Source organism: Musa acuminata, chromosome BXJ1-1, assembly GCF_036884655.1.
Source record: "Musa acuminata AAA Group cultivar baxijiao chromosome BXJ1-1, Cavendish_Baxijiao_AAA, whole genome shotgun sequence".
In the NCBI taxonomy this organism is placed as follows: Eukaryota; Viridiplantae; Streptophyta; class Magnoliopsida; order Zingiberales; family Musaceae; genus Musa; species Musa acuminata.
The window spans coordinates 16,083,605-16,205,576 of NC_088327.1; the positions used below are offsets into that span (position 1 = coordinate 16,083,605).

The 121,972-nt window shown below is 39.7% G+C and overlaps 8 protein-coding genes, 1 long non-coding RNA gene and 1 other non-coding gene across 19 annotated transcripts in view; 7 read left to right on the plus strand and 3 right to left on the minus strand.

The window, feature by feature from the left end:
• LOC103998936 (GATA transcription factor 16) overlaps positions 1-77 on the plus strand; it is a 1,175-nt gene extending 1,098 nt beyond the window's left edge. Inside the window, exon 3 of the mRNA XM_009420576.3 lies at positions 1-77. This exon is cut by the window's left edge and continues 318 nt beyond it. The gene's annotated coding sequence lies outside the window, so the exon portion shown is untranslated.
• Positions 78-16,616: 16,539 nt separating this feature from the next.
• LOC135676306 (uncharacterized) lies at positions 16,617-28,311 on the plus strand. The gene is made up of 3 exons (XR_010514230.1): positions 16,617-17,053; positions 27,271-27,342; positions 27,436-28,311. It is a non-coding gene; the product is annotated as an uncharacterized LOC135676306 (long non-coding RNA).
• A 42-nt stretch (positions 28,312-28,353) lies between these two features.
• Positions 28,354-28,425, minus strand: TRNAP-CGG (transfer RNA proline (anticodon CGG)). The gene has a single exon. It is a non-coding gene; the product is annotated as a tRNA-Pro (tRNA).
• Positions 28,426-31,557: 3,132 nt separating this feature from the next.
• Positions 31,558-33,548, minus strand: LOC135586362 (myb-related protein 308-like). The gene is made up of 3 exons (XM_065187338.1): positions 33,009-33,548; positions 32,266-32,868; positions 31,558-32,196 (listed from the first exon to the last, which is right to left on the minus strand). The coding sequence occupies exons 2-3, from the start codon at positions 32,526-32,528 to the stop codon at positions 31,734-31,736; spliced, it is 726 nt and encodes a 241-aa protein (XP_065043410.1). The 5' UTR covers positions 32,529-32,868; positions 33,009-33,548; the 3' UTR covers positions 31,558-31,733.
• Positions 33,549-35,126: 1,578 nt separating this feature from the next.
• Positions 35,127-37,177, plus strand: LOC135676314 (protein POLLENLESS 3-LIKE 2-like). Its single transcript, XM_065187350.1, has 4 exons — positions 35,127-35,509; positions 35,592-35,804; positions 35,895-36,050; positions 36,127-37,177. The coding sequence occupies exons 1-4, from the start codon at positions 35,339-35,341 to the stop codon at positions 36,961-36,963; spliced, it is 1,377 nt and encodes a 458-aa protein (XP_065043422.1). The 5' UTR covers positions 35,127-35,338; the 3' UTR covers positions 36,964-37,177.
• A 7,385-nt stretch (positions 37,178-44,562) lies between these two features.
• On the plus strand, positions 44,563-49,611 carry LOC135676324 (protein ALTERED PHOSPHATE STARVATION RESPONSE 1-like). The gene is made up of 4 exons (XM_065187374.1): positions 44,563-45,700; positions 45,810-46,030; positions 46,420-46,643; positions 48,754-49,611. The coding sequence occupies exons 1-4, from the start codon at positions 45,004-45,006 to the stop codon at positions 49,481-49,483; spliced, it is 1,872 nt and encodes a 623-aa protein (XP_065043446.1). The 5' UTR covers positions 44,563-45,003; the 3' UTR covers positions 49,484-49,611.
• Positions 49,568-63,087, minus strand: LOC135676327 (synaptotagmin-2-like). 3 transcript variants are annotated; one of them, XR_010514237.1, is made up of 13 exons: positions 62,746-63,077; positions 54,110-54,208; positions 53,914-53,964; positions 53,693-53,816; positions 53,122-53,240; positions 52,887-52,988; positions 52,708-52,782; positions 51,838-51,914; positions 51,483-51,729; positions 51,013-51,366; positions 50,788-50,916; positions 49,922-50,115; positions 49,568-49,706 (listed from the first exon to the last, which is right to left on the minus strand). XR_010514237.1 is itself a non-coding variant. In XM_065187380.1 (12 exons), the coding sequence occupies exons 1-12, from the start codon at positions 62,917-62,919 to the stop codon at positions 49,987-49,989; spliced, it is 1,680 nt and encodes a 559-aa protein (XP_065043452.1). In that variant the 5' UTR covers positions 62,920-63,087; the 3' UTR covers positions 49,796-49,986. The 3 variants fall into 3 exon arrangements, 1 of the variants encoding a protein (XP_065043452.1); XR_010514236.1 differs by lacking the exon at positions 49,568-49,706 and adding an exon at positions 49,796-49,845; XM_065187380.1 differs by lacking the exon at positions 49,568-49,706 and having other exon boundaries at positions 49,796-50,115; positions 62,746-63,087.
• Positions 63,088-64,577: 1,490 nt separating this feature from the next.
• On the plus strand, positions 64,578-68,595 carry LOC135676317 (beta-galactosidase 11-like). Of its 2 annotated transcripts, XM_065187368.1 has the most exons (18): positions 64,580-64,893; positions 64,974-65,069; positions 65,164-65,276; positions 65,367-65,433; positions 65,495-65,587; positions 65,675-65,815; positions 65,891-65,985; positions 66,078-66,183; positions 66,257-66,341; positions 66,408-66,526; positions 66,603-66,770; positions 66,859-67,040; positions 67,120-67,339; positions 67,421-67,528; positions 67,613-67,714; positions 67,782-67,927; positions 68,003-68,348; positions 68,435-68,595. In XM_065187368.1, the coding sequence occupies exons 1-18, from the start codon at positions 64,699-64,701 to the stop codon at positions 68,564-68,566; spliced, it is 2,514 nt and encodes an 837-aa protein (XP_065043440.1). In that variant the 5' UTR covers positions 64,580-64,698; the 3' UTR covers positions 68,567-68,595. The 2 variants fall into 2 exon arrangements, with proteins under 2 accessions (XP_065043433.1, XP_065043440.1); XM_065187361.1 differs by having other exon boundaries at positions 64,578-64,893; positions 66,257-66,526.
• Positions 68,596-83,315: 14,720 nt separating this feature from the next.
• Positions 83,316-93,452, plus strand: LOC135676341 (rac-like GTP-binding protein 5). 5 transcript variants are annotated; one of them, XR_010514252.1, is made up of 9 exons: positions 83,325-83,561; positions 83,651-83,858; positions 84,325-84,412; positions 84,527-84,636; positions 84,752-84,815; positions 87,704-87,768; positions 87,881-87,946; positions 88,034-88,218; positions 93,197-93,452. XR_010514252.1 is itself a non-coding variant. In XM_065187433.1 (8 exons), exons 2-8 carry the CDS (start codon positions 83,760-83,762, stop codon positions 88,133-88,135), a joined length of 594 nt encoding a protein of 197 aa, XP_065043505.1. In that variant the 5' UTR covers positions 83,316-83,416; positions 83,651-83,759; the 3' UTR covers positions 88,136-88,396. The 5 variants fall into 5 exon arrangements, 2 of the variants coding, with proteins under 2 accessions (XP_065043505.1, XP_065043484.1); XR_010514250.1 differs by lacking the exon at positions 93,197-93,452 and adding an exon at positions 88,699-88,836; XR_010514251.1 differs by lacking the exon at positions 93,197-93,452 and adding an exon at positions 88,696-88,834.
• Positions 89,245-93,452, plus strand: LOC135676332 (basic leucine zipper 23-like). Of its 3 annotated transcripts, XR_010514248.1 has the most exons (3): positions 89,245-90,039; positions 92,450-92,553; positions 93,197-93,452. XR_010514248.1 is itself a non-coding variant. In XM_065187389.1 (2 exons), the coding sequence occupies exons 1-2, from the start codon at positions 89,250-89,252 to the stop codon at positions 93,223-93,225; spliced, it is 819 nt and encodes a 272-aa protein (XP_065043461.1). In that variant the 5' UTR covers positions 89,245-89,249; the 3' UTR covers positions 93,226-93,452. The 3 variants fall into 3 exon arrangements, 2 of the variants coding, with proteins under 2 accessions (XP_065043461.1, XP_065043470.1); XM_065187389.1 differs by lacking the exon at positions 92,450-92,553; XM_065187398.1 differs by lacking the exon at positions 93,197-93,452 and having other exon boundaries at positions 92,376-92,486.
• Positions 93,453-121,972: the final 28,520 nt, after the last annotated feature.

A 121,972-nucleotide genomic window follows, 5' to 3' on the forward strand; every position in this document is an offset into this window, starting at 1 on the left:
CTACTGACATATTGTTCTGCTAACAAACTGTGTGTATCTCTTGTGCTAAATATGTTAATGTAGCTCTTGTTTCGGATCGTCTTCGATGTGATCTCTACAATATGTGAAGATGCATTATCAAGTGGGTTGATGAGGTTGCTGCAATTATTGTACTACCTTAATGTGTGCAATTCAAGCCTTATCATCACCTGTTTGCTGTAATGTTAACCGACTAAGCTCTTGGTGATTCGCTGCCGTTGGTACTGCCATATGCATAAAACAAAAGATTGAATCCCGCCAGTGGAGATCAATCCCCCGACCGTTGATCACTCGTTGAATCAAAGCGCGAATCATAAAACTCTGTGATCACAATAAGCGAAACCGTCGGCACTTGCCGATACCCCGACCCAAACCCTTTTGTGCGGCCTCGCCGCTCGCCGTCTCCTGTTGTGTCCAGAAGCCAATCCCGCTGCCCGGCTCCGCCTCTCCACCTCTTCCTCTGATCAAGGTGAGATTAGCCGTCGGTTTTTGATCGAGCGATTGGTCGCTTCTTTCGTATCCTTCTCTCTGGATGATGTTGCGCCACATGATTCGTTGAATGTGAGTGAGAAATCAAGCATCTGTATGTACTATTTCTGATCATGTTGTTTGAAATTAAAAGCAGATTAATGACTTGTTTATCACAATCTTATGATCGTGAAAAGATTTATTTTGGTTCCTAGATGAGTCATCATCGACATCACATGTCATGTTCTAACCAATGTCAGAATCCGACACCGCACGCCATCAGAATCCCGTGACACACTGTCACGAACGGTCGTCGCGCACCCGCAACAACTCCGTTCAACGAACCGTTCGTCGCTCACACCCGCATGTACAGCTGCTTGACAGCATGTTTTCTTATGGTTTTGGGTCATTTTGCTTGTAAATATGTAAGTTCGAACAAGCTGCAGCGTTGCAAAGCGACCGTTCACCGAACCGAGCAAAACAGCCCCAAAACAGCCCAAAACGGCTCCGTTTTCGCGTGCCGCGGGAGGTGAGCGGAGTGCTGCCTCCGCTCACCAAAATGTCAGCCAGCTCAGACCCCAGGAACCCCCCGGGTGGCACATGGCTGGATGGGGCTTCGGTTATATACCGGGCGTAGACACTCTTTCGCAAGTTCGCACGTGACCTTTACGGGAACTTGGTGTTGCGTCCGGGACCAGGTGAGCGGCTGTTTGTGGGCTTGCAGCTGTTCGTTCATCCTTGAAAGCCTTGTTTTTCCCCCTCTCCCTCTTTTCTCTTGTGCACACAAGGTGTTCGACGAATTGCTTGTAAAGCTTTCCTTTTCGCGAGACTTCGGGACTTGTCCGTTGCTCGTTCTTTCGATCTAACTCTCTTTCTCTTTTACAGGTCCTTCGGGACCTGCGAGAGGTTACAAAGTGGGCTGATCCTTGCGGAGCAAGATCGCAAGGGCGAAGCGCGACTTAGGCAACGCAAGCTAAGTTCGCGTCTTTGCCGCAAGAGTGACTCGCGACTTAGGCAACGCAAGCTAAGTTCGCGTCTTTGGCCGCAAGGGTGCCGCACGCCTTAGGCAATTCCAACTAAGGTCGTGACATTGTGGTATCAGAGCGGGCAAGCTCTTCGATCGAACAGCGAACGAACTTCGCAACTTCGCCATGGCAAAGCATCGTGGCGAATCAAGCAAGACGGGGCAAGCCGGACCCTTGCCCCAAGCAGCCGCAGGTGGGCTGCATGTGCACACTCGCTCTCATGCTGTTGGAGCCGCTCACGAGGATCGCGGCAGCGAACAGGATGAGCGAGAAGTTGGCAACTCTCCGCGAGCGGAGGAAGCGCAATCTGGTGCGCTAACTGGGAGAAAGAGTCATAAGGAGAGACTCACGACGGCGGAAACCCGCCTGGATGTTCTGGAAGCGAGCATGGAGGAACTCTACCATGGCCAACAAAGACTTGTTGGGGTAGAGAGCTCGCAAGAGGAAGCGGAGTCCAGGATCGACAAGGTCGAGGCCCTAGTCGACCGACTGTCCGATGACACCAAGGACTCCGTGCAACACTTACAGGACGTTGTGGCGGAACTCACGGCAAAGGTGGCTATGCTCACAAGAACGCTAAATGCGGGAGGAGGCAACACTCGCGTTGCGCCGCCACAAAATTTGAGGGCACCTGAGCCCCATGGATACGGAGGGGCCAGAGATGCCAAGGAGCTCGAGAACTTTCTGTTTGACATGGAGCAATACTTCCGAGCTACGAGGCCCGATTCTGAAGATACCAAAGTTTCCATAGCAACAATGTATCTGAATGGAGATGCAAAACTTTGGTGGCGAACTCGTTGGGAGGAGATCCAACAAGGTCGGTGTCGAGTCGACACATGGGAAGACTTGAAGCGGGAGTTGAGAACTCAGTTCCTACCGGAGAACACAGAGTTCGTCGCAAGAAGGAAGTTGAGACAACTCCGCCAAAGTACCACCATCCGAGACTATGTAAAGCAGTTTTCTGCACTGATGCTGGACATACAGGACATGTCCGAGAAGGACAAGTTGTTCAGCTTCCTTGATGGTTTGAAACCATGGGCTCAGCAGGAGCTGAATCGAAGGAATGTTACCGACGTGGTCGGGGCAATTGCAGCTGCAGAAAGGCTCACCGACTTCGTTTCCTCTGAAGACCCAGCGAGAAGGAAACAATCTTCAAGCAATCGCCCTCCAAAACATTCTCGAGGGAAGGAGCTCGGGGGCGAACAGAAGAAGAAGAGCTCCCACAAAGGGCCGAACCCAAAAGGCAAGGCCTAAAAACCTGGAGGATGCTTCTTGTGCGGAGGACCGCACATGGTAAGGGAGTGCCCACAGAAGCAGGCACTCAACGCTTTGACAGCTTCCATCCACCCTCCCCGATCGGACAAGGGCAAAGCTGTTGCTCTTAGTTCGAGCAGTTCAGAATCCAGCAGCGACGATGAGGAGTCGCAAGGACCCCGAATGGGAGCAATGCGTCTGTTGAACGCTATGCGGGGTCAAGTGGGGGAGAACATAAAGACGAAGGCACAAAAAGCAGGAAGCAGTGATCTGATGTATGTGGACATCAAGCTGAATGGCCAAACGACCCGTGCCATGGTGGACACGGGCGCTACCCACAACTTCATAGCCGATCGTGAAGCACAACGACTTGGGTTGACATTGGAGAAAAGCCCAAGCCGAATGAAGGCGGTGAACTCGGAGGCCAGGCGAATCTCCGGGTTGGCGAAGGGAGTTCCCATCAAAATCGGGACTTGGAGCGGGAACACCAACATGATGGCCGTGCCATTAGACGACTTCCAAGTGATTCTTGGAATGGAGTTTATGCACGCGGCGAAGTTGGTGCCGATGCCGTTCTTGAATTCCCTATGTATGATGGGAGGCGATGACCCCTGCGTGGTTCCCGTCTCTCGGAGAGGAACCAAGGAGCCCCAACACATTTCGGCCTTACAATTGAAGAAAGGGGTGCGAAAGGGCGAACTGACATTCGTGGCTGCTATGAAGCTAGAGCCACTCAATGAAGAGGCCATTCAAGAACCTGCTATGGTGGCGAACGTCCTAAAAGAGTTCAAAGACGTTATGCCACCCGAGTTGCCGAAGACTCTCCCTCCACGCAGAGGCGTGGATCACAGTATCGAGCTGGAGCCAGGAGTGAAGCCTCCAGCAAGACCACCCTACCGCATGCCTCCACCAGAGTTGGCCGAACTCAGGAAGCAGTTAGGTGAACTGCTAAGCGGTGGTCTCATCCGCAGCTCAAAAGCACCTTTCGGAGCTCCAGTTCTCTTTCAGAAGAAACAAGATGGGAGCCTCCGATTATGCGTCGACTACCGAGCCCTCAACAAAGTAACAGTGAAGAACAAGTATCCCATCCCGCTCATTGCGGACTTGTTCGATCAATTGGGCAAGGCGAAGTATTTCTCAAAACTCGACCTCCGGTCGGGGTATTGGCAGGTGCGCATTGCTGAAGGCGACGAAGCAAAGACTACTTGTGTGACCAGATATGGAGCGTTTGAGTTCTTGGTGATGCCTTTCGGCTTAACCAACGCTCCGGCCACATTCTGTACTCTCATGAACCAGCTATTCAAGGAGTATTTGGATAAGTTCGTGGTCGTCTACTTGGACGATATCGTCGTCTACAGCCAAACGCTCGAGGAGCACGTTAAGCACCTTCGGACGATTTTCAAGGTTCTTAGGGAGAACACGTTGTTCGTAAAAAGGGAGAAATGCTACTTTGCTCAGACTGAGATCCTATTCTTGGGGCATCGAATCGGTGATGGCTCCATTCGGATGGATAAGTCGAAGGTGCAAGCAGTTGCGGAATGGCGAACTCCAAAGAAGGTGCCAGAGTTGAGATCCTTCCTTGGTTTCGTCAACTACTATCGACGCTTCATCGTGGGATATTCGAAGCGGGCAACCCCACTGACGGAGTTGCTAAAGAAGGAGCAGCCTTGGAAGTGGTCGGACAGATGCGAGATAGCATTCCAAGATCTGAAGGCTGCTGTTCTGGAAGAACCAGTGCTCAAATTGCCAAACTATGGAGAGCCCTTTGAAGTCCATACAGATGCTTCGGACTTTGCTATTGGTGGAGTACTCATGCAAGAAGGTCATCCGGTGGCCTACGAGAGCCGCAAACTTAACGAGACCGAGAGGCGGTATCCAGTGCATGAGAAGGAGATGACAGCGGTGATCCACTGCCTACGAGTTTGGCGACACTACCTCCTCGGGTCGCGATTTGTGCTGAGGACAGACAACATCGCCCTGAGTTATTTCCAAACTCAGAAGAAGCTCTCCCCAAAGCAAGCACGGTGGCAGGACTTCCTGGCTGAATTTGATATGGTAATGGAATACAAGCCCGGGAAGGCGAATGTCGTGGCCGATGCGCTGAGTCGGAAGGTGGAGTGCGTGAATGCTGCACAACTGGAGGGCAGAGGCCAAACAAGTCAGTTACACTCCAACTTCCTTTCTCGAATCAGAGATGGACTGTATAGTGATCCCCAGGCAGTTATCCTGATGCAGCTCATCAAAGAAGGCAAGGCACGACGATTTTGGGTCCAGGAGGGACTTGTTTACACAAAAGGAAATAGAGTTTATGTTCCCCGAGTGGACAATTTAAGGCGTGAACTCTTAAAAGAGTGTCACGATTCCCTTTGGGCTGGACATCCCGGCATTCACAGAACATTGGCTCTCGTGGAGAGGGCCTTCTACTGGCCAAAGATGGGGATTGATGTGGAGGAGTATGTTCGAACATGCCTTACTTGCCAACAAGACAAGGTGGAGCAACGGAAGCCGGTGGGACTTTTGGAGCCGTTGCCTGTACCAGAGAGGCCATGGGAGAGCATTTCCTTAGACTTCATATCGAGCTTGCCGCCTATAGGGGGACTTGGATCGATACTTGTGGTGGTCGATCGGTTTTCAAAGTATGCAACTTTCATTGCTGCTCCCCTACACTGTTCAGCTGAAGAGGCGGCCAGACTGATGATGAAGGGTGTAGTGAAGTATTGGGGAGTCCCACACAATATTGTTAGTGATCGAGACGCTCGGTTCCTGGGACGATTCTGGACCGAGCTATTCAAATTGTTGGGGTCAAAGTTATACTTCTCTACAAGCCTCCACCCCCAGACGGATGGTCAGACTGAAAGAATAAATTCGCTCTTAGAGCAGTATCTCCGGCACTACGTGAGTGCCAATCAACGAGATTGGGTGAAGCTGTTGGACATCGCCCAATTCTCCTACAACTTGCAGCGGAGCTCTGCATCCAACAAGAGCCCCTTCGAAATTATCACAGGACAACAACCGTCGACTCCGCACACTATGGCAATTGGTTATACTGGGAGTAGTCCATCAGCCTACCATTTCGCAAAGGAATGGCATCGAAATGCCGATATTGCGCGGGCTTACTTGGAGAAGGCGGCAAAACGAATGAAGAAGTGGGCAGACTTGGGAAGGCGACCACAAGAGTTCAAAGTTGGCGATTTGGTGTTGGTAAAGCTCCATCCAGCATCACTCCAATTCTTCAGGAAAAGAGTCCACAAAGGATTGGTGCGTAAGTATGAAGGGCCCTTCCCAATTATCAGCAGAGTAGGCAATGTTTCTTACAAGTTGCAGCTGCCGGCGTGGTTCAAAATTCACAACGTTCTTCACGCCAGCAACCTGAAGGCCTACCATTCGGATCCGCAAGATGCTTCTCGAAGTATTCCAACTCGGCTACCTCCCATCACAGCCTCCTACGAGAAGCGAGTGGAAACCATTCTAGCGGATCGCAAGCTAAAGCTACCCAACGGAGCGGAGCAGACAGAGTACTTGGTGAAGTGGCGAAAGCTTCCCCGAACTGAAGCCAGTTGGGAGCCTGAAGACGCCCTGCGACATGAAGAAGAAGTCATCAACAACTACCAACAAGCGTCGACGAGGGCGTCGACAGTTTAAGTGGGGGAGAATGTCACGAACGGTCGTCGCGCACCCGCAACAACTCCGTTCAACGAACCGTTCGTCGCTCACACCCGCATGTACAGCTGCTTGACAGCATGTTTTCTTATGGTTTTGGGTCATTTTGCTTGTAAATATGTAAGTTCGAACAAGCTGCAGCGTTGCAAAGCGACCGTTCACCGAACCGAGCAAAACAGCCCCAAAACAGCCCAAAACGGCTCCGTTTTCGCGTGCCGCGGGAGGTGAGCGGAGTGCTGCCTCCGCTCACCAAAATGTCAGCCAGCTCAGACCCCAGGAACCCCCCGGGTGGCACATGGCTGGATGGGGCTTCGGTTATATACCGGGCGTAGACACTCTTTCGCAAGTTCGCACGTGACCTTTACGGGAACTTGGTGTTGCGTCCGGGACCAGGTGAGCGGCTGTTTGTGGGCTTGCAGCTGTTCGTTCATCCTTGAAAGCCTTGTTTTTCCCCCTCTCCCTCTTTTCTCTTGTGCACACAAGGTGTTCGACGAATTGCTTGTAAAGCTTTCCTTTTCGCGAGACTTCGGGACTTGTCCGTTGCTCGTTCTTTCGATCTAACTCTCTTTCTCTTTTACAGGTCCTTCGGGACCTGCGAGAGGTTACAAAGTGGGCTGATCCTTGCGGAGCAAGATCGCAAGGGCGAAGCGCGACTTAGGCAACGCAAGCTAAGTTCGCGTCTTTGCCGCAAGAGTGACTCGCGACTTAGGCAACGCAAGCTAAGTTCGCGTCTTTGGCCGCAAGGGTGCCGCACGCCTTAGGCAATTCCAGCTAAGGTCGTGACAACACGTCAAGCCAGGTTTCGTACCGAGACACTATGCGATACTACTATCCCGAGGGCTTGGGGCAGTATCGTCTGACGCCGCTCAGGCATCCCCCAAGATGCTAGCTTGTCAGAAAAGCCATCCTATCCCACAAAGGTCAGCGGTCACACCGAACCGAGGCACAACCAATCCTCGCACAATAGTATATAAACCCCTGGTCAACGCCCGACCAGAAGGGAGGAAAAAACTCGATATAAAAATACTCCACTGACTTGCTTGTTGGAGGGGCCAAAGTCGGGAAACACCTGACGAAGGCCATTTTGCAAGAGGGCGGACACCCCTGAACGACGAGCGCCTCAACTCGGGAATTGCCATCTAGTACATGAGAACGTGCTGCCATTCATCCCGGAGTCGGAGAGAAACTGATCGCTAGAAGGAGGGCCCATGTTGTAGGAGCAACTGATAGGAGTTATCCCCGGGAGAGAACCACCGACCGACCTCCCTTCCGTCGAGCCAGAAAGTCAGGCCTTCCCCGCCCTCGGAGACGAGGGGATACCGGCTTCAACGCCAGATCGCTACTGGCGTCTGTTCAACGACCCGGGATTGTCACCCCTAGGGCTCACCACAAGGCCCTCAACCGTGACACCTAAGGCGCTCCTTAGCCTGACCAAGCAAGTGCATGCCATGGCGGGCATGATGTAGACGCTCGCTCCAGTCATTCCCCAGATCGTGTGACTAGCGGCGCTCCTAACCGACCCGACCCGGCAGCCCCCGAGCGGGGAGCAGGTCGAGATCGGAGAAGCCCGAGAGCAAGCAACAGACCCGAGAGGTCCTCCCGGGTAGAACATACCCACGCCCTGTTGAGCCACGCTACCTCATCTCGAGCATGACACCATATCGTCCGACTCGACGGACGACTCACTTAGGGCCTAGCTATCCCGTGTCAACCAACGCCTGGACGTGTTCCAGCGCGAGTTTCAAAAATCGCGGAGCTAGTCCAGCGAAGGTGGCTCGGGCATGTCCCCTTTCACTTAGGAAGTACAGGACAAGCTAGTACCCCTCAACTTCAGGCTGTCGACATTGGAGACATACGACGGCGGCTCCGATCCCATGGAGCACGTCTCCGCATTCCGGGCCCAGATGGCCCTCTACGACACCTTTGATGCATTGATGTGCTAGGCATTTCCAACCACTCTGAGGGGGCCAGCACATCATGGTTCAGCCGGCTATGCCAATCCTCAGTCTCATCCTTCGACCAACTTGCCGGGGAGTTCAAGCAAAACTTCCTCGCCAGCGCACGACCTAGGCCTTCCATGATCACCTTGCTTGCGCTATCCCAACGTGAAGATGAGTCACTCTCTCAGTTCATGGCACGTTTTGCCACCGAGATCCAGGGGTTTCCGGGCGCTCGCCCCTCTATAATCTTGCAAGCCTTTCTGATGGGTTTGAAGCATTCGAGGTTCTTCTGGTCGTTGATCGAGAAGCCGCAAACGACCATCTCCGAAATGCTCCAACATGCCAACTAGTACGTCGTTGCCGAGACGTTGGTGGCGACGAGGCGCATGGAAGGCAAGAGGTCAAGGGCGGAACTGTCCCAGGGAACGACCTCAGCAGCCCCGGTGACACCCCGCCGCGGGCTCGGTCGACAAGAGCTACTGCTCCCGAGCCCCCCGCCTCTCCCCCTAAATACATCTCGCACTGAGATCTTTCTCCAAATCAAGGAGATGGGTCTCTTGCAACAACCTCGTCCTACGAAGGTCACTTACAAAGATCGATCTAAATATTGCAGGTTTCATCAGGATTACGGTCATGACACGGAGGACTGCCATGACCTCCAGAATCAAATAGAGGCGTTGATCCGGAGAGGTCACCTCGGACGCTACCTCAAATCTCCGGAGGCTACTCCACACCCCAGGGGACCCATTGAGAGATAAATCGATGTCATCTCCGGGGGACTAGCGGCCGGTGGCAACAGCTCTACAGCGAGAAAGGCCTACGCCCGCAACACGATCGAGAAACGTCCCCGGCCCAAGCTTGAGCCTGAAATCTCCTTTGGGGCTGGGGAGGCCGAGCGCTCCCACCATGACGATGCTCTGGTGATCTCCATCCAAATCGCCAACGCCCGAGTTAAGAGGGTGATGGTTGACACCGGGAGCTCCGTTGACGTTCTTTACTTCAACGCCTTCAAGAAGCTTAGCTTGACCGAGGGAGACCTTACCCCTATGACATCAGCCCTCATAGGATTCACAGGGGATTCCATCTCCCCGCTCGAGACCACGATCCTCCCCATCACTATTAGGGAGGAGCCGAGGGCTATGGCGATAATGACCACCTTCATGGTAGTCGATCTGCCCTCGGCCTACAACGTCATCCTCGGTCGCCCAACACTCAAAAAGATAAAGGCGGTGGTTTCCACCTACCATAAGACCATCAAGTTTTTGACCTCAATAGGGATTGGGGAGGCCCGAAGTGACCTCGGGGAGTCAAGGCGATGCTACCTTGCCGCGGTTACTCTCCCAAGAAAGCTGCGCCCAACTCTGATTCTCGATCCCCATGAAGAACCTGTACCGCAAGTGCCGCTGGAGCTTCTCGAGCCACTCATCGAGGTACCCCTGAAGAGGAGTCGACCCGACCGGACCGTCAAGGTCGGAGCCACTCTCCCCAAAGTGGACCAGCTCCACCTCATCGATTTCCTGAGGAAGAATGCTGACATGTTCGCATGGTCCCCCGAGGAGATGCCCGGGATCGACCTAGAAGTGGCCCGACACCGGCTCAACATCGACCCCGAGGCACGGCCGGTGAGACAAAGACCAAGGAGGTTCACCCCCAATCGACAGAAGGTGATCGGGGACGAGGTTGATCACCTTATAAAGGCCGAATTCATTACTGAGGTTAAATATCCCTGGTGGCTATCAAATGTAGTCCTCGTTAAAAAACCTAATGGAAGCCGGAGGATGTGTATTGATTACACCGATATCAACCGGGCATGCCCCAAGGACTGCTATTTGCTCCCCAAGATAGACCAGTTAGTCGATGCCATTGTGGGCCATGAACTCCTTACGTTCATGGATGCATTCTCGGGCTACAACCAAATCCGGATGGCAACCCAAGACCAAGAAGACACTACCTTCGTCACCAATTGAGGGGCGTATTGTTACAAGGTGATGCCCTTCGGCCTAAAGAACGCTGGGGCGATTTACCAAAGGATGGTCGATAAACTTTTCAAGCACCAGCTCGGGAGGAATATGGAGGTGTATGTGGACGATATGATTATAAAGAGCAAGGTCACAAGAACATACCTAGCCGACCTGGCGGAAACATTCCAAACGCTCAGGCGGTTCAACATGTGTCTGAACCCTGCGAAGTGCGTCTTCGGAGTCAACTCGGAGAGGTTCCTCGGCTTTGTCATTCACCAGCGAGGGATAGGTGTCAACCCAGAAAAGGTACGAGTTGTTATCGAGATGCGTTCCCCCTACTCGGTCAAAGAGGTGCAGCGACTTGCCGGGAGGTTGGCAGCGCTCAGCAGGTTCGTGTCACGTTCATGCGACAAGTGCCTCCCCTTCTTCCGGGATCTACGACGGGCCGACAACTTTACATGGACCTCAGAGTGCGAGGAAGCCTTTGAAAAGTTGAAGTCATGCCTCGCCCGCTTGCCCCGACTCGCCTCGCCCGAGCCGGGCGAAACCCTCAATCTCTACTTGGCGGCCTCGGTACAAGCCATCAGCTCGGTGTTAGTTTGGGAGATACCACCAACGCAGCTACCCATATATTATGTCAGCCATATCCTCGAGGGGGCCGAGGTGCGGTACTCCCCGATCGAGAAGCTAGCTCTCGCTCTTATCAAGACAACCCGAAAGTTGTGACCCTACTTCCAAGCCCATACAATCAAAGTAATCACCGACCAACCACTACGATAGATCCTCTCCAACTTTGACGCATCGGGTCGTATGCTGCGATGGTCGATCGAGCTCAGCGAATTTGACATTCAATACTCCCCGAGGACTACCATCAAAGCTCAAGCACTGGCTGATTTCATTTTCGAGCTAACCCCTGAGGACCATGATGTGGGGTGGGAGAACAATCAGAACACGTGAACCCTGCATGTAGATGGCTCGTCCACTTCCGGAGCGACTGGGGTCGGGCTTATCCTCAAAGGCCCATCGGGAGAAACCTATGAGAGGTCACTCCAATTGCAATTCTAAGCCACTAACAACGAGGCCGAGTACGAGGCGCTGCTCCACGGCCTACGCCTCGCTCTAGAGATTCATGTAGACGACCTTGAAGTCTTCAACGACTCCCAACTAGTGATAGGACATGTCAATGGGAGCTACGAAGCCCGGGACCCGACGATGGTGGCATACCTGATGGAGGCAAAGCGACTCGCCCACCGTTTCAACCGCCTTTCAATCGCCAAAATACCTCGGGCGCAAAACGTGTGGGCAAATGCGCTGGCCAGATCAGCCTCCACCCGCAGCCCGGGGTTGGCCCCAACGACTGAGTTCGTAGCAACACCGACGGTGATGACTCATGAGGTCGCCGAAACAAATTCAGCACTGAGCTGGATGGAGGAGATCCTCTGATACAAAGCGGGTGGAGGGGAGCCTAACGACCTAGTGGCTGTGAGACGGTTAAGGCGGACTCAAGCCTGGTACTGCATCATCGGCGGAAAGTTATATCGAAGGGCCTTCTTGTTGGGAAATCTTGGGACGACATCACATGCGCAGCAGAAGAACAAGAAAACAAAATCCCTAATTTCCCAATAAGATATTCGTTGTCGTGCAAAGATTGGTGCACAAAAATATGCAAAACAAATTGCGTAAAGAATATATCGTGTTACCTAGGGAGATCGTATATCCATGTTTCCTTGCAGATCTCTAGGAGAGGGTGAAGGAGGTCAAGCGTCCTCCTCTCTAGAGGTGATCTACACAGTAGGGCTGCAACGACGCTCCTCAAAACTCTTGGTCTGTTCTGAGGTGGAGAGGGGGAGGAGAATAGGAGAGGCAAGCAAAGGCTCTAGCCTATGAACCACTGAATCCCTCCTATTTATAGAGGTCCCCTGTCGAACCCTAATGGATCCTCCCCTAGTGGGTATTGGATCTGCATCCAATTACTCAAGTCTTTTAGATTAGTGGATCTCTATCCAATAATCTCTCATGGGCTATTATTGGATCTTATCCATGGGATCCAATAATTCAAGGGCTTATTGGATATATAATAAGATAGGAGCTCCGACAGATATCTAATATTCGAACCTCTACTCATTGCAATGCATACCATATGTGTGTGACCCTTTAGGCCCAATATCGAGCTGACCATGCGTTATACCTGTCAGAACTCCTTCTAACTTAGTGAATTATTATCTTTATAATAATTCACTCGACTCATCGACTACGGACGTACTAGGCCACTACGCCGTAGTCTCTAGATGATACAGAGGAATCTAATCCATTGGACCAGTCTATCCTCAGTTATCGTATATCTATAGTCCCTCATCTATCTAATATCCCAGAGACCGTATATCAGGAATGGTGTTGTCAGACCCATATGGTTTCTACTCGAGTCTCGCTCTAATCGGATTCTCCTAGAGAACTCTTTCTCTCTCAATCCAAATGACCCTGACTAGGGATTTGTCTGAGCAAAAACACATGGGATATTCGTCTCATGATGTCGAGAGTGGATGATCCTCTATCGACACTCAATAGCCCTCGTAAGGTCGATTGCCACTCCCAATGACCAACTGTACTAGATCTGGGATATCCAAACCTATAAGTCTGGTATCAAAGAGTGGAGTACTTATACAGGACATCCTTGATGTCTCAAGTCTAAGGACCAGATATACCACTAGGACTACGAAATTGTTGTCTGACAATAAGGCATCATCAACCATCCAGCATTCCGTAAGCGGATCAATCAGTGAACTCATTCTCCAATGAGCATCTGTACTGTATCCACAGTGTCCCCACATAAGCAGCTATGAGACCAGCTGCATCCATCATATGGACGGGTATACAGTACACTAGTCTGTCCGGTTATCACGATGTCCCTCTCGAGCAACCTATGACCGGGATTATTTAGGATCTGTGTTTAAAGGTGAATTGATCTCATTATCGTGATCTCATCACAATCCGATTCCTATTGCACAAATCCAAGGACATAACAATATATACATGCATATATGCAATAGTTAATATAAAGTGATAAATGTCAAAATATAATAAGAAAAAGATTCAGTGTCAAGTCACACGTGCCATCACTCACGCGATTGGCTTGTTGGGCACCTAAGACTAGCAATTCTCTCAACCCCTCCTACGTTGCCTAGCGCCATCAGAAGCTGAGGTGGTCCTCACTGAGCTTCATGAGTGGATTTGTGGGGAGCACATCGGGGGACGAACCTTAGCTTTCAAAACCCTCCGACAAGGGTACTATTGGCCAACCATGCGTTAGGATGCTATGTCATACGTGTAGCAGTGCCCACAATGCCAGCGGCACACCCGACTGCTGCACTAGCTAGCCATTTCCCCTTACTCCGATAGACGTGGCCTGGCCCTTTGCCCAATGGGAGCTCGACCTCCTTGGACCCTTCCCTCCAGCATCGGGTTAGCGACGCTTTCTCATAGTCAAGGTCAACTACTTCACGTGGGTGGAAGCCAAACCCTTGGCCTCCATTACCGAGAAGCAAGTCCAGAGCTTCACATGGAAGAATATCATCACCAGGTTCGGGATCCCGAAGGCTATCATCGCTGACAACAAAACTTAATTCAACAATACTAAGTTCAAAGTCTATTGCCAGTCGTACGGGATCAGATTGAAGTTTAGTTTGGTTGCGCACCCCCAAACTAATAGCCAAACCGAGGTGATGAACCGGGAGATTTTGGAAGGCCTCAAGAGGAGAATCTCAGGCGCACATGGCGCCTAGCTGGATGAGCTTCCCAGCGTCCTATGGGCAATGCGAACGACTCCCAAAATCGTTTTGGGGGAGTCTCCGTTCAGCCTAGCATTCGGGATCGAGGCAGTCCTGCCGCCCGAAATGTTATTCCCGACCCTGCGCACCTCCAATTACGAGCAAGGAGACTCCGAGGAGGGGGCTCCGAGCAAACCTGGATCTCCTTGAGGAAAGGAGAGCCAAGGCACATCTGCGTATCTTGGCATATAAGAAGGCGCCAACTTGGATTTACAACCGAAGGGTCCATCCACGCCTAATCAAGGTCAGGGACCTTGTCCTCCGAAGAGCAGAAGTGAGCGACCCGACCCGAGCAAGGGGAAAGCTCACACCCAACTGGGAAGGTCCCTATCGAGTCTATGACACGGTCCGAGAGGGGACCTATCGACTCGAGACTATGGAGGGAAGTCCCTTGCCGAGAATGTGGAATGTGGTAAACCTGAAGAAATTCTACCCATAAAGGAGGCTGGTCAGGGTGCAGAAAAGATATGTGGGGCCCGCGCACCCACGGTTCGGGAAAATAGCAAGTCAGAATTTCAAAATAAAAGTGCTTCTTAATGATAAAGGAGATACACATGGCGGTCGGGCGGCACGACCCCAAGCCTGATCGGAGCAAAAGACAAAAGGAGAGGGGGCGTAGCCCCTAGCTCGAGGGAGGAGTCGCGGGCCCATCGTCGAAGAGGGCGTTCGCTGGCATGTTGACGTCCTGATCCACCGGGTTGTCGACAATCGGGTCCGACCCCAGCTCCAGGTCCCGGTACTTCACCCGGAAGTGAGCGTAGGCCACTTGGTACCCGTACTCGTACGTGACCCGGCCCGACCTTACCAAGTCACGCTCCAACTCGACGGACGCTTTATACCCAGTGATCGCCTCCTCGACCCTTTTGGGCAACCCCAGCCGCTCCTCCTTCAGGGCCTCCTCGGCGGCCCAACTTGTCGCCTTGGCGGTCTCAACGTCCTGGGAGAGGGTCAGCATCTCGTCATCCGGCGAACGGATGTGTGACTGGCTTTCTTCCAGCCCGATCTTCAAACGAGCCACCTCCTCACCGAGTGTCATTGCGTGCTCTTCGGTCATGGCAACGACCTCTAGACCCCCCTTGGCTCGTAGCTCCAGGTTCTTCAATCGGAGGGCGACGTCAATTTCCGAATGGCGCCCGATCACCCGCCCAGCACCGGGGACTCGGTCAATCAACGCCATACCGTAGTGTTGTCTCTGCACAAGGATCGGTGTCAGCACCCAAGTAAGATGGGATCGGGTAGGGAAAGGAAGCCACTACTTACCCAGACGAGCGACTTGGCCACCCGCTCTACCAGCACTTCGAAGGTGGAGCTGTAGAGGTCCTTGGCCAGGGTTGGGTGCAGAGCCCCTCGGACGAACTCCTGGGCGGTTAGCCCATCGCCCTAGAGACGGCTGTCGGCCTTGAGGGTCGGCCACCGAGCGACGTAGGGGGCCCTCGGCTCTCCGGCCGAAAGATCGACCATATTCTGGGCTTGGTACTGCCCACCATCGGCCCAGGAATAGATGCAACATAGTTCTCGTACCGGCAATGGGCGCGTCGGTGCCCTCTTGGAAGGGTCACTACCGGAGAGAGAGAAGTGGTAAGGTGTATTTTGGTCCCCGGATCAGTCACCACCGACGTCACACGCCACGTTCCAACCAATGTCAGAATCCGACGCCGCACGCCATCAGAACCCCGTGACACACGTCAAGCCAGGTTCCATACCGAGACACTATGCGACACTACTATCCCGAGGGCTCGCAGTGGCGCCGTCTGACGCCGCTCAGGCATCCCCCAAGACGCTAACTCGTTAGAAAAGTCGTCTCATCCCACAAAGGTCAGCGGCCATACCGAACCGAGGCACAACCAATCCTCGCACAATAGTATATAAACCCCTGGCCGACACCCGGCCAAAAGGGAGGAAAAAACTCGATATAAAAATGCTCCACTAACTTGCTCGTCAGAGGGACCAAAGTTGGGAAACACCCGACGAAGGGCATTTTGCAGGAAGGCAGACACCCCCAAACGACGAGCGCCTCAACCCGGAAATTACCATCTAGTACACGAGGGCGCGTTGTCATTCATCCCGGAGTTGGAGAGACGTGTCCCACCACAAATGGCGCTCGGGTCGGCAAATCGAGAAACGCTGATCAACATCCTCTCACGAGGGCCCAGTCGACTCTGCCAGCCCGACCCTTGCCCGAGTCGCTCCGAAATGGCCACTCTCGAGCGACGAGCATCTCGACCCAAGAGATACCTTCTATCACATAAGGTAGAGCAGTGAGCCGGCCCGGATCCTGGACCAACACCGACCAACATTCCTTCCCAAGGGTGCGGCCACCTCATCATCCTACTTACTCCGCAAGAAGCTTCCAACATCGACCCGTGGACCTAATTATGCTAACTCATCAATCATGATACTTTTGTTCACCGACAATCGGCAAACATGTTACTTTATTTATGGTATAGGAACTGAGCGGATCAAAGATCAGAAGTCTTAAGTACGTTTCGATCGGCGATCGATTTAGGAAACCGAGGCAAATAGGGAAAAAAAAAGCAAAAACACGACGACTGCTAGTGGATTTAGCCATTGAGAGAGATGGCAGCCGACCTTCGAGGGCGAAGGCGTCGAGGAGAGAGCTGGTGTTTGGCGCTCGAAAGAAACGGGAGTCGGAGGGTATGTTGTTGTTGTTAGGGTTCTTCCCTCCGTTGCTTCCTCTGACGTGGCTCCGCCGCTTTTGTTAGAACACCCAGCCTCCATCCTCCCATTGCTCCACTCTCGACGGTCAACGCACTCCCATTTCTCACTAATCTCTTCAAATAGTTTCTATTAGAAGCCATGCCGAGAGAGACAGCGAGGGAGACCTGCGGCCCTGTCACCCTTCTTCGAACCTTACCGGAATGTAGCTGTTTAACATCTTCTATGTACTATTATTTGTTTCTTATGACTATTTCATCATTATAACAAATATTTTCATTATGTGTGTTTTGTAGCGCTTTGCTTGTATCCTATTTTAATCGCCACATATTTGCAGATTAGACCACTTGATGTATTTTCTTTTGTTTCCATATGTTTCATTTGGTAAATTTTAGTGGCTGTTTCTCTGGATATGTTTGCGCTGGAGGTTTTTTTATTTGTTCTCCAGTTCACCATGACACAATCTAAATTATTTGCACACATTTTAGGAGTTGCTATTTTGCGAGCATGGTGAACCTAAAATTGATGGAGAAGCTTGGAGTTCTCAAGTTTTTGTTTTTTGTTTTACTTTTTTCTGAAGTATTAGATTGATTTATTTAAATAACTTTTCACTAAAGGTAGAATTGCATTGAGAAGTTCAGAATTTGAACATTACCACATCAATGCTTCAGAAGAGAGGGCAATGACTTGCATATGAATGTGACTCTCTCTCTGGTACTATTTTCTATTTTAGTCTCTCTGAATGTCCCCTTCTAAGCTGTGTTACTGATTCTATACAACATATCTTCTGGCCTGCCCTTTTCTAATGTTCTGTTTGGAGCTGTGGCTGCTCTTACTTAATCTGCGAATGTAGTTCGATACATGTACGCAAGAGGGTCAAAATGTTAGAATTTTAAAGAGTCACACATGTATAATTAAATGTGTTAAGCCATTATTTTGATTAGCCAAAATTAAAATGATCTAATTAAAATAAAGTTATTTGGCTAAAGGACATAATTGTTATGAAAATTAATTGTGTGGATACCATCATGTTTCTAACTTAATGACGAGATAAGTTAGGAATATGAAACTCTTGAGGCATAATTGCAGATTCATCAATTATGAATACAATCATAATTGTGGATTCATCAGTTATGACTATAAATAAGGTTATGGTCCCCGGTTGCAGTATCAAAAAAATGAAGTTTCTCTTCACCCGTCAAGGAGAAATCTAAAGTTCAAAAGGTACTCTGCAATTGGAAGACCAAATCACCAATCAATTCAGAAAATACTCTAATGGATTCATCAGGTACGCTTCCGTATTAATCTGTTTATCAATTGTTGTAGGATTTCATGCATATTATAATGGATTTGATAAGTTTTATGGAAACATTCTTAATCCCTTATTTTGGATCTATTCGGTTTTGATTTTATAAAACAATTATTTGATCCATATTTGATATGTTAAAAAGAACCCCAACAAGTGGTATCAGAGCCATCCTACAATGATTGATGAACATTTAAGCTTTTTTCTCATTAATTTTAATGATGTTTTCATCAATATTTTAAAGTAATTTGGTTCTATCATCGTTGGGAAAGATGATAGTTTTATGTAATCATGCTATTTTGAAGTGATTCGGTTCTATTATCGTTGGAAAAGATTATGGTTTTATGTAATCATACTACAGCATACTTCACATTCAATTTAGTGCCTTTTGCTGATGTGATATCAGTTTAATTTTGGATTATCTTTTCCACTTAGTGTCTTTTCCTATTCATCAATATGCAAAATTCATTTTTGCACTACAAGGCATAAATTTCCCAAATTATTTTTGGATTTTATCTAATTAATATGAATTTAATTAATTAGATATTGTTGTAATATTATGTTGGTTTAATAATATTGTTGCAATATTATGTTGGATTAAACATAATATTGGTTCTATAAAGTTGTTTGTTGACATAAATTGAATGATTTACATGCTTTAAATATTTTAGTCAACAAATTAAGATCAAGCCAATTTGACTAATATGGTCTAAATTCAATTAGTGATTGTTTAATATTAGATTGAGTAATTTAATATATGAAGTCGCCAAAGTGACCTCTCATATATAACATTTCTCATGAAAATATTAAATGTAGTGTGTATTTACATCCATGCGGTAATTATCCGGCCCAAAGGAAGGTTAATGACTGGCAGGATTTTATACATACTTGTAATGGTAAATACGTGATAATTATAAAGTTATACATGTAAATGATAAATCAATCCAAAGATGGGTTTTTCATTTGACATGCCTTATTATCAGTATTTGATCATTACAACAAGACTACCACTAGCAATTAATATTGAAGTCCAAAGACAAGATATTAATGTTGCACTTGGAATCTTGAGATGGGTTAAATCATTATTTGAATTTACTTAAGTTTATGGTAATAAATATGAGCATAATTTCTAGTTATCTATTGTTCTCTTATTTAGGTTCTCTTATAAAAATATCTGCTAACCTCAATTCAGTACTGGTTTTAAACGAAACCAACTTTAAGGGCAAGAAAAGAAAATACAAATATGGAAAGAATGAGGCTGATAAGGACCCAGTACAGAAGAAACAAAATAAGGATGATACTTGTTTCTTCTACAAGAAATCTGGGCATTTAAAGAAGGACTGTGCTAAATATCATGCTTGGCATGCTAAAAAGGGAACATTCCTTACTTTGGTTTGTTCAGAAATCAATTTAAATTCAGTACCTAGAAACACTTGGTGGTTAGACTCCGGTGCAACAACTAACATCAGTGTATCAATGCAAGGTTGCCTAAGCTACCGAAGGCCTAATAATGCTGAGAGAAGCATTTATGTGGGAGACGGAAAATCAGTAGATGTGAAAGCTATAGGCATATTTAGATTTTTATTGTGTACCGGATATTATTTGGATTTAAAAGACACTTTTATTGTACCGTCATTTAGACGGAACTTAATTTCTGTTTCTTATTTGGACAAATCTGGTTATTCTTGTTCATTTGGAAACAATCAGTTTACTTTGTCTTTAAATTCAAATATGATTGGAACTGGTTCACTTATGACTTATGACAATCTATATTTACTTGATACTATAGCATCCTATCATGAAACCTTGAATGCGGAATTGCGAGGTACTAAATGTAAAATTGAAAATTCTGGTATATTATGGCATAAACGTTTGGGTCATATCTCTAGAAATAGAGTTGAAAGACTTGTGTCAGATGAGATTCTTGATCCCATTGACTTATCAGGTCTAGATGTTTGTGTTGAATGCATTAAAGGTAAATAAACCAAACCTAGGAGATCAGGTGCATATAGAGCTACAGATGTCTTAGAATTGATACATATAGATATTTGTGGACTATTTCCTACACCTTCATGGAATGGTCAACAATACTTCATATCATTCATAGACGATTACTCTAGATATGGATATATGTATCTAATACACGAAAAATCTCAATCAGTGTCCTAAAAGAAATTTGGAAACTTAAGAAATGCATAAGATTCCCTATGCATCAACTGTAGGAAGTCTAATATATGCACAGATTTGTACTCATCCGGATATAGCGTACATTGTTGGAGTGTTAGGCAGATACTTAAGTAATCCTAGAATGGATCATTGGAAGGCAGCTAAAAGAGTCATGAGATATTTAAAGAGGATAAAAGATCATATGCTCACATATAGGAGATCAGACCATTTGGAGATCATTGGGTATTCTGACTCCGATTTTGTTGGATGCCAAGACAGTAGGAAATCCACTTCGGGCTACATTTATATGTTGGCTGGTGGGGCGATTTCTTGGCATAGTGCCAAGCAATCTCTTATTGCTCCTTCCGCTATGGCAGCGGAATTTGTAGCATGTTTTGAGGCATCCAATCATGGAATTTGGCTGAGAAATTTTGTCACAGAGCTGCAAATAGTATAAGGGATTGAAAGACCACTAAAGATATACTGTGACAATAAATCAGCTGTTTTATACTCTAATAACAATAGGAGCTCGACTAAGTCAAAGCACATTGACATCAAGTTCCTAGTTGTGAAAGAAAAGGTACAAAGTAAATAAATTTCTATAGAACACTTAGGAACAAACTTTATGCTGGCAGATCCTCTCACAAAAGATGTACCACTCAAGGTTTTTCATGAGCATACTGCTCATATGGGTATATCAGAATTTGAGGAAACTTCAGTTTAGTGGGAGCCTATCATATGTTTGTTGTATGTTCTATGCCAGATTCTGTATTTGTACAGACATTTTCTGATCAGAAATAAAGCTTCAGTTTATTATACTTTGTACATTATGGCTATAAAAGTTATTAATAATCTCATAAAGATAAAGTTGGACCAGTTGAAAATTGACATGTACAGATCACATTCATGTAATTTTCATGCTACACATTTCATAATTGATCTATGTCATTTAATTATATTAATATTAGTGATCATTGATGGGTTTAGCTATGATTGATATAGCGAAGACCGCTTTGGTCCTATATTAATATAGTCAATGGACGAGATTGTTTTGTATGTCCTATTTAATAATGGCAATAGTTTTGAGCTCATAAAGAATATCACATTTATAAGGATACATATGTGACTCAGTGGGAGATTGTTAGAATTTTAAAGAGTCACACATGTATAATTAAATGTGTTAAGCCATTATTTTGATTAGCCAAAATTAAAGTGATCTAATTAAAATAAAGTTATTTGGCTAAAGGACATAATTGTTATGAAAATTAATTGTGTGGATACCATCATGTTCCTAACTTAATGACGAGATAAGTTAAGAATATGAAACTCTTGAGACATAATTGCAGATTCATCAATTATGAATACAATCATAATTGTGGATTCATCAGTTATGACTATAAATAAGGTTATGGTCCCCGGTTGCAGTATCAAAAAAATGAAGTTTCTCTTCACCCGTCAAGGAGAAATCTAAAGTTCAAAAGGTACTCTGCAATTGGAAGACCAAATCACCAATCAATTCAGAAAATACTCTAATGGATTCATCAGGTACGCTTCCGTATTAATCTGTTTATCAATTGTTGTAGGATTTCATGCATATTATAATGGATTTGATAAGTTTTATGGAAACATTCTTAATCCCTTATTTTGGATCTATTCGGTTTTGATTTTATAAAACAATTATTTGATCCATATTTGATATGTTAAAAAGAACCCCAACAAGTGGTATCAGAGCCATCCTACAATGATTGATGAACATTTAAGCTTTTTTCTCATGAATTTTAATGATGTTTTCATCAATATTTTAAAGTAATTTGGTTCTATCATCGTTGGGAAAGATGATAGTTTTATGTAATCATGCTATTTTGAAGTGATTCGGTTCTATTATCGTTGGAAAAGATTATGGTTTTATGTAATCATACTACAGCATACTTCACATTCAATTTAGTGCCTTTTGCTGATGCGATATCAGTTTAATTTTGGATTATCTTTTCCACTTAGTGTCTTTTCCTATTCATCAATATGCAAAATTCATTTTTGCACTACAAGGCATAAATTTCCCAAATTCTTTTTGGATTTTATCTAATTAATATGAATTTAATTAATTAGATATTATTGTAATATTATGTTGGTTTAATAATATTGTTGCAATATTATGTTGGATTAAACATAATATTGGTTCTATAAAGTTGTTTGTTGACATAAATTGAATGATTTACATGCTTTAAATATTTTAGTCAACAAATTAAGATCAAGCCAATTTGACTAATATGGTCTAAATTCAATTAGTGATTGTTTAATATTAGATTGAGTAATTTAATATATGAAGTCGCCAAAGTGACCTCTCATATATAACATTTCTCATGAAAATATTAAATGTAGTGTGTATTTACATCCATGCGGTAATTATCCGGCCCAAAGGAAGGTTAATGACTGGCAGGATTTTATACATACTTGTAATGGTAAATACGTGATAATTATAAAGTTATACATGTAAATGATAAATCAATCGAAAGATGGGTTTTTCATTTGACATGCCTTATTATCAGTATTTGATCATTACAACAAGACTACCACTAGCAATTAATATTGAAGTCCAAAGACAAGATATTAATGTTGCACTTGGTATCTTGAGATGGGTTAAATCATTATTTGAATTTACTTAAGTTTATGGTAATAAATATGAGCATAATTTCTGGTTATCTATTGTTCTCTTATTTAGGTTCTCTTATAAAAATATCTGCTAACCTCAATTCAGTACTGGTTTTAAACGAAACCAACTTTAAGGGCAAGAAAAGAAAATACAAATATGGAAAGAATGAGGTTGATAAGGACCCAGTACAGAAGAAACAAAATAAGGATGATACTTGTTTCTTCTACAAGAAATCTGGGCATTTAAAGAAGGACTGTGCTAAATATCATGCTTGGCATGCTAAAAAGGGAACATTCCTTACTTTGGTTTGTTCAGAAATCAATTTAACTTCAGTACCTAGAAACACTTGGTGGTTAGACTCCGGTGCAACAACTAACATCAGTGTATCAATGCAAGGTTGCCTAAGCTACCGAAGGCCTAATAATGCTGAGAGAAGCATTTATGTGGGGGACGGAAAATCAGTAGATGTGAAAGCTATAGGCATATTTAGATTGTTATTGTGTACCGGATATTATTTGGATTTAAAAGACACTTTTATTGTACCGTCATTTAGACGGAACTTAATTTCTGTTTCTTATTTGGACAAATCTGGTTATTCTTGTTCATTTGGGAACAATCAGTTTACTTTGTCTTTAAATTCAAATATGATTGGAACTGGTTCACTTATGACTTATGACAATCTATATTTACTTGATACTATAGCATCCTATCATGAAACCTTGAATGCGGAATTGCGAGGTACTAAATGTAAAATTGAAAATTCTGGTATATTATGGCATAAACGTTTGGGTCATATCTCTAGAAATAGAGTTGAAAGACTTGTGTCAGATGGGATTCTTGATCCCATTGACTTATCAGGTCTAGATGTTTGTGTTGAATGCATTAAAGGTAAATAAACCAAACCTAGGAGATCAGGTGTATATAGAGCTACAGATGTCTTAGAATTGATACATATAGATATTTGTGGACCATTTCCTACACCTTCATGGAATGGTCAACAATACTTCATATCATTCATATACGATTACTCTAGATATGGATACATGTATCTAATACATGAAAAATCTCAATCAGTGTCCTAAAAGAAATTTGGAAACTTAAAATTTGCATAAGATTCCCTATGCATCAACTGTAGGAAGTCTAATATATGCACAGATTTGTACGCATCCGGATATAGCGTACATTGTTGGAGTGTTAGGCAGATACTTAAGCAATCCTAGAATGGATCATTGGAAGGCAGCTAAAAGAGTCATGAGATATTTAAAGAGGATAAAAGATCATATGCTCACATATAGGAGATCAGACCATTTGGGGATCATTGGGTATTCTGACTCCGATTTTGTTGGATGCCAAGACAGTAGGAAATCCACTTCGGGCTACATTTATATGTTGGCTGGTGGGGCGATTTCTTGGCATAGTGCCAAGCAATCTCTTATTGCTCCTTCCACTATGGCAGCGGAATTTGTAGAATGTTTTGAGGCATCCAATCATGGAATTTGGCTGGGAAATTTTGTCACAGAGCTGCAAATAGTATAAGGGATTGAAAGACCACTAAAGATATACTGTGACAATAAATCAGCTGTTTTATACTCTAATAACAATAGGAGCTCGACTAAGTCAAAGCACATTGACATCAAGTTCCTAGTTGTGAAAGAAAAGGTACAAAGTAAATAAATTTCTATAGAACACTTGGGAACAAACTTTATGTTGGCAGATCCTCTCACAAAAGATGTACCACTCAAGGTTTTTCATGAGCATACTGCTCATATGGGTATATCAGAGTTTGAGGAAACTTCAGTTTAGTGGGAGCCTGTCATATGTTTGTTGTATGTTCTATGCCAGATTCTGTATTTGTACAGACATTTTCTGATCAGAAATAAAGCTTCAGTTTATTATACTTTGTACATTATGACTATTAAAGTTATTAATGATCTCATAAAGATAAAGTTGGACCAGTTGAAAATTGACATGTACAGATCACATTCATGTAATTTTCATGCTACACATTTCATAATTGATCTATGTCATTTGATTATATTAAAATTAGTGATCATTGATGTGTTTAGCTATGATTGATATAGCGAAGACCGCTTTGGTCCTATATTAATATAGTCAATGGACGAGATTGTTTTGTATGTCTTATTTAATAATGGCAATAGTTTTGAGCTCATAAAGAATATCACATTTATAAGGATACATATGTGACTCAGTGGGAGATTGTTAGAATTTTAAAAAGTCACACATGTATAATTAAATGTGTTAAGCCATTATTTTGATTAGCCAAAATTAAAGTGATCTAATTAAAATAAAGTTATTTGGCTAAAGGACATAATTGTTATGAAAATTAATTGTGTGGATACCATCATGTTCCTAACTTAATGACGAGATAAGTTAAGAATATGAAACTCTTGAGGCATAATTGCAGATTCATCAATTATGAATACAATCATAATTGTGGATTCATCAGTTATGACTATAAATAAGGTTATGGTCCCCGGTTGCAGTATCAAAAAAATGAAGTTTCTCTTCACCCGTCAAGGAGAAATCTAAAGTTCAAAAGGTACTCTGCAATTGGAAGACTAAATCACCAATCAATTCAGAAAATACTCTAATGGATTCATCAGGTACGCTTCCGTATTAATCTGTTTTTCAATTGTTGTAGGATTTCATGCATATTATAATGGATTTGATAAGTTTTATGGAAACATTGTTAATCCCTTATTTTGGATCTATTCGGTTTTGATTTTATAAAACAATTATTTGATCTATATTTGATATATTAAAAAGAACCCCAACACAAAATAGTTGTTTTAAGTCGTTATAAGCAGTAGCAACTTATAAAAATTGCATGTTAATGACCAATATCTAAATGGATTTTATGGTGTTACCTTTTTTGCTCTGGATATTTATTATTTCCTTGTATATTTTCTGTGCAGTTTTAGTAATTGCTCTTGGTATCAGGACATGACAATATTGGTCTAGAATCCTCATAATAATTGTATCTTTCCTGTAATGAATGGTACTGTTGTGATAGATCAATCAATAATATCAGTTTATCACACTACAGATTTATGTCTTTTCTTTCTCTTCATGTAAATTTGAGAAACAATGATTATCTACTCTAAAATGACGCACCCAGTGGATTAGACTTCAGTCAAAACGAGATTTAGGGAGGATCAATGTATGCTGCCTTTTCTCTATATGTAGAGATGCTATTTTCAGGACTCGAATCCTGATTGCAAGGAGCATGCTTACCATAGTACTAAGGCCCATCCTCCTGGATGCTGAATATCTACTTTATGAAGCAAAATGTTGATGTACTGATTTTTGTTGATACTAAAGCTTGCTTAAAACCTTCCTATTTATGGGGCTAAAGCTACTCACATTGGTTTTCCTGAGATTTTGCATTGGTGAGAGGCTTGTCAATTAGATTGCCTTTTTAGCGAGTAAGTGTTGGTGTCACAATAAGGAATGAACTTGGTGATGTAGCAGTTATCTAGAAAGAGTATTAAAAGTTGTTCATTTCTTCTTCGTCAACTAATTATGCTTCACCTAATTCATCTCAAAGGAACAAGTATACTATAAAATGTGGTCACGAGAAGCAAGCTGTCTAGAGGATGCAGTATGTAAATAGACAACATGCGTGGAACATCTATTTGGACTCTGAGTTTATCTGTAGTGTTGTCCTCCTTGATTTTCATATGTTGAATTTGTGATCTTGAGATTTTTCACTTTCTAGTAACAAAATTAGAGTTAATCATCCTTAGAATCTGGACCTTGACATTAAGTGCTTGTCTTTGATGATATTCCCAATGGAAGAAAGGACTACTGAGAGTATCAACTGCCAAAGGCTTCACGATACGACTTTTTCTTTCTGAATGAAGAATGTAGATGGAATTTTAAACATGGAGAGCGGAAGGAATGGTGCAAGGAGGCAGGTCAAATGGTCAGGCCATTACTGGTGGAAGGAGCCTCACCTGTGAGTTAGGGAATTGTTGTGGGCTATTTGTTCCGTCCGTGTGAGAATGAGAAGCCTTTTAATGGAGGAGACTTTGATGTCTTAAGAGATCAAGTTCAGATGGGCTTTAGCGGTGGTGACTTCGGCTTAAACACACACCTAGTGAAAGCCCTGTTGCTATCATGAAGTGATTGCTTCGTAGTGAATTAATATTTACTAGTCAGAATCCATTCTGCTTCTTTTAAAGTTTGCATGGTCTTATGGTGTTTAATCTGTTTTTTTTGTTTTGTTTTTTGCTTTTCTTTCTTAGTTATACGTCTGCAACTTTGTTGAGTTATGACTGATACTCTGTGATTTCTTTCAGCTTCAAGCTTCGGTAGGTTTTGAGAAAACCATCCAACATCCAGCTGAACATTCGGTGGAAAATGGCACCAAGGTCAGTAAGCAAGCAGTCAGTCAATCTTGTTTTCTACTAATTTCCCAATTTTCTTGTTTTAGTTTCCTGATTAAAATTAAGGAAATTCTCCAGGGAATCACTAAACATAAAGAGATCAGGAAGTTTCATTTCCCAAGTAGCGACAGGTGATCAGTAAGACAAAGATCAAGACAATGCTTTCTTAGAATAAGCATCTCTTTTCTTTTTGAACTCATACATCATTGTTCCATGATCCAAAAAGGCCCTTCTGAGGTGAAAAGCCACTGGTGACATTCTCAAATGGCTCCTACTGAATATGTTTTTTATCTTTGTATTTTTTGTTTTTGTTACATTCCTTGCTTTCCACAGAGTGTGTGTACCTCATGATTTTTGTAGTACAGTAATTGAAACAGGAAATAGTTTTCTCTTCACAGTTGTAGAATGAAAAATGTTTTTTGTCTCTTCAGTGAGACAGGCTTAAGAAGTATGCTGATCGAATGCATTTGAGCCACATGGTAATTGGATGATTTTGTTTTATGGACTTTTTTTAATTCTATGGAGTGCCATGCAATTTTTTGTTGCAAAATTATTGACCAAAGATGCAATTCCTTATCAACAATTATGATGGCAACGTTAACAACTCGTCGAGCCAAATTAATAATAAGAAAACAAATCCGTCTTCAACACTGAAGCACAAAAAAAAAAAAAAAAAAAAATTTCATAAGAAAACTTATGAAAGCGATTCCGAGTATTCGTTAACAATTCGTCTAGAAATCGCAGTGTTAACAAAAAACAAAAAAGAAAACTTATGAAAGCGTTACCAATTCATCTTCATCGCTGTGGCTCAAAAAAACAAAAAAAAAAACATTTCCTACAACTTGCAGTGTTAACTAAACCAAAAAAGAAAACTTATGAAAGCAATTGCGAGATTTGTTACATTTCGTCTTCCTTCATCACTGAGGCTCAAACAGATTAAAAAAAAAAAAAAACATTTCCTAGAACTTGCACTGTTAAAAAAAACAAAAGTACAAGGGGGTGTTGCGAGAATCGAACTCGCGACCTCTCGCACCCGAAGCGAGAATCATACCACTAGACCAAACACCCGCTTGCATTTCTTGTGTTCTAAATCTCCTAAATAATTTTTATTTAATAAATAATGACAAAAAAATTTGAAATATCCGTAAAATCTTGTTGGATTTTCTTGAAATATACATATCCAACCGAGAATTATAGGCATCACAATCAAATATAAGATATGTACTGAATGAATTATGCGTTTGATATGCTGATGCTTTTCTTAGGCTGGAAAATAAGTTATGAGTTAAATTTGTGAATGTCCGTCCTATTTGGGTCTAACAAAATTCCATTTCGATTGAGTTTGAAATGAGTTATGATGATTAGATAATTCGACATTTTGCATGTGTTGTTAATTTCGCTTTGAATTCTAAAAAATAAAGAAAAATAAATCTTCCTATAGAGTTATTCAAGTGCAGTCTCAAAATTGAGATTTGTTCTCACTACCAATCAGGATGTGTGATCAACACAACCGGTGATGATAAAGAAAAAAAAATCAATTACTAATTGCTGGAAGTCAGTCACCAAAATATTAGGACAAGAAAGAAAAATCTCATCGCATTCATTTAGCTCCCACCCATCATATAGTACGATAATTGTTGTCATTTGTGAATGCACTTGTATTTCTTGTCCTCACAACACAATCATTCATCATTAATGAAATGGAGTGGTGATGAAGATTTTGCCACACCAATCATACTGGACGGAGATAATACAATACTAAATATAAGAGCAATGATAATTTTCTTTGCTCTATTATCCACACATTATATTCACTATTTTAAATCTCATCTGATATATTTCTAATATAGTATTCCAAGTTCATCAAAGATTAAAAATTTATAATTTTATCTGACATGTTTTAAGAGTACTAACTTACTTAGTCTATAAAGATTTTGTTGCATCACTCCGATACTCACTCAATCGAATTTTTAAAAAATATCTTTACTTTTCAAAATTTTTCATATAGAACCTTTATTTTGATTTTTTAAATTATATATATATATATATATATATATATATATATATATATATATATATATATATATATTGAAATGATCATTCTGCCCCTCCATTCATCATCCCCTCCACCCTGCCTCCATATATCCTATTTCTTAGCTATTGTCTTATTCGTCGCATTTATCAGAATTCAATAGCTTATAGCAATGACGATCACATGGAGTCGATGGAGGGTGACTAATCCTCACATGAGGACTACAATGGAATGAGACAATTAACTCTTAGGCAAGACCGTTGACGAAGAGGGTAACCCCGCGCACAACACAACAGAGAGAGATAGCCAACCCTCATGTAAGGGGGTTGCAAGCGGAGGTGACTTAGTGCACTGTACACTAAAGAGGGGCTATGAGCGATGATGAGCCCTTCAGCACGATTGGACGATAGAGATGATGATAAGTCCAATCAAAACGATATTTTTACATGATAATGACATTGTTTCAAAAGTAGGATGCTCCTTGAAAATTTTTGAAAAAGTAAAATTTCTTTCTAAAAATTCATCTAAAAAAGGTTGTGTGTCTAATGTAAAACAATCCTAACAAATTTAACTGGGTTTATAGATAAGCTATAGCTCTACCTACTTCACCTCATCTTCATCGAGAGAGTTTCTCTTATTGGCTTTGACCTCGGTTGGTCGAAAGGCTAGTAGGTATATGTACACATTTGGCACTATCTTGACACCGCTAGCGTCACTGCATTCAAATATGGTCCACTTTATGAGAATGGATGTTGGAACCAAACATTGATCATTACATTCTACCAAATCAATTTGCTCAACTCTATCACTTATGATTTCTCAGTGCCTTGTTATTTAATTTTCCTTTTCCTTTTCTTTCTTTTGTTAGTGAAGTGAGAGAAGCACAAAAGATGCCACAGCAACACAATAACATCACAGTGGCCTCATAAGCATTAAGTTGTCTAAGATAAGCAAATGCATGCCCTCTCCTATTGCTATACATTTGTTGAGAATTCAAGGAATTCAAGTCTGAATGATGCTAGATTAGGGTTATCAAGAATGAATAGTTGGACACCAACACAATGAAAAATCCCAAGTCCAAAATATATTGTGAGTCAATTTATTTTATATATCTCTCAACATTATGAGATCTTTTTGTCGGCTAGCCTTCACATATCAAATTATTCATAATAATATTTTCGAACAAAAAAATATTTATTTCGAGTATGGTGGTTTATTTTATAATCATCATAAAAATTTGAGTTTCGATCTCGGATCAGCTCATCATTCTTGTTATTTTTCTTTTCTGAGTTAAAACTCAAAATTTACTTATTTAGATCGATACGAATTAAAGAATTAAAAGGTTATCTTGCATGATCGTCGGATACTTCAATTTTAATTTTAATTTTCTCTTACTAACGTTGAATTGTTCTTTACCTCATCTTAAAATTGATTCTAACAATATTTGGCAAAATGGCTCCTATACTTGTGAAATATGCAAGAAAAATCTTCATTAATGATATCATTCGAGACAGACCAACGTCGCTTCCTTTAAGCATACCTAACATACCGAAAAGCATGAGTGATGGAAAAGGACTCTCATCTTTTATTCTACCTCAAAAGCAAAGCCTCCGTAAGTTGGCATCTCATTATTGCATCGAGGGAGAAGGGCTGTCTCGATATGAACATCCCACTGGGAATTCCTAGTCGTCTTCTTCAACAAGAAGAAAGAGAGAGAATTCGATGACTCATTGGTCTGGTAATATTGCAATGCCAACCCCCCCCCCCCCCCCCCCCCACCCCACATGTTCATAACTCAGATAAGAACTTGTTGACCCGATGGAACAACCAAATGACAGGAGCTCCTCATCACCAACCTCTCTCATTCATGGTGCCATCCTCTCCAGGCCCATCATGACCCCAGGCATCAAGGAGGAAGACAGAGACAGCACATGTTGCCTGGTGAATCCATCACAGATTAATGGCTTAACAGGTTAAATATCTATCTCACATGGATTCTTAGATTGATTGGTTCCAATTATGAGATGGGTTAATAGTACACAGCACTTTACAGAAAGCCTCACCCCACTGCAGACCAAATCTATTATCAGATCCTACTTTATACGCTTGTTGATCTCATATCTCAAGAAACGAAAGGTAGGATCTTTGGAAAGAGCCTAAAACAAGAGTTGAGATGCCAATATTTAATAGCTTCATTCATCGACAAAGAGATGACAGGCATCCACGACAATGCCACCATGGTAGAAACCTGCCTAGTATACCTGTAGATATACATGCGCGCACGCAGACACACACACACCAAGAAATGGAGGATTCTTCGAGTACATTCTCTTCTCTGGGAGTTCTACGGGTTTCTGTAGTCCAGCATTCCAGTGCTGAGGCCAATGAGGTCTCTGCACTTGCACTCCTTGTGGCGCTTCTGCGACCCCACGGCAGCGCCGCAGCTAAAGCACAGGCTTTGCGGTTGCTCTCCCCCTCCATCAACGGGCTCTATAGGTTGTTGCTGTTGGGAAGGAGGGCTTATACATAGCTCCAGATTGAGGTCCGGCCACTTGGGCTGCCGCTGCTGCCACGCCGACGACTCCTCGCTGCTACTGATCTTGTCCGACTCCTGGTCTGGTCCGAAGCCAATCGCAGCAGCCTTCCTCTCGAAATGGGTGGCTGTATCGGAACCATGGCCGTTGATCGGGCGGTGAGTGACGGGATCCACTCCCCTGCTCAGCAGCTTCCTCCTGATGTGGGTGTTCCAGTAGTTCTTGATCTCGTTGTCCGTCCTCCCGGGAAGCCGCGCAGCGATCAGTGACCACCTGCAGTCGACACGAGGAAGGCGTTCAGGTGGTATTCTCGCGTGGTGGACGTGGCAGGAGGAGGCTTACTTGTTGCCGAGGAGGCTGTGGAGCTTGATGATGAGCTCGTCCTCCTCCTCCGTGAAGTTGCCGCGCTTGAGGTCGGGCCGGAGGTAGTTGATCCAGCGGAGTCGGCAGCTCTTGCCGCAGCGGAGGAGGCCGGCGGCCTTGGGCAGCGAGCGCCAGCACCCCTCCCCGTGAGCTCGGATGTAGGCGATGAGCCGGTCGTCCTCCTCCTTGGTCCACGCCCCCTTGTTGGTGTGCGCTTTCTCGCAGCACGGGGACCTCCCCATCAATGGCTATCTCACTAAGCTCCGCCTTTGCCGTAAATCTCTCTATCCATTTACATATCTTATCCTCTCGGAGAAGAAGGATATGGAGATTTATAAGCATTTGACTGCCGTGGACGGTCTTCTAGAGGCAAAGTTGGTGAGGAAAAGGTTGGATGATTGGTAAAGAAGCGGGGGAGAGGAATTGGACGGCATGGTAGGCCTCCTCCTCACGAGCCATGATGACATCACTCCCGTGCAGTTACCAGCTTCAAAAGGCACCCACCCCATCATTGCTTGCTGCCCGTGGCCGCCCCCAAAAGGTCGGTAGGTGTAAAGGCCGCAGAAGCCCACAGTGGATGTCCTGTGCGTGAGAGAGAGAGAGAGAGAGTCACCCTTTGCTTCAAGAATCTACAGCCGCAACAACTCAGCTCAGTAGCAATGATGTACAGTGGATGATGAGACTATTAGGGGGGAGGGAGGGACGGTGTGAGGGCCACCCACCAGATTCCATGTGCAACATATGGCTCGCATCACAGCAATTTGGCTTGGTTGGTCGCCCAATAGTGGCAGCAGTATTATGTTGAGACGAACTGAGTGTGAGCTATGCGTTTCTTTCTAACCTGATTAGATGTCAGTGGAGTTGAGTCGCAGGAAGAAGGAGACATGATGCAGGTAATGGCACACATCAGACAGACTGGGGATGGCTAACTTTAGGGGGGATATTTTGGTGTGTGTCCTTGGCATTAGGTAGAAGCTTGTCTTGGAATTCTCTCTTCCTCCTTTCCCCCCACAGGGACTGTTGCCTGCCTACTGTTGGCCACCATCTCTTTCTTCATCACGGGGGAGGGAGAGAAAGAAGGGGAGGTGTGGCGGTGGTGGAGGTGGAGGTGGAGGTGGTGGGTAAAGAGAGCTTAGAATGATTTGGTTCACCATTCACTTTCCCTGCCCCCATGGCCTCGTGGTGCAAGTCTTGGTTGCAAGCAAGTGGGAGTGGAGTTAGGAAGGGCGTGAGGGTGTGGGTGGATTTGCCCTTCCCCTCTCTCTCTCTCTCTCTCTCTCTCTCTCTCTCTTTCTTTCTCTCTCTCATCGTTATCTGGAGTGTCTCAGGAGAGGTTTCCCCACCACACATGGGCTCGTAGTTATCCACCACATCGCCTTCCAGCCTCCATGATCGCCTGCAGATAGCTCCAACTCCGAGCTTACGGATAAGGATGGCAATGGACGTGCCAAGAAAGACAAAATGTCCATGACCCGAGGTGGCATCAACGTCCCCGTGAAGCCCTTCCATTGCATTCTTCGGTGCAAGCTGAAAAGTTCTTTTTCGTGTTGACAATATGCAGATTTTAAGTAAATACTGGTGATTACGTAGTATATTAACAGAGAAACTGATGCTGATACGTTGGAGTAGGTTTGGTTCGATCTCAATTTAAATTCAACATAGATTTAATTGGTTTTGTTTAAATCGATACTCTTAAGTGTTGTTCAAAAAGGATTAAGTTTTTTACGACCTCAAATAATCTCTTAAGAATTTACGAGCGAAAAGATAAACTACGTTTAACTCAGAATCCCACAAATAAATATCTTAGCAAACATATGATAGTTAATATAATATAGACTTTGTAAGTTTTGAATAATCATACAATAAAATATTTAAGATGATTTGTCAAGATAAAAAATCATCATAAATACTCGCACGCTCATATAATACTACTATGAAATAAGACAACAAACTAACTTTAAATAATATTTAAAAAACTTATCTGTCACCTCGAGAGTATCATACTGATTGACACTTTGTATCACTTTATAGAGTTAAAAAATTTTCAAAATGATTGCTTAGATATTTTATTTTTGGATAATTTTATCTTTACGTGATGACTGCACATAACATACGTTTATAAGACTAAGATGATCATAAAAATCAATTAAAATGAGGTTGCATCAAACATCTTATTTATAGATTTGTTTGTGATAGTATGATTTTAGTTTCGATTTAGTTTGAAAATGTTAAATTATTAATCAAGTTCGATTTAGATTTAGATTTAGATTGAACCATGCTCATATCTATGTAGGAGGAGATTGCATAGATATCAAAACACCTGCTCCTCAAAACTATTATCATAAAGTCTCAACTATTTAGAAGTATTTATATGAATCTTCTTTTATATAATGTACAAAATCCAAGAAGAACAAAAAACAAAAGAAAAAGCAGTACATCGTGTGGCATAAAAAATTATTTTGTTGTGGATGTGAAACCATCCTAGATTTAACTAATATATGTTTTAAAATAAAGATGAACACCTAATAAATCACCATAATTATCATTTACCTAATAATTGTTTTCCAAATAAAGATGAATGCCCAATATTTAGCTGGAATATCTAATAAATCATCATAGATTTACCTAATATTTTTTCCACACCAATAACCCAATTCGATATATTTTGCTTTATCCTACTTCATTATTAACCCAACCCTTGCAATCCTTAACGATCTCTTCGTGTTTCTCAGCAATGGAGGGCTGTCGCGATCGTGTCCGCGTGTCGGGTGATTCGGTCACATCAGCCCTGATGGCTTTCGAGGGTGATTCGGCCATAATAACAACCGGCGACCATTAATTAATTCTCGTTTCCAACCCAGTGTTTACCCTCCAACGGCTATATTTCAAACGGCTATCTCGAGCAACGGTCGACTAAGCGCCCCAAATAACACCACACTTCCTCTTCGTCTCCAACGCCAAACTCTCTCCCCTTAACCCACCGATCGAAGCAAGCACGCTTCTTCTTCCTCTGATCCTCATCGACATTGTTGTGGTCAAGAAGAAGAGGAAGATGATGCACGAGGCATGGAATGCTAATGCGGCTCTCACCTGCATCACGCAATCCAAGTCAGCCCCTTGCTCGCCCATCAAACCCATCATGAGTAGTCGGTCCGATCCCTTCCATGTCGCCCACAAGGTCCCCGTCGGCGACACCCCTTACGTCAGAGCCAAGCGGGTTCAGGTGAGTTCGCCTTTCGTAGAGATCGATCGGTCTCTTCTCCCCCTGTTAGTTCCCTGCTCATCTCTTGCGATGGATCCGTCAGCTGGTCGATAAGGACCCCGAGAAGGCGATCGCGCTGTTCTGGGCGGCCATCAACGCCGGCGACCGCGTCGACAGCGCCCTCAAGGACATGGCCATCGTCATGAAGCAGCAGAACCGGGCGGAGGAGGCGATCGAGGCGATCAGGTCGCTGCGGAGCAGGTGCTCGGACCAGGCTCAGGAGTCCCTCGATAACATCCTGTTGGACTTGTACAAGGTCACACCTCGGACTCCTCTTGAATTCCCATTTCCTTGTCTGGGATCGAATGAGCAGACTAAATTGGGTTGTCGATGACGCTTTCGGCAGAGGTGTGGGAGACTGGACGATCAAATTTCTCTCTTGAGGCGAAAGTTGCAGCTCATCCAACAGGGGCTCGCCTTCAATGGGAAGCGCACTAAGACTGCCCGATCGCAGGGGAGGAAGTTCCAAGTCACGGTGGAGCAAGAAGCGACGAGGCTTCTGGTGAGCACTCGTCTCTTTCGTCCATGGAGAAGACGAGAGGCACATACTGACGCAGTGCGATGTGTGGTGGCTGCAGGGGAACTTGGGCTGGGCTCTGATGCAGAAGGACAACTTCGTGGAAGCCGAGGCTGCCTACCGGAGAGCGCTCGTCATCGGCCCCGACAACAACAAGATGTGCAACCTCGGCATCTGCTTGATGAAGCAAGGGCGCATCGCGGAGGCCAAAGAGACGCTGAAGCGGGTGAGACCCGCGGTGGTCGACAGCGTACGGGGAGCGGACTCGCACCTCAAGGCCTTCGAAAGAGCGCAGGAGATGCTCCGTGACCTCGAAGCCAAACTCTCGGGCTACAGCGGCCACGGCCGATTCGATCAGAATTGGCTCTTCGAGGCCTTCACGGGTTCCGCTTCCATATGGCAGCCGCAGCCGTGCGTCGATTACCTGATGCTACCGCCGCCGCCTCGAGACCAATTTTCCGACGAGAACGTCGACAGCCTGAACAGGACGAGCAGCAACATAAAACCGGAGCTCACGTCGGGCAATGCACTCAACATCGACGCGCCGCCATTTTTTTCTTCGAAGCTGATGAAAGACCATGATCCTCTGGGAAATCTGAAGAGGACAAGGTCAGGGCAGGCGCCGGAGAAGGCTTCACAGGCCAAGGTCGCCGCAGAGGGAGAAATGAGTGGTAGAAGCTGTACCTCGGTGGAGGAGACGGTGGATAAGTGGCCGGAGTTGCCGGACAACAACGCATTCGACGAGGCGATCGTGGCTGCAGTTTTGGCTCCTGTTCTTGCAGATGAGAAAGCAGATGCTAACAACAGCAAGAGTAGTCCAGCTTTGTGTGAGGGGAAGATGGGGAAGAGGCTTAAGATCTTTCAGGACATAACTCAGGCGATGAACTCACCCAAGTAACAACAGATATCATCATTCATAAGCATTCGAGCTTTGTTGGTATCAGTAGGGAATGGGAAGGAGATGAGCTTGTTCTCCTTGGCTTCCAGAGGTACGTCTTGCTTGCTTTTGCAGTAGCAGTAGATCTCATTCTAATCTAACAGTGTTGTAATCTGATGATGGTTCCGAAGTTGGCATGGCAACTAATAACAATTCTTTATTTGTCATTCATCGATGTCTTCTTCTTCTTAACTTTAAAAGTCTCGAGATTTCTCATGTGTTTTCTTCTCATGTCTTGTTGTGCATCATCTGATCTGATGGCAAAAGTCAAAAAGCACAACAGCTAAAAAAGGCTTTCTTTTTCTTGTTTCCAAAAGAGAAAGTAATATCTATATATGTGATTAAAATCCATCAACCTGTGAACGAGGAGGAATATGACACCAAACCAAAACTAGCATCACATGAGCAAATCATACGGACTAAGTAGCTGATGTTATACGTAGTAGACACGGTTTCTTGTCAGTAAGTAACAGATGAAGAAGAATGAAGAGATTATTAGGTGCTGTTCTCTGCAGCTGTAGCAGTGTTTTCCCAACTCTAAAATAGCATCATAATGCTTGCTTATGTAAATAAAAAAGTGACGGGGCATATTCTAATACTGCCCATGTGACAACAGTTAACAGTCACCCCATAGTTGATGTGACACCTCGAAACTGATATAGTATCCGTACATCACCGGAACCTAATATGGTGGTACGGTACCACACATGCGGAATCGTGCAAGTCGACTCGCATAGCATCGAGCGTACAAGTCAATCGCTTGCGACGTCAATAGCTTACGACATCGATGGCCATTAACGAATCATGTATGATCAACCCTCAACTATAGATATAAAAACTAACTTCCTAGCCAGCGCTCCCTGGCCAGCGCCAAGGGATCGAACCTCAAACACTCACAATATCCTCAACTCCTCATATTGACATAAGCTTCGGAGGGATTGAGTCGAGAATCCCCATTTTAATTTTGGCCTGTGTGCAGAAGTTCGACACGGAAGAGCCCAACATAGAAGAGCCGACCCTTTGCTCTACCTCGAGTTGACCCAATTTATGGTGCTCCGACCCAACTTGGCACCGACCCCCTCCTCTCAAGAAACCACGTGGACGATATTATATTCTTAGAATCGAACCAAGCCACGCTGACTCCACGACATAAAGTTATACGATAAAAAATATTTGAATTTTCTTTGCACCTTGTATTCTTGGGATCAAATCGAGTCATGCTGACTTCACCATGTAAAGTTACACAATAAAAAACATTTGAATTTTCTTTGCCTTGTACCAGTAAAAATAGCACAATGATTTCCGTATTCTGCTGTGCCATTTCTTTGAGAAACCAAATGGAAAAAAGAAAAAAAGATAAGGATTGATGGTATTAATGTTTATTTGGTCTCACATCTGATGTGAGAGAAAAAAAACAGGTTTCTGAACCCCTAAAGTGTTCTTCACTTCAGTTGTCACGAAAAGTCCCAGCCATCCTGCGTGTCTTATGTTTTGCTTTGTAGGAAACTCATACTGCATAAATTATCCACCACAGATCACTTGTTTTTTGAGTGCTCCTTCAGTTCTGTAGTCTGATCACCTATTAGATATCTGTACGCTGAACATTCACTTTTAACACATGGATTCACTCACTAGCTCAAGGAAGGAAGTGATCTCAACAAGCAAAGCATGATGCCGTGACCCTGAGAGTCTTGATTGTATATATAACTTCGATTATATTCCTTCTTTCATATCTAAGGGGGGTAATAGAATAGTCTCCTCCGTTACAAGCTTAACACATATGGATGGCTCTTTTCATAAACCATCACAAGTGGGTGGTGGGTTGAGATTTCTGTTTCGTGATTCTAATAACATGTATCAAATTTAATCATCAAAATATATTCTATACATCTAAAATATTGGTTTCATGATAATGTCTCAGACCCACCTAGCAAAAAGTCGAGGATTCAAAAATTCTTTTAATAATTTTTATATTTAAACATTTATATGATGATAATAATGATGTACCAAACTCACTTACCAAAGAATCAAATATTGAATGATCGAAATATTAAATATTAAATATTATATATATATATATATATATATTAAATATTAATTAATTTAATTAATAAAAAATTTATCTGAATGCATAATTTCAAATTAAACCAAGTTGACAGCATGTAGAAAAATGCAAGACATGTAGATTTTAGGTATTCATATCGTTTTAAGTAAAATGATGGAATTTATGCAACAAGCAACAATAGATGCATTATTGGAATTTCAAAAAAAAAAACTTTTTTTAAAAAAATCCTGTCTTAATGCTCATATAAAAAAATGTAATATAATTTATCCAAAAAAAAAAACAATCAACTAGTTGGTTTTTATGTGTCTCTCTATTGAATGAATAAATATGTCATCCAACTCGATTAAATTGATTCCTTATACTCAAAGAAAGAAGAGGAGGAGATGGAGGAAAAAAAAAAATTTAAATTAAAAAAAATAATTAAAACAGGAGGATAAAGTTAAGATTCACAATGAAGAATTTAATACAAGTGCACCTTCAGATAATGAGTGGAGATTCTTCTAAGTAAATTACCTAAATTTATATATATAATACATGTCATCGTATCATCCAACCCATATATTTCTTTGAGTAGTATTTCCTATTTTGCAAATATTAATTTATTGGTTTATTATAATATTTTTTCCAAAATTACTTCATGCTCAAAAAAGGCCATGTCCCAAGCTAAATGTTGAATTACCAATATTGCACCTCCACAGCTGCCGAGAATAACGAAACGCCCAGCTCTTCTTCTTCTTCAGCACACAAACATTGGACGAATCAAATGACACGACTACCCCTACGATTCACCCCTTTCTCCCGTGTCGATCGGCCAAAAAGAAACCCTTTTATCGTTTTGATACGGACTTAGCTGGTTTTGCCTAAGTCGTGCGGCACCCTCGCGCGTCCGTCCGCAAAGGTCAGCCTCCCCGAAGCCCCCCATTGTCCCTTAGGACCAATCAAAGAGAGAACGGGTTAAAAAGAACGCCTCAATCGGGATCCACAAGCAGACATGTCCGAAAAACACTTCATAGACAATGCAAATTACAAACAGACTTTACAAGCTCTGAACAGTGGCACAACAAAGGGTAAAATGGTCCATTACAGATCGAAAAGCTCTCGAACGTGTCCACGTGACACAACCTTTATTTACAAGCCTAAAGAGGCCACCAACCCAACTAACATGGGACTATTAAGCCTTCGGCCGCCCCTCTACCTGCTGTACAAGGCATGAACATGCCAAACGACACGGACATACATAAGCATTATATCAAACACCCTGTTTCGAAGTTTGTCCGTGACATTCTCCCCCACTTATCCCTTCGACGTCCTCGTCGAAGCCTTTGTGAACACTGCAACTCTTCGCCTTTGCTGAGTCTTCAATCTTCTGCTCCAGCTGCAATGCGCCTCTTGGCTCCCAGCTACTCTCCGCTGCTGTTTTTAAGTAGTCGAACCTTTGATCCGCCATGCTGCTTCAACTCGCCAATGACTCTGACTCTGGTGTGGGGTTGGCTGAGTTGTGTTGATCCTCGTTGATTCCTGCGGATCCACCAAATGAAGGACAAGACCATTCTTACTGCGCCAGTTTCTCAAAATTTCCACATGCTGCTTGAACTGGGTGGATGCTTGTTGGAGCTTTAACGAGCATCGCCTCGCAAACTTCTGAAGTTTTGGGTCCTTCCTCCACAAAATCTGCTCATTGACTCTTCTTTCAGTTAGTTGTCACTTCCAAGTAGGTTCGCATCACTTCCGCTTTCGATTGGCATTTCGTTGGGAAATGAAGTGGACAATCTACTCTCAGTAGCACTGATCACCGTTGGTGAGGATTTGACAACTATTATCTTCCATTATCTTCGAAGGGTCTTTGAACTTGTGCAGAGCTCCTCTGCTGGATAGATAAGAGAACTGGGGTACTCGGTTTCGCCCATTCTCTTAAGAGTTGAGAAGGCAAAGGTTACTTGACTTCGCCCGCCTCCTCGAGGTTGTACTTCATGCATCGAGCTGGTTACTGGCCTTCGCCTGCTCTTTGCTCACACTTCTGAAGCACTTGAAGTGTTTGCACTCCTTGCGTTGAGTTAGCTACTGTGATTCACCTTCTCAATGCCATTGAACTTCTGGAATGCAGGAAGTTTTCACCCCAACTTGGAGTAATTCTCTGATAGATAAGGTCGCCTCTGGGATTATACCGTCTTCTCCATCAACCCTGCCGCCTACTCCACTGAGTAGCAAAGGTACAGCACCGCGTACTGCTTGCTTCGTTCCTTGGTTGTGCACTCTTGCATGACCCGAAGTCCTTCACTTACGACTATCTTGATGAGAAACTTGTTGACACCGGTCTTACGAAGTTTCTTGGCCTCTGCCCTTTAGCCTTGTCTCGGTACTTGGAGATTGCCTCTGCATACTCCACCTCCTCGGCCCCTTTCACGACCAAGCGCTCTCCCTCCATGAGAGCAAGGGATCAATGACTTTCACGGAAGTCCCGCCTCTGCGGTACCATGGCGCTGCCATGCCCATGGTCCTACTATCCGTCTCCTCGCATCTGTATCCCTTTTCTTCACGATCAGTAGATATGTCTCCGTGGCACTCCTCTGAGTCCACCTCCATTCTGACTGATGCTTGATTTTGGGTAGTTAAGTCCCTCTGGACTCGTCGTCGCTTCCTCGCCCCTTTCGACCCCCTGCTTCAACACCTCTGTGTTCTCTAAGCAGTCTGTTTGGTCGATGGAAAGACAGACTGCAACTCCCATGCATGGCCTCTGTCATCACGTTGTAGGGTTTGCATCGATTCTGTTCTCCTTAGCTTCCTTGGTAGCAACGTTCGCTTACTCGGCCTTGTCCTCTGACTTGCCGGGCTCCCTTAAGCGAATATAAGCTCTGGAGCAGTCCAACTCTCCAGCTGCTTCGATCATACCTCTGCATGATCAAGTCCCTCCCATGGGACTCACTGGTACTTGCATTCGAACTTTTCCCTTGGTGGAACCCAACCCCCATATGCTGATGACCAAGGTTTTCATCCGATGCAAAATTTGGTGCACGCCCGGAAGACCCGCCTCTGCGGTACCATGGCCTTCACTCCTTGAATCCATAGCCCTTCTTGCCGTCGTGTTGTTCACCAAAGCGGAGCTCCCAGTAGCTCCCGATCATACCTCCATATGATCTCATCCCTCACGGGACGCTGTTGTGTGTATCGCATTTCCACGAACTGTTCCACCACGATCCGCTGCACCATGTCGCCTCCTGGTGACATCTCCATTGCATTCTGATCCTTGTGGAATAAACTCGAATTGTAAACCCTCCATGTGTGGCCTCTGCCAACACATCGCAGGGTCTCCTCCACCTTCGATTTTGTTCGCTCCTTTGGCAATCGACCTTCATCCACCCACTCTTGGGTCACACCTAGATGAAGCACCGCTCTAGGACAGTCCGTCGCCTAGTAGCTCCCGAAGTCCACCGACTTCGCTGTAATTTGTGCACCATTGCCTAGATCCTGGGCCTCTACCCCTACCAGCACAATCTCCGCTGCGCACTGCTTCCTTCATGGCAACTTGAATGGCAACACTGTGGCATATTCTTCAAGAGTACCCGCCTCTGCGTCCTCTTGCCCCGTGCTAAGGCCTTCTGAACCCAACTTCGCCTCCACAAATTGAGTCGCCTTAGTTCCTCCATCAAATGCTTCTCCGAGATAAGGTGCATGTGCCCCGAAGCTCCCTTCGTCTTTGGCACCATACAAGATGAGTCCGCTCCGTCAGAATGAAGGACCCATGGAACAACATGATCCTACTATTGCCTCTGCAAGAGTTCATGTCCTTGACCTCTGTCTAAGGAAAGCCCTGTGCCTCTGCTCCACGTTCCAACTTCTATGCTGGCTCCCTTCATGCGGCTTGGGTACTTCGCCAAGTTACGCCCAAGTTGCTCCGCTCCTCGTTTTTGCATTGAGTCGATGGCGGCCCTCGTGCCCACCATTCCACGGGTCAGCCCTCCCTTGAGTCCGATCTCCACATCGACTCCAAGTGTGCCTTCATTTAAGTTGCTTTGGGTCGCTCCCCCACTTGATCTCGCAATGCATCCACCAATGCATTCTCTCAAGCGAGATCATACGACAACTCCTCGCTGCTTGCTCGGTCCATTGAGCTTCGTGGAGTTGTTGTTTGTGAGGTACTTCCTCCTCAACATGTGAAGTCCGTCTCACATGATTCTCCCTCTGGAGAGCCGAAACTTATCCCTCCTGGATAACTGTCCCGTTGGAGAAACATCTCTCTTCGTTTCGGAGACCACCATCCCCTTGGACTACTCCGATCTGCTGAACAAACTGTGCATTGTTCTGCCTCTTGCAAACGCACTTGCTAGATTGCGCCTCCACGTCAATACAGCCACCGCTACACCCCTCAAGGACTAGCAACATGCTGAACTCGTTGCACACTTCAGCCTCCTCCGGACGTATCCTTCGCATGCCGAAGAGAAAGTTTCAATGCTCCATGGCGCCGAGTCTCGGTCGCCTTGGGATGGCCACGAACATTCTGTCGTCCGCATACAAGCCCATGCATGAGTACCAAATTCTTCGAGTTAGCAATTCCCCTCACCTCTGTGAGCTTTGCATAACTTTTTTGGTCGTTGAGCAACTCATTCCACCTTGCATGGTCTCATTCTTGCCAAGCGCCTCGCTTGCCTAGAGCACCATCAAGTATAGTTGTCAACGTTGAGCCGTAGCTCAAACTCAGCCATCCCAACCTTTGTGCGCTCCAAATTCTTCCAAGCTTGCCTGTTCTCGTGGTGCCTCTTGCGCGAAGGGTTGGCCATTCCTCTGAATGCCAATCTCAGATGCCCGCTCCTCTGAGCGACTCTTTTCCTTACATCTCCATGCCCGTTTTCCCTCAAACGGTCGCGCGTGTGCTGACTGCCCTCAACGCAGCCCCGCTAGGTCCCCCACGTTTGCATGTCAAGTGTTTCTATGAGTGCTTGTCCTGCTCTGATACTATATGACACGGACTTAGCTGGTTTTGCCTAAGTCGTGCGGCACCCTCGCGCGTCCGTCCGCAAAGGTCAGCCTCCCCGAAGCCCCCCATTGTCCCTTAGGACCAATCAAAGAGAGAACGGGTTAAAAAGAACGCCTCAATCGGGATCCACAAGCAGACATGTCCGAAAAACACTTCATAGACAATGCAAATTACAAACAGACTTTACAAGCTCTGAACAGTGGCACAACAAAGGGTAAAATGGTCCATTACAGACCGAAAAGCTCTCGAACGTGTCCACATGACACAACCTTTATTTACAAGCCTAAAGAGGCCACCAACCCAACTAACATGGGACTATTAAGCCTTCGGCCGCCCCTCTACCTGCTGTACAAGGTATGAACATGCCAAACGACACGGACATACATAAGCATTATATCAAACACCCTGTTTCGAAGTTTGTCCGTGACAGTTTGGCAGTCATTTAACGGTCCCAGAAATAGAAAGCGCATGACGCAGGGGCAGTGTGGTAAAATGGACTTCATGCACACTGCCCAAGACTCCAATGTCCCTCTCATCTCCCGACGACTGCTCTGTTTCCTCCGTGCCTCCATTTCTCTCAAGCGGAAGAGAGAGACGAAAAGAACCTGATGAGGCTTGGAGTGTTGCTCACAGTTCTTCTTCTATCAAGGCAAGCGACGGAGCTCTGCGCGCCTTCTTCCTGCTGCAATAACGCTGTACAAAATCTAGACTTAAGGCTTTTGCATTGATACGCTTCGGTCGCCATGAACAGTTCCTTCAGGGAGTGGATATTGGCTTGAGAAGAGCAAGGATGGAAGCAAGTGGAAGAAGAAAGCGGTAGATTTTCTCACAGAGGGGGAAAAAAGGAGCCGCCTTTGTGCTCCAATGGCCGGAAAAGAGATTTAGGGTAGGTCGAAGAAGAAGCACAAGGGGGGGGGAAAAGGAGGCGTCTTTCCTCTTGGAACAGCCTTACACGAAGGAGAAGATGGGTTGTTGGCATTCCAGGGTCGAGAGGCAGGAGGCGGTGTCGCGGTGCAAAGCCCGGCGGCGATACATGAAGCAACTCGTGCGGGGGCGGCGAGCCTTCGCCGCCGCCCATTCCCTTTACCTTCGCTCTCTTCGCGCCACCGGCGCCGCTCTCCTCCAGTTCGCCAACGCCGAGACCCACCTCCACCACCAGCTCCCTCCCATCCCGTCCACTTCCTCCTCACTGCCACCCCCACCCTCCCCTCCTCCTCCTCCTCCTCCGCAGCCGCCGCCTTCGACTTCATCGCATCCTCCGGTGAGCCCGAGTTCCGACAACTGGACCTCCTCGGTCACCGCCTCTCCGATCCTCCCCCCACCACCGCCTCCACCACCCTCAAGCTGGGATTTTTGGGACCCCTTTGTCCCGTCCTCTTCCCGGTCGGCCACCGAGGAGGAGTGGGAAGAGGTTACCACCACCGTTTCGGAAGTCACCACGGCGCCCGCAGTGGGGCCGCCACCGTCGGTGGTCAGCGGCTACTCCAAGGATTCAACCAGTGAGCTAGCCATGGTGGTTGTCCCGAGAGGCAAAAAGGATCTCTCCGAGATAGTCAAGGAGCTCGACGACTACTTCCTCAAGGCGGCTGAGGCAGGAAGCCGGGTTTCATTCATCTTAGAAGCTCCACTCTGTGACCTATCTTCCAACCAAGACCTTGCAGGTAATCTCCATGAGTTCTTTCTACACCTAGTTCTCACAGATCGGTCAATTGTTCTGCAAATTTTGTTGTCCGTAATCGACTGGATTTTGGTGCTCCGCCTACGATGTAGGTAAAATGCACGCTTATGGCAAGAATTTGAGACACTTGCATTGGTCATGGAGATCCAACTCGAAGGCTACTGGTGGTTTCACTAGGTTTGGGAGGTGCAGGGAGGAGATGGGGAGGGGAAATGGAAGTGGAGATGGAGGAGTTGGAAGTGGTCACATGAGTCATACCTCCACCATGGAGAAGCTCTATGCTTGGGAGAAGAAGCTCTATCTTGAGGTTAAGGTACAGTGGCCATCTGAAAGTTGTTGTTTTACTCAAACATTTCCTTTGCTCTCTCACAGGACATTCTCTTCTTCACTTCTTGTCCTTAATTCTGTCAGTGCTGCAGCCTGTGATTCCCAGACAAAGAAAAAAACATATGTTAGTTCGAATCTTAGACACAATAATATGCTTATTACATTACAACACATACCATTTGTATAGTTTTGATGATTAATTAGCTTATTTTATTGTTGGCAAATACATTGGTAGCTCCAAAAAGAACAGAACTAGACAGAAAAAGACCACATGGAATGTTTGCCATGTTGTTTATGGTGAAAGCTTCTGCTTAAAAGGTCATGCTCTGTTTGCATAAATCATGTGCCTGTTTGGTGTTTGTTATTCTATCACAGAATGCTGAGATGATCAGAGAGGAGCATGAGAAGAGGATGAGCCTACTGAGGAAGCAAGAGGCCAAAGGCATGGACTATGTGAAGGTGGTGAAGAACAAGATGGAGATTGAGAGACTGGAATCCAAGATGATGGTAGCCACTCAGGCCATAGAGACCACTACCTCTGCAATCATTAAGCTGAGGGAGTCTGAGCTCTCCCCTCAGCTTCTTGAACTGGTTACTGGGTTAGTCTCTCTCTCTCTCTCTATCTATCTATCTATCTGGCACTAAGACAGGAAAAAGGTTGAAGGGGTCACATGTTTGCCATTTCTACTCAAAAGCCATCATGCATTTGCTTGGTTGTGTGGTCCTGCTGATACAGTGAGTTCTGTCAGATATTCCAAACAAGGCTAAACTAAGGGTAGTACATTTCACCCTTCCTTGACACTGCCCCGCCTTCTTAACCTTTGAAAGTTTTTTACAAGACTCATCCGGTCCCGCAACTTCAAGAGTAAATAAGAAATTAGTAGGGTGGAAATATGAATTCCTAGAGAGAAGATTTTCCTACCAGCACCAGCATGCTCTGATTGATCTGCAACTCCTACTACTACTACTACTACTACTACTACTACTTTACATGAAGAGGACTCTTCTCTAACTCCGACATCGATATCATTTGCACATACACACCAAAGTAGTCCAACTTGTGATGGTCTTGCAGACTTAGATGCCAAGTATCAGTTCAAGCTTTGCACGATCAGAATGTTGTCCTATAGGTTTCTGCAATTTGCAATACTCGAGTAGGTGATCATTTGTTAGTTCATTGTCAATATATGATTCTGATAACTAACAACATTGTATGTAAACTAACTTGAATTGATCTTAATAGTTAGTGTCATTTAGAAAGCACTAGCAACATAGAAATACTGAAATGAGTCTGCAGTGTACAACACTTTCTTCTTCACTAGGGAAAATTGAGTGTGTTTTGGTGCCATACCTGTGATTGTACTGAGCTCTGTAAGTTCTGCCATAATCATCCATGATACTGCTATCTAAATCCAACTGTTGATTCAAGTAAGAAGAGGAACATCAAATTTTTGAGACATCCCATACCCCCGTCTCCTATTATTTAGTTGTCCCTCACCATGTATGAAAGAATATTTGGGTACAAGAAAAAAAAGATTGGCACTAGGAAATCTGTGTTGATGCATTCTCATTTTCAGGATGTGGGCTCTGAGATAAACATTTTAGAACAGGAGGATTTTATGAATTACCTCGGGACAAAAATATTTTATTACTCATCAACATTAAATTAAACATATGCTGGTAATCATAGTGGCAACATAAAACCACACCAGTTCGATGGAATCAATGTTATAGAAATATAGTTGTGATGCTGGTTTTAGTTTATTCAGTATTCAACCTTGCAGTCATTTTAGCAGAACAGAAAAAATAAAAAGAAAATTAAACTTTTCTAATCCTGCTTTGAGCTCATGAAGTGGTGATCATGTACGTATGTGCATTAGGTAGTTATCAGCACATTAAACTATTCTACCAGAAAGGCATCTGACTTCTGCAAGAACTTCTTATCATGTTTCAAAAATTCAAATCTTGATAGTTGCATCTCTGTTTCATCTTTCTTAAATGCACTGAACTGGTGACAATGATATGGTGTTTTATGGTAGAAAAGAGTCTTTTAGATTACAAAAATGTTGGGACCTTAAGGTTCTCTATTGTTTGTTTTGTATTTCTATTCTGATGGTGGAAATGATGGCATTGTCCTTCCCTATAAACTCGATTTCAAAAGCTTAGGACCAATCAACATTTCTACATGAATAAAATATCTATAAACCTAGCAGGTAAATGCTAAAATTGGCTTTGGGACATCAACTCTCTACTAAATGATGCAGATTATATATATATATATATATATATATATATATATATATATAATCAATAATTCAGAACAGTGACCTACATAGTTTTTTTTTTTAATAACATTGCAACGAGGTTGTGTTAGCTATTTATTAATGTACATGGAAGATCTAGGCATGTTTGGAAGTCTAAAAATGTCTTGGTACTCTTTACCTCTTTTGGCTTGAGATGTCTCATTGTAATCCCAGTATTTCGTTCTAGCCGCATTTCCTTCAGCAAGTAAAGCATCCATTAGTATCCAATGATACATAAATATTTGAATTGGCTTAACCGTGAATATGAATCTATAGATAAACAACATGATAGGATTATGAAATTGGTAATGCTCTTACCATCAGAATGAAGTATTCTACCATGAGGGTCACTCTGCTGCATTCTCTATCTTGTCACTGTCCAACAATGTTGTCTTGTGAGATGCAGATTGATGGGCATGTGGAGGAGCATGTATGAGTGCCATCAGGTCCAGACGCACATCGTTCAGCAACTGGAGTACCTCAACTGCGCACTGAGCACTCGTCCCACGAGCGACATGCACCGGCAGGCGGCGCTCCAGCTCGAGTCGGAGGTGGAGAATTGGCATGTCGCCTTCTGCCGCCTTGTCGACTCCCATAGAGTCTACGTCCATGCTCTCACCGGCTGGCTCCGCCTCTCCCTCTTCTACCACCACCACCACCACCACGGTCGCACCACCCCGGACATCCACCCTCTGTGCGAGGAGTGGCAGCTCGCCCTGGATCGAGTTCCTGACAGAGTAGCCTCGGAGGGGATCAAAAGCTTCCTGACCGTGGTCCGCGCCGTAGTCGTTCAGCAGACCGAGGAGCAGAAGCAGAAGAAGAGGTCGGAAGCGGCGTTCAAGGAGCTGGAGAAGAGGGTGGAACAGCTCAGTTCACTGGAGCGCAAGCGCGGCTCCTTGGAGGCGGAGAAGCGCGCGGAGGTGGAGGCTCTGAAGGCGAAGGCGGAGGAAGAGAGGAGCAAGTACGAGAAGAGCGCCGGGGTGACGAGGGCGATGACGCTGAACAATCTGCAGACGGGGCTTCCCCATGTGTTCCAAGCAATGACGGGTTTCTCGGGTGTGTGCATGCAGGCCTTCGAGTCGGTGTATCGCGTGCTCGATCCCAAGAGGCTGCTGCTGCTGCCTTTGGGAAGATGAGGATGCGCCGAACTCGTCTCGTGCAAATCGTACACCGTTGGCGGTGTTGTTGTCGTCTCAAGGCTTTGCTGGGATTACTTGTCTAGCTGTCCTTTCCGAGTCAATAGACCACTTTACCGTTTCACTGACATGGTGTTTGTGTTGGCTGCTTGTCTTGTTGTTTGATCATCCCACCAACAGTTTCAAATGTAGACACGAGGAATCATACTTGCTTGTTAGTGTCCTGTACCCACAACATAGAACGGCTTCAGATATGGAAGGGAAACTGGAATGATTCAAATTGAAATAATCCCAGATTTATTTACCCAATAAGAGACCCATACACTCACGAAGACTGGATTATTTTGTCATCAAATTTACATCTGTACTACGATAACACAAACATCATATATCAAGAATGCAAACAAAAAAAGTGATTCTTGAGCCAAATATCTTTACCATGAAACTTCTTCCCTCATGTTTCAAATACTAAGCCGGTGCTGGGATTAGTTCGTTTGAAAGCTCTAAGAAGTCTTCCACTGCATCTCTATTTGAATTTGGCCATTGTTGGAGTCGATGAGATGATATGTATTATTGGTTCTCTTGCTGTTCACAACATCTGCGAGGCTAATGGTGACATATCCCAAAATTTCCTGAAACAAAATGGCATGATTTAGATTAGTATTAAGACTAGGAAATTACAAGAATCAAAAGAAACATTGCTGCTATAACCATCAAATCAAAAATCAGTAATAACAAATCAACATTGTGATAATAACTATGGAAAACATAATTTGGACTACAAATTAGTCATTCAAATATCCTTTCCTTCATTATAAAGTTCATAATGTTTATACATTCCCATCTTTCCTATTTATCTTTGTCCGTTATAATTCTTACAAAATGAACATATCTTGGATTTTTACAGAGTAAATAAAAAAAAGAAGACATTTCTGGGATCTCAATTTCTTTTACAACTTAAATGAAAGACAAATTGTGGATGATATTTCTTTGCTTACTACTGTTGTCTTCTATTTTTCCTTTATGGTGAATAATATGGGATCATGGAGATGGACATTACACAGTTCTAGTTATTTATCTTGCAAATTGTTTCACTATTATCTTGCTAGTATTCAGAACACATTATCCTGGAGAATCACCAGGTACCTCAATCATCAGAAATGATATAATTCTATAGGTGCAGTTGACATCCAAGCAACACTTGAATTATGCACAATCTAATAATGAGTTAATCAACAAACATTATGTATTTATCCTATTTACATACTAACAGATTTCTTGCAGAAATGACATGTCAAATATACCTTAGAGTATATGCCAATAATTGGTGCTTTACTGAGTACCTCCACTTGCATTTTATCATTAACTGGGGGTTCCTCGCACACAAATTGAAACTCCTCCTCCCATCTTGGATCTCTGTTACTCTTTATGTGCTGCATCCATAAATTGATAATCATCTCATTAATCAATTATAAATTGCAGAAACATTACACAAAGAACTGGTAATCAGCAACCAATTCACAAGATACCTTTGTTTTTCTCTTTTCTCCTCTAAAGAGGATCCTTGCATATGGGTTTGTGTGGTGTTTGCCCTCAAGATCGTGAGCTTCATGAACAATGATAACAAGCAAACCACCACCTGATGGACCATAATCAGGAGAGTCTTCTACGGCATCTGCGTTCTCACTAATATCTTTTGATAGATCTTCTTCCTTAAAGGGCTTGTATGTCACTTCCACAACAATTTGTCCATGCGATTCGTCACTCTGAACATCTCTACTTTCGAGATTCTTAAGCAAATTGAGTGTCAGAGTTTTTGGCCCATCAGGGGTAAGCTCATTCAACTGAATAACATTCATGCCCATTCTTTCATGTTTACCCACCTAAAATCATATGCATAAACATAATAACAGACATCCAATGAGGTAATAAATAAGTATACAGACAAAACCCTATGGAAAATATGATAGGAAACAAATGTATCGTGAAAATTGCATGCCTTCTCCCAGTCATAGACATTAAGCTCCACAACTTGATTTTCTGGATCTTTGATAACAAACTTGAATTCCTCATTCCATTCAGGGTCAAGATTGCTATGCTTCACAGATGTCTTTTTTGATGGAAGCTTCTCATCAGAAAGCTTAAGTTTCACATATGGGTCTGATTTTCCAAAAAAATCCAACTTTCTTAATTTGTATGCTCTGATGATCTTCACATGGAGAATGCCAACAGGCTTCTTTGAGGCTCTGAAAAATCACGTAGGATTTAATTTAAATAATAAAGTCAATATCTCTTTTTTCTGAATAACAACTTAATGATTCTCAAACTACATAATCATATTAGCATCAGATTACCTTGAGACATCCAGAACTGGCACTTCCAGGATTCTAGGCCACAGGAACATATTTGCAACTTGGTTTTTAATAGTCTCCTGCATATGGTCCAACATCATCGTCAGAGAAAAGAATTAAGCATTGGAACAATAAAAATACAGGTAAGGTAATTTGCTGCATATTTAATAAAAATATCAAGTGCGAATCAATAATTTTAAATCCTAATTAGAAGAATTTTAATGAATTCAAAATCAACTAAAAAATGATAAACCTTTAAGATATTTCTAGATGCTCTGACATATCATGAAAATAGCAATAGTCTAATACAATTAACAATTTTCAAAGAAAAGGCATCAAGCCTTTTTTGTAAACTCCATTGCAACTCTGTTTCTGAAGTCCCAAAAAAAAGGTTCTCAAATACATATGTGAAAGCATGTCCTCTTAGGCCTCTTTTACTGTACATATAATTGACCGTGAATTCCAGATCTTCAACGGCATGTTGTATACAAATGAAGGTTGAATAGTAAGTGTATTTACCTAATATTATGAGTTGTTCTGTCATTAGGCTAAAATAGATGATACAAAAACTTGAGCAGTTAAATGAATAAACACATGTAAGAAAACCAAGAAACGATTACGTACAGAAAAAATGCCAAAAAAATCAACAAAATAAACTCTTTGGGTACAGGATGTAAATAATAAGGATTCTAAGAGCAATTATAATTTGATTGAATATAATATTTACTAAATTCCATTTGAACTAGTATTAACAGGTTCATTTAAAAGCTTATTTAAACATCTCTAGAACTAAATGGGCATTTTAACAATTTTAGAGAGACAAAAGTTTAGAAATATTATGATGGCACAAGAAAAATATAAACTGTAAACAACCTGAACAAATCTGTAAAGACCAGGAATTGCCATAAGATCAGCCCCAAGAAGTTTGAGACCAAAATCAACATGTGGCTGTAAAAGAGGGAATAACAATTTTTTTTTAATGGCTGCACATCTTATGCATAACAAGGAACAATAATATCAAGTGAGGAGTTCGTTTTCATTTTGTTACACACCTTTTCTGTGAGAGACATACAGATTTTTGCAAAACAAGGAAAACTGGGAACCAATGGCTTTAAAGTAATGCGTGGAGCAGCAAAGATTTGCAAATCTACCATCTGAAAATATAAAACTGCCAAAAGGTTAACAAACATTTCTGACTTCAAAGTCACCCTCTGCTGTCAGATACAACTGAACCAGCACACAGGCAACAAAGCCAGATGTATCAAGAATAAGGCATATGTTACTGACCTGTATGGTCAATCTTAATCCATAGGCTTTAATAACAGTAATGACATTGGGATTCCCAGCCCATTTTAGTGATGGTTCCAGAGTAAGCTCGTTCTCTTCTGTAATGTAAACTTTCATTCCTGACAAAAGATCATACTTGGATGGAGCTCATCAGAAAATACAACTGAAAATGAGGAGTCAGGAATGGAGTTGGAATCATACAGTAGTCAAAATTACAGGAGAGAACATTAATGAGAAATATAATAGATTCCTGGAACAAATAATCTATTGTCCGTAGAATTGCCATTAAATTATTAAGGCTAACCTAGGATACTCTAATAGATGACAATATAAACTAATTTCTTCCTTTTAACAAATATAGGTAGTCTGGGGATTTTGTGTTGTCTTACTAAAAAGGGTTTAAAATGTCAAAGTACTTCCAAGACCTATCTCTTTTGACAACACTTCTTGAACTGAAAATGAAATGAAAAGAGAATGTCTTTTCCTGAATTTCTCAGAAAAGAAAGTTGCTTCAAGAAAAACATAAGACATCCACACAAAAAAAAAACCCACGAATTACACAAATACTAACCATGAAATGCTGGAGGTAGTGAACCAAGAGTTAGCGTTTCAAATTGAACTGAATTTATTTTATACTTCAGAGCATTTTCTGCAATTACTGGCTCTGCAACTTGTTTTGCAGTTCTGCAGATAGCCTTGTACAAATATAAGACCATTAATATGGAAGTAAAAAGAGACACTTCTATGTACTTGCATGATAAGATATCTACAAGGTTTAGAATCAAAGCATACCTTATCGAGATAAGGCCACATCAATTCCACTATTTTATTTAACCAATCAATCTTCAAATGAAAAAAAAAAGGTATTAACTAAGAGAAAAAAAGAAAGACATTAACTATGCGATAGAAAAGTAAGGCTACAGTTTGTGATATTCAACCAACACCATCCATGAACTCCAGTTCAAAAAAATAAAATTGGCATACATACTCGGTCATAGTCTGAATACTTCACCCACAGGGGGATTTCAGGAAGCATGCGTTCCAATGATTGGGTATCATCTTCAAGAAGTGGACGAATTTTAGGATCCTGACATGAGAAATGGGTAAGCATAAGTCACTTTCTTGTCGACTTCCATATTGGATTTGACACTAATGAAGCAACATAAAAGCACCAAAGCAAAGTACAAAACTTCATATTTTCAATAACCAAGAAAACATACAACTATTGTTTTTAACATCAGCTGCCTAGGATAATTAGACAGCTGTCATACACAGGATGGCTCCCATCTTCAGCTTGAATAATTAGGGGAATGCCCAGGCAGCTGGACAGCACCTAAGCAATCTGTCTATTCTAACTGTCAAATAAACTGGGAAGCAGGTACTCGAATAATCAGTTGCCTCAACCGCTATATACGAGAGATTCACACTAGCTTCTTACCTTTAAGGTGGCCAAACCATTAAGTACCTCTTTCAAATTTCAATTAAGTGAAAAAAATAGAACAAAAAAAGGAAGACTAACATTGCGAAAGTAGGGGTTGATTGCTGATGGAACTGGTATTGCTAGTATTACCACATGACAAAGAGATTGATTTTAATAGTTAGTATTGGGTCAATCACTAAAGCTCCCTATAGCATTGCACCAATGAAATTGGAAGAGTTGGAACAACTATAAGAAATGCTTGACAAGGGATTCATTAGACCTAGCACCTCTCCTTGGGATGCTCCTACTTTATTTGTGAAGAAGGATGAAAGTTTGAGACTTTGTATTGATTACTGGAATCCAATAGCAACATTATGCAATACACATCCCATACCAGGAACTAATGATTTGTTTAATCAACTGCAGGGTGCACATGTATTCTCAAAAATTGATTACGGTGTGACCACCACCAACTCAAAAGTAAGAAGCAAATGGTGTACCTAAATAAGCTTTTTAGACCAGATATGGGCAAGTGTTATCATTTGAATTTTCTTGACTTTGGATTTGACTTTGATAATAATGTTATTTGGATTTCAATATTTTAAATCCTTAAGGATGCAATATAATTGACTGAGCCTGTTATGAATAACTTTTATTTATTTAATTATGATTCCAAGTGTATAAATATGTTTCTAAATTATTTATACATGTCTACGCCTTGCATTCTCATATGATAAATCATGGGAGATTGTGATGCTGTACCACTCTCAGCTCTCTGTTGGGTTGGGCCATTAGAGCAGCACCAGCATTCTAAACTGGCTAATATCGCCTAGTAATTCATCCGAACATATCAAACCCACAAAGACATTTTCTGTCATATTGTACTCATTAGGAACTATACCTAGTTGAGCACAAACGACAACATTTCTGCATAACTTCTCTAATAATCTCTGATATCTTTGGAAGAATAGTAGATGAAAAATCCGTTTAATACCAATTTGGCCTACTCAAACATTTTGCTATTCTTTCTCCTTAACAATTTTTAACATGGACCACTGCTTCTATTTCACCTTGTATTTGTAAACTTGACACGTTAATATTTGTTCTCATGAACAGTACTTTATTTCATATTGTCAGACATCTTTCCATCATAATTACAAAGTTCTCTAAAGTTGTTCATAGGATGATACCAAAGACCACATGTTCCTCAGCTAAGTGATCTTGAAAGGCAGTTCTGACAACACGACTGTTAGCTTAGCATGTGAAAGAAACTGACTAAACCTTGTACGCTATTGTCACGGACTTAGCTGGTTTTGCCTAAGTCGTGTGGCACCCTTGCGTGTCCGTCCGCAAAGGTCAGCCTCTTTGAAACCTCTTATGGTCCCTTAGGACCTATAAAAGAGAAAACGGGTTAGAGAAAGTGTCTCACTCGGGATCCACAAGCAATCATCTCAGTAAACACTTCATAGCCAATGCAAATTACAAACAGACTTCACAAGCTCTGAACGGTTGCACAACAAAGGATCCAAAATGATCTACTACAGACCGAAATCCCCACAAGTGCCCACATGACACAACCTTTGTTTGCAAGCCTAGGACGACCACCAAAACCAAAGAAAATAGGGCTGCTAAGCCTACTGCTAACCCCTTATATGTTATGCAAAGCATAAACAAAACCGAAAGACACGGATATGCATAAGCATTATATCAAACACCCCGTTTACAATTTTGTCCGTGACACTATTGTCACGAACGGTCGTCGCGCACCCGCAACAACTCCGTTCAACGAACCGTTCGTCGCTCTAATCTACATGTATAGTTGCTTGGCAGCATGTTTTGGCTTGGTTTTAAGTCCTTTTGCTTGTAAAAATGTAAGTTCGAACAAGTTGCAGCGCTACAGTGCGACCACTCACCGAACCGAGCAAAATAGCCCCAAAATAGCCAAAAACAGCTCCGTTTTCGTGTGCCACGGGCTGTTTTTTGCAGTCCACTGCTGCATGCGAAACGTCAGCCATCTCAGCACCTTGGAACCACCCAAGTGGCACCATGGGGGATGGGTCTTCAGTATAGTGTCGAGCGTTGAACAATCTTTCGCAAGTTCGCACGTTACCTTTACGGGAACTTGTTGTCGTGCCCGGCACCCGGTGAGCAGCTGTTTGTGGACTTGTAGCTGTTCGTTCAACCTTATAAAGTCATTGTTTTCCTCCTCTCCCTCTTTTCTCTTGTGCATGCAAGGTGCTCGCTGAATTGATTGTAAAGTTTCCCCTTTTCGCGAGACGTTGGGACTTGTTCGTCGCTCGTTCTTCGAACTAATCAACTTTCTCTTTTACAGGTCCTTCGGGACCTGTGAGAGGTTGCAAGTGGGCTGACCTTTGAGGAAGCATTTCACAAGGGTGAAGCGCGACTTAGGCAACGCAAGCTAAGTTCGCGTCTTTGCCGCAAGGGTGCCTCGCGACTTAGGCAATTCCAGCTAAGTCCGTGACATTGTGGTATCAGAGCGGGCAAGCACTTCGAGCGAGCAGCAAAGGAACTTCGCAACTTCGCCATGGCAAAGCATCGTGGCGAATCAAGCAAGATGGGGCAAGCCGGACCCTTGCCCCAAGCAGCCACAGGTGGGCTGCAAGTGTACACTCGCTCTCATGCTATTGGAGCCGCTCAGGAGGAGCGCAGTAGCGAACATGATGACCCGAGAAAAAGGAAACAATCTTCAAGCAATTGCCCTCTGAAATATTCTCGAGGGAAGGAGCTCAGGGGTGAACAGAGGAAGAAAAGTTCCCACAAAGGGCCAAGCCCGAAAGGCAAGACCCCGAAGCCTGGCAGATGCTTCTTGTGTGGAGGGCCACACATGGTGAGGGAGTGCCCACAAAAATAGGCACTCAATGCTTTAACAGCTTCCATCCACCCCCCCCCCCCCCGATCGAACAAGGGCAAGGCTGTCACTCTTAGTTCGAGTAGTTCTGAATCCAGCAGCGGCGATGAGGAGTCACAAGGACCCCGGATGGGAGCATTGCGTTTGTTAAACGCCATGCAAGGTCAAGTGGGGTAAAACACGAAGACAAGGCTACAAAAAGCAGGAAGTGGCGATTTGATGTACGTAGACATTAAGCTCAATGGCCAAACAACTTGTGCAATGGTGGACACGGACGCTATCCACAATTTTATTGCCGATTGAGAAGCAAAACGACTTGGGTTGATCTTGGAGAAGAGCCCAAGTCGAATGAAGGCAGTGAACTCGGAGGCCAGGCGAATCTCCGGGTTGGCAAAGGGAGTTCCCATCAAGATCGGAACATGGAGCGGGAGCACAAACATGATGGTGGTGCCATTGGATGACTTCCAAGTGATTCTTGGAATGGACTTTATGCACACGGCGAAGTTGGTGCCAATGCCGTTCCTTAACTCCCTATATATGATGGGAGGTGATGACCCCTGTGTGGTTCCCGTCTCTCGGAGAGGAACCAGGGAACCCCAATATATATTGGCATTACAACTGAAGAAAGGGGTACGAAAAGGCGAACTAACATTCGTGGCTGCTATAAAGCTAGAGCCACTCGACGAGAAGGCCATTTATGGACCTGCTTTGGTGGCGAATGTCTTGAAGGAGTTCACGGATGTTATGCCACCCGAGTTGCCGAAGACTCTGTCGCCATGCAGAGGCGTGGATCATCTCATCGAGTTGGAGCCATGAGTGAAGCCTCCAGCGAGACCACCCTACCGCATGCCCTCGCTAGAGTTGGCAGAACTCAGAAAGCAGTTAGGTGAACTACTAAGCGGTGGTCTCATCCGTAGCTTTAAAGCACCATTCGGAGCTCCCGTTCTCTTCCAGAAGAAACAAGATAGGAGTCTCCGACTATGCGTCGATTACCGAGCTCTCAACAAAGTGACGGTGAAGAACAAGTATCCCATCCCCCTCATCGCGGACTTGTTCGACCAGTTGGGCAAAGCCAAGTATTTCTCAAACCTCGACATTCGGTCGGGGTATTGGCAAGTGCGCATTGCTGAAAGCGACGAAGCGAAGACTACTTGTGTGACCAGGTATGGAGCGTTTGAATTCTTGGTGATGCCTTTCGGCTTAACCAACGCTCCGGCCACGTTCTGCACCCTCATGAACCAACTATTCAAGGAGTATTTGGATAAGTTCGTGGTCGTCTACTTGGACAATATCATCGTCTACAGTCAAACGCTCGAGGAGCATATCAAGCACCTTCGGACAATTTTCAAGGTTCTCAGGAAGAACACTTTGTTCGTGAAAAGGGAGAAATGTTACTTTGCCCAAACGGAGATCTTATTCTTAGGGCATCGAATCGGTGATGGCTCCATTCGGATGGACAAATCGAAGGTGCAAGCGGTTGCAGAATGACGAACTCCAAAGAAGGTGCCAGAGTTGAGATCCTTCCTTGGCTTCGTCAACTACTATCGACGCTTCATAGCGGGTTCGAAGCGTGCAACTCCATTGACGGAGTTACTGAAGAAGGAGCAACCGTGGAGGTGGTCTGATAAATGTGAGATTGCATTCCAAGATCTAAAGGCTGCTGTATTGGAAGAACCGATGCTTAAATTGCCAGACTATGGGGAGCCCTTCGAAGTCCATACAGATGTTTCAGACTTCGCTATTGGGGGAGTACTCATGCAGGAGGGTCATCCGGTGGCCTACGAGAGCCGCAAACTCAACGAGATCGAGCGGCGGTATCCGGTGCACGAGGAGATAACAACGGTGATCCACTGTCTATGAGTTTAGCGACACTACCTTCTTGGATCGCGATTTGTATTAAAGACAGACAACATCGCTTTAAGCTATTTCCAAACTCAAAAGAAACTCTCCCCAAAGCAAGCACGATGGCAGGACTTCCTGACTGAGTTTGATATGACAATCGAGTACAAGCTCGGAAAGGTGAATGTCGTGGACGATGCATTGAGTCGGAAAGTGGAGCGTGTGAATGCCGTACAATTGGAGGGTAGAGGCCAAGCAAGTCAGTTGCACTCCAACTTCCTTTCCAAGATCAGGGATGGACTGTACAGTGATCCCCAGGCAGAAGCCCTGATACAGCTCATTAAAGAAGGCAAGGCACGACGGATTTGGGTCTAGGAGGGACTCGTTTACACCAAAGGGAATAAGGTTTATGTTCCTAAATTGGACAATCTGAGACGTGAACTCTTAAGAGAGTGTCACGATTCCCTTTGGGTTGGACACACCGGCATTCATAGAACCTTAGCTCTCGTGGAGAGGGCCTTCTATTGGTCGAAGATGGGGACTGATGCGGAGGAATATGTTCGAACGTGCCTCATTTACCAGCAAGACAAGGTAGAGCAACGGAAGCCGGTAGGACTTTTGGAGCCGTTGCCCGTACCAGAAAGGCCGTGCGAGAGCATTTCCTTGGACTTCATATCAAGCTTGCCCGCAGTAGGGAGACTCGGATCGATACTCATGGTGGTCGATCGATTTTCAAAGTATGCAACTTTCATTGCTGCTCCCCTACACTGTTCAGCAGAGGAGGCGGCCAAGTTGATGTTGAAGGAAGTGGTGAAGTATTGGGGAGTCCCGCACAATATCATCAATGATCGAGACGCTTGGTTCCTAGGACGATTCTGGACCGAGCTATTCAAATTGTTGGGGTCTCCACAAGCCTCCACCCCTAGAGGGATGGCCAAACCGAAAGGATAAACTCGCTCCTAGAGCAACATCTTTGGCACTACGTGAGTGCCAACCAACGAGATTGGGTGAAGTTGTTGGACATTGCCCAATTCTCCTACAACTTACAGCGGAGCTCTGCGTCCAACAAGAGCCCCTTCGAGATCATTACAGGACAACAACCGTCAACTCCTCACACCATGGCAATCGAGTATACTAGGAGTAGTCTGTCAGCCTACCACTTCGCAAAGGAGTGGCACCGAAATGTAGATATTGCGCGGGCTTACTTGGAGAAGGCGACGAAAAGGATGAAGAAGTGGCAGACTTGGGAAGGCGGCCGCAAGAGTTCAAGGTTGGCGATTTGGTGCTGGTAAAGCTCCAACCAGCATCACTCCAATTTTTTAGAACAAAGTACACAAAGATTGGTGCGCAAGTATGAAGGACCCTTCCCAATTATCAGCAGGGTGGGCAACGTCTCCTACAAGTTGCAGCTGCCGGCGTGGTTCAAAATTCACAATGTTATTCACGCCAGCAACCTAAAAGCCTACCACTCAAATCCGTAAGATGCTTCCCAAAGTGTTCCAACTCGGCTACCTCCCACCAGAGTCTCCTACGAGAAGCGAGTTGAAACTATTTTAGCGGATCGCAAGATAAAGCCACCCAATGGAGTTGAGCAGACCGAGTACTTGGTGAAGTGGCGAAAGCTTCCCCGAACTGAAGCCAGTTGGGAGTCCGAAGATGCCCTGCGACATGAAGAAACAATTATCAACAACTACCAACAAGCGTCGACGAGGGCGTCGACAGTTTGAATGGGGGAGAATGTCACGAACGGTCGTCGCGCACCTGCAACAACTCCGTTCAACGAACCATTCGTCGCTCTAATCTACGTGTACAACTGCTTGGCAGCATGTTTTAGCTTGGTTTTAAGTCCTTTTGCTTGTAAAAATATAAGTTCGAACAAGTTGCAGCGCTACAGTATGACCGCTCACCGAACCGAGCAAAACAGCCCCAAAACAGCCCAAAACAATTCCGTTTTCGTATGCCACGGGCTGTTTTCTGCAGCCTGCTACTGCAAGCGAAACGTCAGCCATCTTAGCACCCTAGAACCACTTGGGTGGCACCATGGGGGATGGGGCTTCGGTATAGTGTCGGACGTTGAACAATCTTTCACAAGTTCGCACGTTACCTTGACAGGAACTTGTTGTCGCGCTCGGCACCTGGTGAGTAGCTGTTTGTGGACTTGCAGTTGTTCGTACAACCTTCTAAAGTCGTTATTTTCCTCCTCTCCCTCTTTTCTCTTGTGCACGCAAGGTGCTCGCTGAATTACTTGTAAAGCTTCCCCTTTTCGCGAGACGTCGGGACTTGTCCGTCGCTCGTTTTTTGAACTAATCAACTTTCTCTTTTACAGGTCCTTCGGGACCTGCAAGAGGTTGCAAGTGGGCTGATCTTTGCGAACGCATTTCGCAAGGGTGAAGCGCGACTTAGGCAACGCAAGCAAAGTTCGCGTCTTTGCCGCAAGGGTGACTCGCGACTTAGGGAATTCCAACTAAGTCCGTGATACTATGGCCCACTTCAGGACCAAATATTTCTCAAGTAAACTCAGCATTTGAAACACCTTCTAGAAATGCACTCTCCTTTTTTTTTTGTCTAGATATGTACTAGCAGCTTCCAGAATCCAGACTGTATGCGCCACTCAAGTATGGGAAATGACATCCCAAAGAAATGGAACCAACCTTCTACAAAACGCGAAGAAAAAGAAAAAAGAATGCAGACACACATGTAAAGAAAATGATGAAAAATTAAAAAGATATGAGAAAGAGAGAGCAAGCAACACAAATAATTCATGGCATAACTGGTTGGACCTATGTTAATTGTGAAAGCAAGGAACTCTATAAACAACACACAGTAAACCACTACAACTATGTTGTCATGGAATTTCAACCAAAAATTATGAAAACAAGCACAAATAATACAGGAGATGAACAAATATCTAAGTTTCTGGACATAAACTTGTTGCCAATGTTTCAATGTTGATTTATCGAATTGCAATTTCTAGTTGCTGATCTAGATGTGTAATTATTTATGCAAAATCTAACTCACACGAGATTCTAAGAGATATTAAATCATATAAAGCTTGAAAGTAGAACACATATAGCTTGGTCCACAAACTAATAGGGTTACCAAATTGATCTGCATTTTACAAAAGACCCTAAACCAGATCATCATCCTGAAGTTCATATGTCAAGCTCCACATCGGAAAAGCCCTAACTTGTATACTTTGTAAAGGTGATTATCCTCCAAAAGCAGTGAACAACAAGAACTTGCGATAATCAATTGAGGCACACGAAAATTCAGATAGAACATCACATTTCAACACCATGGAATCCCACTTAGAGCACTACGGTTTTCAATTTCCACCAAAACAAAATAGAAATTATCATTCAAGGAATTGCAGCTCGGTCATCGGATCAAGAAGCTCAATTACCTGTTCGATTCCTCCCATGCCAAGTCAAAAGTAACGCGAAACTCATATCAAACAAACCATCACCGAATACAAAATCAACCCGGCGGCGCGTACCTTGACATCGGAAGGCTGGAAGTGAATGAAGATGTAGTACCCGACGACGACGCCCGCCGTCAGCCCCGCCCCGAACCCAAAGAACCCCAATGCCGTGCTCACCAACCCCACCTTCAACCCCTCCCAGTTCGGCTCCAAACCCCTCCATCCCCTTGACATGAAGAAGAAACACATGAACCAAGAACAAGAACACCAGGACCGCTACGAGCACCCCGCTTCTTCACCCCTTCTTCTGTTAATATCGAGCGCAGAGAGAGAGAGAAAGATAGCGACACGAAGGCCCACCTTGCACGTCATCACATCTGCGGCCCAACCAAGAAGATGAATGAACATTGTCGGCAATGGCAACATCGAGACCCGACGTCGCCGTCTTCCAATTTGTGCCACTTAGGGCCGTAGTAATGAATCATGAATCCTAGAGGACCACGTGGACGCGCGGCGACGTTCGAGTGAGGCCCAAACTTACACTCACGCAGCTGAAACACACGCGCACCTTCTCAGTGCCACGTGGATCGCGATGCGCTGTTGGCTGAGGTGGCCAGCGAGTGTCCCGAGTTTACGTCGACCTTAAAGAATTTGCTTTCCGCAAGCAATACTTTATCAACCATTGTGAGTTACCCTACCTGCCATACCATGTGCAGGTCGCGTTGTTCTACTCCTATTACGAGGCGGGTACGGAGACGGGTAGGAACAGTGTATTAGCAAGAAATAACTATTTTTTTGTTTTTTTGGGGAAATTATTGCTTTGGTGACAAAACATATAATTTTATGGTCAATTTATTTTTTTGGAAAAATCCTCATGTTTTGAATTAGTTTTACGGATGTCAACCTATTTCAAAAAAGGCTATGGGGAACCCAACACTTCAAAATCATAAAAACATACTAAATCAGTTACAATATTTTTAAATAGAGTCACAATGTTTTTATATTATTGAAGAAAACATATTGTGGTTCTGTTTTAAAAAAATAATATAACATAGCTTTAATTAGTTCAAATTTTCATCATCTTTAATTATTTCATATAATAATTTATTTGAGGATTTGAGTTCTTTTAGAAGGAAATTAAAAACTATATATATATATATATATATATATATCAAAACAAAGGATGATAAATCCCTTTTTTTCACATTTAACCTTAATTTTAGATTTATATTTTTTAAATAACCTTTATAATGTACGTATTTACTTATCATGAAAGAATAAAAATGACACCAAAAGATGATGAGACGTTACTTGGTTACAATGAACCAAAATATCGTAATCAAGTTTCAATTAATTCAAATCCTCACTAATCATAATTATCAATTTTATTATAGTTTTTAAAGTATTATAAAATATTTTTGTATGAGAAGTTGAATGGTTTCAAATAAAAAAATAAAGGTTTTGACATATTTTAAAATAAATGATAATTTTTTTATTTTTTCACACTTAATATTAAATTTAGTTCCTTATATTTTGAAAATCTTTAGGATATGACAATAAAAAAGAATAAGATATTACTTATATATAGTACACTATAATCTCATTATTAGGTATGTTGGCTTCATGCTTCCGCGGAATAGATGTGGGAATGTGACCTGGTCAACCACAAAATCTTGAGAGGCTTATCGCTGGTTGTCGTTGAGTAGTCAAAAAGCGAGGACCTCGGCCGCATACTGCTCCTCCTCCATGCAACGGCGAATGGCTGCTATTATCAGCATCGCCTTCTTTCCCGGAGCTTTTCATGGCCTCACGAGGACCGAGCCTTCCTCGCCTCCCCCTCCCTCCCTTTAAGTGCCTCCCCCCTCCTCCTTCCTCCGAGTGGGTACTGGGCCTCCGCCTCCTGCTCTCGTTCCTCGTTCATGCAGAGGACGAGCGCGGCCCCCCCTCCCTTCCATCGGTCTGTTATCTACCTTTAGAGTGTCAGGAAGACATCCTATTCCACTCCTGGAGCAAAAGAACTGAGAAGCCATGGCAGTGTCTTCGGAGACCACAGCGCGGTCTTTCATCGTTGTCTTCCTCCTCGCCGTCCTGGCCGCCACCTGTGAGGCTCGCCAGGCCAACAGCGGTGGAGGGGTGACCTACGATGGCCGCTCTCTGATCATAAATGGGAAGCGAGAGTTGCTCTTCTCGGGATCCGTCCATTATCCTCGAAGCACACCTGAGGTAGCAAATCCTCTTAGCTTTCTTTCAGCAGCATGGTGCACGACCTTTGATGTGTTATATGATTTGCTTCTGGTGATTAGATGTGGCCAGATATCATCAAGAAGTCCAAGGAAGGAGGGCTGAATGTGATCCAAACTTACGTCTTCTGGAACGGTCACGAGCCTCAATATGGAAAGGTAAAGCTGGCTCTAAATGATGCAACCGGATGAACGTACGATTCTCCAATCTATATGAAATGATTTGGCCGAGCCATGTGATTGCCTGCAACAGTTCAACTATGAAGGGAGATACGACTTGGTCAAGTTCATCAAGCTGGTGCAGAAGCAAGGGATGTACGTGACCCTTCGGCTCGGTCCCTTCATTCAAGCGGAATGGAACCATGGGTGTGCATCAATGACCTTTCTTTCCTTGTCTCTACAACTCCTAACGGCTCAGATCCTATCGGTCTCATGATCTTCTCTGATCTGTCGCAGAGGGTTGCCGTATTGGCTCAGGGAGGTCGCCAACATCACCTTCCGGACGGACAATAAACCCTTCAAGGTAATTTGCGGTACACTCCACATGTCGCTGTGTTTCTCTAAGACTTTGCTGGTGGATGCAGGACCATATGAAAAGGTTCGCGACGATGATCGTGAAGAAGATGAAGGATGAGAAACTGTTCGCCTCTCAAGGAGGTCCCATCATTCTAGCACAGGTTCAGCTTCTGCATCTCCTTCGGTTTCTCTCGTATTCTCTTCTCTTGTTGCTTCTCACTGCTCGACCATGCTTATTCATCGACCAGATCGAGAACGAGTACAACAACGTGGCACGAGCGTTCGAGGGCGGCGCAAGATACATCAAGTGGGCAGGCAACATGGCTGTCGGCCTCGACACCGGAGTGCCGTGGGTGATGTGCAAACAGAATGATCCTCCTGGTGAAGTGGTATGTTCAGGTTTGCAGATTGATGGTGATGCTGTAGGTATGTCTAATCTAATTACCACTGTGTCATGCGTGTAGATCAACGCATGCAATGGAAGGAACTGTGGAGATACATTTCAAGGCCCAGACGATCGGACGAAGCCTTCCCTTTGGACCGAGAACTGGACAGCTCAGTAAGTCCAAGTTTCCATGAAGAAGACAGCCTTCTCTTCAGTGTATCTTTGCAGGAATGAATCTAAGCAACCTCGATGCTTGCTTATTTCAGGTACAGGGTATTCGGAGATCCACCATCTCAAAGATCAGCAGAGGACATCGCGTACTCTGTGGCACGCTTCTTCTCAAAGAACGGAACACTGGTGAACTACTACATGGTATGGATTCCTTCTCCGAGAACTCGTCAGATATCAAGAAGATTAGAGAATCTATGACATTATGCGCTTGCAGTACCACGGAGGAACCAATTTTGGGAGGACAGGAGCTGCTTTCGTGATGACGAGATACTACGATGAAGCCCCTCTGGATGAATACGGTATGACGCCGGGAGCTTTCGCCATAGTCTCTTCTATCTTCATCTTAACTCATGAAGTTGATTCAGGTTTGCCGAAGGAGCCCAAATGGGGTCATCTCAGGGACTTGCACTATGCATTGAAGTTGTGCAGCAAGGCTCTTCTTAAGGGATCTCCTTCCGTCCAAAGCTTCGGCTCGGGTTTTGAGGTAAGATGAGCTCGATCACCATTTTATTGAAAGCAGAGAGGAACTGATACAATGAGATGGTTTATTGGGCTTGCAGGCTAGACTGTATGAGATACCCGAAGACAACGTGTGCGTGGCTTTCCTAACCAACACCAACGCACGAAGAGATGGGACCGTAAAGTTCAGAGGTACGGAGTACTTCCTCCCTCGCCGCTCCATCAGCATCCTCCCTGACTGCAAGACTGTGGTGTACAACAATCAGATGGTGAGTAGGCCGTGAAACCTGTCATCCTTCTTAGGCTGGAGAACAGAGGGTGTTGCAGAGTAGTGTAACTCTTGCTGCACCTCCACAGGTTAACTCTCAGCACAATGCGAGAACATTCAATCCAGCAAAGGACGACAGCAAGAACAACAAGTGGCAGATGTACGTGGAGCAGCCACCAAGCGTACGGGACACCTCCATTAAAGCCAAAGGGCCTCAGGAACTAGTCAACATGACCAAAGATACTACGGATTACCTTTGGTACGCGACGAGGTATGTTAACAGTCTTCCTCTTTACAGAAGATTCTCATCTAGGAAGATGGATTGATGATTACAAGTTGATATTCGGCAGCTTCAACTTGGAGAAAGACGATCTATCGATGCGACATGACATCCGGCCTGTGCTCCAAGTCTCGCACCTTGGCCATGCAATGCATGCCTTTGTGAACGGCAAATACATAGGATCTGGACATGGAACCAAAATCGAGAAAAGTTTTGTCTTCCAGAAGCCGATGGATCTGCAGGCAGGAACCAATGACGTAGCTATCTTGGGGATGACAGTGGGATTGCCGGTAAAACCTGTGCAAGCTAAGTTGCTCTGCAAACCAACAGCAGTGCAATGAGGTGACTCTTTCGATGCTTCATCCATGCAGGATAGTGGAGCGTACTTGGAACACAGACTCTCCGGGGTTCATACCGTCGTCGTCCAAGGTCTCAACGCAGGGTCGTTAGATTTGTCGCAGAACGTGTGGGGGCACAAGGTACTTCACCTTCTCCTCCTTGGTCCCTATTCTACTTAAGGAAATGCAAGCAAACTCACTGGCGTTGGATTCCCCGTCGCCAAGGTTGCAATGGAAGGAGAGAGGAAGGCTATCTACGACGAGAAGAAAGTGGATTCCTTTAAGTGGGAGGACGCGAAGAGTGACTCTCCGATCACATGGTACAAGGTAAAGCACGGCATTGTCTTTTGTCTCAACACAGTCGCATCGAGTTTCTGAGCCTTGTTCTTCCCAGAGATACTTTGATGCTCCGAACGGAAAGGACCCTGTTGCTGTGGACTTGAAGTCCATGGGGAAAGGACAGGTGTGGGTCAATGGCGAAAGCATCGGTCGCTACTGGGTCTCCTACCTTAGCCCTCTCGGGAAGCCTTCTCAATCGATGTAAGTAATCAGCCAATGCCATTATGCCGATGGAAGGAACGCACGGTTACTGAGATGGTGTACCCCATGCTGCAGCTATCACGTGCCGCGATCCTTCTTGAAGTCAAAGGACAATCTCATGGTCGTCTTCGAGGAGCGCGGAGGGAAGCCGGAGGACATACTGATCATGACGGTGAAGAGGGACAACATCTGCAGCTTCGTCTCGGAGTCCAACCCTCCGCAAGTCAGGTCATGGGCCATCAAGAACAGCCAGATCCAGAGCGTCGTCAACGACGCGAAGCCAGACGCCACCTTGACGTGCACGGGGGATAAGGTGATCCGCTCCATCGTCTTCGCAAGCTTCGGCAACCCCAGCGGGATCTGCGGCAACTTCACCGTAGGGAGTTGCCATGCGCGACAGGCCAAGAGTGTGGTGGAGCAGGTAACCTTTCAAACATCCGACTTATCATAACGTATACGTACGTGAAGCAACTCAACTGATGCATGCATGTTGTGCTGCCATGGCAGGCCTGCTTGGGGAAGGCCAGCTGCGTGTTGCCGGTGTCGGCGGCGACCTACGGCGCGGACGCGGGATGTGAGGGGACGACAGCCACTCTCGCAGTCCAAGCCAAGTGTGCCCGGGCGAGCCAAAAGGATTGAGCTGATGCCGTTTCTTGCACTACTATTGTTCGGCAACTACGCGACCGGCTTTAATTATCGAGGAAGGGATCGAATACGATCTCGTCTTGAGCACTCTGTCACAATAATAGATAATGGATCTGATGATTACTCTTCACTCCATCATTTTCTTGAGATGAATCCTTCCTTCATTGATCTCAATAAAACCCTTCCTGCTTAGCCAAATTGCGGATGCGTCCCATCCTCTGCATGCACCAAAATGTGTATATTCGAGCAGTTAATTCCACATCAAATTAATGAAATAAAGATCATAAGCATAAACCAACTGCTTCAGATGAACCAAATCTCTTATACAGCATAACCAACGTACTGATCACTTAATCTTAAGCTATTTGTCGACTGTAATCCTTAGATAATAAAATAATAACAATACAATCACAATATACTGATTTGTTGGTATATCTCATCATATTATATCTCGGTACATTGATATTATTCAATACATATTATATCAATGATAGTATATTTGATATGGATCCATAAGATTAATCTTAATCTTTGCAACAAGCATGGTTGGATTTTATAGCTCTGTAAAATTAAATTTGAATATATTAGAAGAAAAGAGAAATAGTCTATCCTTTCTCTCTCTGAATGACCAAAGCATATTTTACCCTCAATACCGACTCAATTAGATCTAAACTAACTCGATCTAGACACAGATTACAAAGCAAATCTTATATTGTTCGACATGTCATTAGTTCATCTGACTCCCTCAAATATGATACTTATGAGATCGATGAGATTGATATTCAAATATTTCTTCCTAGAACGTATTGATTTGACCCCACAAGCGACCAATAGCATGTTGCCACCAAAAGCAAAACCCCGTATTTCTTCCAGAGAATCTCCTAATTGTTTCAGAACAACTAGAAAGAGATTCTTTAACCAGAAAGAATTCAGTTCAGATGTAGGATACCCATCCAAAAGTTTTCGCAACTCGGCTCAATGTATTAGGTCATATTTTCATCAATTGATTTTATCATCAAAATCCAAGATTCATCAATTGATAACCTTCTAATTCACGTTGAAATGATTTTAATCATGAATAACATCATCATATACTATTTGCATTGTTACACATGCATAATTCCAAACTATTACAAATCATTATGGTATCAAAATATCAAAGTACATTACATAATATCATGAGTATTTCGTGCATAATTTCATATTATCATCATAATTTCTCCCCCTTTATCATAAAAAAAAGAAAAAAAGTGCAACTAGCAAATTTTTGAAAAAGAATGCAAGCTAGTAAATTAGCAAGTTTTACATCATTTTAGAATATATAAGTTAGTAAATTTTTTAAGATGTGCAAGTTAGTAAAATTTTTGCTTCTCTTGAGATGTGTAAGATAGGACTTCTTGCTTCTCATTTGATGTACAAGCAAACAAGTTTTTCTCTTTTTGAAATATATAAGCTAACAATTTTTGCTTCTCTTTTTGAGATGAGTAAGCTAGGTTTTATCTCTCTTTATGATGTGCAAGTTTGTAATTTTTGCTTCTATTTAGATGTGCAAGTTAGGAATTTTTGCAAGTTAACAAGTTTTTTGCTTCTTTTTAAATTGTGTAAGCAAATCTTTCTCCCCATTTGTAATTGTCAAAAAGAAGAGAAGAATACAATATTATAATTCTTTTCTTTTTAAATTAATTTTTAAATCATGATAAAGATAAATAAATCATAAATACAAGGTAATTATACATAATGAAAATAATATCAAGAAAGATATAATATCAAAGATCATGTGAATAATAAAAGACATGATTCATTTTGATCTCCTTAAAAAAAAATGAAAAGAAATCTTAGGAGACCGAATAATAAGGGAAATCTTAAGTCATGAATTTCAAAAAAAGATAATATTTTTAGTAAATAGTAAAAAGGACCATAGGAGAATAAAAGATCTTGATTCATTTATTAGAAATCTCAAGTTGTCAAAGATCATGATTCATATATTAAAAAAATTCAAGTTATAATTTCTAGAATTTACAAGAAAAATCATGATTCATAAAAAAAATCTCCTCTTAAATAATAAGAATGAATGATACAATAACACATAATAAGAGATCTTGATTCATAAAAGATTTCAAGTTATAATTTTGAAGAATCAAAAGAAAAATAATGATTCATTTAGATAATTCTCCTTTTGTAAATAGTGAAAAAGAAATATAAGAGATAAAAGATCTTGATTCATTTAGAATAAATCTCAAGTATCATGTGAAAGATTTGGATAAAAGTTATTCAAATTTAAATCATCAAAATCACTTTCATAATTCAAGTGATTCATAAAAGAACATAAATTCATCAATCATTTATTGAAAAACTCGATTGAGAAATTTTTAAGAAAAATATTTTCCTCTTTTTAGTTGTTTCAATTCATATGATTAAATTCATACAAGCATTCCCAAGTTTTTTTTTATTATGTCAAATTAATGCATCATGTTTAAAACTGGAAAACAAGATTTATCATAAAAATCATCAAGATCAAAAGTATAACACATAATTCCAAAACATAAGATTTTAAATCATCGTTACTTTAAATCCTTATGCATAATATAAAATCATCAAGTATGATTTCATTGAACATAAAACATCTTAAATTAAGATTATTTTATTTCGGCTAGTGAGCTTTGTAAAGTGTATTGGATCTCCGGTCATAAGCCTTGAGTATCCACTATCAAAAAATTATTTTTACTCCTAGCTTTCGATTATAGAGATATCTACAAGAAAGGTGGGTTTCCTTTAAGTACCCATTTGACTTTGGGTCCCTCATGGTTGAATCTACTTATCTTAATTTTTGGTATTAAGTCATTCATAGTTTCTTTAGGAACCCAAATTAATTTGTGCAAGTTATATCTTTTAAATAAATATTTATATATAAAATGACCATGTCTACTATAAAAAATTATATTTATTTTCAAAGAAAATATGTAACGTGAATCATTTAACAAAAGTAGTTAGCTTTTGTTGAGTGTTACTCATAAAGCCAATTCCTTTCTTACTACGAACATAACTTTTATTGACAAGAATCATATTTAAAGATTTGCTATCAATTTTAAATTTTTCTAAAGTTTATTATAATATCAAAAATTTCTTTTTGTATGAATCTAACTCTTCACATTTAGTGCAAAAGCTTAACATGCAATTATCATGCTCATTTTTAAATTTTTTAAATTCATTAAAAAGAGAAGCATGATTCTTTTTTAGCAATTTAAAATTTTTACTAACTAATTTAAATTTATCATACAAATTATTAAATGTATCAAATAATTCATTATAAGGTAAAGAAATTTCGGTTGATTCATTTACCTCGTCGTTGAGAGCCATTAAAGCGAAGTTCACCACTTCATCTTCATCGGTTTGCTCCTCGTCTTCGGATGTACTCGATTCATCCCAAGTTACCTTGAATGCTTTCTTTTTCTTTGATAGCTTCTTCTTTTTTTAAGTTCGTTTTTGTTCTTAGATTCATGTTTTGTGAATTTTTTGAATTTTCTTGTAGGGAGTTCAAGGTCATCATCACTTGAGCTTTCACTCGAGTAGTCTTCTTTTGTTCTAAGTGTCAAATCCTTCATGTTCTTTGGAAGGTTATTCTCATGTTCGTCATATGTCATACATATCATTTCATAGGTCATTAAAGACCTGATAAGTTCTTCAAGTAGAAAATTGTTCAAGTCTTTTGCAAGAGCTTTCACACTATTGACAACATCTATAAGGGTATACATATCAATAATAGTTTCGCTTGGCTTTATTCAAAACAATTCAAAACTATGCATCAAGAGATTACTTTTAGATAACTCTACTTGTGCCATCATGTGTGATTTCGAGTATGTATTAAATATCATGTGCAGTTTTACATATAGAAACACGATTAAATTTATTTTTGTCCAAAGCATAAAAGAAAGCATTCATCGTTTTAGCATTCAAAGAAAAAATCTTCTTCTTCAAATCATTCTAATCGTTCATTAGTTTAGAAGACTTTTGAAAATTATTTTCAATAATATTCTATAAATTAAAATCCATAGAAAGTAAAAAAAACCATCATAAATATTTTTTAATATGTGTCGATCGTCTTATTAAACATAAGAGGATGAATGATAGAGTGACCATCTAGATTACCGGTAAAAGTCATTCTCTTGAGTGTTAAACCAATCGAGAAAAACTTGGTTTTGATACCAACTATTAAGATTGAAATCGACACTAAGAGGGGGCGGGGGGGAATTAGTGCTTTCGTAAAATCGCATAGATTTGAAAACTTTATTCGATGAAATCATATCGAATAAATATTTAACTTAAAAACATACAAAAGCATAGTGAGATTAAGAAATCAGTTTGCAAAATAAATGAAAAGTATAAAGTATTTACAAACCAGATTTATAATGGTTCTTTCACTACCAAGCTTCTTTCAACGAACGAAGATCAACTACCCTTATAAAATTTTCTCCTTTTCATAGGCAGGAGAGAACCTTTACACCTCTCTCTTTTACACTTAGACCTTATTTCTCCCTTTAGAAGAACTTCTAAATGCTAGGAAGAGATGACTCTATACTTTAAGAGAGATTGCACACTTTTTTTTTAAGCATACTTTCCCTTTTCCCCTCTAATTCTTGCTTGTTCAAACAAGAATAGCTAGGGTGTTTATAGACTCCAAATGACTTCAAAAATAGAGCCAAAAAGTATCTTTGTTGAATCTCGAATTTTGATGATGAAACCAATTGAGAGTGTTTATGATTTAATGTTCGTTTAAGTTACGCAAGGCTAACATTGATCAGAAAAGATAAATTGATTAAAGTAGGAGGAATCAGACGTTAGACCGGAGCAAACATGTCAGAAGATTAGACGTCAGGCAGGAGGATCGATCGACGTAGAAGGCTTTAGGCCATGAATTCGATCATCGGGCCAAGAAGATTGGATGTTGCGAGAAGACAACATGCCAATTGGACAATACATCGAAGGAGAGGACGAAGCACCGAAGGATCGGATGAAGCGCTGGAAGAACTATTGACATGTTGGACAACATAGGATTCGCTTTTAATCAATTATGTCTAGATCGAGTTAGTTTAGAGTCTAATTGAGTCAGTTTAGAATATATTAAACCAACTCAATTAGGGATTAATTGAGCCTGAAATATGACTATTTTGGGCCAAGAGAAAGGCCCATTCAGTGACCCATGTTTGGGCTATGTTAGGCCAAGTGGAAGGCCTAAACAGTCACCAAACAGGTAAAACCGTCGTGACACAATCTCCGAGACTATGTCAGACGGTAGTACCGCTAGTCTTGGCGGTGGTACCGTCGAGTGTCAGGGTGTCAGGCGATGGTACCGCCAGACTAGGCGATGGTACCACCCAGTGTCAATGCTACAGGCGATGGTACCACCCAACACAGGTGGTGGTACCGTCCGTACCCGGGAAACCGGGGATAAGATATTTTTAAGCTCAAAATTTGAATCAACTTGAGGCCTATAAATACTCATCTCATCCCTAGTTAACATACATACAATTGAGAGCAAAAAAGGAAACAAAACATTATTGCAATTGTGTGTGAACTCCTCTCAAATCTTAAGTGTTAATATAGTTCGCGAGAGGAGTAAGAGGGGTTGTAAAGGTTCTCTCCTGAATATGTCAAAAGGAGAATTGATTTGTAAGGGTAGTTGATTTTTGCCCATTAAAGGAATATAGATAGTGGATGCCGGTAGCCTCGACATAAGAGGAATCGGTGAAGTAGATGTAAGTCACGACGATCGAACCGCTATAAAAATCTAGTTTGCATTTCTTTTAAGTAATTTACTTTACTGCAAACTATTTTACTTGCTTATTGCCTTCAATAGGTTTACGAACACAAGATTTTAAGTTATCTTTCAAGTTTGATTTTTATCATACGAAAATATTTTTAAAACTGATGTAGTTTTTTTATTGCTGCACTAATTCGCCCCCCCCTCTTAGTGCCGACTCATTCCTAACAGTCTCATCTTGGGTTTTCGGGGTACTAGCGGTACAACCACCATTATTGGGCAATACCATCGTTTGTTAGACTGACAACTAGCGGTACCACTGCTTAATCTGACAGTACCACCACTTGATATAGTTTGGAAGACAGTCTAGGCGATATCATTGCCCAGTTTGGCGGTGCCATCGCTTGGGCTAGTTATGAGTTACTGAATGAGCCTTCCATTTGGCCCAAAATAGTCCCAATTCGGGCTCAGTTGCCTCTAATTGAGTTGATATTATTTTACCCAAATACCGACTCAATTAGATCTAAACTAACTCGATCGAGACACAATTGATTACAAACGTAAATCCTATGTTATTCAGCATATCATTGGTTAATCCGACGATTCATCTAATCCTTCGATGTATTGCCTAATCGGTATGTTGACTTCCATAACTTTCGATCTCCTTGGTGCAATGTCCGATCCTTCGGGTCGATGCCTAATCTTATGGCACGAAGTCCTTCCGGCATGTCAACCAGTTCTCTGGCCCGATGTTCAATCTTCCGATATGTTCTACTCTAGCCCAACGTTTGATTCTTCCTATGTCAATCAATTTGTCTTTCCTTGATCGAGGTTAGTTCTGCATCACTCAAATGCATATTAGATCATATTTTCATCAATTGATTTCATCATTAAAATCCGAGATTCAATACTTTCTCTCTATTAAATATTAATTTGCCAACTTGAAAGAAAATTGATAATTATTTAATTTTAAATTATTAAATTTATTTATATTTTTGAGATAAGTGATATAGGAAATACTTCAATCATGGACTTGGATCACCGAATGGTCAAATATCGAGCATTAAAAAATTATCATGCAAAAAATTGAATGTCGAGCCGAAGGATTGATCGATGTGCTACAAATCAAACTTCGTGCTATACATTCATGCATAATAGTAGAAGGTTCAGATATTATGTCGAAAGATTGGATGTCGTGGGAAAATCGACATGTCGACAAAATGACAATATGCAGAAGGAAAGAACGATGTGTCGAATGTTCGAATGAAATGCCGGAAGAATGAATGATTTACCCGAATAGGGTATAACATATTGAAAGCTTCGTTAATGTGCTATATGTGTGGTTGATTTATCAAAGTCTTTATTGAGATCATTATAAATCAATTTGAGTTAGTATCAAGCCAAAACCATGCCAACTTGTCAAGAAAGCCATTGGGCTTGAATTAGGGCCGAATTGGGTTTGTTAGAATATCAAATTGATGGCCTAAACCATGCTTAGGTGGTGGTACCACTAGGACTAAGTAGTAGTACTGCTTGAATTAATCAAAAAGTATAATTTATGTTTTTTCGATGTTTTTGATAGTGGTATGATCTATGTTGATGGTGATACTGTCTGGTTCAATGATAGTACCATTAGGGCTATTTGGTTATAGTGATAGTACCATCTAGTGCTGATGATAGTACTACTCGTATATTGAAATTTTGGGGATTTAAATTTTTGGCTCAATTTTAAAAGCCTTTTGAGGCCTATAAATACCCCCACTTTGGCTTGGTTGATGGAGCATCTATTCTTAGATAATAAAGTATTATAAACTCTCATTTTAAACATAGTTTAAGTTTCTTCCTCTTGAATTTGTTATAATTCTAAGTTATAGGAGATGAGAGATCTTGTATAAAAAAAGAGTGTGAAGGTTATCTCCTCAACTTGAAAAATGAGAAAGTTATAAAAATTATAGTTAATCTTCGCCCATTGGGAAGAAGATAGATTGTAAAAGCCGATAGTCTCAAGGAAAGATGAATTAGGAGTGGACTTAGGTCGGAAAGATTGAATTACTATAAATCAATTTGTCTCTCTTTACTTACTCATTATCTGTGACTTAGAACAAGACTTAGTTTTGTTCTACAACTTTAACTTGGTCAATCAAGTTTTCAAAACATGTTAATTTATTAATCAAGATTTAAAATCAATTAAAAATGTTATTGCACTGATTCACCCTCCCCCTCTTAGTTTCATTAAGATTCTAACAATTGGTATCAAAACAAGGTTCTTTCATTTGGATTAACACCCAAGAGAGAATAAATGATATTTTCAAGCAATCAAGATTGATACTCTATCATACGTCCTCCTATATTCAATAGGATGGATTACTCCTATTGGAAAACATAAATAAAGATTTTCTTACTTTTTAATAATTTTGATTTATGAAATATTATCGAGTTTGGTTTTCAAAAATTTTCTAAACTAATGGAAGAATGAAATGATTTTGAAAAAAAATATTTTTTTTAAATACTATAGTTATGAATGTTTTATTTTATATTTTAAAAAAATAAGTTTAATTGAGTTTCTACTTGTGATATGACATATGATATACGACACACACTTGAAGTTACTAATGAAGATGCAAGTAGAGTAAAAGAATCCAAAAATAATATTTTTGTTTATAGTTATAAATTATTTAAAATAAAACCGAACGAGTCTATTGGTAATATGTAGGTTGTCGGTTGATTAAAAGCTCTTGGTAAAACTTATACTAATTTTGAATTAGTGAATAAGATCTTAAGGTATTTCATTAAAAGCTAGGATCCAAAGGTATTGACAATCTAAGAAGCCAAAAACTTAAGCAACCTTCTTCTTGAAGAATTGAAAAGATCTTTATATATAAAACAATGAAAAAGAGAAAAACCTTCAAAGGAAGAATATAGCTCTCAAATCCAAAGAAAATTACTCGAGCAAAAAGTTAAGTGATAATGATAAAGACATAACATTTATTACAAAAAGATTCAAAAAGTTTATGAGAAAAAAAATAAGATAGTTGAGAAGGAAAAAAAAAAGTGAAAAAAAAAGTTGTATTATGTTATGAGTGCAAAAAATCGAGATACTTACAAAACAAGTATCCATATTTGAACAAGAACATGTCAACCTAAAAAAAAAAAAAAAAGTACTCAAAGTAACATAAGATGAATCGAGTGAATCCAAAGTAGAAGAATAAATCAATGAAAGAGAAGTATCAAATTATGCCTTAGCAACTTTCGACAATGAGATAATAAATTCTCTCGAAACTTCCTTATGAAGAATTAGTTGAAGCATTTTATGATTTATATGATGAACTAAAAAAGATTGATAAAAAATATAATTCACTAAAAGAGGATCATGCATTACTTACTAATGATTTTAATATATTAAAAATTTAAAATTATATAATCTTCAACTTAAAAAAGAGTCATTTCAAAAATCATATGCTTTAGAAAATACAAAAAGAGGACCTAATTGTCATGAATGAGAAACTAGCAAATTACTTACAAGAATCAATTGATAGTAATAAGATAATAAAATCTCTTAAAAAGAAAAACATATTTTACGATAAACTTTAGAAAATTTAAATTAAAAATAAGTCACTTGATATGATTTTTGCTAACCAAGACTGTATATTTAGAATAGAAGGTATTAGTCTCACAAGTAATAGCACATATCAAAAGCCAACTAAATTTGTAAAAGGATCGATACTATATATTTCTCCTAAAATTAAATATAATTTTTGTGAAAAAATTAATCACTATCGTTATACATGATTTCTAAAGAATTATAGTCATTCTAAATTAGTTTGGGTTCGTAAAAAAATAATAAATGATTTGAATCCAAAAAGCAAGAAAGATAGATTTAACCATAAAGGATCTAAAGTTAAATAAGCACTTTAAAATAAGAGCTAGGAGCAAAAGATGTTATCTTAATAGTAGATCCTACAAACTTCTTAAAACTCACTTGTCAATATGGAGGATATGTTATATTCGAAGATAATAATAAAGAAAAAATTATTAGTATTGAAAATATTAGTAACAAATCAAATATCTTAATTAAAGATGTGCCTTTGGTAGATGGTTTGAACACAATTTAATAAGCATTAGCCAACTTTATGATAAGGGATATAATGTTAAATTTGAATATCATGCTTGCATAATAGAAATAAAAAAAAATAAATATATGATAGTTTTAAGAAGTGATAATGTTTATAGTATTGATCTGGATGATTTTCGTGATGTAACTTATTTTTTAATTTTAAATGATAATGCATGACTTTGGTATAGGGGATTAGGATATGCTAGTATGAAATTAATTTTATAAATTAAAATTAAATAACTTGTAACAAGAATGTCTAAAATTAAATTTGTTAAATATAAAATTTGTGATGTGTGCCAACTAAGAAAATATATATATAGTAGCTTTAAACTAAAAAATCAAGTAAGTACCTATAGACTATTATAACTAATTCACATGGATTTATTTGGACCTATTGATATTATAAGTCTAGAAGGTAGTAGATATACTTTTGTAATTATTGATGATTATATACTTCTAAGCAAATAAAAATGATTGTTTCAAATATTTTACCAAAATTTATAAATAAGTTCAAAATAAAAATATTTTATGGTTTTTTAATTCGTAATGATTATGATGGTGAGTTTCAAAATCATGATTTTTAAGAATTTTATGATTTGAATGGGTATACTTATAATTTCTCTACTCCAAAAAATTTGTAATAAAATAGAATTATTGAGAGAAAGAATAGGAGCTTAGAAGAGATGACAAAGATAATACTTAATGAACATAGCCTACCTAAATACTTTTGGGTCAAAACCATTAATACAATTTCCTATGCTATGAAAATGGTTCATATAAGATCTCATTTATCTAAAAATCCTTATAAATTATAAAATAATAAAAGACTCAACATCTCATATTGTAAAGTTTTTAATTATAAATATTTTATTTTAAATGATATGGATGTCTTAGAAAAATTTGATACAAAATCAGATGAAGGTATTTTTCTTAGATATTCCTCTACCTCTAAAACTTATCAAATTTTCAATAAGAGATACTTAGTCATTGAGAAATATATTCATGTTATTTTTGATAAATCTCTCACAACTAAGAAAAATAATTTTGATGATGATTTTAAAGTTGAAAAATTAAATTTGAACGGTGATTCTTCTTTCTAAAGTAACTTGGATATATTTACTTCTAAAGAAATCTTACTTAAGGAATAAAAGTATATAGATGTACATCTTAAAGAGCTAATTATTGAAGATACATTAAAAGGTATTAAAACTCATTCTTTGCTAAAAAATATTTATGCAAATGCTGATTTACTTATAAAGAAATCTTACTTAATGAATGAAAGTATATAGATGCACATCTTAAGGAGCTAATTATTGAAGATACATTAAAAGGTATTCAAACTCATTCTTTGTTAAAAAATATTTATACAAATGCTGATTTTTTTTAACTCAAATTGAGCTTAAATATATTAATGATGCTCTTAAAGATGACTAATGGATCTTAACAATGCATGATTAAAGACCCTTTGCTATTTGTTCTCGTATGATTTTTTTTTTTTTGCTAATGACTAAAGGAAAGATTTATCTAAATGAATTATGATCTTTCACTTGACTTCTCGTTACTACTTGAGAATTATTTTATATGAATCAAGACCTTTTACTATTTGTTCTTTTAATTCTTTCTTTATGCTAATGAATAAGAAAGATATTTATGTAAACAAATCATGATCTTTCATTTAACTTCTCGGTGTTTATAACTTTGAGATTTATTTTGTATGAATCAAGACCTTTTAATATTTGTTCTCCTATGATTGTTTTTTTTTTTGTTAATGACTAAGAAGAAGATTTATCTAAACGAATCATGATTCGAGATTTAATTTGTATAAATCAAGACCTTTTACTATTTATTCTTGTGTTTTTTTTTTGCTAATGACTAAGGAGGAGATTTATCTAAACGAATCATGATATTTCACAACTTAATATTTATATTGTATAAATCAAGACTTTTTACTATTTGTTCTCCTATGATTCTTTCCTTTTGTTAATGACTAAGAAGAAGATTTATCTAATTGAATCATGATCTTTTGGTATTTACGACTCGAGATTTATTTTGTATAACTCTTTTATATTCATGACTTGTATACTTCATTTTGTTGATGACAAAGAAAAAAAAAGTAACTCATATTTTTTGTTGATGATAAAGTAAGCGAAATAGTGATTCATGTGTAGCTTATATGCCTAACTTTTATAACTTTTTATTAGTAGTAACTCATGCCTAACTTTTATTAATTATTTTTTAAAATTTAAAATTTAATTGAATATTTGGGCTTGCAATGATAATACCAATAAGATTGAATTTGTCTGAACTTGAATTCAAGACTATTATTGAAAAAATATTATTTTGAATTTAAATTCATCATATTTCTAAGATCGCATATGGATAAGGAGAATCTTATTATAACCTCACCATCAATTGACCTTTCAATATCCATAGGTCCTTCATGTACAATAATATTAATATAATTTTTATTTTTACATAATTGAAACATTGATGGGGAGGGGGGAATAGTACCATAATACTATGGTATTACTTTATTCTTTTTACTTATGATAAAAAAGGAGAAATAGTAACTCATATTTTTTTTATTAACAAAACATATTTTTTATTAACCAAGAGGAAAATGGTGACTTATGTATTAATAGGGAGAGTTATGATATCTTATGATTTTTTTGTTATTATTGTTTGATTTATGCAAATGGTTAACTTATATTTATATTTTGATTGATATTAAATATTGATAATTATTAAATTTTGAAACTTAAAATGATTATGATTATAACTTGAAATTTGAAACTTAATTGAACATTGATTTTTGGGCTCATTAAATCATAATATTGACAACATCAAATTTCTTTCAATTTAAATTCAATGTATGTATTTAAAAGGATGTAAGATCATTTGAGTTCAAATTTATCATAACATTTTAAAACGATAAATAAATAGTGGAGTCTTGTTAAAACCTTATTATCAATTGATTGTCATCATTAAAAATAAAGAGATTGTTGAATCCTGAATTTTGATGATGATACTAATTAATAAATTTATTGGATTAAATATGCTTTTGAGATAAGTGATGTAAGAAATATTTCGATCACAGACATGGATCATCGAAGGGTTAACTATTGAGTAGGAGAGTCGAATGTTGTATTAAGAAACTACCATGCCGAAAATTAGACGTTGAGTTAAAGGATTGGTCGACATGTTGCATATCAGACTTTGTATTATAGGTTTGGGCATCATGCTAAAAGGATCGTATATTGCGTTGAAAGATTAGATATCATGAAAAAATCGATATGTCGGTGGAATGGACGATGTGTCAAAGGAAAGGATAATATGTCGAAGGTTCGACAAAGTGTCGAAAGAATGGATGATATGCCAAAATAGCATATAACATACCAAAAGCTTTGTTTATATGTCGCATGTATGGTTGATTTATTAAAGTCTTAATCGAGATCATTATGGATCAATTTCAGTTAGTATTAAGCCAGTTAAAAGGTCAAATCAGTAGACTAAATCAGGCCTGGATAGTGGTACCACTAGGCCCAAGAGGTAGTACCGCTTGAGTCAATCGAAAATCATTATTTGTGCTTTTTTTGTGTTTCCATAAGTGTATCGCCTATATCGATGGTAATATCACTTATGCCGATGGTAGTATGGAGAGCCACCTAGTTACGACAGTAGTACCACATGTACCTCGAAAATTCAAGGATTTAATTTTTTTTGCTTAATTCTTGAAGCCTTTTGCGACTTATGAATATCCTACTCAAGCTTGGTTGATGAAGCATCTTTTCTTAAACAAAAATATTATAAACTTTAATGTTAAGCAGTCTCCTTTTCTTTTTAAGTTTAGTTATAATTTTATATCTTGTGTAAAAAGAAAATATGAAAATTATTTTCTTAATTTGAAAAAGAAGAAAATTATAACGATTTTCGTTTATTGGAAAGAATATTAATAACGAAAGCCGATGACATCGAGAGAAAAGGAATCAGAACATAGGTCGAAAAGATCGAACTATTATAAATCGATTTGTCTCTCTTCACTTGCCTTTTACTTGTGACTTTGTTTTATTCTATTTACTTACAACTTTAACTTAGATCAATTAAAATTTTAAAATATATTGATTTATCGATTGAGTTCTAAAATTAAATAAAAATATTATTATTCTAATTCATCATTTCTTAATATCATTAAGATGATAACAATAATTACTACATAGAATCATATTTTTTTAATATTACTAAGGATCATTAACTTTATAATAATGAAATATAATGCATATGATATTAATGTATATACTAATTGTTTTATACGAGACAATTGACTCATTAATTTTATTGAGCCCCATTCATAATTAAATTCAAGTTAAAATAATATATTTATTAGTTTCTTATAAATCAATTTGTGTCTTATACCACCTTAGATATGATGAAAATTAAATGGAGATAGTGCTGTGGGACTAATACAATAGTGACTTCATATCGTAAGAGATATTATGTCAGCTCTAATATCAATTATCATAATCGATAATTAATTTATTTAGTTCGATTTAGGCTAAATTGATGTGTTGTATTAATATCAAAAAATCATTAGAAGTGATATAATAATAAGTTTTGATTTAGCTAAATACTATTATTTATAATATAACATAATAACATACTTGAGAAATTTGTTTTATGGTTGCTATTATTTGGATTCTCAGGTAAGAATTAACTTTTTGTTAAGCAAGAATTAAACTTAGATCAGTTAATTATTCTTTTAGAATTAAACTTGAAGGAGAGGAGAGAGAGGGAGGTGATGACGTTGGGTAGGAGTTGGAAGTATATTGAAGGCCTTCTTTACGCCTCTGAATAATATTAATTCTCTCTCACACAACATACACACATTGTTAATGGAATAATGTAATCTGTTCTTCTTGACGACCGCTTCCGTCGCACCATTTACCGGCCGATCCGTTCTTCCCCATAACCCAAGGTGCGCCTCCTCTCTCTCTTTCTCTCTCCCACTATTCCTCTCTTTCGTTTCTTCACGGAGCCGGAGGAAAGAGAAGGGAAAGAGAGGGAGAGAAGGGGACCTTAAGGCGATCGTTTTGTGCATCTCCTCTCCTTCCGGGGCTGGGGTTAGGGCTTTCTTCTTCTTGCTCCTTTGCTATCCATGGAGGCTTTCGAGTCGGCTGACAAACGTGGGGCTTTCTCTTGGGGCTTTCAGATGTGTACCCGTTGAATCCGCGCCTAGTCGGGTTCACGCTCCTTGCAGCAGGTGGAATAGGAGGAAGAAAAGACTGCTTTCTGAGGGGAGGAGGAGATAGGCGGAGGAGATGAGTGCGTCCAGGTTCATAAAGTGCGTCACGGTGGGCGACGGCGCCGTCGGTAAGACCTGCATGCTCATATCGTACACCAGCAACACTTTCCCCACGGTGAGTACTGAAAAGTCCGTTTCTTTTGTGATTTGTCTGGTGCTTCTTGGTGGTCTCATCGAGTTTCTGGGAAAGGTGCAAGCTTTGCATCATTTTTAGGGTCTGATCTTGATTTGGGAACCTGTTATTTTGTGGTTTGTTTGGGGCGTTGCATTTCAGAAAATTTCATCCTTTTTTTAATCTCATATTGTCTTTTCTGATGCATTTGATTGGAAAGTTACTGTTGTTGAATCTTTGGATCTGAAAGAGTTCCAGCTTAGGAAATAACAATCTGCTTATCAACATACAGGTTCATATTTTGAGGCATCCAATCCCTTATGAAATGCATGTCAATGATGTTCATCTGATGAAATATTTACCATACAACACTTTTACCATTGATTACAGCTTAGAGAGCAGAGCAAAGCCTTCCTTTATATGCCTAAATATTTGGTTTGTTATTATTATGATTATTTTTTGGAGACAGGATTATGTCCCTACGGTATTCGACAATTTCAGTGCTAATGTTGTAGTTGATGGTAACACAGTTAACATAGGCCTGTGGGATACTGCTGGTAATCTTTAGCATTTCTTCTTGTTGGTTATTCATATTGTTTCTTTCTCTGTAGTCACTGACCCTTTTATGTATTATAATGTGCCTGCTATGCTGTCTTGGTTTCATGGGTCAGGCCAGGAGGATTACAACAGACTTAGACCTTTGAGCTATCGAGGTGCAGATGTTTTTTTGCTGGCATTCTCTTTGATAAGTAAAGCGAGCTATGAAAATGTGGCTAAGAAGGCAAAAACTGGTTACCTTCATCTCTGTATTTAAGTTCTTTTTTTATCATGTATTTGCTGTTGACTTGTCAACATTCTACTTTTCCTTACCTTATTTGCCCTTTTCCCCATTTCAGTGGATTCCTGAGCTGAGTCACTACGCACCTGGTGTGCCTATAATTCTTGTTGGAACAAAGCTTGGTAATCATCATGACTCCAATTATTTTGGTCAAGTATATGGCTATGTCTATGCACATTTGAACTCCAAACAATTTCAGTGATTACATGATAATGTATAAGCACACAAAGTTGTCGAACTTCCTATTGTCATATTGTGTTGTTACACCATACTGAAGCAAACTTAGCTGGGAGAGTCCAAAATGCCTATATGTATGTTATCATGGAAAAGCTATTTTCCATTAATCAAGGTCACTTCTAAGTGCCCTTTAATTGTATTGTTTAGCTTGTATAATGCACATAATTTGGGCCTAGATTCAAAAGCTATAATGTAATTTTTGTCTATTATATGCCATTTTGATAGTAACAATATAACATGATTGATTCACATTCATACGAACTTGTAGTACTTTGCTTAAGTATTAAAATTTCAATTTGGTATTTCCATATGAATCATGTCTTCCATAAGGTTTAGATTTCAGATGCTAATGGGACTTGCTAGTCTGCTCTTGCTAATTTGTTTCTTTATCTTAAGCCTACTTTTTGTGTTTCATGAAGTGTACAGTTTGGATATCATTGTTCATGTTGACTGTTTAATTGCACTGATTTGTTTTAATGTTATTTTGAAGAGGTATAGTACAAAAAAGGATTAGAATGGATTTTTCTTTAACCTAAACTCCAAGGACACTGCATATTTTAACAGTAGCTATGGTCAGCATATTTCTCTTCCATTCCGTGGGATCCTCCTGCTACTAAGTCATGCTCCAATGCTACAATCTTCACCATTTTCCATGAGATACATGTTGCAATAATGAAGCATCTCTTAATTTTGCAATACTTGTGAGAAAGATTTCTTTTTATTCTGGCTATTAATTTTTGTATATTTGATGTTTTTTCTTTTTCTTTGTATGAGGTTTTGGAGGGAGGGGGTTCACACACACACACACACATATATACATACATATACATATATGTATGTATATGTATATATATATATATATATATGTATATATATGTATATATATGTATATATATATGTATATATATGTATATATATATGTATATGTATATACATACATATATGTATATGTATATACATACATATACATATATGTATATACATATATACATATATACATATACATGTGACAGAAGGCAGAACATGATTGATTTACAGTTTGTGAAGTCTGATGGCTGATCTTAGTGATGTTTATTATAATTATTCCTGTTTTTAGCATGATCAGGAATATGCTGGACGTTGTGGAAAGGAATAACTTTTCTAGAATTAATAGGGTAAAGCAATATTCTTTGTTGGTTCTCATAATCTTTCTAGCGAAGAAATGTTGCTGAGATTAATTAAGATTTCTGCATGGGTTGGAGAAATTCTATGGAGGTTTGATGCATTGCAACTGTTGATTCATATATGTGACTTCCAGGTTTTTGTTTCTGGTTGAAGTTATAGAGGAATTCAGTAGTGCTGGGAATGGGTCTAGTGAGTTGGGAATGGAACCAAAGGAACATTTGCTGGTCTTGAACTTGAACTGACATCTATATAGGCCAAGTTTCTTGACCTGGACCGATGGACCTGATCCACAAATCCAACTATGCATCTTAAACTTCCACCTTCAGAGTTCTTAGTATTCAATCATGAATATGAAGATTCTGGCAACAAGGGATCATGTTTTTAATTGAGCTATTATGTTCCTCCTGAAAATGATACTCCATTAACACCATTTAGCGCTGAGAAGTATGAGTATTAGGAGGCCAATATTTTTTCCTGCAGTTTGAGGGGCAGCTTTTTATAATGTAGAATTAATGTTTTGGAGGAAAGCGTTAATGATTTTTAGTACGAGGAACATTTGCACGATATACTTGTGAAAAAATTCAAAGAACTCCAAGTTAATACAAGAAGAAAATAATTTGTTCATCTGAAACAGAACTACTGGAGTCGGTGATGATCATGGGAACACAAGTGAGAGGGGTGGATGTATGTTGGGGTAAAATCTTGGGCAATTAGAAGAAGCATTATTGCTAACACTATTGAAAAAAGGTTGAGCTGATATTGTGATGGATTTGGGTAAAATCACTTGGCGATGCACATCATTAAATTGCAGTAATCTTGCAAAGAGAGGCAATTGTTTTTGTTATGTTGGGTTCTAAAATGACTTTCTTGTGAAGACCGTAATCAAAATTTGAAGCCCTATGATTATTGTTTATGCTTTATGTCATAATTACTTGTATATGAGAGAGAAAAGGAAATAATTGAAGATATGAACATACTGGAAGGAAAGTGTTAGCTTAAAGTTCTGTTATATGTCTCTTTTATCAATAATGTGGTTATTGAGGTATGCATTTTCTTTGAGCTTGTGAATTTCTGCTTTATCTTAGACATCACAGCTGACAAGTCAATGGGTAAAGTATTAATTGGTGTTGGTGGTTCTGTTGGACCGAATTGGTTGTTATTTGTTAAAATATGTAGTGGACAGCATTTAGGCATGAATAGGTTGGAATCTTCAAAGCCTTAAGAAGATTCACATATACAGATTAGAGTTTGAGTTACTCATCATTGTATGTGTGTGGGTGCTATGCAGTGGCACACCTGCAGATTCACATCCTTTGGTACAATGTTTTATTTTTGACTCACGACATCATCGTAAAATCAGCTTTTAAGTCTTCTTTCCGTGTATGAGCTAGAAAACTGCAACTATTTTCCAGTGAGATTGGCATGGAGATTTTCTCTTTTTGTGAGTTGGTCATTCTTCTCTGGATATCCACAACACACACTTGATGATGCTAACTCGATTTGCTTGTCGGATGGTCATTGCTCAATACAAATTAATGCCATCTCGGTGATGCAGGATGACTTCTAATTTTTGTATGTCACAAATAATCATGCATGTTTTTGTTGACAGATCTCCGGGATGATAAGCAGTTTTTTATAGATCACCCTGGTGCAGTACCTATGAGTACTGCTCAGGTAAGAGTTGTTGCAGGAGATCTGCAGCTTTAACTTCATTTTTCCTTTTATCGTATTAATTCATTCAACAGCATTGCTGGAGTTGCTTATGATGACGTTTGCATGATTCAAGGGGGAAGAGTTGAGGAAGCTGATTGGCGCGGCAGCCTACATCGAGTGCAGCTCCAAGACCCAGCAAGTATGTTCTCATCCCTATGTGAAACTTTTTGAGTTCATTGCACCTTAGTGAGGTACCTCAGGCTTTGGTATGAATTGCAATGTGCAGAATGTTAAGGCAGTTTTTGATGCGGCCATTAAAGTGGTGCTTCAGCCACCCAATCTTAAGAAAAATAAGGGGAAAGGACACACGAGTTGCTCCATCTTGTGAATATAGACTGACCCCCTAGCTTGGAAGTGCCTTGCTCCATTTTGCGGATCTTGGTTGTGGCCTACAAACAACCGAAGCATTAGGTGATTGGTCTTTTCCTTCTCCCTTGTGATCTGTGTCTGACTTCACGACTTTGTTCTTTCCAATAGACGTTCTTTGCATGGAATTGTTGGGGTAATCTTCTATGTGTCTCTTTTGCTTTTAGAAACTGTGTACTTTTGTTCCTGTACCTTAATTTAATTACTCTAAAGTCTTGGTTAACATTGTGCATTCTACTGGTAACTCATCTCAAAATGACGTCGATGAGTACTTGTTATTGTGATGGCAAATGATACTTGGTTTGATCTTGCAATCATCTCAAAATTTGTACCCAAAGTAGCAGTCTCTTGTTGTGATACTGAAGCTAACAATGTTAATGATGTTGGTATGTATGCCACGTTGTTGATAAATGAAGCGAAAAGGGGCATATTTGTATTTATATATAATTCCCGGGACGACCATAGTCAATGCTTCTAATATTGTTGACTTTAGTTGTTTTGACGTTTGACTAATCGCATCAGCAGATGGACGTTGGCTGTCGATCAAACGGCTTCTGATCGATCTCAGCGCTGGGGAACCATTGAAGCCTGACGTCATCTTCATCCCGGAAAGCGGCGGTTCGGCGTTCCGCTGCAGCCAATCCTCCTTATTTGCTTCCTTTCAAAGTAATATTTCGCTCGGGCTCCATCGATCCATGCTTAGGTCAGAAAGATTGCGAGCTATTTCCTTCCGAAATCCTCTCTTACATTCCTGTTCTTTTTGCTCTTGTCGTCTCTGTCTTTGCTCTCTTGGTTGGGGGGTTTCGGCGAGAAGAGAAACCCTCTTGGTTGGACGCCGGAGTTCTTGTTTGATGGGCCTCATGCCTCTCCTGCGTGATCGATTTTGAGGTATTCCGCCGGCTTTCTTTCTTCCCCAGAGTTCGTTCACTTCGGAGTCGCGCTCATGATCTGGAAGTTTTTATGATCAATTAGTTCGTTGTCTTTCATCGGATCGGAGCCCTTTCGAAGGCTTTGTCTTTTGTGTTGGCATCAGTTAGGAAGCCCCAATTCCCATCTCAGGAACTGTGGGCTTGGTCATGGACGACGGAGACATCGATTTCTCGAATCCTGATGTCTTCTCTGGACCCAACGCTGGTGATGATCTTCCGGGCAGCCGCTCGATAGATAGTTTCTTCGATGACATCTTCAATGACGGGCAACAGCATACATGCACCCACACCCACACTTGCAACCCTCTCTCACACACACATACCTGCTTCCATGTCCACACCAAGATCGTCTCGGCCCCCCCTGATGAAGCTGTCGAGTCAATGGAGAAGAGCTCTTCTACAAAGAAAAGGTCTTGCGGTAATCGAGAAGCTGTTCGGAAGTATAGGCAGAAGAAGAAGGCACATGCTGCATCCTTGGAGGAGGAGGTTGCTCATCTGAGAGCAATCAACCAGCAACTGATGAAGAGGCTTCAAGGCCAAGCTGCTTTGGAAGCTGAGGTTGCAAGGCTTCGATGCTTGCTTGTGGATATGAGGGGAAGGATTGAAGGAGAGATTGGATCATTTCCTTATCAGAAGCCAGCGAAAGGGAGTGGGGATTTTGTTTCTAATGCTACCCAAGCAAACATGCTGGGTGGTGCTCAGGTTCTAAATTCATGTGGTTTCTGTTGTGATGATCAGGTTTACTGCCTTTATCCAGGGATGCAGGGGAAGAATGTGGGAGAAAACAGTGTACTTAACAGTCAGGGTAATCGAGTGTGTGGGATTGAGACGGTGCAGTGTGTGGGGAGGTCAACTTCTGGACCTAAGGAATTTGTGGGCTGCGGAAATGGGTCTGCAAGACTTGTTGACTGCTCATGTGATGCCACAAAGATAGATGGTCTGGCTTTTGCTCTTCCTTTATAGAAATTTTTTTGTTATGCTGCTATCTCCATATCACTTTCTTTTTTTTCTTTGTGCTTAGTTGAGTATTCAAATAATAGCTTGTGATGTTAGACATTATTTGGTTCTTTCGGAATGTCTAGCTGTAAGATCTATCATATTGCATCTCTAGTTCATTATATGCGATTTTGTAGATGGCCTACTCTCTCGGTCATAGTTGGCAATGTTGCTTGATTCTGGTTTACCAACTCTAATCAGTATCGGTACTTTTCAATAGCGATTAGGTTTTGGCTAGTTTTATTTTGGCTGATTTCTTAATCATGTGGTTGGCAGTCAGTCACAAATGGATATGAATTGATCAAACACAAGTAACAAAAACATCTTTGTGAAATGTATTAAAGATATTGTTATTGTTTGTATTTTGTTGTAACCATTTTATTTCCCATCTGCTACCATTGTTGTAATGTTTGTCATCCACCCCCCATGTAAGATAGATAACAAAAGTGTTTAAAAATTGAAAAGAAAGGATAAACACTAATTGTTCATATCTTAATGAAATAAAGATGCTAATAAAGAGAATAAAAACGCCATAGGATTTGGAGTTTGATCTTAAATATTGGTTTTTACCCCTTTCTTCAAAATCTACCGGGGGTGCTCTTAAGGATTATTATGTGTAAAAATATGTCCTTGGCCTTTTAAGGATTATTACGTGGGTTATAGGGTTTGAGTGTGAATCTGCCGAATTTAGACCTAAAAATCCCGAAAATCACCTAAAATAAAAAAAATCAACGGAATCGCTGTTTGTATCATATTTGCCTGGCATATCAAAAGATTGAGGTGAGTTTGATAAACTTTATGGTACTATACTGTACTCATAAATGAATTGCGGTATACTCGGTTACAAAATCAACATAAAAGCGTGTCAAATTTGACTCAAATATTCCTAAAATTATGTTAAAATAAAAAAAAGTATATTATATATGCTGAAAGATTGATGTGAGTTGAATAAATTTATGGTGTTATGTCCATAAATGAATTTTATTACATTTGATTTCAGAATCGAAATGAAAATAAATTACTCTATGATTCTGCAATCGAGTTAAGTCTGCAATTGAATTCATTTATAAGTGTAATCCCATTTTTTTTTTCCAACTCACCTCAGATTTTTGACTCAGACTTTAATCATCAATCTAAATAGTTACTCCATTGATTTTTATATTTTTTTAAATTAATTTTAGTGAATTTTGTAGTCCAATTTGATACATTTTTATCTTGATTATGCAATCTAGTGTAACACAATTTGGAACACCATAAAGTTTGTCCAACTCACCACAAAATTTTAGTGTCAAAGGAAAACATGATTTAAACAATTATTCTGTTTGTTGTATTTTGGTTATTTTAGGAACTTCCTAAATCTAATTTGATGGAATCTGAACCAATTTAGTTCATTTAAACTGGATAATTCAGTGAATCGGTTCATGGGCTTTTGGGCATTTGAACATATTGAGCCATCCTCAGGTAAATTCTGAAAAGAGGGAAACTCCTAGATAAAAATGGGTAATATTTTTAGGTAAATTCGATAAATTTTTTATTCATTATAATTCAATTTCATGTGTTCTTGTAAAAGATAGACATATTGTAAATGTGAAGATAGAAACCTTTTTAGCACATTTTTTTATTTTCTGATCGTATTTTGTATCTTTGTGTTTTGCCATTTTTGTATTTTTTTGTGTTTTATTATGAAATTATTTTCTCAACCGATTCCATTGCCATCAATCTGGTTTGATCATCCTAAGCCAGTCGTGATCATATTGTTCATAGCTTATCCAGATTCCGGCACCAATTCTGCTATGGTTTCAACCATGAATTTTATTATTGAATTATTGTATGATCTAGGTTTAATATTGTAGTCTTTGCTTATAGACTGATAGATCTAATTTGGTTTTGTACAATCATGATGGACCTTGTCATTTTGGCACTTCGAGCATATTTCTGAACAGCAGTTTGCTAGGTGCTGTTATATGAGTTGCAAGATTCTCTCATTCACCAGCTATTATAGTAGAAGTTGCTCGCTGTAATTATAAGCAGTAAACCATGCAACATGTGTCAACATTGGCCTATAGTGAATTACATGTGAATGGTGCTATTTCCATACTCGATTGGATATTTCATCACTCTTGGGAGACTTGAGTCCATTCGTAATGTCAATGACACATAATCTATGTCTTGCATGTATTTGTTGCTGCATCCAAAATGATTGGCATGTAATAGTTCTATTTGTCTTTTGGTTAGCCTTGAAATTGATATTGTGATAAACGATCTTTCAATCTGCAGAGTAGGAATTCTACTTTGGATGTTCATGATCAAATTTGGGATGAATTCGAATTTAACTTGGATTGTATTGCCAGATCAAGCAGAGATATGCTAAACTCGAGTTGAGTCGAGCTTTTCTAATTTTTGAAAATGTATCTAAACAGAGTCCCTAATTAAACTGATGGCAATTGGAGTTCTGGTAAGTTTAAGAAGTATGTCACACAATTGGTCCCTCTGTAATAATCTAGCTGTTGTTTAATTGGGCATATCAAAATAGTGCACATAATAGTGATAGAAAAAAAATAAAAAACAGTTTTAGATTTTATTGCACTTCTAGGTAACTGAATATCATATATGATCAGTGGAAGGATGTAACAACTTGACTTGTGGATACATGTTTTTTTTTTTTTTTCTGATTTTTACTGGATAAACTTTCTAATTCAGTAACATGGAGGGTTTGATGACAATAAACTAATTGAGTTGATATTGTTATCCTTGGCCATCATATCTGTCTTGGGATCCTAGTTTCTGACTATCTTTTGTTGTTTTCTTATGTTGGATATGAGAAGTACACCATCATAGAATGGTTGATACATAGGGCATTTGAGATTACAGGTTTTATCTCTTTAAGTTTTAATCTGTTAAAACATATTATTCTCGTGGAGTTGCTCACTTTTATATTGATGATGTTGTTACACTTTTCCAAAGTGCTCATGTTACTCCGGTACACTTATGCCCATAGTCATTTCCCTCCCTTTCTATTTTTCACTTTTGTTGTTGCTGATTTGCTTTGATCCTTGGTCAATATGCAATATCTTATTATTCTTTTATGGTTTCTGTAGGAGCTTATGTGACAAAGGAGGATGTCTGATCCGATACCCGACATCCGTTCAAGTCGATGCATAAACAATGGTTCATCTATATCTGCAGCCAATAAGATTGAACTCAGCAGCTGTGTTTGTAGCATTAAACTTGAAAAGTATTTTCTGTTTGGTCTTACTTTTCATTGGCATCTACAACTTAAATGAACTCAGTTAGCAGCTGTTTCTATTGATCCTTGAACTTGATCTGTCAATTTATTTCGAGTTACTTCTATTATTTGGTTCTTTTTAGACTAAATATAGTGTACAAGGTAAAATTGATCAAACGAATCTCTGATGGATGAATCTTAAATCAGATGGGATGTCAAATATTTCAATAGCAGATCAATTGGCTTCTTAATTGCTAGACTGCAACTACTAATGAGTCTTTTGTTGATAAGTTGGTACAGTGTGCATTTACTTATTGCATATTACTGTACAGCTCCATAAACTTGCCCTATTTTTACCCAATGATCATAATTCTTTTCTGGAATTTTGGATTCTTTCACAATGCCTTGGTGAAGTGTAATTGAATCTATACAAGATTTTAAATACTGGTGCTATTTGATGCGAAAATTATGAACAAATCTTTTGATTTTTTGTTATGGCAGTTGTCTCACTTCTGTAATAGTATATGATTGTTTGTCTCCCAGGTTTAATTCTGTTTTAGCATAATGATTATGTGATGTAGTTTCTATGAATGTTGGATGTTCTGCTAGCTTGCTTTTTCTGTATTATTCTCATAGGAGTACCACCTCCATTGTTTGCTGATCAAAAGACCCTTGTAAGCCACCCTTAGTTGATCTGCGGACCGAGGATTCACGAATGAATTCGTAGAACAATTCGATGGGTACAACAAACTCATTTATGCCTTTCATACACAAACATTGATTTGATTTATGCTAAATCTTTTCATCTAGTGCTTAGATGCATGCAAGTGGTAGAAATATGCAGCCTAGATAAATTAAGATAATGCACCATACCAGAGGATACCTGCCTTGTGCTATTAAGGTTGGAGATGCGATCCGCACCTCGTATACTTAGCCAGGGGTGAGGTCATTCTCGATTTCGAAGGTCTCGCGGATCTCTAATAGGGTCATTCATGTCAAATCCAGCAGCCCCTTCATGTTCCGATGATCCGCAGCCTCAATGCGCCACATCATTCTTGGCATCGACTGATAGGGGCTTTACAGACAGTATGCGATATTAAGAGAGTAGTGTTTGTGCAACTAGCACAAAAGGGGTTAATATAAATCTTAAATTTGATTTTTAACCAAAAAGCATGAGAAGTAAAGCATTTGGTTCGATACAATCCTGACCGATGGACCGATGGTCACAGGAAAGGTTCCTAGTTTTGGCCGGACTTGCTCTTGGATGGTTCGAAGCATAAAATTTATAATATATTATATAAATATAAAAATATTATTTTATGTTAGGATTGAAATTAAATAATATTAAATTTAGTTTTACGACGCGTATATGAAAAAGATCTCTAGGAGAACTAGACTCTCTTTCTCCTCTTTTCCTATTCTTTCATAGGACCACTTAGATTGATGATTCATGGAGATTGAGAGAGAAACTGTAATATCTCAACTGTATCCTCTATGAGATGCATTGTTATATTGTCTTTCAATCCTTAGAGGTCATGTGCGAGAGCAGAGGGTGATAAGTTATTAGGAGAGTTCCTCTCATCAAAGGCATCCCATAAGGAATCATACTATAATATGAACTTTTTTTTCTATTTGCTAATATATGTTATCAGAATCTAATTAGTTTCATTACGTATATTTTATCCAATTATAAAGGGTCATGTAATCTAACATTCTTTCACTTGGCCCATTAATCGATAAGATATAAAAGATATTTAAAATTAAAATAAATAAGATAAAATTTGTTTGAAAATAATTTTACTTAATTGGATTCTAAATAATTTAAAAAAATCATTTTATACATGGTCATGAGTTTTAAAAACAAGGTAATAAGTCCAACAAACATAATAATACTATATTAAGTCCAACTATCAATGCAAGTCATAGCGGTTGTATATCATCAATGTCATACTCTCTTTTATATACCATAATATTGTTAGTCTTTCCTAATATAGTCCATAATGACCCCTGTAATTTATCTTGTCAAGAAAATGCTGTTATTACATTCAACTATAATATGCATAAACATAAATATAAATAGGATATCAGAACTAAATAACTTTAATTAAGCAAGAAAGAATGCCAATAATAGCATCTACCTAAATAAGCATTACCATATCTTTTATGGCTTGCTCACAAGCCCCTTAGAACATGTTCTTTAAATAATTTACACTGTAAAGCTTTAGTAAATGAATCAGCAATATCATAGTGGTGCTTATGTTTTGAATTGACACTTGTTGTTTCTGGACCCTTTCTCTAACCATCAAGTATTTTATCTTGATGTGTTTGGAACCATTAGAGTACTTGCCATTCTTAGAGAAGAAAATTGTTGCAGCATTATCATAAAATATCTTCAACAACCTAGCAATTGAGTCAACTATACCAAGTCTTGAGATGAAATTTCACAGCCATAAAACTTGATTTGTTGCCTCTGTCACAAATTTAGCTTCCATTGTTGATAATGCAATAAGCAATTGCTTTAGACTTTTCCAAGAAATTGTCCCACCAACTAACATGAATATAAATCCTAAAGTAGACTCTTGTTATCGAGGTAATTTGTAAAATCAACATCTGAATATCCCATCACTTCAAGCTGATTTGATCTCCTATATGTGAGCATATAATCTTTCGTCCCATGCAGATATCTTAATACTTTCTTTACAGTTTTCTAATATTCTATTCCTGAGTTGCTTTAGTATCTTCTCAGCATTGCAACTGTAAAACTGATATATGGTCTTGTACAAGTTTGAGCATATAATAGACTTCAAACTGTGCATCCATAAAGAATATTCTTCATTTGATTCTTTTTTAAGTCATTTTTTGGGCATTGGTTTTATTTGAATTTTTCACCTTTAGTAATAGGTATATCATTGGCTGAGCAAAGTTGCCTATTAAATTTCTCCAAGATATGATTAATATATCATTTCTGAGACAATCCTAATAATCTTTGAGATCTGTTCCTGAATATCTCAATGTCAATAACATAGGTCGCCTCATTCATATCGATCATCTTAAAGTTCTTGTTGAGAAATATCTTAGTTCCGTGTAACAAACCAAGATCACTATTGACAAGTAAAATATCATCCATATATAATACCAATATAATAAACTTGTTCCCACTTACCTTCAGATGTATGCATTGATCAATGGTGTTTTCATTAGATCCGAAGAAAGTAATAGTATCATGAAACTTTATATACCATTGTTTGGAAGATTGTTTAAGGTTATAAATTGGTTTCTTAAGTTTACAAGCCCAACTTTCTTTTTTCTTTTCTATGAATCCTTCGGGTTGTTCCATATAGATTTCCTTATCTAGATCCTCATTTAAAAATACTATTTTTACATCCATCTGATGTAACTCAATATCATAATGAGCTACTAATACTATGACGATTCTCAACGAGTCCTTTCTAGAAACTAGAGAAAAAGTCTCGTTATAGTCGATGCATTCTTTCTAAGAAAACCTTTGGCCACAAGTCTGACTTTATATCGTTCGATATTACCCGCTGAGTTATATTGTCTTAAAGACCCATTTACAACTAACTCTTTTATAATCACTAGGCAATTTAACGAGTTTCCAAACACCATTCTGGACCATTAATTTTAACTCTTCTTTCATTGCATCATACCATTTTTCAGAATCGTTACTTTTTATGGCTTGTGAAAATGATAAGGAGTCTCTTTCTATTCCTATATCATAATATGATTCTTATAGATATACCATATAATCATAAGAAATGATATGCTTCCTTTTCCTTTGAGATCTTCTCAAAGCTATCAATTATGATTCTTCTACAAGATCATCAGCGGCAACATCAATGACATGTGAGAGTTCATCGATGTTATTTTGTTGTTCACCCTCGTCAATTCTCTCATTGATTTGAGGAACAATAATTTATCGAATAAGAGATGATACGGGAGAATTAACATGAATCTTCTCAATATCAAAATTAATTCTTTGAGATTTTTCACTCCTATTGATTTCATCATTTTCTAGGAATTTTGCATTACTGGATTCTATTATCCTCGTACTATGATTAGGGCAATAGTTCTTGGATCTAATTTTTTTTCATATGGATTGAATACTCTTATCTCTATAGGATACTCATAAATATGTAAATGTCTCATATTAGGCTTCCTACCGGTTCATAACTCAAATGAAGTTGATGGAACCGACTTACCAGGAACCCTGTTTAAGATATATATAGCTATTCTAAGAGCTTCACCCCACATTGACTCAGGTACAAAAGAATAACTCATCATGCTCATAACCATATTAATAAGAGTACGATTTCGTCGTTCAGCAACAACATTCTATTGTGACATACCTGGTAATGCATATTGAATACAAATACCCTGTTGTTCTAAGAATCTAGCAAAATGACCAATATTCTGATCGGATTCATTATATCTGCTATAAAATTCATCACCCTTATTAGATCTGATAATTTTAACATTTCTATTTAATTACCTCTCGACCTCATTTATGTACACTTCAAGAGTGTTAACGGCTTGAAACTATTCATGTATTAGATAAACACAGTCATATCTGGATAGGTCATCTATAAATGTGATGAAATACCTTTCTCCACTAAAACAAGGAATATGAAGTGGTCCACAGATATCAATATGAATAATTACAAAGAATTCTTTACTTATTGTGGCATATTTTTATTTGTATGTTTAGTTTGTTTTCCCTTAATGTAATTTATACAAATATCAAAATCAGTGAAGTCTAAATGTTTCAAAATATTATCCTTTACTAGTATTTCAATTCTGTCCTTAGAGATATAGCCTCAATCGTCTATGCCACAATATAGAAGATCTTTCATTATTGAAACTACGTTTTAATCTAACATTTGATTGCAGGGTCAATAATATCTTTGTAAACTCAAGATTCAAATTAATTATGTATAAACCATCATACATAATTTCAAAACTAACTTTTATTGAATCATAAAATATATTAGTTTACCATTACAAAATAAAAAGACAATATCCTAACTCATCAATTCTAGATAGAGAAACCAAATTTCTAGAAATAGTAGAAACATAACATATGTCAACAAGATCCATCAAATGACCCATCTCTATGCGTAGACGATAAGTCCCGACTAATATCACTTTTGCTTTGAGACTATTTTCCATAATGATGAATATTTCATGTTCTTTTGATTTCCTGATTGAAAGAAATCCCTGTATATTACTAGTAATATGAGTGGAAGCATTAGAATCAATCCACCAAGTATTAGAAGGAACTTTAATGTTTGATTCGAAACATATAAAGATCGAGTTTATACCTTTCTTTTCGAACCAAGCCTTGCGTTTAATACAATCTTTCTTCATATGTCCTTTCTTGCCATAAAAAAAATACTTTATTGTAGAAGCTTTCTTTTCATTAGTCTGTTGAACATTTCCATACTAGATTAATTTCTTTCATGGATGATGCTTCAATTTTCTTTTCTTGTTACCAACTCCTTAAGTAGTAGTTATGACGTTATATGAGCTTTCCTACTTTAATCTCAATTCTTCCTGAACACACATACTAGTTAACTCATTCAAGTCCCACTTATCCTTATTTGTATTATGGTGAATCTTGAATGAGCCAAACTAAGAAGGAAGAGAGTTAAAAATAAACCATATGAGGAAAGACTCATTAACATTCATGTCTAATGCTTTAAGTTTTGTAGCTTTATCAGTCATATTGATGATATGATCATAAATTCCTCGAGTACTATCATACTGAGTCATAGTTAGTTTTTTCATTAGTGTGCCAACCAATGACTTATCAGTAGATTTAAATATGTCTTCAATAACTTTTAAACATTCACGTGCGCTAGTTGCAATCGATAATGAAGTCTTTATGTTATTTGCAATCGTTATTCTTATGAACATTAGACTAAGTCTATCAAATCTTTCCCAAGCCTTCATTTCATTAACTTTTTCTATAGTACTTTTATTAGTTAAGTCTGCGGGCTATTTAACAAGTAATGCTAAGTCAAGATCTAATATGTCCAATGTGAATTGCACATACTCTAAACCTTCTTAATAATTTGATCCAAAAAGTATAGGGACATTAGAAGCATAATAATGTATGGACGGAGGTACCACTGTAAAACATAAAATAATATTAATATTTTAAGTTTTTAAAAATATGATGAACTATTGATATCATCTATATTTTTACCTTTGGGTGAAATATTGACATATCTAGTATTCACTTAAGATCATATATGGAAGATTGATATCATTTTTATGGAATAGTGTTACCTTTGGGTATACAACCCTAAATTGCAAGGATATTCAAAACAGTATCATCTTACCTCATCACATAATTATTTGAAATAGATTCTCCTTTGGGATTATCTAAATCTCCTAATTATGTGTGTCATTATGAATATTATTTCCATTATGTCATTTAGGACTAGTTCTTTAATGTTACTTTATAAGTTATTAGACTAGGTCACTTTGGTGGCTACAAGATCAATAAAATAATATAAAATATAATTTAAAATATCTTATAAATGATAAAAAATTTATTGTAATTCACATCCCAAAAACCTATCATCCTAGGCCACTTAGATAGCTATAAGTCAGATAAAATTTAGGGAGATAAGTTACAAATAATATTCATTAAATTTTTTCAATTTAATTTATGCTAAGCAATTCAATAATAGAATAACAACCATAATAATTATTGAACATTAATCAGCTAAAGAAAAAAAAACTCATATGATAATCATGATAACATATAAATCATGGCTTAATGTGAAAGATAAATATTATTTCATAATTTCAAATATATACATGTGAATAACCAAATGAATATCCAAGAACAATAATTCGATTTTATTTACTATATGTAAAAATATAATCAATAAGTCATATAAGAAAACTATAAAAGTAAATGTAATTTATAGTTTTTTAATTAAAACTAAATCCAATCAAATAATAAAAATATAATCATGATAAAATTCAATCACAATTATAATAAATCATATTTATCAATTTTATAATTGAGGACATAAATTAGAAATTCTCAATTTCATAAGGGTAAAATTATAAATATGTTAACAGACATAAAATGAAATTACGAGATTTGCAAAGGACTATTAAAATATTAAAAAGCATTAATAAAATATAAAAGGGCAAAGTTGTAATTTAACCAAAATAAATCCTATGGCAAAACTATAATTTTGCCAAAAACCCTAATATGCCTACGTCGTTGCTGGTGCGGCTATCACCTGCGCACAATTGTTGGGGCCGTAGCACTACTAATGCCCGTGCACGGTTGTCGCCTAGTCGCGACCTTTGCTTGCGAGTGGTTGCCGATTGTACGACCCCCCCTACAACACTAACCTAGTGCACGGCCTATGCCCGAACACAATCCGCCCGTGCGTGGTTGCTGCCCTCACGCGGCCGCCGCCTAGACGTAGGTTCTGCTCGAGAGCAACCATTGCATGTGTGGGCTGACGCCGGTGAGGTTGCTTGCGTGATCAGCCCAACACTCGACCTATGCCCGTGAGTGGCTGCCACCTGTGCAGCTGCCGTTTGAGCACACGGCTACTGCAGCGTGCATGCTGCCTAGCGTAGCCGCTGCCGCCAGCAAATCTGCTGGCTATACATAGCAAGGTCGGTAGTGACCATTACTGCTTTGTGATCATTGAAGATCACGTTTACAAGAAATATAACATTACTCGCAAGTAGACGATAAAACAGAATAGATAAGAATATAGATAGACAAATATGGATCATTCGAACATCGTAAATCAGAAAACAACATATCTATAGTATTTGATTTCAAAAACCTAGGCTTTGATACTAATTATAAGCATAAAATTTGTAATATGCTATATGAAATGCGAAAACAATCTTTTATGCCAGGATTGAAATAAAATAATATTAGATCTGGTTTTACGATACATACCTTTTGATACCATCTGAAAAAGATCTCTATGAGAATCAAACTTTTTTTCTCCTCTCTTCTTATCCTTTGACAAGACCACTTAGATTGATGGTTCAGGGAGATTGAGAGAGAAACTGTAATATCTCAACTACGTCCTCCGTGAGATGTGTTGTTATATTATCTTTCAATCTCTAGAGGTTTTGTCTTATTTATAGGCGAGAGCAAAAGGTCTAAGATAAGTTATTAGAAGAGTTTCTCTCATCGAGGGCATCTTTTAAGGAATCCTATTATAATATAATTTTTTTTTATTAACTAATATCTATCATCAGAATCTAATTAATTTTATTATTTATATCTTATTTAATTATAAAGGATCATATGCTGCTTATACCGTCCGTATTCTTTTACCAGTATTCTGCTCCTCCTTCTGGTACTATAGTATATACCAGCGTGTTGGACCGGAATCAACTCCATAGAACATACCTTTAAACACTTTGTTGTTCGCGATGAACCCATCTAGTCCAATATGTAAGCATAATTCCTCCGACTTCCAGTATGCTGCCTGCTGTGGGCTAGCTAATGTATAACCCCAATGATTCCTTAGCAAGTGGTGCACGAATCCCATTGACAAATGGCGAGTCCCATACCTCGTACACCGTTCATCATCACCTATTCCCCGCTTCCATTCCTCTAGTAAAAGACTACAATAATGAAGTTAACAATATCTTTCTGATCTTATAAAAAAATTCTAAATTGGGATGACACATTGAAGTTTGAACCTCCTCTGAAGCCAGTTCGTATACCTAGAATACCAAGATTCTCTATATCTATGGATGATCTATTATAAAAATATAGTCGGAAACAAGTTTAATTAGCCCATCCTTTTTTGGTCCACTAAATGATTACTAACTGATAGTAAATTTTTTTTTGATTAATCATCTGATACCACATTGCTCTCAAATAGGAAGAAAAGATAAAGCTTTCTTCTCATCATTTATAATAAAAAAAAATCATAAACTTCTTCACATAATTTATGACAAGAAAGATAATCTCTTATTATTTATGACGAGAAAGAAAATCACAAGCTTTTTTCATACATTTATGATTAGATATAAAAACTCGTTTTTTTATATCTAATCTTGTCTACACTTACAAACTGCTAATTTAAGAGAGATTAGGTCGAAAAAATTTTATAAGTCTCGATCTATGTGTAGGTGATACTAAAGGAACTTGGAGTTTTCATCTTAGAGACAACTTGAATAATCTTATGTATACAGGTCCGGACCATGTAGGGCTGACTAAGAAGTCAATGATGTTTTTTCTTAATATTTTGACATTAGAAGGAGGTCCTGATATCATAAAAACATTCACCTAACAACTCTCTTAATGAATGCTCGAGTCAAGAGGCTCCACCACCGACCCATAGTATTTTCACTGAGGGGGGCAACAATCACTCTTTCCATATGAGGACATATCTACCTTGACGCAAATGCCGACACAATATTGGTATCCATTTAGTGGCCTAGGGGCGATCTTGAGTTACTTGCTCGTCCTCGTTGAGCCATTTCTGAACCTTACCCAGTAGGTGCAAACACTAATGGGTGTGATGCAAGTTATAGCTCTACTCTTGCCCTAGTTGACCCAACAAGCGATGTCATTACCTCAGTCGCAGTCAGTAGTTCAACTGACACTAGCACCAATACCTGTCGAGGTTCCCCCACCCGATGCAATATCGATAACTAAAGAGCGCATGAGGCCCATCGATCTATCGGTTGAGCAAACACCTCGTTCCCCAACTATGGAATTCAACGAGTCGCCATACCACCATCTTGTTCCACCTGAATCCCAAACCTAATCGACATATTCAAAAAATGATTTCCTGATAATCCAGTAATGCCAAATGGAGTAACGTTTGGAAGAAACGCAACAAGAATTCCAATAATTTAGAGAGGAAGGGTCAACCAACGCAACCTTGAGTAAATCACCATTCACCAACAATATCTAAGAGGAGTTGATCCTAGCCAACTTCCGTCTTCCATCATTGGAGGCCATTAATGGCAATACTGACTTGCTGGAGCACATTGTCGCTTTCCATCCCCAGATATCATTATATAGCACTTCAGATACCCTAATATGTCGTGCCTTCCTAATTATGTTAAGAGGCCCGAAACGAGAATGGTGCACTTGTCTAAAGTCGCTCTCTTTTAGTTCCTTCATTTAGTTTACCAAGGAATTCGAGGTTGCCTTCTATGCCCAAATATTGTTATATGATACTTCGAATATCCTAATGTGATATGCCTTCTCAACTATGTTAAGAGGCTTGACATGAGAATGATACACCCATTTGAAGCAACTCTCTATTAGTTCCTTCATTCAGCTTGCTAAGAAATTCGAGCTTCATTTCCTTGAGAATATATTCCCGAAATCATCGATAACAATGCTTCTTAGATTTAGGCAGGGGGAGGAGGAGACACTCTCGAATTTCTTCGCTCGATTCACCAACCAAATCCAAGGCATACAAGATATACACTTGTCACTTGTCATACATACCTTCATGATGGGATTCAACATCTCTCGTCTTTTCTGGTCATTGGTATAGAGGCTACCGACGATGATATTTAAAGTGCTCTAACGGGCCAACAATACATCGTGGTTGAGGTAATGGTCTCGAGTAAACACAAAGAGACACGCAAAAGGCCAAGACATGATTAGCTACAATCCTTGTCAACCCCAAGATCACCACGGCAATAAAGAAATGATAGACCCAAATTGTCTTGCTCAAGACCCAAGTCAATCCCATTGAATATAAGCAGAATTAAAGTCTTTTTATAGATTAAAGAAATGAGACTCTTAAAAGACCCTCAACCGATGATGACTCCATTAACAAAGAGAGATAAATCTAAGTACTATCTCTTCTGCTAAGATTGTCATGACTTAAAAGAACATATTGAAGAACTCATTCGTTAGGGAAACCTCAAGCGATTTGTATGAAGGCTTCAGGAATATTCACCCCGATCTCAAGGACCAGTGGAAAGGTAGATTAATGTCATTATTTGTGGACCCACATCGGGAGGAGATTTCTCCTCAGGTCATAAAGTTTACGATTGAGCTACTATTGAAAAGTGCCCACGAATGGTGAACGACACTAAAATAATCTTGAAGGAGGAAAAGATATGAGTATCTCGACCCGAACCATGATGACGCTTGGTCATCTCCATAAGGATAATTAATGGTCGAGTGAAGAGGGTTATGATAGATATATGTAGCTCTGTGATATCCTCTATTTTAATATTTTTCAAAAGCTCGGTATCTCTACTAACGACCTCACCCCTATGACTTTTTTGCTGATGGGGTTCATTAGTGACTTGATCTCTCCTCTCGGGGCTATGAACCCGTTGGAAAATCTAGGACGATATCACATGTGCAGTGGAAGAATAGAGAAATTAAATCCCAGAATTCCTACAAAAAAGAAGGTTTCATCGTTGTGTCAAAGTTGGTGCGCAAAAACCCACGAAACCAAAAAACTATGCATAAGAGAATTACCTAGGGAGATCGTATATCCTTGAAAACCTACAGATCTATGAGAAAGGATGAAGGAGGTCAACTATTCTCCTCTCTAGCGGTAATCCACATGATAAAGACTACGAAAATGCTCCTCAAATCATTGCCCAAAACTCTTCCTCGTGTGCACCATGTAATCAAGAAGGGGTTGCCCCTTCTTATTGTCCATATGCCCCAAATAGGGGTTGTAGTATGAGGAGGAGAGGGAGAGAGGAGAATAGGAGGAGATAGCCAAAAAGAACCTCTAGCCTATGAGTCTTTGGTTCCCTCTTATTTAAAGAGGTCTCTTGTTAACTTAATCATAATGGATCATGCCATATTGGGTACTAGATCATCCAACTACCCAAGCCTTTTAGATTAGTGGATATATATCTAATAATTTCTTATTAGCTCTTATTGGATCTCATCCATAGGATCCAATAATTCAGGGGCTTATTGGATATCCAATAAGATAGAGGCTCCAACGGATATCTCATATCTGAACCTCTACTCGTCGCAATACCTGCCATATGTGTGTGACCCTCTAGGCCTAATATCGAGCTGGTTGTGAGTCATATGTATCGGAACTCTTTCTAGTTCAGTAAATTATTATCTCCATAATAATTCACTCGACTCATTGACTACAGACGTACTATGCTACTACGCCGTAGTCCCTAGACGATATAGGGGAATCCAATCCTTTGAACCTATCTATCCTCAATTACTATGTATCTATAATCCCTTATCCATCTAATACCCCAAAGACCATATACCAGGCATAGTACTGTCAAGCCCATATAGTTTCTACTCGAGCCTCGCTCTAATTAGATTCTCTTCGAGAACTCTTTTTCTCTCAATCCGAATGACCCTAGCCAGAGATTTGTCTAAGTAAGAACACATGAGATATTCTTCTCATGACACCGAGAGCGGATGATCCTCTGTCGACACTCAATAGCCCTCGTAAGGTTGGCTACCACTCTTGATGACCGGTTGTGTTAGATCTAGAACCTCCAAACCTATAAGTCTGATATTAAAGAGTGGAGTACTTATACAGGACATACTTGGTGTCTCAAGTCTAAGGACTTGATACACCACTCGGACGACAAAATCGTCATCTGACAATGAGGCATCATCAACCATCCAACATTTCGTGAGCGGATCAATCAGTAAACTCATTCTCCAATGAGCACCTACACTCTATCCCTAGTGTTCCCATACGAGCAGTTATAAGACCAATTGTATCCATTATATGAATTGGTATATAATACACTAATCTGTCCAGTTATCTTGATGTCCCTCTTGAGTAACCTATGATTAGAATTATTTAGGATCAGTGTTCAAAGGCGAATCGGTCTCATTATCATGATCTCATCAAGATCTGGTTCCCATTGCATAGATCCATGAATATCACAATATATTTATACAATAGGTAATATAAAATAATAAAATATCAAATAATAATAATAAGCAAAAAGATTGTATGTCACACGTGTTATCACTCACGTGATTGGCTTGCGGGGCACATATGACTAGCAGAACCTACATGTCACATTTAGGGATGAGCCGTGCTCTAAAATGGTGATAACTATATTCATGGTAGTCGATATCCCCCTAGTATATAATGTGATTATAGGATGACCCACACTAAATAGGCTGAGAGCAGTGGTGTTGACCTACCACATGGTTATGAAGTTTTCGACGAGGGCCAATACTGGATAGCTATGAAACAACCTGAGGGAATCACGCCAGTGGTACCTTATAGTAGTCTCCATGCTGAAGAAGGCACGATATGAGACACTGCATATGGACATTCGAAATTCTCACCAAACCACTCTCACACCCAGAGCAAATGGAATCACTAGTTGAGGCATCCTTAGACAAGCCCATCTTGATCAAGTTGTCAAAGTCGAGGCAACACTTCCTAAGGAGAAATGAGTGAATTTATCAATTTCCTTAAAGAGAATGCTAAGGTGTTCGTATAGTCACCAAAAGACATGCCGAGAGTCAACCCAAATGTAGCCCAACATCACCTAAATATTTCTCCCAAGGCATGATCAGTGAAATAAAAGCCTTGAAAGTTTACTCCTAACTGCCTTCACAACGTTGTACTCATTAAAAAGTCTAATGGCAGTTGGAGGAGGTGTGTTGATTATACCGACTTCAATAAAGCATGCTCAAAGGATAGCTATCCTCTTCATCGTATTGATCAATTAGTTGATACAACCTCGGGTCATGAGCTCCTCTTATTTATGGATGCATTCTTGGGATATCACCAAATAAGAATGACATAAAAAGATCGGGAACACACTTTCACTAATCAAGGCATATATTGCTACCAAGTCATATCATTCAAGTTGAAAAATACAGGAGTATATGTATATGACATAATAGTCAAAAGCAAAACGAATGACTCACATTTAATAGATTTAGCCAACACATTTTGAGTTCTAAAGAAGTTTAACATGTGTTTCAATCCCACAAAGTACCCTTTCAGTGTCAGCTTAGGAAAGTTTCTTATATTCATTGTTCATCAAAGGGGAATTGTTGCTAACCTTGGGAAAGTTCGATTCATACAGGAAATGCACCCACCTCAGTTAGTAAGGGAAGTCTAATAGTTAATAAGATGAATAATAGTGCTTAGCTGATTCCTATCCCAATCAAGTGATAAGTGCTTACGTTTCTTTTAGGCATTAAAGAACCCAAAATGCTTTCTATGAACCAAGGATTATTAGGAGGCTTTCAAAAAGCTGAATAACCACCTCACTCGATTATTACAACTCTTCTCTTCCACCTGAGGTGAAACTTTAAACCTCTACCTCACTGCCATTGACTCAGTTGTCAGCTCAGTGTTGGTTCGAGATGACATGGGAGTTCATAAACATATATACTATGTTAGTTTTGTCCTAAGCAGGCCCAAAGAATGATACATTCCTGTAAAGAGGCTCGCATTCACACTGATACCGGAGGGAAGGAAGCTCCGCTCTTATTTTCAATTGTACACTGTACAAGTCATCACTTACTAACCACTCAAACACGTCCTTCCTTAGTTCTATATCTCAAAACGACAACTAAAATGATCAATAAAACTGTATAAGTTTGACATTCGATATGTGCCAAGGACTACCATTAAAACCCAAGCATTAATTGTTTTTTTATCTTAGAGCTAAATCTCTTGACAAAGATGGATAGTCACACCCCTTTAGTATGGACATTATTTGTGGATGACTTTGCCACCTCAGAGAGAGGTGATGCTAGACTCATCTTGAAGGGTCCAAACAAGCCCTCATGTTCGAGTTCAAGATCTCCAACAATGAAGCAAAATATGAAGTACTCTTCTCGGGGCTCCAGCTTGCCTAAGAGTTTCAATTCCAAGACTTGATGGTGTTCAACAACTTACAACTAATCGTGCGCCAAGAAAATGGGAGCTATGAGGCTCAAGATGTGACCATGGTAAAGTACCTTACTGAGATGTAGAATTTGGCTCGTAGTTTCTCCCGACTTAATGTGTTACAGGTCTCCTACGAAGAAAATACCCAAGTTGATGCCCTCGCCAAGCTAGCATTCACTTGGGCTTTGTAGGAAGGCTAGCCTTTAGTCGAGACATTACCGACTCGAACCATTGAGAAGCACGATGTATCTATGGTGGGGGGGAGCCGAGTTGGATGAATGAAATCCTATTCTATAAAAAAAATGGGATACTCTCGACTAACTCTACAATAGCTTGAAGAGTTATGCATCATCAAACATGATATTACATAATTAACGACCATCTATATTATAGATTATTTAGCCAATCACTCCTCACATACCTAACACTCCAGAAAGCTGAGAAGGTTCTCGCCAAGATACATGAAGGTATTTGTGGGAAGCATTTTGGTGGACAGACCCTAGTCTTTAAAGTGCTTTGACAAGGGTCCTATTGGTCAATGTTGCACAAAGATGCAATAACCTATGCCTAAAGATGCCATAAGTTCCAAAGATTTGCTCGAATACAATATCAACCAATGATCCTTTTAAGCCCGATCGACTATGGATGGCCCTTCGCCCAATAGGGGATAGATCTCATTAAAGATTTTCCATCAGCCTTAGGCCAATAGAGGTTTCTCATCATTATAGTGAACTATTTCACGAAGTGGGTGGAGACCAAACCACTAGTATCGATCGCCGAGAAATATATAGAGAAATTCATATGGAAAAACATCATCACCCATTTTGGAATCCCAAGAGCCTTAATCACCAACAATGAGACATAATTCAACAATTCAAAGTTCATAAAGTTTGTCAATCTTATGAGATTCAACTTAGGTTCAGCTCGGTGGCTCCGTAAACCAATGGTCTTGTCGAGGTCACCAACTAAGTCATTCTCTAGGGGTTAAAGAAGCAGGTAGCCAGGGCTATGGGTACTTTGGTGGATGAGCTATTGAGCATCCTATAGGCCTCCCAGATGACACCTAAGATTGGATCGAGAGAATCACCATTTAGCTTAGTCTTTGGTACCAAGGCTAATTTACCACTCGAGGTAGTCTTCCTAACACCTCAGGTCGAAAACTTTGACAAGAAAACTTCGTAATAAGGATTTCGAGCTGGGCTTGAACTAATTAGTGAAGTCCGAGCAAAGACACATCTATGAGTATTGAGATATAAAAAGACGGTAGCTAAACTACATAATCGAAGTGTTTGCTCTTAAGAAGTTGGATTAGGGGACCTGGTGCTCCACAAAGCTGAGGGTAGAAACCCAATCAAATCACTAAGGTCCTCTGAGATGGAACATAATGTTTTGGGACAACAAAAGGTATGACACTATCGAGAACATGATACATCATGTGTTAGGAACGCGTCGGCACTAAGAGGGGGGATGAATTAGTGCAGCGGTAAAAATTACATCGGATAGAAAAACCTTCGTATGATAAAATCTAATTTCTACGAAAACCATTTTGGAAAGATCTTTAAATTGAAAGCATATGGAAGTGTAGTTGATGTAAAGCAAGAAAAGCAGTTTGCAGTTAAGATAAATGGCAAAACAGAAATGCAAACTAATTTATAGTGGTTCGGTCATCGTGACCTACATCCACTCCTCCGATTCCTCTTCCGTCGAGGCCACTGGCATCCACTATCGATCTTCCTTTAATAGGTGAAGATCAACCTCCTTCTTACACCCCTCTTCCCCTTTTACCAGGTTTAGGAGACAACCCTTATAAGCACACACACTCCTCTCTAAACAGAGTTCTAAAGTTAGATCTAGAGGAGAGATTTCTCAAGTGATTTCTACAGTGTTTTCTCACTTTAAAATTCTCTGTGCTTATGTATGTTAACCAGGGATGGGAGGGGTATTTATAGGCTTCAAGTTGATTCAAACTTGGAGCCTAAAAAGGTCTCATCCCAGGTTTCCTGGGTACTAGCGGTACCACTACCATTCCTGGACGGTACTACTACCGCAGGATCTGATACTGGGCGGTACCACCACCGAACAGGGGCGGTACCATCGTTGACAGCATTGCTGTCGATGGTACCACCACCCAGCCTAGGTGGTACCACCACCCAGATTTCTTAGGGTGTTGTTCCCTAGGTAGTGCCACAGTCGGCCCTAGCGATGCCACCGTTGGCCAAGCTTTCAGCACCCTGGTTGGGCCTTAAGTCCAGCCCAAATCAGCCCAACTTCAGGCCCAGTTAGCCCTTAACAGAGTTGATGGGATTACCTCCCAATCCCAACTCCAATTATGTGCTAACTATGATTCCTAAGACATAATCTAACTAAGATAAGTCCATTTTTTTTCTGGCGACCTTCCGGCGAACTTCCGATGATCTCTCGACAATGTTTTGGCGGACTCCCATCAAGCTCCTAGACGTCATGACGATCTTCTTGGCAATTTCCGATGACCTTCTTTGGTAAGCTCCTGGACTTCTTAGTTGGTTCCGGTAGAACTTTCGACGAACGTCCGGACTTCCGACGAACTCTCGAACTCCCAACGAAATCACGTTCTTGACTCCGGGACTTCATTTTGCTTTATGCCTTACTATTATAGTTAATCTTGCACACATAAAAATATACTTCGATCTAGATAATTATTTCTAAGCATGAATCATGTCGTTCGGCATGTCATTAGTCAATTGACGCTTCGTCCGATTCTTCAGCGTATTGTCCTCTCTTGCGGCCTATTGCCCAATCGGCTAGTTGACCTCCGCAACTCCAATATTCTTGGTGCAATATCTGCTCTTCTTGGCCCGATGCCTGAATCCATAGCCCAAAGCCTTCTGTCAATACGTCAACCGATCCTCCGGCTCGACGTCCAATCTTCTTACACGTTTTCCTCCAGCCCAACATGATTCTTCCTGCTTTAATTGTCTCTCCCTGATCGAAGCATCCTGCGTCACTCAAAACACAGATTAATTCATAAACACTCATCAATTGGTTTCATCATCAAAATCCGAGATTCAACAATCTCCCCCTTTTTGATGATGACAACAAATTGATGACGGAGTTAACCTTAACTCCCAGAGTTTAAACAAAACTCCCCCTATCAATATGCCATATTAATAGAACCTTGAATTCAAGCTGAATTCAAGCTGAATTCAAGTCATTGCAAATTTCATCATGAATATTTGCAACACGTGATCATGCATAACATAATCATACTTTTCCCCCTTTGTCATCAACAAAAAGGAGAAGTTCCAACTATCAAATGTTTGAGATATAAATTCAAATCATTACATGAAAAACATAATATCAAGTTTTATCATCATGCAATTTGAAGTTAGAAAATTTAGCAAGTGTTACATAATGTAAGCTATCAAGTTTTAGATATGCAAGGTAATAAGATAGCAAGTTTACAACATACAAACTAGCAAAAATTTTACATTTTAAAATATGCAAGCTAGCAATTTTGAGATGTTCAAAAAAGCAACTCTTGCTTCTTGAAATATAAGTTTTACTAGATATGCAAGTTAACATTTTTTGTTTCTTGAGATAGGCAAGATAGCACTTCTTGGTGATGTTCAAGATAGCAAGTTCTACATCATGCAAACTAGTGAATTTTATAATATTTTAGAATATGCATAATCACCAAATCATTATAAATTTTAATGAGTGCAAAATTATAAATTTTGTAAGTTTGCATTTGTGCATCTTGAGATTTGCAAGATAGCACTTCTTGCTTCTCTTTTGATATGAGCAAGCTAGCAAGTTTGCTTCTTTTATAATGTACAAGTTTCCAAATTTTGCATCTTGAGCTAGCAAATTTTCTCCCCCTTTGTCATTGTTAAAAAGAAGGAAAGAATACAATGTTGTAATTCTTTTCCCTTTACGATAATTTTCAAATCATGACAAAGATAAAGAATTTATTCTTATTTCAAAATGTCATATTTGAGATAAACCTTGAATTCAAATCAAAGCAATTTCAATCATCATATGCAATACATCATATACATCATCATAATAAAAAGCATAATTATCGCATGCATCATTCCAAATCATAAATATTTCACATCGGTATCAATTTGTCAAATTACATCCTATCATACATGATCATAACTTTCCCCCCTTTTATCATTGTAAACAAGAAAGAATAAAGGAAGAACATAATAGTGTAAAATATTTCAATCACATTCGTATCATAAATACAAAGAAATCATGTCATTAAAGATAAGACCACTTAAATAACAAAAGATATGATTCATATAGTTAATCTCTTTTTAAATAAAATACTAAAAAGAATCATAGGAGAACGATTAATGGAAAATCTTGATTCATAATAAATCTTAATTTGTAAATATCAAGGAATCAAGATCATGATTTGGATAAAAAATTATTCAAATTTAAATCATCAAAATTATTTTCAAAGTCCAAGAGATTCGTAAAAATGATACAAATGAATTCATCAAAATCAATAAGATAGAGAAAAATAATTTTCAAGAAAAAATATTTTTATTTTTTTATTTGTTTCAATTCATATGATTTTATTTTATTTATGCCAAATAAAAACATGTATCATGTTTAAAACCGAAAGTGAAAGATTTATTACGATAAAGATCAATAAGGCATAAATCACCCAAAAATCATCATTACTTCAAATCATCATGCATAATTTCAAAAGATAAATTTATTAAGCATGATCATTATGCATCATTACATTATTTCATCAAGCATGATTTCATAAAGTGTTTTCAATAATACAGAAATCATTAAGATACACATTATTATTAAAACATCTAGCATGATTTAAGTCTAACATTTTGTTCATTTATCATAAGACATGCAATTTTCATGATCATTTTCAAAATTATTAGAATGATAAGCATGATCCTAATTTTTTAGCATTTTTATTATATTATTAAACATATAATTTGCAAGAAAAATAATTAAACTAAATTAAAAATAACTCATTAAAAGCATCATGTAATTTTGAAATAAATTAAAGGAGTTTCGTTTGAGTTGTTTACCTCATTGTAGAAAGTCGTTAAGGCGTAGTTTGCCACCTTACTTTTGTTGATTTTCTCCTCGTCTTCGGAGGAGCTCGATTCATTCCAAAGTTCTTTCCTCTTCTTGCATTAGTTGTGTTCTTTTTATTCTTTAATTTTTATTTCATTAACTTTATAAATTTTATGAGTAGTTCAAGTTCACCATCACTTGAGCTTATGCTCGAGTGGTCTTCATGTGTTCTAAGTGTCAAATCCTTCCTGTTCTTTAGAAGGTTGTTCTTGAGTTTTTCATGTGCATTGCACATCACTTCATAGGTTATCAAAGACCCTATAAGTTCTTGGAGAGGGAAATAGTTCAAGTTTTTTTATTCTTGAATAGCGGTTACTTTTGAATCCTAAGTTTTAGAGAGTGAGCATAAAACTTTATTCATCAGTTCAAGACTTGAAAAGCATTTGCCAAGAGCTTTTAAACTATTGACGACATCCATAAAGTGGTTGTACATGTCAACAATAGTTTCGCTCGGCTTCATTTCAAATAGCTCGAAATCATGCATTAAAAAATTAATCTTTGAATCTTTTACTCTATTAGTTCCTTCGTGTGTGATTTTGAGAATGTGCCAAATATCGAAAGTCGTTTCACACATAGAAACCCGATTAAACTCAGTTTTATCTAAGGCGCAAAACAAGGCATTCATAGCCTTTGCATTTAGAGAAAAAGTCTTCTTCTCCAAATCATTCCAATGGTTCATTGGAAGAGAAGACCTTTGAAAACCAAATTCGACTATGTGCCATAAATTGAGATTCAATGAAAGCAAGAAAACTCTCATTTGAGTTTTCTAATAAGTGTAGTGCATTCCATTGAAAAAGGAAGGACGAACGAGAGAGTGACCCTCTTGAAATTCGAAAAGAACCATTTCTCTTTAGGTGTTAAACCAAATGAGAAAACAAAGCTCTGATACCAACTGTTAGGAATGAGTTGGCACTAAGAGGGGGGTGAATTAGTGCAGCGGTAAAAATTACGTTGGTTAGAAAAACCTTCATATGATAAAATCTAATTTCTACGAAAATCATTTCGGAAAGATCTTTAAATTGAAAGCATATGGAAGTGTAGTTGATGTAAAGTAAGGAAGGCAGTTTGCAGTTAAGATAAATGGAAAAACATAAATGCAAACCGAGTTATAGTGGTTCGGTCGTCGTGACTTACATCCACTCCTCTGATTCCTCTTCCGTCAAGGCCACCGACATCCACTATCGATCTTCCTTTAATAGGCGAAGATCAACCTCCTTCTTACACCCCTCTTCTCCTTTTACTAGGTTTAGGAGACAACTCTTACAAGCACACACACTCCTCTCTAAACAGAATTCTAAAGTTAGATCTAGAGGAGAGATTTCTCAAGTGATTTCTACATCGTTTTCTCACTTTAAAACTCTCTGTGCTTGTGTATGTTAACCAGGGATGAGAGGGGTATTTATAGGCTTCAAGTTGATTTAAACTTAGAGCCTAAAAGGTCTCATCCTAGGTTTCCAAGGTATTAGAGGTACCACCGCTGTTCCTGGGCAGTACTACCGTCGCAGGATCTGGTACTGGGCGGTACCACCGCCGAATAGGGGCGGTACCACCGCTGGCAACATTATTGTCGGTGGTACCACCACCCAGATTTCTTGGGGTGATATTCCCTAAGCGGTGCCACCACTAGCTAGGCTTTCAGCACCTTGGTTAGGCCTTGAGTCCGGCCCAAACCAGCCCAACTTCGGACCCAATTGGCCCCTAACAGAGTTGATGGGATTACCTTCCAATCCCAACTCCAATTATGTGCTAACTATAATTCCTAAGACATAATCTAAGTAAGATAAGTCTGGTTTCTTCCAACAAGCTTCCGATGATCTTCCGATGAACTTTCGACGATCTCTCGGTAATGTTTCGACGGACTCCCAGTAAGCTCCTGGACTTCACGATGATCTTCTTAGTGAGTTTTGATGAGCTTCTTTGGCAAGCTCCTAGACTTCTCAATTGGTTCTGGCAGAACTTCTGATGAACATCCGGACTTTCAACGAACTCTCGAACTCCCAACAAAATCACGTTCTTGCCTCCAAGACTTCATTTTGCTTTATTCCTTGCTATCGTAGTTAATCCAGTGCACATAAAAATACACTTCGATCTAGATAATTATTACTAAGCATGAATCATGTCATTCGGCTTGTCATTGGTCTATTGATGTTTCGTCTGATTCTTCGGCACATCGTCCTCTCTTGTGGCCTATTGCCCAATCGGCTAGTTGACCTCTACAGCTCCGATATCCTTGGCGCAATATCTTCTCTTCTTGGCCTGATGTCCGAATCCATGGCCTGAAGCCTTCTGTTGATACGTCGACCGATCCTCCGGCCCGATGTCCAATCTTTTAACACTTTTTCCTTCGGCCCAACATGATTCTTCCTACTTTAATTGTCTCTCTTTGGTCGAAGTATCCTACGTCACTCAAAATGCAGATTAAATCATAAACACTTATCAATTAGTTTCATCATCAAAATCAGAAATTCAACATCATGAACTTGAAAAAGTTTTATCCCTAAGACTTCTCTCAAGATCAGGTTAGGGAAAACTATACACTGAATAATAGACATCGATCTACAAAGCTCAAGGCATTGGTGATAGAGTGTATCTTCAAGATACCATTATTACAAATTAAGAAAATGAAACTTCATTGCTTAAGAAAAATTGCATCCGTTCAGCCAAGCCTCCACATTCAAAATGAGACCCGATCTATCAACACAAAAGATTGATGAGGCAGATGTGCCCAACATAAGACTGAAGGAATAAGCTAAGAACACTGACCTGACAACTCTAAGACAAAGGACCAGTCCAATGAAAGACAATAATTTAAGCATCGGGATAAGGTGATGGGTCAAGGCTATCATCGAAGGGCACCTTAGTCATTATCGGGATATTTTGATCATCGAGGTAATCGGTAAATGGGTCCTCCTCAAGCTCTAGCTTGAGATACCTCACCTTGAAATAGGCCAAGGTGATTTGGTATCCGAACTAGTACAAGACGACCCCTATCCTCGCCAAACCCATTTTAAACACAACAAATGCCTTGTAATCAACAATTGTTGCCTTATGATATTTTGGTATCATGCGTTGTTTGGCCTCTAACATATCCTTTAGTTATTGAGCCTACTTATTGTAGGGAAATCGAGGGGGGAAATCACATGTGCAACGGAAGAACAGAAAACAAAAACCTAAAATTTTCCAAAAAGGTATTTGTCGTTATGTGAAGATTGGTGCACAAAAAACCTATGAAACTTAAATCTACGTATGAGATAGTTATGTTACCTAGGGAGATCATATATCCTTGAATCCTTACAGATCTATAGGAGAGGATGAAGGAGGTCAAGCGCCCTCCTCTCTAGCGGTGATCCACACAACAGGACTACGATATGCTACTTAAACTACCACCTAAATCTCCACACCTGCTATCTGAGGAGGAGAAGGGGGGAGGAGAATAAGAGATAACTAAGAAGCCTCTAACCTATGGGTCTTTGGTTCCCTCCTACTTATAGAGGCCTCCTATCAACTTAACCCTAATGGATCTTGCCCTATTGAGTATTCGATCTCCATCCAACTACACAAGTCTCTTATATTAGTATATCTCTATCTAATAATATATCATTGGCTCTTATTATATATTATCCATAGGATCGAATAATTCATGAGCTTATTGGATATCCAATAAAATAGATATTCTAATAGATATCTTATATCCAAATCTCTACTCGTCACTGTTGGTATCAGAGTCACATTTTTCTCATTTTGTTTAACACCCAAAGAGAAATGACTCTTTTCGGCTTTTAAGATGGTCACTCTTATTCGTCCTCTCATGTTCAATGAGACAGACTACACATATTGGAAAACTCGAATGAGAGTTTTCTTTCTTTTATTGAATCTCGATTTATGAAATTTAGTCGAATTTGGTTTTTAAAAATCTTTTACTCCAATGAAACGAATAGAATGATTTGGAGAAGAAAACTTTTTCTTTAAATACGGAAGCTATGAACGCTCTATTTTGTGCTTCTAGCAAAAATGAGTTTAATCATGTTTCTTTATGCGAAACTACACAAGAGATTTGGCACACAATAGAAGTAACTCATGAAGGCACGAATAGAGTAAAAGAGTCAAGAATAAATCTTTTAATGTATGATTTTAAATTATTTTGAATAAAACTAAGTGAGACTATTGGAGACATGTACACCCGTTTTACGGATGTCGTCAATAGTCTAAAAGCTCTTGATAAAAGTTTTTTGAATCTTGAACTTGTGAATAAAGTTTTACGATCACTTTTTAAAAATTGGGATTCGAAAATAACGACAATACAAAATCAAAAGATTTGAACCATTTTCCGATTAAAGAACTTATTGGGTCTTTAATGACCTATGAAATGAGCTTTATAGCACATGTTGAACATGATGAACTTTAGAATAATCTTTCAAAGAACAGGAAGGATTTGACACTTAGAACAATTGAAGACCACTCGAGCAAAAGCTCAAGCGATGGTGAACTTGAACTCCTCACTATAAAATTTAAAAAGTTTATGAAACAAGAATTAAAGAACAAAAATAAACTTTAAAAGAACATAACTACTTGCTATAAATGCAAAAAGAAGGAGGCACTTTAGGATGAATCGAGCTCATCTGATGACGAGGAGCAAACCGATGAAGACGAAACGACAAACTTCGCCTTAGCGGCTCTCGACGATGAGGTAAATGACTCACCCGAATCCCTCTTAATTTATTTTAAAATTACTTGATGCATTTCATATGTTATTTTTAAATTAGTATATAAAATATAAAAAATAAATAAATAAAAGGGGATCATGCTTTTTTTTTACTAGCTAATTTTGAAAATGATAATAAAAATTACATGTTTTATGATAAAGGAATAAAATGTTAAAATTTAATGCTTTATGTTTAATGAAATCATATTTGATAATTTAATGATATGATTTAAATTAATGAGTTTATATTTTAAAATTATGCATGATGATTCTTGTAATTTATGGCTTTTCGATCTTTGCCGTAATGAAAGTTACCTTTTTGTTTTTAAATGATGATGCTTGTTTTTGTTTAGTACAAATGACAAAGGCATGCTTGTATGAAATAAATCATATGAATTGAAACAACCATAAAGAGGAAGGCATTTTTCTTGAATTATTTTTTTCTATCTTATCAAATTTTGAATAAGAGATTGATAAATCTATTTATGTTATTTTGAATCTGTTGAACTATGAAAGTGATTATGATGATTTGATAATTTAAATTTGAATAAATTTTTATCTAAATCATTATCTTGATTCCTTGATACTTATAAATTAAGATTTATTATGAATCAAGATTTTTCATTAATTGTTCTCCTACGATTCTACTTGGTATTTTCTTAAGAGGAGATTTTCTAAATGAATCATGATTTTTCTTGTGAATTCTTGGATTTATAACATGAGATTTCTTGTAAATTCATATTGTGTAATATGATTCTCCTTTTCGCTATTTGAGTCATCCAAAAAGAATCATAATTTTTTTATCTTGATTTTTTGAGATTTATAACTTGAAATTTCTTATGCATGAATCAAGATATTATATCATTTGATCTCTTAAGATTTCGTTAGGAGATTTGCTAAAATGAATCATGTCTTTTGGTATTCATATAATTATATCTTTCATGCCATGATTTATTTATGATACTTCCTTGTATTCATTTAGTGTATATCTCATCACTCAATTAATTTTTCTTGATATTCTTGATGTGATGAAATGAATGTGATGATTTGAAATTATGCATGAAATACTCATGATATTATGTTGATGCATACAAATAAGAAGTTATAATCATGCATGGTACGATGCAATGTAATTTGAAATTTTGATACTATCATGATTTGAATTATTTATAATTTGAAATAATACATGCAATACTATGATTTGTTGCTAAAGTGATGTATCATGAATGCTCGAGTATCATGCATAATATGCCCATAGTGATGATTTATTTTTGGTATCATGCATGAAGTAAGGATGAAATGTAAGGTTTTAAAATTGTACATGTTTTAATTTGAAACTATAATGATGCACAAATATATTGAAATAAGATTGACACTTTACCTTTATCATGATTTAAAAATTATTGTAAAGAAAAAAATAATTATAAAATTATTTTCTTCCCTTCTTTTTGACAATGACAAAGGGGGAGAAAGAACTAGCTTACATGTTCTAAAATGATGTAAAATTTGCTAGCTTGCATAGTGCAAAATTTGTTAGCTTGCATGATGTAGAACTTGCTATCTTGAACATCCCCAAGAATTTCTAGCTTGAAATCTCAAGATAAGCAAAAGTGCTATCTTGCCTATCTCAAGAAACAAAACATGGTAACTTACTAATCTAGCAAAATTTACAAACTTGCAAAACTTCAAATTATCGCTAGCTTGCATGATAATAAAACTTGAGATTGTCTATAATGCAATGATTTGAACTTGCATATCTCAAACACTTGATAGTTGCACTTCTCCTTTTTGTTGATGACAAAGGGGGAGAAGTATGGTGATGTTATGCATAAGTTTATGATGATATGTTGCTTGAATTTTTGAATCCAATAGTTCTATCAATATGGTATATTGATATGAGGAGTTAAAAGTTAACTCCATCATCAATTGGTTGTCATCAATAAAAAAAAAAGAGATTATTGAATCTCGAATTTTGATAATGAAACCAATTGATAGTGTTTATGATTTTATTTACGTTTTGAGTAATACAAGATGCTTCGATCAAGGAGAGACGATTAAAGCAGGAAGAATCATGTTGGGCCGGAGAAAAATATATCAGAAGTTTGGACGTCGAGTTGAAGGATCGATCGACGTATCGACAGAAGACTTCGGGCCATGAGTTCGAGCATCCGGCCAAAAAGAGCGGATATTGCACAAAGGAAATCAGAGTTTCAGAGGTCAACTAGCCGATTGGGCAATAGGCCGCAAGAGAGGACAATGCGGTGAAGAATCGGGCGAAGCATCGATGAACCAATGACATGCCGAACAACATTTGATTAGTTTAGTAATAATTGTCTAGATCAAAGTGGGTTTTGAAGTATGCATGATTAACTATGATAGTAAGTCATAAAGCAAAATGAAGTCCCGGAGTTAAGAACATGATTTCGTTGGGAGTTTGAGAGTTCATCGGAAGTCCGGACGTTCGTCGGAAGTTCTGTCGGAATTGACCGAGAAGTCTAGGAGCTTGATAAAGAAGCTTGTCAAAACTCGCCAAGAAGATCATCGTGAAGTCCAGGAGCTTACCGGGAGTCCGCTAGAACATTGTCGAGAGATCGTCGGAAGCTCGCCGAAAGAAACCTAGACTAACTGGACCGGATTTGCTTAGTGTATGCCTTAGAATTTGTAGTTAGCACATAATTGGGATTGGAATTATGCCAACCCAATTAAGGGCCAGTTGGGCTCATGTATGGACTATGTTGGGCATAATAAAAGGCCCAAACAGTGACCCAATAAGTGGCACCGTCGTGGCATGATCTCCGAGACTGTGTCAAGCGGTGGTACCGCTAGTCTGGGCGGTGGTACCGCCCAATGTCAGTGTCAGGCGATAGTACTGCCAATCTGGATAGTGGTATTGCCTAGACACAATCTCTCAATCGGTGGTACCACCTAGTGTTAGTGCTGTAGGCGGTCGTACCGCCCAACACAAGCGGTGGTACCGCTAGGACATGGGAAACTAGGGATGAGATATTTTTAAGCTCCAAGTTTGAATCCACTTGAGGTCTATAAATACCCCTCTCATCCCTGGTTAACACACACAAGCACAGAGAGCTTAAAAGTGGGAAAATGCTGTTGCAATTACTTAAGAGATCCCTTCCTCTAGTTAAAGTTTAGAATTCTGTTTAGGATGAGTGAGTACTTGTAAAAGGTTATCTCCTAAGCCTGTGAAAATGAGAAGTGGGGTGTAAAAGGGCAATTGGTCTTCGCCCATTGAAGGAAGACTATTAGTGGATACCGATGGCCTCGACGGAAGAGAAATTAGGAGTGGATGTAGGTCATGACAATCGAACCACTATAAAAATCTAGTTTGCTTTTCTTTTGTGCAATTTACTTTACTGCAAATCTCCTTACTTGCTTTACTTTCTCATTACACTCTTACGAATGCTTTGAAGTTTAATATCTTTCTGAGATCGATTTTATCATACGAAAGATTTTTGAAACCGATGTGATTTTATCCGCTGTACTAATTCACCCCCCCCTCCCCCCCCCCCCTCTTAGTGCCGACTCATTCCTAATAGTTGCAACGCCTACCATATGTGTGTGACCCTCTAGGCTCAATATTGAGCTATGTCACACCATAGAGATGTGTGTGACATCCCTATGTCGTAGGCAAGATAGCGAATCGCGATATAGGTGAGCCTCGAGGGACTCAACCAACTCAACCTACGTTGGGAATTGGTCCCTACCTATAACGATGGAAGGCCACGTGGGTCAATCTAATTGCCTCACATTTACCGACTTAATATTATTGAGCGAGGGGATTTTAATTTGGTCTCCTAATATGACGTACCACACATATACATATTTAATATATATCTACATTACATGCAAATATATATATATTTCTAGTAGGTGTACAAGCAATCATACATCACATGAGTAATCACACTAGATGATCATGGACCACAACCTAATATGATTAGGCTTAAGCTAGTAGACC

Excerpts from the sequence above, each read along its gene's own strand:
- LOC135586362 (XM_065187338.1), bottom strand. The coding sequence starts at position 32,528 with ATGGGGAGGTCCCCGTGCTGCGAGAAAGCGCACACCAACAAGGGGGCG. Across the intron at positions 32,197-32,265 it reads CACAGCCTCCTCGGCAACAA|GTGGTCACTGATCGCTGCGC; the intron begins GTAAGCCTCCTC and ends TGTCGACTGCAG.
- LOC135676314 (XM_065187350.1), top strand. The coding sequence starts at position 35,339 with ATGATGCACGAGGCATGGAATGCTAATGCGGCTCTCACCTGCATCACG. Across the intron at positions 35,510-35,591 it reads TCAGAGCCAAGCGGGTTCAG|CTGGTCGATAAGGACCCCGA; the intron begins GTGAGTTCGCCT and ends TGGATCCGTCAG. Across the intron at positions 36,051-36,126 it reads AAGAAGCGACGAGGCTTCTG|GGGAACTTGGGCTGGGCTCT; the intron begins GTGAGCACTCGT and ends TGGTGGCTGCAG.
- LOC135676324 (XM_065187374.1), top strand. The coding sequence starts at position 45,004 with ATGGGTTGTTGGCATTCCAGGGTCGAGAGGCAGGAGGCGGTGTCGCGG. Across the intron at positions 45,701-45,809 it reads TTCCAACCAAGACCTTGCAG|GTAAAATGCACGCTTATGGC; the intron begins GTAATCTCCATG and ends CCTACGATGTAG. Across the intron at positions 46,644-48,753 it reads CTTCTTGAACTGGTTACTGG|ATTGATGGGCATGTGGAGGA; the intron begins GTTAGTCTCTCT and ends TGTGAGATGCAG.
- LOC135676327 (XM_065187380.1), bottom strand. The coding sequence starts at position 62,919 with ATGTGTTTCTTCTTCATGTCAAGGGGATGGAGGGGTTTGGAGCCGAAC. Across the intron at positions 53,817-53,913 it reads TGTGGCCTTATCTCGATAAG|GCTATCTGCAGAACTGCAAA; the intron begins GTATGCTTTGAT and ends TATTTGTACAAG. Across the intron at positions 51,915-52,707 it reads GTCTTTACAGATTTGTTCAG|GAGACTATTAAAAACCAAGT; the intron begins GTTGTTTACAGT and ends GACCATATGCAG.
- LOC135676317 (XM_065187361.1), top strand. The coding sequence starts at position 64,699 with ATGGCAGTGTCTTCGGAGACCACAGCGCGGTCTTTCATCGTTGTCTTC. Across the intron at positions 66,771-66,858 it reads TGGTGTACAACAATCAGATG|GTTAACTCTCAGCACAATGC; the intron begins GTGAGTAGGCCG and ends GCACCTCCACAG. Across the intron at positions 67,340-67,420 it reads GGATGACAGTGGGATTGCCG|GATAGTGGAGCGTACTTGGA; the intron begins GTAAAACCTGTG and ends TCATCCATGCAG.
- LOC135676341 (XM_065187433.1), top strand. The coding sequence starts at position 83,760 with ATGAGTGCGTCCAGGTTCATAAAGTGCGTCACGGTGGGCGACGGCGCC. Across the intron at positions 83,859-84,324 it reads CCAGCAACACTTTCCCCACG|GATTATGTCCCTACGGTATT; the intron begins GTGAGTACTGAA and ends TTTTGGAGACAG. Across the intron at positions 84,816-87,703 it reads TCTTGTTGGAACAAAGCTTG|ATCTCCGGGATGATAAGCAG; the intron begins GTAATCATCATG and ends TTTTGTTGACAG.
- LOC135676332 (XM_065187389.1), top strand. The coding sequence starts at position 89,250 with ATGGACGACGGAGACATCGATTTCTCGAATCCTGATGTCTTCTCTGGA. Across the intron at positions 90,040-93,196 it reads TGATGCCACAAAGATAGATG|GAGCTTATGTGACAAAGGAG; the intron begins GTCTGGCTTTTG and ends TGGTTTCTGTAG.